Genomic DNA, 144,179 nt, shown 5'->3' on the forward strand with positions numbered 1-144,179 from the left:
CCACAGTTCTACTAGTACTTCGTAGCGTTACCAGGGGAATGAGGGGAATCCTCCAAACGTCAATCATTCAAAGTATGCATATTAGTTAAAGTTTAAGTCATGCATCGTGGTTAATGTCAACAAACAGTTGCGATTTCTCACAGTTCTGAAAGGTAGATGGAAGGGAGATATAATTACAAAAAATAAGGGACACAGGATAAAAAATCAGAAGTAAATATATACAGAATTTGGAAATACATTGTAAATGAATACTATTGCAATTCCTTATCTAAACACGAATTAAAACAAACAGAATAATGTAAATACAACAATAATAATAATAATCAACAATCACAATCTTTAGCACTGACTGTAAATAAGGACAGTAAGAGTTTTAAAAGTGATGTAAAGTGTCATGAATGAAGGACTCGTCTTCAAAGTGCTGTCCCATTCATTTTATACCATTTGGAGCCCTTGCAGCCTCTCACCCTCAAGCACTTAGCAGCTGACGTCACTTAGGTCTGTGAGGGTGCAGGGCTTGAGGGGCTTAGGACGGACATTGGCGGACATTGGAATTGGGTCTTAGACTCTATGCACAGCAGCCGCTTCCTTACTTCCTTAACAGGTGTAACGAAAGATTCTAATGAAGGCTCTGTTCCATTTAGTGTAGCACAGTGGTTCTCAAACTTAAACAAGTTCAAGGATCCCCATAACTCAAATACAAATGTTACTCAGTCGTAAGGGACCATTTGGAACCCACTTAAGGAATCATGAGGGTCCCCTAACCCCATTTTGGTGTCTTTCCAGTGAGCCAACATGCACAATGTGAGCACCCTGATTCTGTTTGACCAGAATGGAATACAACCTTATTTAGCATCATTGGTAACACTGTGAAGGAAGTAAGGAAGTGGCCCAATTTATTTCCAATATGGCTGCTTGTGCAATAGCCCATTCCTGTTCCTGAATCAAGCCCAGTTCACACTTAAAGGGATAGTTCACCCCCCTCCAAAAAAAATAATCTATCGATTAGTCACCCCATGGAGACAGGAAAAATCGATAGGAAAAAAAGTCATTTTGGGGTGAACTATCCCTTTAAGCATACAACGGACTCTAAATGAAGACAGACACAGCGTTTCATAACAGCTGAGGTTCGCCGACTGCCTCAACTCATTTTAACATAATTGTGGAACTAGAGGTACATTTTGCGGGATGAATATAGTACTGCGTAATAGGTGGACTCAAAAGCCGAGTGCATACACTGAAATTATCTATGGATTCAAGAAAGCCGTAATGCTTTTTTTTCTAGGCATACTGTCGGTATGTGCTTCCAAATGTATGCTTGCATTATACCAGTCCATATCTTAACCCCCCCACGCACACACACACGCGCGCACACACACAACCCACCCCCGTCTCTCCACTCCCTCCTTCCCCTCCCCAAAAAAGCAACATGCTCATTGTAATTCGTGAATCCTATTAGGAGTGGCCCCAGAGTCGGCCTCTGCTTAGCAAATAAATAATGGTAATGATGATGATCCCTCATCTTGTCACCGGGGCTCTCCCCAGGGGGCCTCTCAGTGCAGGTGGAGAGAGCTTCTCCTGGTCTAATTGGTTCCAACCCTGCAGTCTTCTCTCCAGCTCTCTCTCTCTCTCTCTCGTCTCACTCCATCTATGCTCTCTCTCTCTCTCGTCTCACTCCATCTACGCTCAATCTCCTTTTTCTTTCACTTTGGGCCTCGGGACTTACTCCGTAAACTTGTCTTTCTCCCTGCATGAGTGTCATCAACATCTATAATTTATTCTTGCACAAGCACAAAAATGGTCGTGTGTCTGCTTTCCCGCTCTCTCTCTCCACACACAGATGGATAGACAGATGCGCGGGCACAAGCTTGTGCACGCAAACGCGCGCGCACGCGCACACACACACACACACACACACACACACACACACACACACACACACACACACACACACACACACACACACACACACACACACACACACACACACACACACACACACACACACACACACACACACACACACACACACACACACACACACACACACACGACTGCCAATGCCTTGCCGCTATGCTCCCCTCAGTATCCAATTGGCAGGCTGTGCATAAACACCTGAGCTGTTTCATCACGCCTGGATGATGGCTCCTTCCTTCCTTCCTTCCTTGTTCCCTTCCTTCCATCTTTTATACCTTGATTCCACCCTTCCTTACTACCATCCTTTCTTGTTTCTTCTTTCCTTCCGTACCCCCATGCATTCGTCCTTTCTCCCTTGTCACCGTCCATCAATCTATCTATCTATGTATCTCTATATCCACTGACTCCTAAACGTATCCTGGGGCCCTGGGTCTGTGTGTCCTATTAGGCCTATACTTTTCCACTTGGGGTGGGGGGAGGGGGGGGGGGGGGACACCGTCATGTTGTGACTCATGATATTACCAAATCGTTGTGAATGCATGAGTAATGGAGATTAATAATCACAGGAATCAGATTAGATAATTGAATTTTGGCGCAGCAGTGAAGAATGGAAGGAGAGTTATTCTGCTGCAATTATTAGAAGAATCAGTGTTTGGGGCTTTAATCTAACGCTCCAGATGCTTTGTCACACAAAGGAAAACTGCCATGCATATCTGCAAGCACGCACGCACATGCACAAACACACACACACACACACACACCCATCACAAAGAAAAACAGAGAAGCACCTCCGACTCGAAGCATAATGGAAACAAAAAAGTAATTTCTAAAAGAATAAAGCACGTCCCCAAACCGTACAAAAAAAGCCCAGAGTGTTTTGCTGCTTTGAGGCCGAGGAGAAGAGGCAGCATTAGCATTGGTCCATGGAAGATACTTTCTGAAACACTAAGCTCCAAAAAAATCAATACCTGCTCTGCCAGGCAAAGAGGAACTCTAATATAGTTTTATGTTATTATTTTCCCCCTCCCCGTTCACACATTTGCTACATTTCTCAGAGGCTGGTGGAGGGACGATGGATTTTCTCTGCGACTGGACACTAAATGCAATTGTGAATATGACGGGTCAATGAGATGATACAGAACACGCGCGCCTAAAAAGGATGTGTCATTTTCACATGAGGGTGCGAGCATCGTTAGACACAGCCACATATCCTGTGACTTGGCAACAGCATGCGTCAATGGCAACAAAATGTTGTGCCAACATTCAGTGCTAATAACGGTTGTCAACACGTAGGGTAGCAGGCACGCGTTGCCAAGTCTGCTTATTACAAGCGACTTTGGGCTTGTTTTTCCGTAAAGTAATGTTAGTAGTTACGGGTTGTGTTTTTTTGGGGCTTGTTTCTTAAGTGTAGTTGCTTATGGGCTTGCTTCAGTTTAGTCACTTTGACCCTATATACATCAGCTATTTGAAAATAGACAATCTGCTATTTTCAAAAAAATAAAATCATTCTGGAATGTTTTTGAAACATACGTTTTGTATGGGAGTCACTGGTGCAAAATATTTTCAGATGGTGGTCCGTGGCCAAATACCTATCAATTTGGGGGTCCTGGACATGAAAAATGTTTGAGAACCACTGCTCTAATACAACTTTAGACAATTGTTCTGCCTACACATACGCCATGTCATAGTTTGAGCGAATAGGGTAAGGGGATCAACGTCACGTGATGCCTTCGTTTGGCCCGGAGAAGCGCCAGCTGACCAGAATCGTGTCAAACAAAGGTGCTTATTGGTCAAAAACCTGGATGTGTGTCTTAAAGAATAAAGTTTGACTGACCTGCCCTAGTCATCCTGGTGTGGGATCGTTTTCATAGACGTGCTGGTTGGTTGGTTCTCTCACGAAATCTGGCAACACTGCTAGCGGGTACCTAGTGGAAGAGTTGATTTATACAGGTACAGTAGAGTAAAAAATACATATCTCACAGATATGTTCTCATCTCAATGGGCAAAATATGACCAAAATGTTCTCAGTAGACCCAGTATGGCCAATATATGTTCTCAATGGACCAAATATGTTCTCAACACCACAACAAATTACAGAAGCCCAAGTGGAGCTTACTATGAAACCGTGCTCGGGTTGTGTGTGTGTCCGTCTGTGTGCAGTATTGTGTGCACTGCCTGTGTGCAGCCGCGCCCCCATGTGACTCACGGTCTCATTGGCTGCTGACAGATCTCAGAGTGCACTACAGTGTGGCTGAAATCCGCCTGCCCCTGGGTGACTAATTCATCTATTCATCTATTGGGATATCTAAGAATTCCATGTCATTTGTGCATATTTCAGGCCGGATGGCAAGTTGAAAACGCCTTAGTTTGAGGACAGTTTTAGATTTCTTCTTGCTATGTTATTTTCGAGCTGCGTTCGCGCGTCTTACTTGTTGTATGGTACTGTAGGCAGAGTGTGTACATTATCTGTAAGGATAATGCAATGTTTTCATGCAAGTTTTGTGTTGATCTTTATGGGGCTTTGTAATGTATTCAGGGAAAACCCCTTGTATCGTGCTAAGTGGCAGGGTGACCTTGCAGTTCTCTGAGTAGGTCACAAGTTCAATCATAGCTGCCAGTGCTGCAGAGATTTGTCCAGACATTGACAGCCATGTGCAATGTAGAGTAACACATTACAATTACAAACATTTATATTATAAATATTAATTGTTCACTCATAGGGCCAGGCAGGGTTTTTGGCCCAGCAAAATGTCTTAGAGGTCCTTCTGTGTAAACAAAATATGAGAATAATAAAAATAGATGCTATGTAGGGCAGCTATTTTATACAGTACTTAGTAATATTATTAAATAGTCTATTAACTACAGTATGATATTATACTCACAGACAATAACTTCATCATCACCAGCATCACCCTTAAGTTGGTGTGTATTGATCCAGTCATCCAGAATGTCAAGGGACCCTGAGAAAGTGAATACAAATTACATACTCATCAAACCTTGTACAACAAACATTTTTTTGTTTTCGCCACATGTGTACATTCCCCTGACCCTGTTCTTTCAGTGTGATATTATTATGGTCTTATGATGCCAGCTAGTCAGCAAGAAAGAAGATTCTCTGAAACTATATCTCTCATAATATCTCACCAAAGCCTTTGTTTTGACCGGTGTTCACTCTCCATTCCGACATCTCACCACTCCGACTAGTGGCTTCCGCGTGCGGTTAGGGTTAGGTATAGGGTTCGTCAACGTCGGAAAGGCGACATGTCGGAAAGGAGAAATGCACCCGTTTTGACCCACAGTAGCTGGCTAATCACGTAGCTACTGTAGCTATCCAGCAGGCAGATCCTACCAACATGTTGGGATGCTCTGAGAGTGTGAGGTAAATTACATACATTCTTGCTCTTAATTTGAGTTCCAACTCAGAATTTTTCTATTTTAATGATCATTTTTCTGCTCCAGAAGTACTTAATTAGGCGTTTTGCAACACCTTTTGTAGACACTGGGGCTGATGACACCCATTAACAACTCATCAAATCAAATGACAGCTTGTTTAGGCCTACATATAGTTCACATGTATACTTTTTTGGTTGAGGATTGAGGTTAGTTGTGTGGCTTAGCAGATGATCTAAAACTGTCTCCCATATATCTTAAAACTTGCATAAAATTGTCCATCATGTCATATCGAATTTTCTCCATACTGTATGTAATATACAGGTAAGGTATAACCAAATAGTTGGGAATATTCTATGCAACTTTGTTTTTGAGTAATGGAGTCTGTGTATACATGTAGGAATGTCATAATCCGATTCTATTGGAGAATTGGAAAATCCTATCCAGATAGGCTACTGTAGAATCTACAACAGTGTGTATGTCACAGTAAATGTGTTTTACTGGGCCAAGCAACTGCCTTTTTTAGAATTTTTAACATTCTTGCATTTAAGATCATTATGAGCCAACTTGTATTACTGGGACTCACAGCTATCTTCATATAGGCCTATTAATACAGTGTACGCCCTTGCACTAGCTGCTAGTACATAACTTGGGGGTTATTGTGCAAAGACAGCTTTTGTAGACAATACAACATGGCTCATTCCCAGAACCCTGCACATTGCCAAAACACCACATGACCATCTGCATTTAAACAAGTTTCCTCTCTCAAAGCTTTTTCACTTACACAGTGGTCTCTTCACAGCGTGATTCAGGACAGAGTAGATACAGAGTATAGCATTACCTGGTGCAGGCATAGGCCTGCTAACTGATAGGCTACAATCTGTGTAACGATGAACAGGTGCGTTGTGTTATAGCAGGTACCACAGCACCCTCTGCTGGTCTAAGGAAGCCATTTATCACATCCACCATTGTAGACACCTACTGCTATGTGGACATAGCTTTTACAGTGGTTCTCAAAGGGACCCCACTTTGAGTCCCTGGACCCCAGGGTTTCTTGAAGGGGCTCCAAATGCTCCCTTGCAGGCCTGTACCAGAGAGTTATGGGGTGTCCATCAAATTAACAACAGTTTGACAACCACTGAATCAAAGTGTGGCACACAGAATCAAAGTGTGGCACACGGAATCAAGTGTGGCACACGGAATCCATTAATCCAAGTGTGGCACATGGAATCAAAGGTCCATGTGCCACACAGAATCAAAGAGTGGCACACGGAATCAAAGTGTGGCACATGGAATCGAAGTGTGGCACATGGAATCAAAGTGTGGCACACGGAATCAAAGTGTGGCACACGGAATCAAAGTGTGGCACATGGAATCAAAGTGTGGCACATGGAATCAAAGTGTGGCACACGGAATCAAAGTGTGGCACACGGAATCAAAGTGTGGCACACGGAATCAAAGTGTGGCACATGGAATCGAAGTGTGGCACATGGAATCAAAGTGTGGCACACGGAATCCTAGTGTGGCACACGGAATCAAAGTGTGGCACACGGAATATTGTGTCCCCCCTCCCCGGAGGAAGAAGAGCAGTACAGTAAGATACTGCACACTTGGCATCAATCTAAGCCTTCTCCTTGCCCCGGCATGTGTGCCGCACACACACGCGCACACACACACATGCGTGCGCATATACCACACACACACACACGCGCCATCATTATCCCAACACAGACACTTGCATGCACTGATACGCACGCACGCACGCACACACGCATGCACACACACACACACACACAATCATCATCCAAACACAGACACTTGCATGCACTGATACACACACGCACACGCGCGCGCACACACACACACACAGGGCAAGCAAGCCTTCAGGAACACTGCCTGTCTAGAGCAGCAAGGTCAAGGGGTCTGGGATGACAATAACATGGCAGCTGTGAACCCCCCCCCCCCCTCCCTCGGTCTGCAGCAGCAGGAAGCAGAGGCTGTTTCTCTGGAGGAAGTGACCCGTGTCTGAAGGGGTGGCCTGTTGTCCAATCAGGGGAGTGCTGAAGCCTACAGCGGAGCTTTACCTGCTCCAGACAGCCTGTCTTCCTCTGACAGACAGCAGAGGACAGAGAGGGAGGCGTGACCGCATACAACTCATACTTCTCACTACAGTGTGGATGTGTGACACAAGAGAAAAGGCTGAAAGAGAGAGAGAGAGAGAGCATGAATGAAGACAATTAACCATCACTTGAACCCTAGCACCCCGATCTACAAGCTCGTAGATCTTATAGCTTGTACTGTAGATCTGCTATTTCTGACTTGGAGGAATCAAGGAAACGAGCAGACCAAGTACAGAGCCAACTGAGGTCCATTTAACTAAGTATAGAGGGTTTAAGTAGTTGTTGTCCCCATTTTGGGCATGTCATTATAGGCAAAAACATAGCAAAAGACATTTTTTGAAAGAAAATGTGAAACGTACATTTTAGATTAAAAAATAAAATAGGGTTTAAGTGGTTGATATGGGAAAAGGGAAAAACTAATGCCAGCGAAAGAAAGAAATAACCAAACAAAGAAAAAAGAAGGAATTCCGACAATCAGAGGAGAAGGGAAGAGATGGAGAGGTTGAAAAGAAAGGGCAGATGGAAGAAGCAGCGAGCGCAGTGCAGTGAACCTGTGCTTGTCTGTCTAGTTGTCATGTTAGCCAGTGTGTCTGCTGGTTAACGCTGGGATTCCTCTTGGGGGATGCGTGCCCATGCCATTCCCTGCATTCCTGATGTCTTTACATCCAGCATCCACTCACTTGTGGTAATTTCACTGTACTTACTGTAGATGCTGTACACACAGGAACTGAAGATGCATCTACTGTATGTCCCCTTCATGTATGGGAAATCTCTGTGTCTCTGTCTGTGTGTCTCTGTCTCTGTCTCTGTGTGTGTGTGTGTGTGTGTGTGTGTGTGTGTGTGTGTGTGTGTGTGTGTGTGTGTGTGTGTGTGTGTGTGTGTGTGTGTGTGTGTGTGTGTGTGTGTGTGTGTGTCTCCCCCTCTCTCTCTCTCTCTCTCTCTATGCATTCTTCCCTTTGCTATTCCAGCAGTCTGCTGGTAAATATAGACATTAAATCCTGCCCCCATTCTGTGACATTTCATTTTCACTTTCTCTCTCTCTCTCTCTCTCTCTCTCTCTCTCTCTCTCTCTCTCTCTCTCTCTCTCTCTCTCTCTCTCTCTCTCTCTCTCTCTCTCTCACACACACACACACACACACACACACACACACACACACACACACACACACACACACACACACACACACACACACACACACACACACACACACACACACACACACACACACACAAATACCATAGAGCAGTGGTTCTCAAACATTTCCATATACTGTATGGGCATTCCAATATGTGGGCATATACAGATAACAAGTACTGACAGATACAGAGATCTCCATATATGGGCATAAAAGGGACACAGATAGACAGACAGATACAGAGATCTCCATATACAGTACACTATGGATACCAAAGGGACACATACAGACGGGTACAACTCTGATAAAGCCCCCGACACTATGACTCAAGACATATTGGTCGGATCGTCGTGTAACGTAGATGTGAGGGCCGTGTATAGCGGCCCGAACCTCTAGTTTTTGAATATAGGGCTTAAAGCCTGTAACTTTTTTTTATGGATAAAAAATATAATTTTGTCCAATCTGTTTGGTATAGTATGTTAATACAATATAAGTTATACAAGGGGGTGGTTGTATTTTGTCTCCCTGCTCTTCTATTGAGACATTTAGATGTCCTTCCTAGACACAGGATCTGAATTTTGACCTGATGGTCAAGATTCAGTGAGCAAGCAGGAAGGCTCTATTAGCTCAATGGTGCAAAACGGGTTCAAATCCGGGGTATAAGAGGAAAGTTACATTGTGCTGCATGCTTTAAGTGTTTAAACGTTCCTCATTTTACTGGGGACCCCCTGAAACCCCCTCAAGGACCCGTGGAGGTCTTCGGACCCCACTTTGAGAACCATAGCACATACAACAGCTGATTGAAAGGGGGCAACAGTGTCCCAATAAGGCATCATGATACAGACCTGTGGAATGGAATGGAGCGTCCCTCTAGACATAATTAAGTTCATTATGAGACTAACTTTGGAAAGAAACAATTAAGGTCTTATGGGTCTTATTAAGGTCCTTGGGTGTGGTGCATTTCTGCTAGCCTCTGATCTGCACTGAGTGTCAGGGAATCCTCTTATATATCGTTGCCGTGCATTTTGCAGTTTTTTTTCGTAGATTAATGACCTACATTATACAAGAGTGTCGCACAAACATATTGCAAATAGCAGATCTACAAGCTCACACAATGTGATGCATTGTGAGCTTGTAGATTGGCTTTTCTGGACATACAAGGTTTCAACCCAACAGCTCATGTAGCGATATTAGGCCTTGTGGTCATAGCTTTATCTGCATTAATATTTGCTCCTGTATCCAGTTTCAACTTATCTATAATAAAGAAAGGAGCTATTACAGTCTGTCAGGATTTGACCAGAGCTGTGTGTCTTCATTCTCCTCACTGACAGCCTGACAGGTGAGAGATCACTTTTAACAAAAGAGTATTTAAAATCTTTTTTTGTCTTTTGAATTCCAAAGTGAGGACCAAAGAGATGAAAAGGCTACAAAAAATAACACATTTAACAAAGATGTCATTTTGAGCTCTCATGTGGAACTTTATTTATTTTTATGAAAACCTAAATGTCCATTAAACAGCATTTTGAAAAAGGAAGGCAAAGCTCTGAGATTGTAATACGCACAGAAAACAAGTTACCTACACATACAGTACACAAATCAGTACACAAATACAAATCCAATGGTTATTCAAAACAAATATATTGGAATATTACAGAAAAACCTATTGCAGTTCCTTTAATAAACAGATAGTCCAGTAATGGTTAGTGGCTTAGTTCGATTTGGTAAAAAAAGATCGGTTACAGTTTGCGGGGGTCGTAGGGGGGTTGGTGTAGGCTGTGTAAGCCCTACTTAAATATTATATATTGTGCAATAATAAGCTACAAGCTTATGTAGCCTAGATGTGCTATTTTCACCATTTAAAGAAATATCCGGGGGAAAATATTTTTAAAACTGAATTTGTTTGACATAGGTGGGAAATGTTTGACTTGCTAACTAGATTTCCAGGTCTTCAATTCTAGTTTCAATATCAGCAGTGCACGTTAGTGATGTCCACCCACCATCCACCCACAAGGTAAAATTTATATAGAATATGCCCACATAGGGATGCCAGTGTTAATGTGGTTACTGGTTAACATACAGTTGTGAGAGACAGGAAACAAGGAGAGAGAGTAGGGGAGTGACATGCAGGCAAATGGTCCGGTCAGCCTGGAATTTTGACAGCAGCCTTCATATCACAGCTAACAGCTCTACTGTCCCAACTCATAATCAGTGCATAAACGCTGTATATATAGCATCTTGGTTCCAAATATACATTCATAGTTCTACTGTACATACATTCACTGCATCCTCATACTGGATTTTATGCTCAGCCACGGTGAATAGGGAAGACCCCACAAGGATTCTTTTATGGTCCTATCCTCCTCCGAAACAGGGGGGGGGGGGGTGATTTGTTTTAATCAATGTTTTAATCAGGGTTTCTAATCAGTGATTGATGTGTTGCGCTTGGTGGAACAGCACAGAACCACAGCCTGGCTGGCTGGCTGGCTGGCGTCCCAGCATGCAGCGCTCCAAACTCAGATCTCCTGGAGAAGGTCAGCAGGGAAGAAGCCCAACTTCCGTCCTGTACTGACCTTTAGGTAACCGTTGACCTCCTCTCCCTTCTTTACCACGATCTGCATGGGGACACATAAAGCACGTTGGTTCAAGGGCCACAGTTTGCTGTGTGTGTGTGTGTGTGTGTGTGTGTGTGTGTGTGTGTGTGTGTGTGTGTGTTTAAAAAAACATTATATGTATATACATACAGTACAAAATATACCATAAACATATATTGTTGATGTTGGGTGGAAAACCTGTAGGTCCAAAACCGTTCATTTTCTAATATTATTAAAAAAAAATATATTGATCCACAAGCTCACAACAAGCAATAGCCGATCGACAAGCTCACAACAAGCTCACAACGGGTCACTTCGTGACCCGTTGTGAGCTTGTTGTGAGCTTGTTGTGAGCTTGTTATGAGCTTGTTGTGAGCTTGTTGTGAGCCTGTAGATCGTCTATTTTCACTACTTTTGTGCAACAATATAATTATATTGTAGGATGAAGTGGAGCATTAATTTATGAAAAAACATAAAAAGTAGAAAAATGGAGATACAAGGTTACTGCCCGACAGCGACGATATATACAGTACATGTAATATTTACAGTATATACATATAATTATATTTATACACACTTTGTAAACCTGTGGACTATAAAGTATGCAGCATTATAATTGGCTCATATTTAATTCAGTCAAATTGATTGTGGTGTTACTTGTCTTTCAGCCTAACACACTGTACTTGATCAATCTCTCTGAATTATTAAGGTGTATTAATGATAGACCAGAACCAGTGGAAAAGTCAGATCTACCACCGCTGAGTGGAACAAACCTTGGGTTTAATTAAGGGCTGCTTTAATTAAGATAGCATACAATCCATACACACTTAACCTGAAGGACAATACATTATGTTGCAGCAAATTACAGCACTTTAGGTGGCGGCGCGTATGAGTCTCTATGCGTGTGCGTGTGTGTGTGTGTGTGTGTGTGTGTGTGTGTGTGTGTGTGTGTGTGTGTGTGTGTGTGTGTGTGTGTGTGTGTGTGTGTGTGTGTGTGTGTCTATGGATGTACTGTATACTACATCTGCTCATGTGTGCATGAATGCTTTTGTGCATGTACAGTATGTACTGTATGTGTCTCTGCTAATGTTAGCCTCTATGTCAGAGAATCAGTGGCAGTGTGTGTGTGTGTGTGTGTGTGTGTGTGTGTGTGTGTGTGTGTGTGTGTGTGTGTGTGTGTGTGTGTGTGTGTGTGTGTGTGTGTGTGTGTGTGTGTGTGTGTGTGTCTATGCATGCATACATCTGCACGTGTGCTTGTGTGTGCAACTGTGCATGGGCTTTTGTTGTGTATGTATGTACGGTATGTACTGTATGTAAGCGACTTTGAGTACCTAGAAAAGCGCTATATAAATCATATGTATTATCATTATTATTATTATGTGTGACTGCATCTGTTAGCTTCCATGTCAGAGCATCAGTGCCACTGCAAGTGTGTGTGTGTGTGTGTGTGTGTGTGTACTGCGTGCGTGCGTGCGTGCGTGCGTGCGTGCGTGCGTGTGCGTGTTCACCTGGTCTTTCTTCAGTGTGATTTGGCCCATTTCTCTGTTGCCCACAAAGGAGCGTGTTACCTTGTAGACTCTCTCTCCTGATCGCACTCTGATGATGTAGTTAGCAGGCAGGAAGCCTGTTCTCTCTCCTATTTTACCCTGTATGGTGGAACACACAGATGCAGTGACACACAATTGTCTTTGACTATTGACTTATAAGTCGACATATACATGAATAAGTAAATTAAAGCGTATATAGGTATATCGATTTTTTTTTATGAAAACAAATAATAAAATACATACACAGCACTTTTTCCTAAAGAATCTCTGCCTTATAGACATGAAGAGGAAACAGCCAACCTTGTGCAACAAAAGTCTGACACCAAGTGGCTGAATGTTGTCTATTGCCATTTTAAGTAAAGGGAAGCTTATTTTCCTTTTTTGTTTTTAAGGAAACTTCCCATAATATTATTACCATGGATGAGTGCAATGAGGCACATTGGCTGGATCATATGATAAATCAAAACTGGGGCTTACCCTCCACCATTCCTCATTGGAGTCATCTATCACTGTGATACGATCTCCAGCACTGAAACATTAACACAAGGGACAAAGGCTCAAATACAGAACAGGGGAGAAATGTAGTATACAGTACATGACAGAGAGAGAGAGAGAGAGAGAGAGAGAGAGAGAGAGAGAGAGAGAGAGTGAGTGAAGGCATGGGCAGTGGTTGAAAGTAATTAAGTACATGCACTCAAGTGCTGTACTTAAGTACAATTTTGAGGTATTTTGTTTTACTTTACTGGAGTATTGAAAAATGTCAGTACTTTTGCTTCCACTCCACTACATCTCAGAGGCAAATATTATATATATTTATTTTTTTACTCCATTACAATTATTTGAAAACTTTAGTTATTAGTTACTTTGTAGGTTTTGATTCATTCTTCATTGCGCGCTGAAAATAGCTGATCAGCAAGCTCACAAAGCGCTGTGAGCGTTCGGATCGGCTATTTTTGTGTAAATTAAAGCGTGACAGAGATAGAAAGTGAACAGTTCCAGCTGCTTACTGTATGTCCAGGTCATCTTTCTCTATGGCCTTGAAGCGGTAGAGTGCCAGGTAGTAATGAGTCTGACTGAACACGCCAATCTTCCCTGGCTGGGGCTTCTTGCTCTGAAGAAATGCACACAGACGCAATTTTGTTGCTGGGTGGAAACATTGCACGTCCAAAACCGCTCCTTTTCTAAGATTATTTTAAAAACATTTTAAAACAGATACAATCTACAAGCTCACAACATGTTGAGAGCTTCTGAGAGATCTGCTATTTTCACAACTTTTTTGCGACACTCTTGTAATGATGAACTAGGCCTAGGGCATTCATTACAATGTGTGGAATATGGATATGCGAGGTTTCTGCCCAATAGCAACGAAATGTAGCAACCATCATCTTCAGCATTATCATCATCAATTGTCATTATCATTCATAGGCATTGTTGTCATCAAACATCATCATCATCGTCTCCAGACTCTCTCACCTTATCATCAGCACCAGTTTTGTCTCCCTTCTTCTCTGCCTCTGGGTTGGCTAGTGTACCACAAAAGCACAAACAAAATAAGTACAGTATACTGTAGAGGGGTTCAAGCCAACACAGACTGTTAGAAGTTGAAATGTGTGAATGGTCTACATTTTTTACTGTTTCTGTATACCTGTAATAACGATAACTAGGTTTTATGATGATTGGACAGACGTGCACTAATTTACGGAACAAAACTGGTCCGGGCCATGCCCCTTTCCAGCAACGCTGTCACCCCTACTACTCAATTTCAAAAACATTTTTGAGACATATTTCAACAGCTAAATGATTAAATAGGTTTGGTAATGTTTGGGCAAACTATCATTGAATTAGTAGTCTATTTTCATTTGGAACTGATGGTGCCTATTGAGTGGTTTCATAATAATTTTACACACATTCAACAGTGTTATGAAATATATCTGGTGAGTTTCGTAATGATTGGACACTTTGTTAATTAGACTTGTATTATGGCAACAACCCCAAAACACACTACACTTACATCTTTTTTAGCTGATATGCTACTGTAAATGGGAGAACCATAACATGCTGGGGAGGTAATTTATTTGAATATATTTAAACTCACCTCCTTCACCCCCTCCCGCCTCCTGTTTGGGCTGGGACTCATCTTCATCCATCATCATCATCATCATCTGGACCACAGTTGACAAGCAAGTTAGCCAATGCAATGTGTGTTTTTGTGTCAGCCTGACGTCCTGGCTAATACTTTACTTTTAATTGTGTCATTGGACATTTATATACATTCACAGTACTACTGTAAATAGTATATCCTCAATAGAGTAGTTTCTCTATCACGTTGTGCATTATTAGCTCAGTATTTTATTTTATGTTTGTTTTATCTATCTTTTATTTGTATTTGTACTTAAGCGTATACTCTTAGCTGTTAGCCTCCTGTGTTTCATTCTGATCCATCTGGGGATCAATAAACGTTTATCTTATCTTATATTAAGTTCTCAGTCCATGGCTTGTCAGCATGGGCGGCAGGCCCACTATGTGATGGATCCAAAAGCGAGTTGCAGTACGTTTTAATGAGCATGGCTTACAGATTCAGAGAGCATTATTTCTCATTTAGGTCCCCAGGCTCAGTTGAGCACATAGTTGAATTCAGTCAAACTTTTTTTCCCCCAGCCATCACTTAGTCTCCTTAACCTTTCTCCTGTATGCCATACACTTTATTTCCCCGTTCCATTTCCCTTTTTCCTAAATGCACGTGTTCAGCACTATTACAGTACAGTTGAAGAACAACTGTGTTGAGTGTACTGTACAGTATGTGCATGAGGTGTGCATGTGCATACATTATGTGGGTGACAAGATACAGTAGGAGAGGGAAACACACCCTGGTTAGGCTAAGGGCAGAGAGTTGGAAGCAGGCGGCAAGGAAGCGCCACCAGTTCATTAAGTATACCTGGATTTCACCTTGGCATCACCCACCTGATCCAGTCCCTCCACCTCCCCCCCCCCCCCCTCATACCCATGGCTCTGCCCAGTAGTTTACTTAATGGTCTAGCTCTGACAGCTGGTGCCCACAGTCTTTACAGAGTGTTTAATATGGCACTGACTGGACATCTACAACAGCAAAGCTTGGAATACAGAATATTTTTTGTTGGAAATAGAGGTTTCATTTGTGCACTCTCAGAGTTACAGATATGTAGGCTATGTAAGGGTACATTTTGGTTCCTTACTATCAATCATTTTGCTCTAGGTTGCTATTTACTTATTTATTGAGAACAGAATGGATTTATTTCATTTTTTCTTTGCCAACTACAAGTAAGAGAAAGAAAGGAACTCGACAGTATGAATTCAAAATAAAACCTGTATTGAGTGATCTGATAGTACACTGCTTTCTCTTCAGTGAATCTTATTTTGAAGTGACACTACAGGAATAGCAGGAAGTGTGCTACTTGTTGGTGCTAGGGGGAATCAAAGCCGTGCTGAATGATTGGATTATGTTTTTGGAAAGCTCATATTAACCTTATCTTTTTTTTTACCAACGTGAACACTCCATTGTAGTAGTGGTGAGTCTCATGGATTGTTTTGCTGCGTGCTTGTTCTCTCTCTCTCTCTCTCCCTCTCTCTGTGTGTTTACTTTGAGACACGCTCCTGCCCTCCCCCCTTTGTTATTACACATGCGTTTGTGTTAGCTAAGCCCACACCTGGTATGATAATGAGGGGGAGGGTATGTTTTTGGAAGGTCAGAAAAACACAGTTTTTTGATTGGCAATTTTGACCCAAAATATTTCAGCATACAGGAAGAAACCCAAAATACAAAGGGAAGACATTGCACATAGCAACCACATCAGGGGGTCTAATGAAGTACTGTCAACCTCATAGACACATGAAAAAGTACAACAATCTTTGCACCCCATCTTTATATTATATTATATCGATATTATCATTAAAATGTTAGTGTTTTGCCAATTATTTGCCCACTTGCAATATCCTGAGATTCCTGACGGCCCACACAGGTTGGGAATCGCTGGACTAACACAGTAGTGGTCAACATCCAAGTGGCTGCACACCGATATTAAAAAGTAAGGCAAAAGTGTTGTCTTTGCCCATGGTCCATGGCACGGAATAAGAGTGTTGACTAAACGCTCCTGTGGGGAACTTTCATCCATAGCCTACTCACATTCTTCTTGTCTTCGGATCCTTTCTTGCGCTCCTTGTTGGCCATGATGACTCCGATGCGGAGCGTCTCGAACACTGGGTCTGTGCGGTTGGACTGCGCTGCCAACAGAGAGGATGACGGGTAAACTCCCAGGACATACTATATATCGTTGCTGTGGGGCAGAAACCCACAGGTTTCTGTGGCTGTTGTTTTTCCCCCGGTAAATTAATGCCCTGCTTCATCATACAAGAGTGTCAAGAGTATCGCACAAAAGTAGTGAAAATAGCAGATCTACAAGCTCACAGTTTCCACCCGACAACGACGATATACTGTACAGTACTGATGAAGCACGTTTAGAACAGTGATTTTCAACCTTTTTCATTTCAAGGACCTTGGGTTTGATATAGATTAGGCCACATACCTCCATTTGATACGATTTGATTCAGACTGTAAAATCAGTGTTAATTTAACTCTGAGAGTGTACAAATGGAACCAAATGGACCCGTACACTCTCAGAGTTGCACGCCGGTAATCCCCCCCGGGACCCTCTCAAGGATCCCTGGGGGGTCTCTGTCTGGACCCCATGTTGAGAACCAGTGGTTTAGAAAATACGTCCCAACAATGATTCCTGACAAAAAGGGCTATTTATAAATGGACTGGTACTGTGGCTTTATAACGTTACTAGGAACAGATGCAACGGCAGCATTAAACAGTACATAAGCTGGTTTTCATGGGCATATGATTTTCACTTGTCATTTTCTGTTTTACTTCTGCATTACTTACAGCAAGAACCGGGAGGAAAAGAGGAAATATGGCCGGGGAAGCTCATTCAAATAAACAAACAAACAAACATTGAGTCAGCAATGGATAGTCTGCCAACGCAAAAACGTACACAATATGTCACTTTGACATAATTTGCAGACTTTAGTTGCTTTTAGTTAACTTGAAATTACGTTGGGAGATGTTTTTTTTACTGCATCTTTGAGTAGGTCTGTGTGAGTGAGTGAGTGAGTGAGTGTGTGAGAGTGAGTGTGTCTGTCTGTCTGTCTGTCTGTCTGTCTGTCTGTCTGGGGCTAATCTCGCAAACCACTGGACCGATCAGTGCCAAACTTTCTATTCACAATGCCAGTAGGCCACAGAAGTACCTCCATGAATTATTTTCACATATTGTACGACTGATGCCTTTTTAAATATTCAACTCTAATTTGATAATGGAAGTCAAAGGGGCTCGGATCGCCCCGGAAACCTTGCCGAATTTGGGGTCATAGATCACAGATACGTCATGGATGACTGACGTCATACTGTAGATGATTGATGTCACAGTCAGGTCACATGAAGTCCAAGATAAATGTAAATATGTAATGTAAATGTAAATATGTAGATTGTTTTTGGCCTTCTATTGTTCTCTGTTGATCTCCTTCCCACTTAACCCCCTACCCCTCTTCTTTTTCTCTCTCCCCACTCTTCTTTCTACGGAATTTAACGTTGCGATGGGAGTGTTGTACAAAAACAAATTTCACCCACTTTTTTACCTTGTAAACCTGTGATGTGACAATAAACGTGATTCTGATTCTGAAGATCCACAGTGGAGCCAAGCCGTTTCTTAAGGTTCTCAGAACTTAATTTGGCCCTGCTCAGGAGGAGGTACAGTACTTAACCCTGAGTTTTGGGCACCAAGAACTGAGAACTTATACTTTCAAACTGTTTCTAAAATAGCAGATCTACAAACTTTTTTATGACGTTCCTCTCCCTTCAGGGATGGTTATAATGGAAACGTAATTTAAAAAAAATCATCACAGAACTTAACAGGTTCTTGAAAATTTCAGGTTATGGAAGGTGCTGGGTTTGTAGTGGAAAACCCTTTGTAGTGGAAAAGAGCCATAAGTGTGTTTTAAGGTGCATTTGTCGTGTGTGTAGTGCCATGTGTTGGACAGTGTGTGGACGTTGGACTCACAGAAGGGTAACAGCTGTGATACTGTTGCATTCTGCTGACTGCTGTAGAGAGGAGAGCTGTAGGCTCTTCTGAAACCTGGAGGCTACAGGGAGAGGAGAAGAGAGGAGAGGAGAGAATGCTAAGTTGGCCCTTTATAGCAGATTATTAGTCAGAGTAAGAGTCCAATATCTATTCACAGTTGGGGACGAAAACTCACAATTTTGCCAAAACATCGCTGGAACTCCACATAGGATTGACACTGGTGGTGGATGTTGGTCTTGCAGTCCTTACACCGTAAAGCAAACTTATTGTTGACTGCAGAGAAAATGAAGACAAGAATAAATTAGAAGTTGAAACCACAGTCAAGGCTCTAGAAGATACTCTAGTGCCTCATTTATACCCAGTCGCACTGACGTGTTGTGAGCTTGTACTGTAGATGTGCTATTTGACACGATCGTACAACAAAGCATAAATCAGGCTTTAAAAATGGTCAAATGTCTTCTGCTCTACATATAGAAAGAAAAGGACTTGCGGACTATCATGCGAGCACAGACGTCGCAGAACTTTGGCTTCTTGCAGTAGTGGTCCTTGAACTTGTGCGGCTTGTCGTTGACGGGTCTTACTGGCTCTTGGGGAGCCTCATCTTTCTCCTCTTCCTCCACTTCTTCATCATAGATGAAATACACCTGGAAATGGAGGGATTTTGTCATAGACAGAATGAAATCGAAATAATATATACAGCACCGTGTAAAACCATTAGAAGCTACAGTATGAGAAAAAGGCTACATTAAGCCCCACCTTGAATGGAACAACACAGTACTGTCTAATCTGTGATTCTCAACCTTTTTAATTTCAAGTGTGATATGCATTAGTCCACGGACCATCATTTGATATGATTTGTATCTCAGGGATCCCAATCTACGCTGTAGATTAAACTCTGCGAGTATAGAATGGAACCAAATGGATTTGGTTCTATTTATACACTCTCTGAGCTACAGTCCCGCAAGGGTCCATTTGGTTCCTAACTACAGTATAAATCATTTAGCTGGAACCGCCTCAAGGAACCCCCATTGAGAACCAGTGGTCTAAACTGAAGCCTAACTTCAGCCTGACACACTGGTGTCAGCTTGTTAAAATGAATATAACAAGGAGAAACACCACCAATTTTATTCAGGTGTGGTAGAACCAGTGTTAATTTAAACAAGATTTAAATTTACACTTGGGATTCTGCAGAGAAACAAGCAAGATTCCGAACGAAGCCATTTGGCTTTTCTTTTTGTTTCTGTTTGTTTCTTCTGCCCTCTTAACAAATAGGGATCAAACCAAATAAGTGTACTGTGTCGATCACTCGACTGGATTGCTCAGTCATGCTCCACACTTCTTCATGAAACCACAGGAGTTCCAACATCATGGCGTCTCCCGCTGCTCGCCAGATTTCCTATTAGAATGTTTCTATTAATACCAACATTTCCCTGGGGTCTGACTCACATGGATGACTCCTGTCTGCTGTGTTGAAGGGTACAGAACATACGTTCATTGTGAGCTGCACCCTCGGCAGCCACACACACCCCCCCACACACACACACCACAGGTGGGGGTAACATGAATGGGGAGCCTTATATCTTAAAATAGCAACATTGACAGACAGAACTCCTAACTGCACACAATGAAGAGAATGACATGACAATGCTCCTCCTAAATATACTGCAGTCCTCTCTCTCTCTCTCTCTCTCTCTCTCTCTCTCTCTCTCTCTCTCTCTCTCTCTCTCTCTCTCTCTCTCTCTCTCTCTCTCTCTCTCTCTCTCTCTCTCTCTCTCTCTCTCTCTCTCTCTCTCTCTCTCTCTCTCTCTCTCTCTCTCTCTCTCTCTCTCTCTCTCTCTCTCTCTCTCTCTCTCTCTCTCTCTCTCTCTCTCAGGATTAGTTGTTGGCAAGCAGTGGATTAATTTACAATAGCTGTCTAAGCCCAGAGACAGTTCACACATTACACTCCATCACTTGGCAACTCTGTTTGGCCGTCAAAACAAAGTAACAGAACCAATAACAGCAGTTTCACAAGCTGTTCCAAGACTGGACTAGATTATGCTGTCCAGTCCCTTCATAATCAATGAAGGGTAATGGCTAAATGCCATGAAAAGATGTGTTCATTGTGACAGACCCCAAAAACAGCAGTTTCACAAGCTTTTACAAAACTGAACTCAGTTCCACTTGGTTTACACTTCCCAGTTAAGAGCTGAATAGCATGAACATTGATTTGTACATCTGTCAATTAACCGGACTTTACCTGTCATGGATTTCAGAGTAGGAGTGTGAATGTAGCCTGGTGAATATGGATGAACAGTGTGCCAGGAGTCATTTCTAGAACCAGCATCCATCCATAATGTTCTTGGAACGAGGCTGCTGAGACCAATTCTACGTAATAAATAACTCATAAATCTTCCACGATATGGTCAGTGATCTCAGATCCATAAAGTTCAAACACACTCCAAGGAGTGGAGATAAAAGCAATAAAAAATGAAAATAGCTGATGAAAACTATGGCTTATTAAGTAATATCAGGGAATATGTAGGGAATTAGGCCCAGAATAGGGACACTAAATGTTCATGTGGTTAAATGTTACAGTATACCTTTTTTAATAATAATACCTGGTCAAAATAAGTACCGTGTGGCTGGTGTATTAGCTCATGGATATTGGATTTCGTACCGTGTTATCGTCTTCTTTCACCACGTTATCAGGGGGAGGCGGGTTGTCATGGAAGTCCAAGGAGTCCTTGTCGTCCAATCTGTTAGCACGCAGCAGAAGGCCAAATGTTTGAATACACAAGACACACTGTAACCAGGGCTTCTCCTACTCAGGCTACCAAGGCTTCCCGAAAGACAAGAGGACCACCAGCATCGCATCTTAGTCATCTAAACCACTGTGTCCCAAACAGTGGATCAGGACCCATATGCGGGTCGTGGACCAATTTTAATGGGTCACAAGTAAATACCCCCTTATTTTTTGTTTCATACATTTAGTTATTATACATGAATTATTATTATTTCACAAGATTTCCCCAAAAATCTATTAAAACAATAGATGGCGACATGTTGTGAGCTTGTAGATCTGCTATTTTCACTAGCTTGGGTCCCAAGGAGACATAACATTTCTCTTTTGGGTCTCGAGCTAAAAAGTTTGGGAACCACTGATATAAACACATGGTGATGTCAAGAGATAAGATGTTGTGTCAGAAACATGCTCAATGATAGATGAGCATCAATTATGTACAGTAAGAACAGAAATCTGAACATTGTGAATGATTAACCACTTAAAGGAGCACTTCACCAATGCTCATTATTAGATGTCTACTTACTCTGTGTCTGAGAGGTGTGCTGTGGAAAGTTCAGAAACCAGCTGCCTACCAAAAACGCCACCTTTTTCTTTCTGGAAAATTATCATGCTCTATTGATTAAGATACATACTGTAGGACCACAATGGAAACCAGTCCCCAGGACTTTTTTGTGTAATCCTTTTAGTGTTTCACTGTACGTCCGTGTTGTTGTAATTTGTTCTATTAACAAAGTAGTCAAATCAATCAAAATCAAATCCATAGTTCTTGCAATAACAAAAAAAATAACAAAAAAATCTTGTTTGAAATGACCACTGATGGTGGTAATTTCAAAGCCCACCTCTGAGATGCAGAGGGAACAGACAAAATGGTGCATTTAGGGAATATGTAGGGAATTAGGCCCAGAATACGGACACTAAATGTTCATGTGGTTAAATGTTACAGTATACCTTTTTGACCACTGATGGTGGTCATTTCAAAGCCCACCTCTGAGATGCAGAGGGAACAGACAAAATGGTGCCATGAGCATTAGCGAGGACCAATTATATGAAAATAATGTTGAAAGTGGTGTGCTCCTTTATGCCCTGTTTTATACTTTGTTTATGATGGTCTATTTATCAGAAACTAAAAAATGGTGAAACGTTCCTCCTATAATGACACGCCCAGAATAGGGACACCTTAACCCATTAAGACCTGAGGCCGATTCTAAAAATGTTTTCTAAATCCTAACAGTTTTTTTTTTAATTAAAAACAAACAACAAAAATCTCTCTCTCTCTCTCTATTTTTTCCAGAGACCACCCAGAAGCAAAGATTTGAGTTAAAAATGTTCGCTTAAAAAACGTTATATTCAAAGATTTTTCAAAAATAGCACATCTACAAGCTTGTATATCTGCTATTTTTGAATAGCCAAAGAAATCTAAAATGACACAGATGCGTTCCCGGTCTTAATGGGACTTGTAAAGAGAACATTGATTGATTCCTGTGTTTTTCTGTGAATGAACTGGACTTACGAGTCATAATGAGCCATGGTGAGGCGTTATGTTGTGTCTCAGGTGTAGGCGTTACTTCCTCCAGCAGGTGGTGCAGCTCTGGAACAACGAAGGGCACTGGAAAAACAACAAATGATGCCCACATGACTGCATGCCATAGTGGGCTTCCCCCAAACCAAAGGTGCACTTCTACAGGAAAATGTGCACAAGGGCCTGCTTGCAGTGTATTTAAGCCTATTACAACTGTAAGAGATTAGTCATTGCATATTATTAAGCATTTTTGTTTACTGCAAAGGGGCTTTATTGAGCAGGAACCCCTATTTGTAACTATACCTTTCAGGACAGGAACCACTTTTGGGGTTCTTGTGGCTATGTACAGTATATAGCAAAATACATTTGTTGTAATTTTTGAATAAATATTTGAAGTTTTTCAGAAAAAATAGGTCAGGATTTAGAAGGCTTTTTTAGAATCGGCCTCAGGTCTAAATGGGTTAATTAAGATAAACACAAATTAACTTCAAGCATTTCTCTTCCTTTCCAAACGGCCGAACGAAGAGTGAGCTCTATTCTGGCAAAGCACAGCAATGATGGCAAAGGAGCAGCTAATCCTAAAACAGTCAGACTCATACAAAAACAATAACAAACGCAAAGGTGGTGAGGTGTGAAATCAAACAAGCAGAAGTTAAACTGACCAATTCCAATGAGTAAGCTGACAGCGCAGTAGGCATTTCCATGCATTTACTGACCCATTAACTAACCGTTGCTGGTTGTTTGCAGTTTCTCACACACTGAGGGTGGGCCGGGGGTCCTCTTGTCACTCTGCTGCCTTCCAAAAGTGGTGGTCCCTCACAGCAAAGAGCCACATTGGTACTGCATGTCAACTCTTTGCAGCTTTTTCTGCCACCCCTTTGTTTGGTCTTTACATGGTCAACTTTCCAAATGGGGCTCCTAACAGGTGGGGAGATGGGGATGAGTAATGCATGCGGTAAAGCTCGGCCCTGACTCCGCATCTGTGTGTGTGTTCATGTGAGTGTTTGCGACAGCTGAGCACTTTAAAAGCAGTCAAGCCCCCCAACTGAGTGGTAAAAATTAGAGCACTTTACTTACATTAGTGCAGACCTTTATGAACTGTCCTTTTGACTGTAAATAAAGATTGTCTACTCTGCATTCATTACTGTCATTACAAAATAAACCATTATACTGTACCTGTTAATGAAATGCAAAACTGCTACAGGAAACTCCACAAACACACACACACACACACACACACATTTCAAACAAACAAACGACTCAGAGTTATTAAAGTTATTAAATTAAGATGCCAGAATGCCAGCCTGTCTGAATAGTGGCATCGAATCTCATGCACGACTACAAAGCCTGTGACTTCAAGTTAAGAGTGATGAGTGTGAAATCATAAGGCCAATGCCATTCTGATTTCACCCCAGCAGTAAACAGAGTTGACAATTTAAATTACCTCCAATATCTGTCACCTAGTTGCAAATTACAATATGCCATAAATGTGCATTTCCAGAAATAGCCCATGAAATCAATAACACTTATAGCATGATGCGCGCACACACTATACAGCTCCATTGCCACCCTTGCATTCTATGCATACAATGCACAATCTTCTTAACAAATGTTTTTGTTTTACAACAGCTAAATCAGATAAGACAAAACAATCTGACACAAAGGGTACCAGAGCTGTGTGTGTATATACAGTATATACAGGCTTTCACAGGCTATTTCAGGAAATCAGATAATGAATGACACAAGACAATGGCATGTTTTTGATAGATTTTTTTCTTCACTTTTATATTTTTAAAAACAAACAAAAAATATAACAGATTAAATAAAATTTACAGTAGACGTATGCAATCATTGTGCACTTTTAACTACTTCTTCTGATACGTTCTGCACAGCTGTCAACGAAAAAAACGCAAACACAAAGGGGGGTGGGGGGGTCGGACAGAGGGGACAGGATAGGTGGGTGGACAGGCGGGCGGGTGCAGGGGGGCACTGGGAGGCTAAGGAATGGGAAAAAAGATAGGAGAAAAGAAGGGTTGAAAGAGGGGATAAAGGGGGTCAGGGATAAAGGAAGGCCTAAACTTATCCACTGGGAGAAGAGAAGAAAAGAAAATATCACTGAATATATAGATTTCATTTATTCCTTACATCACTTATATAAATATATCGAACCAAAGAAAGACCAATACTCTTCTGAGAAAAAGAACAGCGCAATACAGAAATCCACAACAGCAGTAAGGCAAACAGAAAGCGAAAGAGGAGAGAAAGAGAGAGAGAGCAAGAGAACGTGAGCGGAACGGAGGGAGAAGTGGGCGGAGCAGCATGAGACATGGCCAAGAAAAGTGTGGAAGCGAAAGGCAGAGCACGAAGAGAAAGAGAGCGGGAGCATGTGACGTGTGCGTATGAAAGTTTATAAATATGAGAGATTTTAACCACTTAAACCCTACATACTTTGCTAACCGGGGGTCCCACAAGGCTCTATCCTTGGCCCCCCTCATTTTCTCCCAGTGCACCAATCTTCTCCGATAGTTTGCCTATAATGACATGCCCAGAATAGGGATGCTAGGGTTCATGTGGTTAATAGAGGCTGCTGGGATGATGTGAGAGTGGAGGAGGCAAGGAAGGAGAGAAGAAGGAAAGGGGTGAGGGGGAATAGGAGGAATGAAGAGGATGCAGAGGGGGAGGTTTGACTGAGGTCGACTGTCCAGTGTGTTGGTTGTGTATGTGCTACGTCAGTGGTTCTCAAAACTTTTTTTTATGTCAAGGACCCCCCAGTTAATATGTATTTGGCCACAGACCCCCATCTGAAAATACTTTGTGCCAGGGACCCCCATACAAAATTTGTGTTGTTAAAATGTTTCAAAAATATTCAAAATCTTTTACATCTTAAGATCCTTTTGAAAATAGCCGATGTACAAGCTTGTAGATCGGCTATTTTCAAATAGCCAATGTATATAGGTTTAGAGTGGTTAAACTGATTTTGAGTGCTATATTACCTCATTTTGCTGGGGACCCCCTGGAACCCCCTCAAGGAGACCTGGGGGTCTCCGGACCCCACTTTGAGAACCACTGTGCTACGTGACCCTGTTGCCTGCGCCAGTGAGTGAGCATGTGTGTGCGAGTGTGTGTGACCTGTGTGTTTGAACGTTTTCTACATGGCGGGTCTTTGGCCCTCATTTATCAAACTTGTGCACACCCCCAAAAACGTAATTCTCTGCATTTATCAATGAGTCATCAATTTTCACGCAAGCCCAGCTAACGCTCGAAACTCACGTCGAGTCTCAGCTTGTGTAGGCAAATCGTATCGTATGCTTGCAACATACTGTCTGGCAATCTTGATACTGTAGGTATCTAAACATATGTAGCAGCCACTTATTTTACCTCTACTAAACTTTACCTCCAACATTACCCTATGCATCCCTAACATAAATAAGTAGTTGCGATTAACAGGTGACAATCCAACATATTAGTTCCGATCCTTAAATCAGTCACCCATTTAAACAAGAGGTTTAATGGTCATTCAGTTCTCGACAATGGCAACCTACAGTATATATTAGGCATGTAACGATTTATCATGAGACGATTAAAATCGATTTAAATCAGTGAAATAAAATATGTATCGCGATGCAACCAGCAGAGGGTACAATCGAGACTCCCTTCCTTGTTCACCAGCTACTATTTTGACCCTTCTGGGGCTCCGTAATTTCTGCCTGCGACTCACTGAACACCCAGCCGAACGTCCTCTCAGACTATGAAATCTAAACAACTATGCACTAGCGCTGCATAAAGAGGGAAATGTGCATCGCATGTAGGCCTACATTTTTTTTATTAGATTGATGAATGGTCCAAACTATACCGTTTACCTCCCCCGTCTGACGACGTTGTCAACTGTCTGATTTAAACTCTATAGGGCACTGAGGTGCTCCAAATGACTGATTAGATAAGAATTAATTGATTCATATCAATGAAATTCGCTATATCAGCGGTCTGATACAATTGTTAAATTATTAAATTAGATTATTATTCATTTAACTCTGCAGCCACACTGAGGCGCTCCAGATAAGCAGTTTTCATTAGAAGCCTAGAATGTAGCATGGAAAATAATTTTGTTGAAGGATCGTATCGTGAGTTGAGTGAATCGTTACATGCCTGGTATACGTGCGTGTAGACGCGAGAGGATATGCATACAGATACAGTATGTCTCCAGGGCACACTGCAGGGCTGGAGTCATACATCCTCAGCAGCAATGGGGGAAATTTATATTCAAAGCATATTTTGTTATGATTCAAGTTCAGGTTGAAAAAGACAACTCCCTCACGGAATATCTGGTCATTTCTTCTGGCTACCATCGCAGCAGGAGTGCAGGTTGTGCCAAAATAGGAAAAGTGTCAAATTATTCTGGGTCTGTGGGGTTCTGCACCATATTGCAATATTATTATTGCGATAATGGGGTGCCAGTGGAGGTTCCAATACAGCCAGTGGATCACAGACCCAAATGGGCAGTGTACGGCGGAGATGGGACCACATCGCTTCTAAAATGATTACACACAGAGATGATTGCTGGGGCAATTTTACATGTCGGAGAAGATGGCTGTACTCCACTTTTTCATGTTGTAACTCAAAGCTTCTGAAAGAAAAATATTTAAGGGCGTGATCATTAAATGACGATTGTTTTCAGCCGCCACGTAATCAACAGCCAACCATTCTTACGCTGTGATTGGCAGGATATGACCATTTGGTAAATCACGCATGAGCCCCGTCGTGAGACGACTCCTGCGGTCAGACCTGCCCTGGTTTCTACGTTACGATTGATAAATGAGGGCCTTTATGTTGCGAGTGTGTATGGGGCATCACATGTGCGTTTAGGTTTCTTTGTGTGATAATGGCAGCACACATTCCACGGCAACAGTTGAAAACACATGCTCACGTGTCTTGTGTGCTCTTCAGTTATATAAATACAAAAACCAAAATAAAATAGAACAAACAAAAAGAAAAAATTGTCATTTTTGCAAACAAACAGCCACCTCGTGATTCACACCTTCTTCCCTTTTTTTCTTTTTGTACATTTGACACATCATCGTCCAGGATTCCTTTTGACACAGAGAGCAGTCCCTCGTCAGCCCTCCTTCCTGTTCTCCACCACACAAAGAGTGTCTCTCTTCCCCCCCGGCCCCCAAACTCCGTTTCTCTCTCTCCCCTCCTCTCACTGGGAGCTGGCCCTCTCCAGCACGCGCAGGTCATAGTTCTTTTTGGCGGACCTCAGTTTGAACAGGCTGGGCCCACTGTTGTTGAGTTTGAAGGAAGCACTCTGTGCAGCCATGGTGCTGGGGAACACCGCCACCACCGTGTACAGGTGAGCCGGGTCGTGGCCGCCGGCGTCGCCCTTCGCCCCTCCCATCCCTGCACCTCCTCGCCCCCCCTGGGGGTCCTTCAGCCACTGGATCTTGGCACCGCATAGCGACAGCTGGTTGAAGAGCTTCTCAGCCTCGGGGCGCGAGATCCCTTCCGGTAGGTCCGTCACCTCCAGCACTCGACTTACCACTGAGAGAGAGAGGGGGGGGGGAGAGAGAGAGAGAGAGAGAGTTGGATCAATTGAAAAACATCTTTTTTATAAATATAAAAAAGTAATGATAATATGATAATATAATATAATATAATATTTTTTGAAATGTTCAGTAATGTTGAAAAACAAACCGAGCCGTTTGTTCTTTTTTTCTCCTTTTTCTCTTTTAAAGTCATTTCGCAATAGGGGGCCAAGCCAGAGGTTATGGCTATTTTACAATTTACAATTGCTCTTATCCAGAGCGACAATAAGCAAGGTGTAAACACATACTGTACATCAAATGGTACAGTGTAGTACCTCAGTAAACTAGGATGACAGGTAAACCAAGTAGCATCAGTCTAAATAACATGCTATCTAAAAAACTAAAACACTTGGGGGTTAGGGAGTGGAAATCAAACAGGCTGATTAAGTGGTGTTAGGTCACCAGATCTACATGTTTCTTACCAACATCAGTTATACCCAGGTCTGTCGACAGAGACCTGGGATTGGGTTTCTTCCCTCGAGCCCCATGTTTCATTACTCCTTGGCCCTGGAACACAACACAACACAACAACACAGCAAGACGTTATCTAGCTGCTAATAAAGAGTGTAATAATACCATGAGACAGCAGATGGGGGTATACACACGCGATAAGAGACCTCTGGGTGGCGACTGGATATATCAGTGTGGATTTAGGATAGGGTGGGCACTAGGGACATCTGGCACCATATTTTTGGGAAGAGTGCGCACCAGGAAAGGTGGGCACCGGAATAACTGGGCACTAAGAAGAGTGGGCACTAGGGAAATGTGGCCACGTGGACAATACATTGTTAATAAAGAATTCAATCTCACAGGCAGTGCACCTAGTGCCCACTCTTCCTAGTGCCCAGTTGTCCCTGTGCTCACTCCCCCTGATGTTCCTGAACAGGTTGAGATGCATTGTGAGCTTGTAGATCTGGGAGGACCCCAGTCAATGAAGTATAGGGTTTAAACATTGAATTATTTTGAGAAATTTGCCCAAAATTGGTTTGCCAGGGTTAATGTGGTAAACCCCAGCATCAGTATTCTGGGGGAAACTTAGAAAATAGCTGATGTACAATCTTACAACGCATCTCAACGCCACGCGCTGTAAGCTTGTAGATCAGCTATTTTCAGTGAAGATATTTAATGCAGAGCGAAAAAGAAAAAATACACTCTAGTATAGAGCCCTGAGGGACTCCGGTCAACCATATAGGGTTTAAGTGGTTATATGTCCACCAGTACCTGATGTGAGCTGTAGGAGGACTGGCTGTGCATGAGGGGAGGAGGACACAAGCTGTACTGGATAGGCTGGCCCAATAGAGAGTAGCGCCCGTCACCTAAACGCACGTAAATTAAAAACAACATGGGAGCTTGTCAGTGTATGCTCGTCAGTACAATTGTCTCAGCAGAACATATCTGAGACTGGAACCCATTAAGAAAGAATAACAACACACCAGCAATGAGAACACACAGCAAATAAGACAAAGCTGGCAGTCTGAAGGATGATGCATTACTATAGTCACTTGTGATACTGTTAAATGAAATACAAACTTAGAGTATACTAGGTTAGTTCCATTGATCCAAGCCGGAACACAATCGATTAATTGATCAAACGATCGATCGATGCACTGAAAATGCACGTGGCCCACCCCTCTGAACATTTAACTATTTGTGGTGAGATGGGGTGGGCCACGAATGCTTTTGAAATTTTCAAGTGGGTCCTGATCCAGAAAAGGTTGAGAACCATTGCTTTAGTTGTGGCACCACACTCAGTGCCTGTAAATAGGGCTTGGCGCTTTGTCATTTTCAAAATGAATAAGACTTTTGTGACCACTTTCACCCTGTCGTCATAGGTCAATCTTTTCAACAAAAAAATCCAAAACTTTTCAAAAGCAGATCTACAAGCTCACAACAAGTCACGATGCATTGTGAGCTTGCAGATAGTCTATTTTAGAAAATCTTTGAATGGGGTTAATGGAGAGGCCTACTTTAATTTAAAATGTACAGTCATATACAGGATAAAAGATACAGTTATAGAACCCTAACCCTAAATGTACAGACAACCCAAGACGAGTGCAATGTGGTCAATAAAGGAGAATTGTCTTCCTTTTTTTCTTACAATCATATTTTCGTAGTATTTGGTTAACATTTTACACACCGGCTTTATTGTAGAGATTTTGGGCACAAGGACACCTCAAAGCAGCTTTTCATAGTATTCAGCCATTGAAGCTTGTTTACACATTTTTGAACTTTATACAATAGCTTATGTAAAGGTGAGCCACATACCACTATAAACACAACTACTGAAGTACAGTAGGTCATTCCTGGAAGATGAAGCAATGATAAAGAGAACAGGATGCATTACCATACTGTATATTACATTACCATACTGTATTTTATACAGAGCTGGCCTTCCTCACAAGCTTGTTCAGATTGTCCCTCCAATACAATAGCAATGTAAACATTTAGTTAATAACTTTCACATTGGTTTTCACTTCTAAATAAGTGGTTTAAATAATTGGGTTAAATGGACTCTCTGAGGCTAGTGTTCTATGACCCCAACATACGCCGCAAGATCTCTACAATGAAGCTGGTGAGTAAACCGTTATCATCACTGGTAGGCATGCTGACAAATACTATACAAATAACACCCAGCTTGTAAAAAAAAAAGGAGAGAGAGAGAGAGAGAGGACAGAGCGCCACGTTCAGGTGTTTAGATTGAAATCTCGTGTTGTGTTTATAACGAACTAAAGACGGTTTCGTCCCCACTCAAACGCGCACTTGCCCGGTCGGGCAACCCCAAAGCAAACCCCACCTGCCCGCAAGTTTTATTTACCTGCCACGGGCAGTCGGGCAGGCGTTCGTGTCAACCCCTGCTATAGTATGTGTGTGTGGTTGTAGTCATGACATGGACTCAGTGGGAGTGTTCTAGGTGAGAGGTTACGCCACGGTCGAGCCGATGTGGCTGTGAGGAGTTCGAGTGGGAAAGGTGCCAGTCATGTGGGAGTCATGCGGAGGTGAGATGGACAAAACCCTTTGGTTTGTGGCCAACACCAACATGGGTGACAAGTAAAAAGAGTCAACAAAGAGAGTAAAGAGCGTGAAAGAGCAAGGGTTAAAAGACTTCTGACCATAGTCGATACTGCTGCACGCCCCCATCTCAGAAAACGGCTGCACTGAGAGGGCTTTCAGACTGAATAATGGAGTGAAACGAAATGAAAATTCAGGCTGAGTGTCAGGCTAGGTGTACATAGATGTATGTAGTATTTTATTCATGTCTGTAGTCTAGTACGTGTCAGTGTTTCATGCATGCCTATGGGCCACCCAATTTGACCATCAATATGAAAACGGAGGGAAACCAACATAAAGTTTAGGATGTGTTGGGCGTGCAGATATGCCCATATACAGTATGGACTGGACATGACAGACGTCAGCGCAAATCGGCATATGCCCATCCGGCATCCTATATTAAAATTGGCTAATAGGAGGACCGGCTGGTGAGTGACGTCAGGCCAGAGCTGCTCAGCACGGGGGAGGCACAGAGAGAGAGAGAGAAAGAGGTAAATGTGTGCAGTATACTGTAGGTGTGCATCTGACCTTGCGCTGGTCCTCCGGGACGGGGAAACTGGGAGAGGAGAGGCAGGGGTCCCAGGCCAGGACAGACACTGCTGACATTCCCAGAGGGAGACGGAGTGGGTGACTGGTTAGGGGAGGCCAGAGGACTGCTCAGCTGAGTACTGGCCTGGATGCCCCAGGACAGGAGAGGAGAGGGATGGAAGAGGGTGAGAAAATACATAGAAGAGAACAGAGACCAAGGAAAAACAATGAATGGATGGATGGATACATCCATCTATAATAGGCATCCATCCGTAATAGGCAAACATTCGCCGTAAATAGCAGATCTACAAGCTCACAATGTGTCACGTTGCAACACAAGCTTGTTGATAGGCTATTTTGGTCGAAGAGATTTGGTGTAGAGGGGGGAAGAGGAGGGGGCCCAAGTACAGATCTCTGGGGGACACTAAGTATATGGTTTAAGTGGTTAACACTGGCAGACATACACGATGCATACTAAACATGACCTGCAGACTAAACATGTATGCAGAGAGGTTACAAGTATGGCATTCGCGAGATGTCATGGTTTTATATACCAATTATTTAAATATAAACTGTGAGACTGCGCCAGCGCACACTGGTTGCATGTGAGCGATTCGAAACCTGTTTTCAGAACGCTTGTTTTGGTTCACTCGCATGTGCGAACCAGCTGGCGGGAGTTTTGGAGATGGATATTTTCAACATCTCCCACTCCAAGGTGACATGCCTGAATGACTGGACACCTTAAAGCAAAAACAAAATGAATGGCCTGACAAAATGTTTAGGTATTATAATTCTAAAAATAGAATTATAATACCTCGAGCCACAAGGCGAGCTAGTGCCACGCACTGCCAAGCAATGGATGGCATTGTGCGTCGACGAGTGCTCCATCCACAGCAATTGGGGGCAGGGCTTTGAGATCAATCGGTTTACATACAACAGAAATCAAGGAGTACATATTTAAAGGAGAGGTAAAAAACTGCAGCTGAAAGTTTGTTTGAATGTGGGAGTGCCGTGACTTATTTTTCATAGCATCTCATGAGCAGTCGGGTTATTTTACAACCCGTGTGTAAATGCCTGTAAATACCTGTCAGTGTGACGTGGTCTGAAGATGGGACTATAACTGGATTGCTGCTATCAATAGGTGATCTCTTGTGACTTTATGTGTGTGCGTGTACCTGTGGTGTGTTGTCAGTTTTGTAGAGCTCTCCTGGCTTGCTGGGCCTCTGCTCTATGCTGTAGTACTTGCAGGGGTTCCACTGCACCAAAGGAGGGTTCTGGGAAGGTTGTGGCCCATTCGGGACGCTGAGCTGCATGACCATCACCCCAGGACCAGGGGGCGGCACTCCTGAGAGACACACATACAATACAGAACACAAAATGTCAATGTGCACTCTGTTTTGTCCACCTGAGTACACAGAGACAAACCAAGGTGAGGTTGAAATGTTAGCATCATCCGTGATTTATTTGGCTGTCCAAAGGTCAATCTCACGTAAAAGCCCGGTGACAAGTTTGTTTTCCAGATGTTCTTTAAACATTAATCCTTTACTAAGGATGCGTGGAACGGGTGAACCCTGTGAACCTCTGTCTAACCTTTTCCCCAGAAACCAATTTTTGTAAAGGCCACAGTGGGTAGCCCACATCGTTGCAAGGCTTATCTCCTAAACCACCCCTGGGCACAACCACACATACCTGAATATTGCTGCTGCATCTGCTGAGGGTTGCAGGGGGATGGGGACTGGGTGATCTGGTACTGCTCAGAGCTGGGGGGCTGCAGGTAACCCACTGATGGACTGGCAGACAAACACACACATGGATGGGGAAAGACACGCATGCAGAGATGCACAAAAACAGATGTGAAACGCAGAGAGCGTGAACAGGACAGACAAACAGATACACAGAGGAATGACACACACACACACACACACACACACACACACACACACACACAGGGTTTAGTGTTTGTCAGGCATCTGTAGGCATATCACATTCATACACGGCTATACGCACCACTGAGCTTCAATTATGATGCTTACGTTTTGCTTTAGCAGGCATGTTAGCAAGATGACTGTGGATGCGCTTGGAGAAGACCAAATGCAGGAAGATTTAAAAAATAAAATAAAATAGGTAACAATGTCTAGTACAGATTTACAAAGACACATCAATAAGAATAATCTCACACTCCTATCTTTGGATAAAAGGTTTACGCAAAGCACATAGCTTTTCATTGTGGAAGTCCTGATCTGATCTACAAGATCGGTATATATTGTATGCATATATTTTGAGCTGTCATTGATCTCAACTTGCGGCAAGCGAGTCGGAAACGTGTTTAGCTTTATCATTTAAAATACAAATGTGGGATCAGGACTCCCTGCTTTTCATAACATTGTGGTACTGTGGATTATAAGACAGAGTGGATTTCATTCCAAACGGAGCCTTGAGGCAAATTTACCCTTTGTTGCAAAACCGTGTCGCATGACAAAAAATACTATTATAAATGTATTGTTATTATTTTCATTGGCATTTATGTAAATTTATGTAGTGACAGGGTCAATATTTGATTGATCAACTGAAAATACGTCATTTTTGTTGAGCGTCGCGGTCGTACGACCAAGTATAAATGAGCCTTCTTTTAGCCAATATATTATATCGTTGCTGTCGGGCAGAAACCTCATATCTCCATATTTCTTTCTTTTCTTTTCATGGTTTTGTTTGTAAATTAATGCCCTACTTTGTCATACAAGAAAGTAGTGAAAATAAAGGGAAAGAAAAGTAGTGAAAATAGCACATCTACAGGCTTGAGCTTATGGATCTTGGATGGATTTTCACCATTTTAAATTCTTTGGTCACAATGATAAAAACCAATGGTTTTGGACATGGTTTCCAGGTTTCCCCCGGACAGCGACGATATGGACACCAATGTGATACCTTGTGCTGTTCTGTTGTGTGGGGGTGATGACACTGTAGTACACAGGCATGGGCCCCTGGACAGACTGGCTGACTGGCACCATCACCTGCTGCTGGTACTGCTGCTGCACCACCTGCTGGGGCTCGTTACCCACTGGCACCTGGACACAACACCCCACATATACAGCTGCTTTACAACCATCAAACAGACCGAGGAAAAGACACTTCTGGTGTGTAGGGCTGTCACGATAACAAATATAAGTTGACGATTAATTGTCACTCAAATAACAGCGATTAACGATTTAATTGTGTGTTTGGCCATTGAACATTGGAACACATGAATAATAATAATTTCTGTTTGCCTTTTATGCTTCGTAATCAAAAAATGCACTGGGCACGTGACAAATAACTTGCATATATAAACAGAAATTATTTACATTTAATAATTTTACACATGTAAAAATAGCGGAAATAGCTGATCTACAAGCTTATTGCCATTTCTGCTTTTTCATATTTGACATTTTTTCAACATGGAAACGATTAAGACGATTATGCAAAAATAATTGCGATTATCTCAAAATAATTGCGATTAGACAATTATGTAGTAAAATTGTGACAGGCCTACTGGTGTGTATTTTTCAATGTGTTACAGTAAACAGTCCTCACAGATCAAATAAATCATTAGATCGAACTGGGATATCCTCAGAAGTCTTTAAATAAGGTTTTTCAACATCCCCCCAACTTTTGTTTGAAAAGAGCTCCCTCTTTAAAAGGACACTTACTCAGAATGATCTACCAGTTAAGAGGAAGAGCCATCGGTTGAAGAGGAACCTATAAATGACTGAAAACCACCTGTAACCATTGCTCTAATGTAATACAACACAAATAATTTAAAGATCTCAGACCATGGAGACTCAATAATGCAAACAGTTCATCAATTGTGTTGTGTATCGCCTCAACTGCTCGTGTGGGTGCTTTCAAACAGGGCACATAAAGAGACGGTTGCTTCAGAGAGACATTTGGATTTTTTCTTTTGATGCTATGGCGTACCCTGGTCTCAATGAGGATATTGTTTTAAACCTTTCCTGTAATTAGGTGATTAGAGACACAGATTCTGTACAACACACTGTGACCTTGATTGTTGTTTGTATGTCTTACACTGTATTTGTAGGCTGTATATGTTCACATTGTATAGGTTCACAAAAGACATGGCCATTTATTGTATTGCAGTGTAGTGAATTGTATTGCATTTAGCCTTGAATTGTGATGTACAGAAGTGATTGGTCCCTTAGGTCACAGGGAGTATAAGAGGGCTTCAACTTGTTGTGACAGTCCTCTATAGCCACGCCCTGAGGAAGAGACGGTGTTGTCGAAACCAGTCGGTGTCTTTGGTGTTTTTATTGTTTTAAAATGTGTTTAGCCCTGCTGTCTAACTACAGGCTTTTAAATTAAGTCCTTGCTCGTCAGAGTGTGCTTGAGGTTTTGCCCTTAATGGGACCCCTTTCATCTATGATTATGTTTTGACTTGTTTGACTATGTTTAAGACATTAAAAAAAACAGTAGCAGTCCCTACAGTCCAGGCTGCTCCTTACACCCAACTAGATATTAAATTATGAGCCATCTTGTGTGAAAACTTGGTATTTTAGTTGATATGTTGTTTAGGACCAAAGTGGTGAACAGACAGACCGGTCATCCTTAGAGCCTTATTGGTATCAATATCTTCAAGATTTTTTTTTAAAATGTCCTCGTTTTGCTGGGGACCCTCCTGTAACCCCCTCAAGGACCCCTGGGGGTCCCCAGACCCCACTTAGAAAACCAGTACTGTACCTGATATGAGGGCATCTGTGGGTATTGGACCATCATGTTTTGCATCTGCCCTCCCATGCCTGCTCTCTGGGAGTTAAGCAGACCAGGGTTCTGTGGCTGCTGCACCCCAATCATGCCCTGATAGCTAGGCTGCTGGCTGGGCATGATGGCCTGCAGACCTGGGGGGGAATCAGACAGAGAGTTAAGTCACTTTCAGACATGCACTGTATTATGGACGTTTTCCAGACTTTAAACCGACTTTGACAATCTTGACAGTTTATGAAAATGTTTGCCTATGATGACATGCCCAAAATAGAGACACCAGGTTGAAAGTGGATAAAGGATAGCATGGCTGTTCAGTCCCCAAAAGGCATTGTTTTCATATACTGTAACAGTGTAGACAAGTCTAGACGGTCCCAACATGCTTAATCATCAGGCCTAATCTGTAGCATGTCCAGCCAATGTGGATGACACATTGTAAATGTTCCCATACAAAAAGGGTCTTGTGTAGTCCGCACCCTGCCAAAATAAACTTTCACAACAGCTAGTTTATGTTTGAGAACACAGCCTGGTTGGAAAGTCTTGTTTACCGTCAGTGTTAACAAAGACTTAGCAGGCCTTGCTTGCGAGCCAGCGTCCATTCACCTAGTCAACACTGTCTGCCTGCCAGTGTAATGAAAAGAGGGTGAAGGGTAATGTTGCCTGGCTTTTCCGAGTAGAAAGAAATCTATTTTGGTAAGAGTGTACTTGACTTGGCAGAACAACGCTGGTTCAAGGTTATTTAAAATCCACCTTTCACCTGGTATAATTATCAAACATGCAGAACAATTTAGCAATTTGTTATTTAATTAATTGATCAAAATCAGTTCACAATGGCATTCCGGGCAATAAATATGAATGGAAACTTTCTCTTTTTATGAGGTTCATGGAAATATGAGTTAAGTTAAACAAACAACACTGTACTTTAAAGTCATACTGTGTAACATTCATTTTAGTAGTATTTTTGGCAACACCTCTTTAGATATTTTTGCCTGTGTTTTCACTTTTTAATTTTGGTTGCTCACTCTTTGATTTGATAGTCTCATTTGTGTTAATTAGCTCCTGTTGTGAAGTCTCCTTATCTGTTGATTTGTGCCATATCAGGTGTGTCAAGTCAGTCAGTCGAGGGTGAGTCAAATACAATATTTTCTTTTTATTTGCTTTCTGTTTCAGCTACGTTTCGTTTATGTTCATTTTGCCTTTCAGAAGTTTCAGTAAAACATTTTTTGGACCTTATGTTTTGGGCTAATAAATAACAATCACCGGAAGAAGTTGTTGGGTTTTGATTGGAGAGTTGAACGTGTCACAGTACCTGCCCGAAGCTCAGCCTTTTTAACGCTACTTTTACATGGTTGGGAAGAAAGTTTTCGCTACAATACCTCTGGTAGCTCTGTAACGCTGCTGGGTCCTACTGTACACTAGCACCCGGGAATATTTTGGAACGCAACAAGTTGTCAGAAACTGTATTTATTCACTTTTAAAATACATGAATGAATATATACAGTTCAGGTACATTTTGGGGGCAGACACTCACAAGTAAAAATAGCGTTTAATAGTGTTTAGAGAAGTTGTCAAAAACACATTCATGTGGAATGGTTATTGTGAAAAAATGACAAGTGAAAGATTAGCCAAGTATTGTTTACCTCATGATGCCAATTAACCCTCCCCACACATTTCTGTGGTTTGCCACTGCTGTTGTTCCTTACTGGCTCAACTGTCATTGAGGAGACCTCACTGGGAGCTCCTCTGTCCTACTCCTTCTGTTCAACACCCCTACTGAAAGGTGCCAGCTAAATTTGATTTGGTACTGTTAAGACCTGTTACATTAAGACCGGGAACACATCTGTGTCATTTCAGATTAAAGCTATAACCATTATTTCATACTTTGGCTATTCAAAAATAGCAGATATACAAGCTCATAAGCTTGTAGATCTGCTATTTTTGTAAAATCTTCAACATTTGTGCAAATATTTGAATATGTGTATATTTTTAAAGGGAATATTTTTTACTCAAATCTCTGCTTCTGGCCTGGAACAAAATATTTTCAGATGGGGGTCCGCAGCCAAATACATATAATTTTGGGTGGTCCTTGACATGAAAAAGTTGAGCACCACTGATATTATAGCAACATACGTTTTTCAGAAACCTGTTAGGATTCAAAAGACATGTAGATGCGTTCCTGGATTGAATGGGTTAATTATAGAATAGTTGAGGACAAATAAATATATACAAACCTGACTGCTGTGCGGGTTGAGGCATGGGCTGTGTGCGCTGGGTGGGATAAGACACCTGGTGGGACATGGGCTGGGAGACACGGTACTGCTGGCCCGAGCTGGGGTACTGACCAGGGGCATAGAACGACACCTGGATCTGGGCGAGGGAAGTGAGAAAAGAAGAAAGAAAGAGTAAACAGTTACATCAGCTGTTCGAGAGACGAAAAAGTGCTGATTTATACTTACACGTACTGTAGTTGCGCACCGATGTTGCGCACCTAAAATAGCGGATCGACAAGCACTCAACACGTCGTGCTGCAATGCGATGTGAGCTTGTAGACTGGCTATTTTAGGTGCGTGACACGTCAACAACTAAGAATAAATCAGGTAACAGTGTTGGCAATTTATATAAACAATATGGTGAGAAGCAGATTTTTTGTTTTGTTTTAGATGCCAAATGGCGTGAGAAATGAGTAAGTGAAATGTGAGGGACTGACAGTCAGGATAGGAAAATCCTGTAATGGAATCCATTGCACCCCAATTCACATATACAGTGTTAGTGCTAAGGACTAGCATCAGGTTTCAATAAAATGTCTATGTAGACAAGCATTTCTCGCCTTTCCTGAGCGCCATGAAGCTGATCTTTAAAAAGCGTAGCTTCAAACCTCCGAAAATAACAAAACTGAACAGACTTTTTTTCATCAGTTTTTGGCAAGCAACATTATTCAACATCCTCCCGGTGGGGGCTCCTCACTGGCAGGTGAGTCAGTACGATACAACAGCAGTGATAACACATAAATGTGTGTGGGGAGGAATCAATTGGCATAACGACTAAATTGGGGAGAAAAAAAGGGGTAAAAACATTACTCGAAAAGGATTAAAAAAGATACAAAATTGTCAAAAGCTCCTTCCCTTTAGTTGTCTGCTTGCGATGCAAGTACTGTAACTGCCCCATATAATTGGGCTAAATGCAGCTACTCGCTTTCCCCAACATCCCTATACTGTAGATCTCTACAGGCACATCAAAAGGACAGAGAGAGAGAGAGTAAGTGGAAGTTAGGAGGATCGATGGTTGCTGCCTCTGCCTTCATCTGCATACATGACATGGCTCACACGCAGCCCGGCGTCCGCAGGGCTGCAGCGGTGTCAATATTTGCTCTTCTATTCCACAGTCGTCCACCCACACACCAAACACCACCACTGTGTGCTTTCCCTTCCCAGTCAATACCGTATGAACATCAGAGGACAAGGGGATAGAGAGCGAGAGGCATGGAGACAGAGGGATGAAAAGTACAAAGGATGGGTAGATAAGTTTGAAACTTGCAGACGTGTTAGAAAAAAGAAAACTGGAGGAGGGAGGGAAATTGTTTTGCTGTACAGAATATGCCAAATAAAGTTTAAAAGGTCTACATTTGCGAGCTGTCACCACTGCATGTTGTAATTATTTGGAAACCAAAGACGTCTATGGCTAAGAAAAAAAAAGAAAAGAAAATGTTTTCTTTACAAAATAAAATGTTCAGTGCAATCTACTTCGAGTTACACTACCCCTTGATTCTCTATTAATCCTGAGATGTAGGTAAGTCCCAGTTTATGCTGATATTAATGAAATGCAAGTGGCTTAAAGACAACATCGAGCAGTCTGGCATGTTTAGCGCATTTACGACGACTCACAGTATACTTTATATTACAGCTGCCCATTTTCAAAATATCATAGTTTACCAAATAGTTTGTCAAAGTTAAGTCATCACTGCACTTTAATAGATGTTAAAGCATGGCCTGATTTAAAAAGTCTAGCTGAAGATATTCCCTGGAGAAGAGATTCTTCTCAAACATCCATGCAATGATGTTTAGCCAACACTGACTCAGTTATTCTGTTATGTTCAGTAACCTTTTAATGACCATGGGACACTGTAAACAAACCCTAAATCTACAATGACATAAACTGACACCGGTATGGTCCACAAGTTGCCATCTCTACATTGATCTGAACAGTAGTTACACACCCTCCTGAGTGGTCAATTGAGTTGCCTCTCCTCTTCTCTAGTGAATGCTAATGAAAAGGAGCGATAGGGTGAGCAAGGAGAGAGCAGAAGAGTGACATGCTGGCTGGCTGGTTGACTGGCTTAGTGCACAAGTGTGAAGGCAACGTGCAGCATTCTGCTCAGTGGGAAGACGACACTCTCCAACCCCTCTACGTCACAGGGAATCACATCGTTGACAGTTCACACCTTTTCACTCAATCTGCGTACTGGTGAACTAAGCTGGCTACAAGTGTATGGAAGAAAGCGAACGTTAATGTTTCCAGCTTCGTTGAATGCTGATGCTTCGCTGTATGACTGAGGTAATTGAGGCATCCAAAATTTGCCTAATTCTGGTTTTATATTCTGGTTTTATACATCACAATCACACACCCGCAACAACCCGACTGCTTGGATCGCTATGAATGGAAAGAGAAAATAGCTGTCACTATGCGCGAGTCAGCATGACCATTACACACCAAGACATAATACAATGGACGCTGTAAGATTATACAGTAGACATCGTTTCAAATGCTGCCACATGGAAGGTGGCTCTGCAGCTAGGCCACTGCCAGTACGTCGCTAAATAGATACGATAAGAACAATCAGACTTTTCTCAACCTGTGCTTCAGTGAAAGCCAGGGTATGATTCTCACTTTCAAGCCGTTATATTTGGTCATGTAACTGTCATTGTAATTATGAGCAACATGCACAGACTGTCAGCGGGGAATATTGAATGGGAGGAGTAGCGTGGAGGTGCTACTGTATATTCTCCTGGTGGGGGCTCCCCACGGGCCGGTGAGCCAGTAGGGTACAGTACAGCAGCAGCGGCAAGCAGTGGGAGGAATTACTTGGTATAACAAAAAATAAATAAAAATAAAATATAACTAATTTCTGTGCAGACTGGTGTCATGTATCAGTAGCGAATGGCGTCCGCAAAAATTGCCAGCTATTAGTAGTATTTGTGAATTCTTTTTAGTACCTATTTTTGGCCTAGGGGTGTCAATAGGCTCTATGCACAGCAGCCATATTGGGAATGAATTGGGCCTCTGACTTACTTCCTTTACAGGTGTTACCAATAATAATACTAATTAAGGCTCTGTTCCACTTAGTGTGGCATAGTGGTTGTCTTATTTTCAAGGACCCCCATAACTCTGAGAGTGTACAAATGGAACCAAATGGACCCTTACGGGTCCATTTGTACACTCTCAGAGTTACACACCCACCATAAGGGGCCATTTGGGAACCAAAATGGAGTGTTTCTAGTGAGCCAACATGCACGATATCAGCACCCTGACTAGAATGGAACAGAGCCTTCATTAGTATCATTGGTAACACCTGTGAAGGAAGTAAGAAGAGGCCCAATTTCTTTCCAATATGGCTGCTACTGTATGCATAGAGCCTATTGGGTGCTGTACTGTATGTCACATGAAAGTAAGTGCCAGTCTGAGGAGTCCTGAGGCTCACCTAACCCCTCTGTTATGCCAAGGGCTAGGCTGTGGAGGAAGCCATCATACCTGTTGTGGCGGAGGGGCCTGCATGTAACCCTGGGGGGGTGGTGGGGCCTGCATGACAGGCTGGGACGGAGGAGGTGGAGGGGGCGGAGGATGGGGGTGGCCAGTGTTGGGCTGGTAGCCAGACGGAGGGGCCATGGGCTGACCCGTAGTGGCCATGATGTAACTGGTCTGTGGAGGGGGGTGCTGCGTCAGCACGGTGGGAGGGGGCTGGTACATGGGGGGAGGCTCGGGGTTCTCGCTGGAGCCCTGCCGACTCAGCGTCATCTGGCTGAACTGGGGCGCCAGCTCTTCTCCCTGGAAGAGACCAGAATGGTGTTAGTGCTGCTGGGTCAGGATTAGAGGCTTATAATAATATGATATTCACATTTTATTGCAATCTGTTGTACTGTGTGTGTGCTAACATATACACTTTTCACCGATTTCACTCATTTGGAAGTCATTCCATAATTTTTATATTCAGTACAATGGCTAATTGTCTAGCATATTGAAATTTAATTGAGATTTCTAGAAATCAGTTATTTAAAAAATCAAGCATAATGATTCACAAAAAGGATCAGTAATAAAATAACGTGAGGGTTAGAGGGCGAGTTTCTTTGTTGTGTCATGTACAATGTCATTATTACCATGTCATGTACAATGTCATTACTACCATGTCATGTCAAGTGTATTTGTCATGTGTATTTGTATTTGACATGTCACCATGTCATGTCAAGTATAATGCTGCATTCACATGGATTCAGGCAGTGGTGGACACCGAAAAACTTACATTTTGGTGAGTTTGTTGGAGCCAAGTATGTTACTTAGCTCCCTCACACTAGGAGAAAACATGGAGCGATCTGGACAATAACAGTATCATTTTGTAAAAAAATAAAAAGAAACATTTAATTATTGATCAGAGTACAAAAAAAAAATCCCTCTTCGCTAACATTTGTTTTACTTGATTTGTTTTTGCAATCAGGCAGGCCCTGGCCACCACCCCTCAACCTATCACAGTAATAATCCCAGAGCAACAGGGGAGTGGGGCCTAGGCATTGTGACCCCGCACTTTCAGAGCATTTGATAGTTCACTTAGAAACTGGAATACAATTTAGTTCCTTATCCCTCGCTTTCTGTTCCCCAAATCTCCAAAAGAGGGATGGTCAAGTTTTCATTTGAGGAAGTTGACATTGTATAGCTCCAACTTCTTTGGCTTCTCCTGAACAATCAGGGGGTTGGTGGTCTACCTCTTTAGGTTGGAGTTTAAGTCGTTGACCTCGCAACCTCCCTCGTTTATCTCGGGGCTCTGCTTTGGGCTCTGCTTCTGTCCAGCAGGTATAGAGTAGTCGATTGTGGAGAATACTCTGACTTCTTACGGGGCTGTTGCGTCCATCTTAGCGATGACAACGTTAGGCTCGCCGGTCAGCTTCTCTCCCAATTCTTTGTATTTAGGCTCCAGAAGTCGCTTGCAGTGGCCACACCAGGGGGGCGTAGAAATCAATCAAGATGCATTTGCTGTGGGGGCTCCGCCAAGTGGTTATGGTACGTACCACATGGGCTCTGATGACTGATACCTAGTCCGGGGTTCAATTCCGGTCTTCACGTGGACTATCAATAAAGGCAGAAAAGGCCCCAGAAAAAAAGATGTAAAAAAAATCGAATCTCATTAAAAAAAAATCCCAAACAGTTCAATCCAAATTAATATATTGTTTTCATCTTGACTTTAACAACCAAGTGTAGCCTAAAATATATAATACCAGAGAGGGTTGTTTAAAAAATCTTGGCTTTGATGGAATCTTAGATTAGGTGTAGTTCGATTTGATGCAGAAACACAACATAATTGCTTCGATCCAAGTAACATTAAAAAGTGCCAACGAGCGTCAGCTGGACAGTGACAGACACACACCTCAGCTGTACTGAACTGAAAGTGACTGGAGTTAGTTTAAAGAAAGCCCTTGAATATGATTGAAGACATGATAATACTTACATTTCATATCACAAACACCATAGAGTAAAAACTCCTGTAACTTTAACCAGCAAAAAAAAGAAACAATTAAAATAAAAATAAAAAAAGATTTTTGGAAATTGTGAATCGATTTTGAATGTTGATAATCGTTTTTTTTACAACACCCCTTGTCTTTACTGTCATCGTTTACGATGGAGTCGAAGTTCACAGCCACTAAACCTTGACTGGTACATCGTTGTTCTCAGGGATCAGCAATGGCTTAGATAAGTTTCAGATTACCATCAAAGTAGTCAGTCAGGAATCGCTCAAGGGCCTTCCCATCACGAGTGAACTCCTCTGTCATGACATGTTTTAGTCCCTTCTCTGTACGGATGCCGACCACAGGCAGCTCTCCTGAGCTCCCATCCAGACCCAGTTCCGACACATCGTTGCTGAACATTTTCTTATTAGCCACAGCAAATCTCATCTTTTTCCCCTGGTCCAGGAAACCTTTGGCAACCTTCATCACTCTGTTCCTCCAGTAGTTGGAGCCCTTAGGGTTCTTGTCATAATCCAAATCATAGTAGGCCACCAGCAGGTCCTTTTCCCCTTTAAGCTGGTCCTCGTTGTCATCCGTCATGAGAGGGCACATGCCGAAGAAGTTTTTCTCGATGAACTTCTCGATCTTGATGCTGGTGAACTTCTTCCCTTTGAACACCACTGTGCTGTCCTCAAACTTGCTGCGCAGTTGTGGTGGACGAAACAGGACGACTCTCTCTCTGCGTTTCTGGAGCAGAGACTCTAGGTTGGTGTGGGCGAAACGGTAAGACGCACCCAAAGCTCTGGCTGCCTTCAGGAACTCAGCCTGGGATGTGCCTCCACTGTCAGCAAAGAACCCAACAACACTAGCATGGTCTGCGATGTATTTCTCAAAATCTGCTTCAGTCTTGAGTTCCACTGAAGCTGGTACAGCCTGCTTTTTAAGCTGGCTGACAATAGCATCTGCAGTCCTGGGGCCATCGTAACGACCCGAGTCCTCTCCATCCCTGAAGATCTTCAAAGTCGGGTAGCCACCAATTCCATACTTGCCGCAGACTTTGCTGTTGGCTGTACAGTCAACCTTGGCCAATGAGACGATTCCTTTCAGCCTGGTGGCAGCTGTCTCAAACTCGGGTGCCAGTCGTTTACAGTGGCCACACCAGGGAGCGAAGAACTTCACCAGGATGAGCTCATGAGCTTTGATGCTCTTGTCAAAATTATCATCCGTGAACTCGAGCACATCACTGGCCAGTGCGGACCCGACGAGAAGAGCAAAAAACAGCCACTTCAACATTTAGACTTAGTTCCTCTGTGCTGTGAAGTAATTAATAAACTTGATTAATTGCACAATACAATACTACTAATTGCAAACTTTGTCGGTTAAAGCCCTTTAAATAACAAGATAAAGGCCAACATTGACTAAAGAACATATATGGACTGGACATGCCTAACGTCACTGCAAATCGGCATATTATATGCCCATATATGGCCCTGGACATGCCCGACGTAAGTGTCACAGTGAAGTTGTTGTCCTTCGCCGTGTCTGCCTGAGCCACGTGAATGTAACATAAGTCCTACATGAGGGTCTAGACTAGAGCAATATCATGACTGTAACAGGAGCAAAGTGTTGTGTAAGCAACTGTGTAAGGTACTGAGAGATATCAGCTTCAAGACAATCTTTACAACAACTACAAAGTCTGTAGATACGGCCTAGACTGTGTGTGAACTGTGAAATTAACTCGAAAAAGGCCCTGACACACTCAAAGTGTCAGACACTCGTGTAATCATTGTTTACAACAGCTGTGGCCACACTGGAGGCGTCAAAGTAGGCACGTTAAAACTTGTTTGCATGTCTTTCAGAGCTTGTTTGTATTTTGGAGTGTCGACGAGGAGCACATGCAGACAGACCATCCGAAATAGAAACAAGTCATTTTTTAAATTAAACAGACGTTGTGAACAAGCAGACTTACATGACACGTGTCGATTTCAGTGTGTCATGGTCTTTAATTTGAGTAAATCACAGTTTCCAGCAATCGTAGTTGCACTGCCCAAACAACAGAATATGACCGTACAGGAAGACAGCAGCAGTGTAAAGGCCCTGACACACTGCAAGAGGCAGACCCCTGCATTATCAAACGGATAATTTTTTTTTACAACGGCTGCAGCCACACTGGACGCGGCAAAACCTGTCTCTCAGAGCTTCTATTTTGGAGTGTTGATGCCTGGCACAGACAATCCAAAATTAGTTGGAGCATCACAGAAAGGTAACCTCTTTTTGTTTCCTGACGTGCGTCAGTGATTTTTTTCAGTGTGTCACGGCCTTAATACTCTCTGTTTGGATATGAGAGTGTTTTAAGAGACAGCGGTCTCCAGAGAGGTGACAGTACCATTGTGTACTGCTGGGGAGGAGAGATGGGCAGGAGGACCTGGGGACAGGAAGGGCTTGAATAGGAGACAGGCTGAGAGGGCTGCATTGATGCCACAGGCTGCGCACACCACCAGAGAGAGAGAGATAGAGAAAGAGCAAGAGAGAGAGGTGGGGGGGAAGCAAAGGAAACAAAGGGGGAGGAGCCAGCAAATGAGAAGGTAGGTTTGATAGGCAGGCAGAGAAAAAGATGTGGGTTAGAACACAGCGGAGAAGTTGTTAAGTGGGAAAAGGCAGTTTAATACTTAAATACACCATTTAAAGTACTTAAAACTACTATTGTATGTCTTAAACCCAAAGAGCAGACAGCTACTATTAGGCGTTCTTGTTCTTATGCATGGCTTGAGTCAGCCCACAGGAGGACATGGATGACTGCCATCTACAGCAGTGGTTCTCAACGTGGGGTCCGGGGACAACAAGGGGTCCTTGAGGAGTTACAGGTCTGTAACTGTGGGACTGTACAAATGGGACCAGATGGACCCATAATCCATTTGGTCCCATTTGTACAGTCTAACAGTTAAAATAACACTGGGGATTTTCAAGTGTAGATTTGGGTCTAAAAGATAAAAGTTATCAAAATGGGGGTCCTTGAAATAAATAAAAGTTTGAGAATCACTGAAAGTATGTCTTTACAAGGAGGAGAGCTGATCTAGGATAACACACTAACTCCTCCGGACCACCCCATTCATTATGATCTGAATCTAAATACATGGGAAACATTTAAACCACTTAAACCCCAAATACTTAACACATTGGCTGCCATGGACGCAGATCTGCGTTCTTTTGCGTCCGCAGAGCGCACGCTGCCAAGAACGCAGATCTGCGTTCTTTCAAAAAAAAAAAAAAAATCTAAATAAAAGTTTTTTTTATTTTTTTTTATTTGACCCAAAGACCAAGGAGATATGATTTTTCGAAGATTTAGACTCCCATCCACTTCCTTGTTAACTTAAAAATTCTGTATCTCGGCTCTTGAGTACTTTTTTTTTCTCATTGAAAAAGTCTGGCAGTCTACTGTAGAAAAAAAAAAAAAAAGATGGCAGCCAATGTGTTAATTGACCGGGGTCCACCACAGCTCTATCCTGGGCGTCTTTCCTTGTACACCAAATCTATTTGCTGAAAATAGCCGATCTGCGAGCTCTCAGCGCATTGCGAGCTTAGTAGATCTGCTATTTTCTGCGATTTTTCTGCTCATTTCCATCAATTGTTCGCCTATTATGACATGCCCAGAATAGGGACGCTGGGATTCATGTGGTTAAGGTACCGGACAATGTTGCCTTAACTGATAAATATAGACGCTTACCTGAGCCATCATGTGGTTGCCCATTGGGTGCTGCTGTGGCGTGGGCAGCAGGGCGGTCTGTGGTTGAGGCTGTTGCTGAGGTTGCTGAGAGGGGCAGGGAAGCAGGCTACGGCTGGACTGGGGGGGCGGGGCTGGGGGACAAACATCTGGACTCACCAGGGACAGGCCTGGAGATACAGAGAAGAGTTGACAAAAATAATAACAAAACAAGAACATTTGGAGTTATGCTATTTCTGACTCTATGTGTTATGTTGGCCATGACGATGACACACACAAAGAATTACCTATGAAAATGATCAATTAAGTGTAAGGCATGTGTACCCTTAATAATGTTTGTTTATTATTGTACTGTAACCTAGTAAGCACAATGTGCCTTTTTCACCACTTGGGGGCAAACTCCATGTAACATTACATTCAACTTGTTGATGCCTTTTTCCTCGTTGAGCTTGTAAATAATCTATTTTCGGTGTAGTATAGTATAAATGTATACACTATAGTATAAATGACCTTTAGTTTGCTTCATCAGGACAGCGTATCGGGTCATGTTATGTACAGTCCGGTAAGTAGCTATTCACACAAAACTATGCTAAACTGACTTTCAAATAATCTGAATAGCTATAAGCTTCATTCAAATTCAAATCCAATACATTAGTGTCTGCCTCTTCAGTACACTCTTCCATAAATCTCACTCCATGAATCTTCTTGTCTTTCAACCAGGAATCACTGGTGTGGAACGCAACAGACACAACTCTGGAAGCCCCACCCCACCCTGTGGGTGCCCGACGCCCCCCCCCCCCCCCCCCCCTTACCTGAGCGGGAGCCCCTGCAGCTGCCTTGTGAGCCCTTGCTGCTGCCCAGACTGTCCCCCCGGGTGAGGATGGAGATGCCAGAGAAGCTGCTGGCCTTGGTGACGGGCGGTCGCAGCGTGCGGTTGGAGCTGTCAGAGTCGGTGCTGCTCCAGGGCCGCGGCTCCAGGCACTTCATGTCGCTGTCTGTGCTGCTCTGACGGCTGCTGGATGCCCGGCTGGAGCTCTCACGGTTCCCCCTGGGAGAGAGAGAGAGAGAGAGGGGAGGAGGACGGAGACAGGGGGTAGAGAATGACAGGAAGAGGCAGAGTGTACAGGAGAAGACAGGGGTAGGAAAAGCGGAAGAGGAGATGTGAAGTAAACCGGGAGGAAGAGATGAAATGAAGGGAAGGTAGGTAAGGAGAATGGATAGAATAGGATGGGGGGGAGGAGGGGTAGATGGAGAGGGGGGCGTCAAATTGAAGGGAAGTGAAAGAGTGAGAACAGTGAAAGGGGACAGGAGGAGTGGCGAGGAGGAGAAAGAAAGGAGAATTGGGAGAAGAGAAGATTCAGAAGAGGGTGGGGGGGTTGGGGGGAGGTAGTGAGAGAGAAGAGCACAGCACGGTCATGGAGAGGTAGAGACAGACACTTTGCCAGCCAGGCTGGTAGGATCAGGCATTCAACAGACAGATGCATGGTGGCAGGGTGACACCGTGATAAAGGTCAGGCAATGAAAACGACTGCAAGCCCCCCCACCCGCCGACCATACAAATACACCCACACGCCAACCCATCCACCGAACAAAAAAAAACGTGCAAGGGAAGGAGATGCTCTAGACAACCACATACCCAAGGGGTGGAAGAAGACATTAGGGTGACGTGACAATGAACCAAGACCAAACATTCATTAGGCCAACGGGGAAAACCATCACAAACATTCCAAGACACAATCACATGTGTGAGAAGTGAATACATGATACAAGGTCCATACAATAAAACATGACATGCACACTGCAAAACTATACATACAGTACTGTACTGTAATGGAGACACAAAGACAACCGGACATATATACAGACTGATGTATACATAGAAGACCAGCTAGACACTAACACCCAAACGCACACACACAGTATCTATGAATTAACCACGTTGCTAACACAGTTTCACCACTATGATTGGTTAACTATGTTGCTTGCATACACACTCAGGGCCTCTGTGTTGCCGTCACCCTGGATAAGGGTAGCTGCCAAGAAAACGAACGATCAGACTTGTAATCATGGACACCGCTTTCACAAAGCCTTTAACCACATGAACCCTAGCATCCCTATCCTGGCATAACCATTCGGCAAAAATAGCAGATCTACAAGCTCACAACGGGTCACAATGCGACACGTTGTGAGCTTGTAGATTGGCTATTTTTGTCTAAGAAATCTGGAGTAGAAGGAAAAAGTAAGGGCCCGCTGGGGAATTCCGGTCAACAAAGTATATAGGGTTTAAGTGGTTAAATCACCAGTCACAACATTAATATTTTAGCTTCAATTAAAAATATTTTTAAATTTCATTTTAATGCTATAATGCTAGTGGGAAAACCAAACAGTTCTACGAATACAAATGATGGTAACTCTGAAATTAAATTACACATTTTTATAATTGAGGTGTGATGTGGCGCTGAATTTAATGTGGATAACAAGCCTGTAAACCAAACAAAGAACTACATCTCTGCACCAGACAGCAGAGACAAAATGGCCAAGTCGGCTTTAATCAGATCTTTCGGGCATCCTCAGAGAAGTGAAAGAGGGGATCGCAGTGAACAGCATTAGCCCGAGAATGAAAGCAAACTTTGAAAAAGGCCCAGTACATCAGGGGAATCTCCACACAAAAGAAAAACAACCAGAATTTCGGGGGAATCTCCACACCCAGAACACAGAGATGTTAAGACCATAGCGGTAAGGAGTGGTTGTTTGAAGGTGGCAGTGGTTGATAAATATTTCAGCGAGGCTGTAATTAATGGAGCGCCTATTTTAAGCCTTCTCTCTGCAACAGCCTATTTTAAAAGGAAGGGTGGGTGCTCTAGTGCTCCCTCGCTCGACACACACTTGTTCTTCGCTTCGCTCTGCAGACAAAGATGAGTGCGAGGAGGAGGAGGTATTCTGCTATTGGTCACATGATATTCCATCTCTCCCTGTTTTTTTCCCTCACGACACCATGTCTCCGTCACACACACCGGGGAGAGCCGCTCCGTATCAGTTATCGCTCTTCTGCACTTCGTCACTCCCAGTCTTTATTAGAAGGATCAATCACAGACGGTTTCCCCACGGTCCTATTATTTTCCCCATGTATTTCCAAGGGGGTTTTGAGTAGGTTCATTTAAGGGAGGCCAGTGGATAGGCTATTTATTCTTATTTATTGTTTCTAAAAAACAAGGTTACTAAACACTGATTTCTAAGCTTGCGTTTGTTTAAAATGGGAGGACTTAAGGGAAGCCAGTGGATGTACTGTATGCTTACACTTTTCTAGTGTGGTTTGTGTAAACTAGATTAACAAAAAGTGTTTTAGTTTTTTATCTTTTTACTTGTGTATCCATTTTTGTTTAAAATGGGAGGTCTTAATAGAAATGTACATCTATATACAAGTTAAACGTACAAATAATTCATGCAAATTCTTTACTAACAATAACGCATTTTTGAAATTAAAGTTTTAAATACACATATTTTAAGTTACGTTTCAAAATCAGAATGTACATAGCGGTAAATAGAATTAGAAATGCAGATATGAAATTAGAGTCGCATTGTGTATTCTTGTATTAGTGACAGCGCTGAAAAGCTCAACATATAAACTTTTAACACAGTAAGAAATAGTACCAAACACAGGCCAGTAACTGTCGAAATATTACAGTACACCAATTAATAGTCTATAGGCCTACAAAGAATACAATATATACATTTTTACAAAGTTCAATACTTCAATATTGTCTTAATAATCCAATTGTCTTTTGTTGTTAGACAAATTGTTATGAGGTTGAAAGTACTGTACTGTAGGTATAATGGCATTTTAACATCATACTAGGTAACAAGTTAAGAGAAATCAGACCAAATCAACCACAAATCAACAAAAATATACTGTGGAAGTAGTGCAGTTACTGCATAAAGATGTAGTGATGGTTGAAGTGTGGAAGGGTAAATAGGTCAATCAGTCCCCCCCCCCCAGTGAAACCACAAAGCAGCCATGCATGGGCCCGTGGGAAGCCCCACGGCATCAATCAGCCGACCACGGCAAGCAAGGAACACCACAAGTCAAGTCACCACCACCACCAAACCACTTTCAGAGATGGGCATTGCAAACACACAAGTCAAATAGGGCTGCAACAGTTAATTGAACTAATCGATTATAAAAAAATAATCGATTCAATTTAATGAATAAAACATAGCAGATCTGCAACCTCACAACGCGTCAGTATCAGTGCCAAAGGGGGTATTTAGGGGCAATGCCCCCCCAGATTGTACTTTGTGCCCACCCATCTAGATTGGCCAGTACCCCGACACATTTTGCTTATGTTTTACAAATGTATACATTATTCCTAAATATATACATTTGCAAATACATGTATAGGCTGAAAATACAAGTATAAAATGATTTTGTTTCACATTAGCGAGCGTGATTGCCAAAATGAATGGAAGGATGATGTTCTCAGGAAGTTGCATGCAGGTCACAATCGCTGCCTTCAGCTCTAGTAATGGTGAGTGAAATTAACCAATAAAACATACACGTAGGTCTGCTGTATTTTAGTAGATAATTATGCCCTCGCAAAATGAATTAGCTTAATTTGTTAGTGGCTGAGGAGCTGCCCATGGTCCTGGAATCATCGCTCACTCATTCCTGCTGCAGAGACTCTGACTTTTTGTTTGTTTTTACTCCTGCCGTGGAGGTGGCGTCAAGTTACATTAATACAATGCGATCACTGTGTTAGTGTGTTTTCTGTATGGATGACAACTTTCATAACGGTTATGTGTTTAAGTTTGAAGTAATCCCACTAATAGGCATAAGTTCTTTGCACCTTGACTTCTCTGTTAGTGATCGATAGCCTAATTTGATTATTTCACTTTACTTAATGTTTGTTGTTGATGCTTTTTTTTAAATGTATTATTGTTATCATTTGATTTTTATTTATTTTTTTCCTGCCTTTATTGATAGATACAGTAGGGAGAGAGAGATGGGGAGTGACACGCAGCAAAGGTCTTTGCGATTGGGACTCGAACCCGCGACACGATTGCCCGGACCGCTACGCCAGCCGTCCGGGTCGTCAATGCATATTTTTACATATTGTTTTTCAGTTCATCGTTGTCTTTATGGGTTACGTGACATTTGTTATATAGCCTATCAAAGGGTGTTTAAAAATAAAGTGCCAGTGAATAATATATGCCCCCCCTGCTGATCGTTGACTGGCCCTGGCCCTGGTCACGATGCAATGCGTTGTGAGCTTGTAGATTGGCTATTTTGCCAATTTGTTGTATGACACATATAGAGCTGAAGTGGTTAAACATATGGGGTATTTCTTCCCAGATTATTAGTAATTATTTCTAGGCTTGAGTAGTTCTCATATCTACAGATAATGTTCAATTGAATATATACCGAATACATGTAGATAAAATACATCCTATGTAGTTTGTACACGTCTTTAAATATAGTAACACAAAACTTTAAAGTATTTAATAGGGCTTAAAGGACCACTTCACCTATTTTCAACACATCTTCCCATAATTGGTCCTCTCTAATGCTCATTATAAAATGGCACCATTTCTGTCTACTCGCTCTGTGTCGAAGAGGGCTGTGGACAGTTCAAACTTGTTTTACTTTCCCTTTATATTTTTTATTAATGCAACAACAATGGCTTCTATTTCAGCATGATAACCTTTCAGTTAGAAAAAGGCTGTAGTTTCTATCAGCTTGGAATACCCATGGATGATGTAATTGGTAGGCAGGTTTCTGAACGGTCCATAGCCTACCAATGAGATGCAGAGTGAGCAGACAGAATTTGTGCCATCTTATAATAATGAGCATTAGTCAGGTCAAATTATATGAAGATATGGTTGAAAATAGGTGAAGTGCTATAAGCCAAATCAGACTAATAGTCGATCATGTTACATGCTACAATTTCTTCACGTCGACTCTCTGATATATAAAATACATTCAAAAAGTTATTTGACAAAAACAGTTTTTTTTTTTTTTTCAATTATTTGATTAATCTAAAGCGTAATCGATAGAATAATCGCAGGGGAAATAATCGATCGTTGCAGCCCTAATAGTCAAAGTCAGCAGCACACCCCAGTACCTAAAGATCTGCCTCCTCTTTTGAGAGCTAGAGGAGTAGCCTTCAGTGGAAAGTCTGTTGAGGTTAACATTGGGAGAAAAATGCTGGGGTTACAGGATTGGATTTGAGAAGGGAGAGGGTGGGGTAGGTGGGTGGGAGTCAAGGAAGGAGGGAGGAGTGGAGGGGAAGGTTGAGGGAGGTACTGTATAGTGTAGAACTTTTACGCCTTGAAATAAAAATGCACACAAAGCAGAAACTGTTGAAAGGCCCACGCTCCCCATTTCTCTCCCTCTCAGCATATTGTCTCTTAATCACTCATCCTCAACACCGGGGGCCAGGGAGGGAGATGGGACTTAAACTGACCACTTTAGATAACTTTTATTCCTATATAACAGGTCTTCCGTTACCAACATCTTTGTCAAAGACATTATGTTTCCCCTACACTGAAGGTTACTTCAGCAAAATGGGAAAAATGACACATCAACAGATAATTTGCCAGTTAACTTTAAGAATTCCTTTTGCTCCTCTCTAAAGGGACTTCATAGGGAATTAATGATCTGGACAATGGTCATTAACTTCTGTACAGTGGATCTAAATTCTGTCCAGACCTCTGCAGAATCTGTATGTAGCTGTAGCCTCTGTATCTTCTATAACAGCAGACTGACAAGCACATTTTAAGCTCAGGGGAAGGGGCACAGGGGTGTGACTCCCCTGCATCGTGGTCTTACCTGTTGTCGTTGATGTATCCGTTTTGAGAGGACTGCAAAGAAAAAGACACCTGTACATTACGAATAGCTTTATCCAACCAAGCAGGACCACTTGAGCCCAATCCTAAAAACGTGTAGATCCAACACAATTAAAACTTCTAAAAAATGCTAAATCTTCACTGGAGTTGACTTCACAGGGATTTAGAATGGGACGTGGGACTCAACACATAGCAGTGACATACTATGTTGTTTCTCGTCTTTAGGACAAGTACTCAACATGTCCTCCAACATAAAGCCAAAAATAACTGATCTACAAGCTCACAACGTGTTGCTGGTGACGCGCTGTGAGCTTGTAGATAAGGATAAATCAGGCTTTATTCTGTCCCAAAAGCAATGATGTGCTCTTAGCCCCATTACTTAGTTTGAGTTTTTACGGGATCTGTCCCCCGTATTGCTTGAGTGACCTGCCCCATACTTACTTCTCGGGCAAAGATTCGGTCTCGTACCCGCTGGTATTCCTCCTCTCTCTCCTCGATGGACTTGCTTCGTCGTCCATCCTGCAGCGGCACGCGGATCTGCAAATTTAACAACCACCTTTCATAATTTGTTCTGGCACTATTGATCCTCGAACAAAGGCCAAATTAGGACGGCGAGTTACAATAAAGGTAGAGACCAGGGCTCTACAGTGGAGCCTTTTTGCTGCATATGCGACCATATTTTGGTCTGTGAAACCTGCAAAAATGTAATTTGTGCACGCTGGTGTGACTCAGTATTCAACACCTAGCAACAGCTGGCTTTAGTTTGATGCTGTTTTTTTTAATGGGCTACCTTCACCATGTGTCCAAGACCAATCAGAAGGCTTTGCCTCAGTGCTGGACTTTAATTGGCTGTCTTCACGATGCGTCCATCCATGACACACATGTGCCTGGTCGAATGCTCAATCAATATATTATGTTGAATATAATATGATTTACCATAGTGGGAGGATACAGAGTTAGCCACTAAAACCCTGTACTCGCAGACATGGACACACGGCACCTTAATCCTATGCACAACGCGCAGATTTTTTTAAATTCTTGCACCTTAACTAATGTCCATATCATGTGTACCGCATATACTGTATCTGCTGCTATGCTCACGCACCATATGTCTAACCCCAGGTACATACCGCACCGGATAGATTTACTATGTGTAAATATGTAGATATATTGTTTTTTTATTGATCTTTCTCTCGCTCTCCTATAATGATGCCATGAGAATTTTACTCAAAAGGCCTAGATGGTGCACCTCAAAGGTGGTTTGAACAATCTCATTTCAAACCATCAATAATGCATCTTTGCTGTACACATGATTTTAATGTGGTTAGACACAATGAGATAGCTCTCTGTTTACTCGTACACATTTTTAAACCAAGTGTAAACAGGAAAACAATGAGAAAATAGCTTTTGTTCAACACTGCAACCGTGGCGGCTATGTTGAGTTCCTTAGTGACAGTTCAGGACGCAGTGGCACTTCAGCTTGCTCTAATTGGTCAGTTACAGCCCTAGGGCTGATATCAGTTATCAACTTCCATGGCCGACAGTAGTAGATGTCCGTTGTGGAGGACATACTATATACCGTAGTATGTTTTGATGAAACAACATAGTATTATGCTTTTTCTTTTTACCCTCATTGTTAGTCATTGTTTTTCAATTTAAGTTGGTGCACCTAGAATTTTGGTGAGTGCAACTAGTCAAGAGTCAACTTCACATAACACAAGTACAGATGTACAAGCTCCCAACATTAGTCATTTACAGGCAGAGTTAGAAAAGGTAAAGAAATAATAGAGAAGAAAACAAACAGGTAAACACAAATAACAGGAAGGCACAGAGTCAAAATCAGGTACACAATGTCCAAATATATATAAGGTGCATGCTTAAAAATAGCAATAGGTAGAGAAACGCATCCAGAATGTCATCACTGTCGGGTGGAAACCCAAACCTTGTATGTCCAAAACCGTTGCTTTTTTATTATTATTTCAAAAACATTTAAAATTGTAAAAATAGCCAATCTACAAGCTCGCAACACGTTGTGGGCTTGTAAATCTGCTATTTTCACACATTTTAAGCAACACTCTTGTATGATGAATTCGGGTGTACATTTACAAAAAAACATACAAAGTTTAAATATAAGAGGTTTCTGCCTGACAGCGACGATATAGCAAATAGCAGCAGGTATACTCTAAATCACGAATTACATGTGCATTGTGCATGGTTAAAGTGGCCTAGTTAAAAAGCAATATAAAAGCAGCAGATATTGAATCACCATCCCTTGTGCATGATATCTTGGTGCATGGTTAAAAATAGCAAATGCTAATGTTTTGAAGTTGGGAGGGCCAGTGCTCATAAGGAAAAAAGCCCTGTGGACACACTTAGCAAGTCTCTCAAGAGTGATAGTAGTGCAACAGTTAATTAAACTGATCAATTTAATAAACAATAAAAATAATTGATTTTAATAAAATAATACATTTTGAGGGGAAATATTTTTTTTCTCAAAAATAGCAGATCTACAAGCTCACAGCGCATCTGTGATGCGTTGTAAGCTTTTTGCACAACACTGCTGTACAACAAAGTATGATACAGGGCTTAAGTAGTTAATCCGACTAATCAATTTAGTCGATTTATAAAATCAATCAATTAGAATTTGTCCGCATCAATTTGTTGATATATGAAAAGTGAAAAGAACAAAAAGAAAACAAAGCGCATCTTGATTATTCGATGAATCAAATAGGTAATCGAAAGAAGTATTGATAGTTGCAGCCCATGTGTTGTAGCAGGACAGGTACCTGATTATCGTCCTTGTCCATGCTGGCATCATCCCTCTTGAGGATGAACTTCTTCTGGAAGTCCATGTTGCGCTCATCCTTGATGTGCTCGGAGAACCGTTGTTCTGGGCTGTGGGAGGAAACCGTGAAACATTGCCATGACCATCTTAATAGAACACACAGTAATAATACATTATTCTGATTACAAATTTATTTTAATTATTGTCTCCACCAGGCCGAAGGCGTGGCCAAGGCTATGATTTTGCCCGCCCGCCCGGGCAGGCAGAGGTATCCCATAGCCTGGAGGGACAATTGCTCTGTGATTGACTAGTTTGTTATGGCATAACTTCAATGGTGTGACTAACTTAATCACTCAGTCAGAGACATTCATAGGGAAGTTATAGGGCCGGCCCCACTGTTAAGGTCCAGGCAAAAAGGAGAAATCAAAAAAGGGAAAAAATATTCCTTTACAGTTCCCATTACCAACTCATTGTAGCATGAAGATAAGGTTAAGTGACTTGTTTGTAAAGTCTCCCGGTGGTGTTAAAACAATTTACCAGTTGGTCTGGCAGTCATTCCTGCATGCAATTAAAGCCTGGCCTTTAAAGCTGCATAGCGCAATATTTTTGATAGTCTCAAGGCCTTAAAATAATAGCCTATGTTTGGCACGAACGTTTCATTGAGACGTAACCATGTTATTGTCTCCGCCAGGCCGAAAGGCATGGCCGAGACTTTGTTTTGCACCCTGTCCGTCCGGGAACATCTAATCTCCGGCACTGTTGGCTTGATCGCAGCGAAACTGTGCACACACACTCCCTCGATGCCAATTCAGAACCTCTGCCCTGCATCTTTCACATCTGCCTTTTAAAGCGCCACCAGGAGGCCGACTTATGTAAAACATATTTTTAGATATTACTCCTTCAGATTTTATCCAAATTTCACGCAAATCAGTACAAATTATCTAGTCAGGTGATCAAGACGGATCTGTTTGATTTTTCATATTCCATCCTGATTGCCCATCTAAAGTTTGACAGACTGGCCCGTTTTGAACAAAATGCCGCAAATCATGAACTCAGCTACGTTGAGGAACAAATGCCACTCTTTCAACATTGCCCTGTTATAGCGCCACTAGGAGGCCGATTTTTGGAAAAACAAAAAAAATGATATTACTCCTACAAATGTTGTCCAAACATCACGCAAATCAGTTATTATCTCTTTAGTCAAGTGATCAAGACGGATCCGTCTGATTTTTCATATTCCAGCCTGATTAGTGAATTCCGAACATTGCTGGCCCACACTAGCCTACCTGACCTGGCGGAGACCTGTGCTCAGAGGAGCACTTTTTCTAGTTTTCTCTCCTTTCTAGAGCTGGCTTATTTTGATACACAATAGTGCAACTCACCTATTTTCTATCAGTAGAGAAATAGTATTGCACAATCGGCGATGACTTTAGTATCCGACAACCAATCACCCATATTCATGAGGCTGACCGGTGAGCCACTTACATGCGCGTGTTGCCCGTCTTGTTGATGATGACGGCTTTGCCTGTCTGGTCCACGTTGTGGTCCATGCCGAAGTAGGCCGCCACGCGGTGCAGCAGCATGCGATGATAAGAGGTCATCTGAGGAAACTTCTTATACTGGTTACTGCAGGGGAGAAATTAACCACTTAATATACTACAATAATAATAATATATAATAATTGTTAACCAGAGTTAACCCCTCCTTTTTTCAGGCGTTGCAAGCTTGTAGATGTGCTATTTTTACCAAATGTTTGCCCCCAGAATAGGGACATGTGGTAAACCACGTAGGAGTATGAAAGACATCCCACTGCGTACAGGAGGAAGAATACAAATTGACCAACTCCATTCAGCTCCATTGTGTCTCAGTTGGCTGCATTTTGTTGAAGCTCAATCAACACAAAGGCTCTATCAAATGTTTTTTTCACTTAAGCCCCATATACTTTGTTGTCTGATGAATAGCAAAAATAACCAATCTACAATTTTAGAAAAACAATTTTATTTGCCTATAATGCCATACACAAAGTAGGGATGCCAGGTTGAAAGTGGTTAACCAACACTTCAGCCTAGCAATGATAATATCCCAGCAACAGGGGGACACAGAGTCCCACACAATAACAACCTCACGGTTAAAATGCCAGAGGGACCACAGCCCAGCATAAACTTTCTCTATAATACAAACTACAACCTGCCTTATTACCATAGTGGCCTATAAATAAAAGTGGGATGGACTTCAGAGGGCTAAATTTAAGTACGAGTGAGTGGTTGTGAAGAATGTGGCTCACTTGTCGTCATTAATGAACTCCAGGATATCTTGTTCTAGTTTGAGCAGCATCATTCGATCCCTGTCGAAGCAAAGGGAGAGAGGGGGGGGGGGGGGTGAGAGAGAGAGAGGGAGGGAGTGAGTGAGAGATCATTGAGTAGAGTGCAGACAGAATACCAAGCAAAGATCAAAGGCAAGCACTGAATACTTTCCCAATGCCGTCTAAAGTAAGGATGGGCAGTCCTTCCCAATCCCACACCCCCAGGGGCTTAGAGCAGGGGCCATGTTCAATGCCAAACACTGTGAAACACTTTAAATAGAAATCCAATAGTGAGAGGCTGGGATTCCCCTCTCTATATGCTACAGTAGCTCATCTTGCCCAGCAGGATTCATTTCTATGCCAACATGTCCTAAACCATGATGGATTATCTCACACGAGATCAACCCTTGATGTATAATAGTCACTTACCTGGGATTGTTTTTCAGTGTGTTGACCAGAAACTCGTGAACGTCGATGCCCGTGGAGTCTGTGTACTCCTGACTTGAGTCTGACGGAGAAGAGGGAGGGAGGGAGAAGGGGTTAGAGAAGGGTTAGCACTTGTGAGACTGGTAGAATCAGAGAGATCGTTATTGAGACGGTGAAGTAAAGAGTGCTTGAAGTAAGGATGCTTAACATAGCTCTTTGACGCCCCCCCCCCCCCGCCCCAACACACATACAATCCCTGCCACCGCACCAGCTAGGGTTCATGAAGGACAGATATCAGAAGCAGATACCCCGAGACACTAGCAGGGTTTCCTCTCTTTCCAGGAAATCTTTTCCAGGACAGGTGGGGGGGCAAGAGGGGGGGGGGTAGCATGGCATGCTGTGCTTTTTTCCCCCGTCATGATTATCCCTTATATATACAATGGTTGTGACTGCATTTCCTTGCCAGTAGGATGCTATCTGACTGTCCTGTATCCTCATTAACTATCAGTACTATAGTACAGGCATTCTGTGAAGAAAAAATAGGGGTGAACCTAGGACTAATAGCAACAGATATGGTCCATAGTAAATGTATACCTTACAGTTAAGAATCAAAGGTTCCTATTTTGGGGTTTAGTAATACAAAAAGTAAGTGGACCACTTAATAACAAACATTATTTCACTTTCAAACGTTCAAAGAGAAAATGCAAAGTACTTTGCATCAAAGAAATTACACGCACAGTGCTTCACAAAAATAGACATTAAAACAGCACATACATACATGTAATTACATGTACTGTAAATGCATACATGTATATGTAAATGCATATTGCATAACATATAGAAATGGCAAGGTTTAAGAATTTCCTTTTGAACAAGCACTGCACTGCATCCCACACAGTTTCTGGTTGATTGTGGGCAGTACTGAACCTTTTGTGTGACCATCAGACGAGAAAACACGCATACATTCTTTTTTTATATGGGCGTCAATGGGAAATTGCAACATCACCTATTTCAGTATTTTTCAATACTTTCCACCACTGGGATTTCTTAGGACTTTTGATAGGTTATAAGTAAAATATTTATGAAACTAAAACAGTTGAAAGAGTTTCTGTTGCAATTTTTCACAGGTAATTTTGCATAATGCCTATACTATGAATACCATTATTATTATCATATCAATATTGTTGTTGTTCTGTTCTATGACATCCAATCTAAATAACCTAAAAGTGAATGCGGGCCGCCGTGACTGAGGAAGGAGAGAGGCCATCTGAGAATCGGAAGGTCACCAGTTCGAACCTCGGCTCCTCTGGGCTTTGTGTCAGTGTCCCTGAGCGAGACACTTAACCTGTAACTGCTCTCCCGGGCGCTGTTAAAAACAGTTCCCACTGCTCCTAGTAGTTAGGATGGGTAAACGCAGATCATGTTTGAATGTCTTACTGTAGAAATGGCGGCTGGCTATACTTTCTGTTGGACATCTAACAAGGCTAGGTGAAACCTAGGCTGCACCAGAGTATAGAGGGGCGGCTGTATAGAGGAGCGGAGAGATTGCGCCTGATCCCATTGGTTCACTGATCTGTCCGTCAACCCCCGCCCCGTTAACACAACATTACGAGCGACGCCCACTGCACTCTGGTTGGTTGGGGAAATGAAGCACTTCCCATACCGGGTACACCGACGAGCTCCTCCAGGCTTTTCTTTTTTAGCAAAACTAAACAATAAAAGCCTGGAGATCGAGGCTAGGTGAAACCTAGCATAATTATGGTTGGTTGGTGGTTATGTACTATACTGTATGGGCAATGTGCGACATTGTGGGCAATTTGTTAGATGGAAAGTCAGCAGTGTTGAAATGACTAGTATTTAGTAAACATTAAGCAGGGGCAGCACTGTTTAATAGACTAGTGGACTAGCTGAGCTCATCCCTAAAGTACACAGCAGCAGTCTTTTCATTAGACAAATAAATTGTCACTTTGAGCCAATTAGTTAAAACTGTAACTAGGGGGCAAGCTGATGATTCAATGAAAAAAAGTTTTGTAGATAATCTATGATTACTTAATGACAGAATACAATTTCTTTCTTGGTCAACACATGAGACTGTGAAGTCCGTAGATCAAGCATTAAGGGCCGTTCACACCAAGCACTAGAACTATAAAATAGTTTTAAAAATCTTTCTAATTCAAGCGAATGGAAAAGTCCACACTACAACATTAACAAAGACAATGGGGAACGATATAGTTATAGTTTTCATTATAGTGCTTGGTGTGAATGGCCCTTTACAGTGGACATTACGTAGTTCAAGCCATCCAACTATTTGTGTACTTTAAGATTTTTCATACAGTCAATGGGCTAAATGATACAATTTAGCAACATCCGATAGGGTCACCCCTACCCTGACCGATTCCATTCTTTGATTACCTTATGAAAACCTAATCTGCGGTCGTAACTATTTTGTATCTAAAATATCTTCCAGGACATACAGTACCTGTATAGTATTTAACCACTAATTTCCCCATGACTGTAAAACTACATACAGACTCCAGGTTTTCCAGGACACGTGGGAGCCCTGAGTAGCTAGCTCCCAAGCAGTTGTATTTGTCTGAACACATACAGTAAATGCAGACATCAGGGGAATAATCTTCGACTATTTTCAACCAAACTAGATTGTTTTAATCTTTCTCCTGCTCTCAGATTCTAATAATACCTGAAGGCCTCGTGGAGAGTCACAGGAAAATAGTGCAAAAGAGAACATCAGAGAGAGACAAGGAAGGCGGGAAAGATAGTGAGACGACAAAGTGTGAAGACATGAGATTAAGAGATGGATCCCTTTTGCGCGTCTAAGAAATTCTGTAGTTCAAGAGTTGTCCTTCCATTTGGTTTATTAATTCAAAGAGTACCCTTGTACTACACACTTGTCTCATGTGTGATAAGTGCACCATACCATGGACAGAAGTTTCACTCCCATTCAGAGCACATTGACATATGTCAAACATGCATGAACGTAGACTAATTCATGAAGAATACACACATTGCGAAGGGCTGCAATATGTGTATGACAGTGGAGAGAGAGACAAGAAATGTGGAGAAAGAGTAGGGGAATAACATACAGTACAGCAAATGGTCCGGCTGGCTGGGAATCAAAACGGGGATTCACTGATCAGGATAGAGGGTAGTACGTGTCCGCCCGGAAACGAAGACCCAAGAACCAGACCGAGGCCAAAATATTGACTTGTCCCACGGACACGGGTCGGATCCGTTTCAATTGCCACGGTTCTCAGTCATTAACCTTCGCAGACATACTGTATGCGTTGCAATACTGCTCCAAAATGTATATAGTCTGTCCTCACATATTGAATGAGCTAACAGCCGATTGAAACAAAGTCAATCTCAAGCGCACTGCACTTACACCATGGATGTTTTTTCAGGGAGAAGTTGGAACGTCATCTGTGTGGAACATGTTTATGGTCATTATCTGCGGGGACGGGCGGTATAAAGTTGGCGAAAATGTCTGCAACACAGAGCAGAGCGCACGACGCCACAGCTTGTCTGCGACTACTCTGTTGGGGCGGGGGGAGCAGGAGCCAGGAGGTGACTGACACACATGGCTAATTTGAATACCACGGTGAAATTAGCATTAGCAATTAGCAAATAAGCAACCGGGTCCTGTACGGGTCTAGAGACCCGGTCCGATAAATTCAAATTATTCTCGGTCCCAATTATCCACGGGTCCATTTTGGACCGGGTCCAGTCATTTAGATTATTTTCTCGGGTCCGTTCGGACCAGACCAATTATCCACGGTGGCTCTCAACCTTTTCATGACCCCCCCCCCCCCAAAATAATCATATTTGAACTGGGGACCCCCCACCCTGATAAGCACTTGGAATTTAGAAGTTGGGGCATAAAATTTAGTTTGACTCTGTTCCACAGATAAATATTGTGAAAATAGCAGATCTACAAGCTCAACGCAGTGAGCTTGTAGATCGGCTATTTTCTTATATTATTTGTCAATTTGGCCAATGTTTGACCAGTTTTTATAGTGCTAGAGTTTGTTTATTACTTTTGAGGCAGTAATGGTCTTTTTCTTTTCTTTATTTGAAGTATTAAAAAGGTCTTAAAATTCCTTAAATTGTCACTTCACCGTCATCTGGGGACCGCCCAAAAATCATGTGGAGACCCCCCTGGGGATCCCGACCCACAGGTTGAGAACCACTGCTCTAGATCAGCGTATTGCGCCATTACGAGAATCTTTTCTACAACAAAGTAGTCTTCAGCAGCCTGCACAAACAAGATAGTTGCTATGCAATGTTTAGAACACATTTTTTTCTGTTGCCTGTCAACCTTTGAAGATTTACTACACCTTTTCCCTGACACCAAAGCATCTGATGGCCCATTTCCTTTGCTTAAAAGAGTTGGCTCAATTTCAGGGTTTTTTCAAGTTCATCAATATAATCTTTCACCTCCTCCGGGTGTCGTCCTTTTAAGATGGACTTTTTCCGGAGACATGCATTGCTCTATCCACTCCTCCATAGTTAAGCCCAAAAATACTCTGTACTGAAGATGACTCATTGCAAGCTGCAACTAGGGTTGGGAACCGGAACCGGGTCTGAAAAGACCCGGTTCCGAGGTTGAAGAACTGGAGACGATTCCATCACATTTGCATTAACGGTTCCGCAAACGATTCCTGGATTTTCTCATCTGCGTTCATTTGGCTCAGCTGTGTGCATTGCAAGCGACTGTGGTGACGCCACGCCACCTACATGTGTGACTGTGGTCAGAGCCTTCTATTGAAGAGTTGCGTCAATGAGGGGGCAGAAACAGCGCCGGCCACGTGGTTCATGTAAACTCGAAATAGTGACAAACGCTCATAGACTCCAGTCCATTCCCTAAACTTCCGGTCCAGGGCTTTGTCTCTATCCGGCTCCTCCCGAGCCGCAATTGGACTGGCCCGATGAAGTAAAACGGAGGTGACGCAACTCTCCTTATATGGCTCAGAGTGTGGTGGATACGCCCACTGATCTAGGATCAGAATGGCAGCGTCCCACGAGCGAGACAGAGTGAAAGTGAATAGTGTCAGCACAGCAGCATGTCGAACAGACAAAAAGTGTTGCACTTTACAAGAGGAAAATGAACATACACGGTGTCTGGGAGTCTGAGAATCTGTACCAGTGAAGCCATTGACTCTGCAGCCGCTTCATTTTCTTCAAGCTAGTAGCCTACTAACATTAGAAAATCTACTAACTACTGCCTAGCTACTACTAAACCACGGAGCTTGAAATGTCTTTTTCACTAGGCTTGTACTACAACTGCTGCTTATGGTGTTCCTGTTATTAGAACGCTAATGATGCGACGTTTGTCTGATGTTTTATGAATAACGTTAACTACAGCCATAAATTGACAAACAAAATCAATCTGTCTGTACTTAGTTACAACTTAAAAGTAAGCTCAACTGCTGTTAAATTGGCTCCAAATTCATCGTTCATCCTGAATATAATGTAACGATAAGTGTCAAGTTATATTTTTCAATAGAAAGTAGCTACAGACAAGACCAGCAACAGTCAGCATGTCACTCCTTTCACGCTGGCAGCAGCTGGGAGGATGACGACTGAAAGAGTTGTCATCGTGCCGTTACAAGGTTTATTGTTAAGGATGCCCATGCATTCTCCACTGTTGAACTATCGCTGTGCTCGATGCATGCAGATATGCACCTAAAGGGTAGAGCCATATGAAATCCGTTTTATTTTTTTCCCAATTCCGTTTTATTTTTTCCCAAATTCTGTTTTTTCCATTTTAATATTTCTGAATTCTGTATTTTGCTTTTTATGCTCATTTTTACCATAAAAAAAGTGTCTGGTAAGTGGAAATGAATAAATGTTCAAGATATAACAGTCCATACATGGCCCTTGTTGTGTTATACGCAAAAATGTTCCCAAAATAATTCGGTCTAATTCGGTCTGAGCATGCGCAAAATGGCGTCGCCCATTTGTTATTGTTTCTATCGTCTTTCTAAGACTATTTCTACGTGGATTAACTGTTTATAAAGTAGGATGTGGCCATGCAAAATGGTGGTGTCCCGTGGATTTGTAAAAATTCGCGATAAAAAAAAATATTTTACCGCGATTTTTTTTTATTTTCCAAATTCTGCAATATTCCGTGTTTTATTCCAATTCCATTTTTATTGGTCATTTCCGCGATTCCGTCCGCGATTCCGTTAACACGGATTTCATATGGCTCTACTAAAGGGCATATCTGCATGCATCAAGCGCAGCGATAGTTCAGGCAGGCACGACAGGCAGGAGGGTAGGCTACAGTGTAGCTGCTACACACTCAGACTCTTCCTGGTCCATTCTCATTCGCTAACAAGTTAATGCATACATACACCCACGTAAGTCAGATGGTCCCTCCACATTCAACCTCACTCATCTCCCTTCATTCCTATTCGCCAACAAGCTAACACACACACACGCCCTCATTCCCATAGTTCAGTTAGGCGGTCTTTTTAAGCAGTCCACTTTTCACTGTACATTCTACATGCTCAGCTTGTCACAGCGTTCAAACTCCCTCCACCTCCCCGGCCTCCTCCCTGTGGCATTTAGTTTCATATGTTAATGGATGATTCTGTGGATTGTATACTGTGATATGTGGTATTTTAACTTATGCAATTGAATACGGAAGGAAAATAAAATGCTAACGTGTCCCAACCCTAGCTGCAACAATAATATGAAACGGTATAACACTTCCGGTCTCCTCTCACCCTCCCATCCCCCTACCTCAAGTATTGCTGCACAAGGAAAGAGTGTGTTGCTGAGACAGAGACAGGTCTCGAACAAACTTAATTTTTTCCTGATTAGTCTGTCTGAAAAATACATTTTTGGAAGACATATGGCTTGTGAAAAACTGGTCCAATGTTATTTCTGCGAGTATGGGGCGAAATAATCTGTCATAAGCTGTGTTCACTAACATGCTCAACACTTCTCCCATTGGAATGAATAGACTCAGGGCTTGTCGCTGGTCTGCTAAAGGGGCTGTCTAGATTTCATAGCTACGGTATATGGCTATCATACCACACCTATCAACCAATCAGATTGTGCTATTTCTCTTGAGTTAAAAGTTGATATTTTGACCTGAGGGTGGCGCTAGAGGATAGGTAGGAGAATGGGGTCCCTCAAATAATTAGGGCTCATCTTCCAGGAAGCATAAATGCACTAAGCAAGTTCCATGGCAATCTGCACATTCGATGTTTAGATAACTTGTGTGCTCAGGTTTTGCTTTTGTTTTTGTCTTTTTTTTTTTCTCTGGCCTTTTCCTCTTTTTGCCCTCTTTTCTGTACTTTTTAATACCATGTAATTTACTTTCTTGTGAGGGTTGGGAGGGGGGGTTTGTGTTTGTCTTGTGCGTTTTTTTTTTTTGTTTTTTTTTCACAGAAAATTAGAAGAGTTCTGTCATTGTTTATCCTCCTGTAAAACTGACTTCTTCAATAAAAATTATGTGAAAATAGATAACTTGTGTGCAAGTATGGGTGGCATTAGAGAAAGGGCCATGGGGTCAGGAAATTCAGTAGGGTTTATCTTTGCTGAGTGCATTTTTTCTCATCACAATAAAGAATTCCTGAATTTCCCTACAGGGCTCAATAAAGGTTGATCTTATCTTATACGTTTCATGACAATTCTTGCCCATTAGATTTTGAGATGGGCCATTTTGGCATAACAGGGTGCAAGAAAAATGGCCACTGAGCCTCCAAAATCAGTAGCGGCCGGCCATGCTGTGGGTTTCATGAAAGTGTGCAGAAAATGACAATCGAGTCAGCAGTTTGTGGTGGTTGGGAACCAGTTTGTGTTTGGAGAAATGGTGGACGGTCCGACTGACTGACCAACAACAGCTCCATCAGCTCCACGTCACTCTGTGCATGTGCATACATTCTCTGATGAACATATAAGACCGCAGCAGCTTTGTGTGCAACGGCCATAATGTTGAGAAAGTTACCCAGTGCGACAAGCCTAGCTCAAAAACACAAGATATGGCCTCTTACACGAGTGCTGGTGGGGAAACAACAAACCATACAATCTCCTCAAACATAATAACTGTTACACTGTAGATAAAACACTGCTCAGAGAAACAGTCCAAAGATCGTGGTCTAAATTGCATATACGAATAAAATCAGGGACGTGCACAGATAGACTCTAGGTGGTGCTAGAGCATCTGCCCTTTGCCCTCTTGACCAGAAGTGCCCTTTTGAAAAAAAAAAAAAAAAAACGTTTTTTTTCCCAGTTTACAGCAGGGGTCTTAAACAGGGGGTCCGGGACCCCTAGGGGGTCCTCAGAGTTACTACAGGGGGTCCGCCAAATCTTTATGTGATATGATTTTTTTTTTTACCAGAACCACTCGAAACCTAGCATCTCTTTTCTGAGGAGAACTTTAGCCCAAAATAGCAGATCTACAAGCCCACAACGCCTCGCGCTGCGAGGCGTTGTGGGCTTGTAGATCGGCTATTTTTGGCAAAGAGGTATAGGTGTAGAGGGAAAAAAGAGCAGACCAAGTAAACAAAAAAAGTATAATTTACTTGAGCACCTGCCCCTCAAAATGTCTGTGCACGCCACTGAATAAAATAATTGAAAAACAGTCGACAGATTAATCAATTGGTAGTCATTGGTGCAGCTCTGTGTAGTTTGCATTGTCTTCAGGTCTTACCACGTGACAACATCTTGCGTGGGGCCTTCTCTTTCTTCTCTTCATTTTCGTACTCATCTTTTGAGGACTTCTCCTCCTCCTTGTCTGACGGACAGCTGATGTGAAGTTGGATGATATCCTACAAAAAAAAGGACAACCATTAGTATTAACTTAATATTCAAACATGAAGTTTTCTGCACCGATACTGCTAATTCTTCTACTCAACTTTCTAGGAGTACTGGTCCCCCAAAAAGTATAGCTACATGTGGGAAAAGATTGATCTACAGGCTAAATTAACCAGTGCACTGAATGTTAGGAGTTGAAACCAGCACTCCCAGTGTTTAGACAATGTACTGCTGTGTTGTCAAAACACTGGGAGTGTGCCAATTTCTCTTCCTAACCTCGCATACTACAAGTAACTTTAAAATAAAGCAATAGTTCATCCAAAAATGCAAATTCTCTCATTCTCTACTTACCTTCATACCAGTTGAAACAAGGATAACATTTCTTTGTCCACACAACACACAAGGAGTTTGCCAGCAAAACTTCATAGCAGCTTTCTCCAAAACAACTGAAGTCAATGGTAACCAGTTCTTAAGAGTTCCAAAAAGGGCAAAAGAATGACCATAGAATTACTCCATACAGCTTGTGCAGCAGAATACATGTGTTCCGAAGCCAAACGATCGCTTGTTCATGCTCTGTTCGATGACGTGAAATGTCCCTCACATGTTTACAGGCCTACACAGAGGTCTACATCAGACAAATGGAAAGAGCTCTGCAAGGCCTGCGTGCGCAAGCGTGAATGTTTTCTGAAAACAACGGCTGTAGTTATTATTTGCAATTTCAGTGCGATCATTTGGCTACGAAGTTTTGCTGACAAACAAATTATTACATGCATGAAAGAAATGAGGAAAAAAAGATGAATATTACAGACTAGAAACTGAGGGTTGTTAAATGTATGGGAGGTGTAGGAAAAGAGCAATAGGTTTGCAGTTACCGATTCTGGAAGTCCATCAATGCCGAATGGACCGGAAGATTCCTCACACACTGCCAGACTCCGTACCAGTTTCAGCTTAGCATTAGACTGAAACACAATCAAACACACAGTCCTTGTAGAAACTATAGACTTGCATGTAAATGTTACAGAGATAAATAAAGCCTATTAAAACTATAATATTGCTGCCCATTTTGTCTTTTTTCTCGTCAACCTTGTTTTGTGATGTGTCCTAGATACTGATGTTATGAAGACCCCTGGCATGTTTATACCACTCCTTCAACACAGAATTTGGAAAAATAGAAGAGGGACAAAAAAGAAAAGCGACTTTGTTGCTGTATGTTTCCAATACAATATACCAGAACTACATCTAAATCCCTCCTTAGAGCACAACGGTTCCATAGACCTTGAGTAACGAGTGGTAATAGAGCTCTCTGAGGTAGGAGATTCTGAGGTGAGAACAGCAGAACGCCGGTAACATGAAAACCATGTGGCTGATGAGGGCAGGTTATACAGTAGAAGGGAAGCTCCAACATTGTAATCATCATCAGTGATGATGCTGTTTTTTTTCTGTTCTAAAGAGCCTGCTGCTGACACACTTGGCTGGCATCTCAACCATTCTGTAGTGCAACAAGGCGATGAGAGAGAGGATCCACACAGTAGAAATCAGGTCAGGACAACAGGGGGCTTGCAGCAAAGACATCGCCCAGATGCATGGAGCGTGTGTGTGTGTGTGTGTGTGTGTGTGTGTGTGTGTGTGTGTGTGTGTGTGTGTGTGTGTGTGTGTGTGTGTGTGTGTGTGTGTGTGTGTGTGTGTGTGTGTGTGTGTGTGTGCATGCATGCCATGTGTACACACAACTATATAAAGAGGGCAGAAGGTCAGATCTAATCCCATTAACAAGAAGGTATTAGAACCATTACAAGTGCATCATGTGGCGTGGGAGCTGTTCCCATAAATACACACACAGTAATAGAGCTCATGTCACCACCAACCCCTGCATCTTTAACACATTCAATCCGGGAAAGCACCTGCATTTTCAAAATCGGCCTCAGGTCTAAATGGGTTAAAGCAATGCTGGAGCATAACAGGTGAACATTTGGCAAAACTAGCAGATCTACATGCTGTAAAAGCTTGCGAGTTTGTAGATAGGCTATTTTTGGAAGAGATTTGGTGTTGAGGGAGAAAATGAGGGGGGCAAGGATATATCCCTGTGGGACCCCGTTCAATGAAGCTTATAGGGTTTAAGTGGTTAATAATGTAGTTCTTCTACACCCACAATACAATGAAGTGATCGATAATGTTAAATCACATTTCCCTTTTATCAAAACAATCCTGCACACCAAAAGTGTGCTCCTCGGAGCGCAGATCCTCGCGAGGCCAGGTTGCCTACAGTACCATGGGGACCATGCAAAGTTTGGAGGGCAGTCATAGCCAATTGCAATGGAACCTGCTAAATCTGACTTGTACATCTTGATCACATGATTGCAGAGATGATATGTAATGATTTGTGTGAGGTTTGGACAGAATTTGTAGGAGTAGCAGCAAAACATTTTGAAGAAGAAAAAGTAAAATGGCAGAGAATCTAGTCCGGCACTAATTACCGGGGCCTATATGTGGAGTTGCGTCATGATTCAAGGAATCCAGGGAAAAAAAACATTTTGATTGTACAACCTACGGCATACTGGGAGTGTATGAGGTTTCACGCGGATCGGTCCAACAGCGCCGGAGATTAGCTGTTCACAGACGGACAGACGGACATACTCACATGAGTGAGTACATAATCCTCCGCCTTTGGCCGATAACAAAATAATTTACACACCATAATTCACAACAGGCCTCCATGAAGTTACTCTGTCGCACCTATAGTACCTGCACAGTAAAATCCTCAGTGTTCATTTATTCATTTAATTTGTATACTCTCAAGAGTTAAATTGACAGTAAGGATTTGAATGTGTTTCTTTGGTAATAGGATTATGAACCACTGAGAATTAGAAGGCTCCAAAAGCTATTACACAGCAGTTGAGAGGATTAGATTGTTAATAATGTAAGGTCAACAAACTAGCAGATAGTCCAGTCAATCTAAGCTATATTAAAAAAGTGTATTTTCCTACGTTTCTGTGGTCAATCTTTCCAATAAAACACTTGTACAGAGGATATTTTAAAGTCTGATCCCTGTATTTGGGGTACCACTACCCAAATACCATTTATCTTTTTTTTGCCAGATTTGGCATTTACTTTTCCCCACACTGCTCCGCTCGGTGTAAAAAAGGTCTAAAGCTGGTATAAGTTGTTCCTTATAGTCATGCAAAATACTGTATCAGATGTATAAAAGTGTTTCGTCACAGAGACTAAATTGTGAAATTGTTACATCTATTTTAAACACTCAAAGAAAATGGCTGTCTCCCACTGACCACAAGCGCTTTCTTTTAGACCAATTGAAACTTTTTCTTTTTTTTTTACAACGCCCTGAGACTGGGGGTGGGGTTCAATCCCAGCCCGAGTCATATCCCAGGCCGAGTCATATCAAAGACTATCAAAATTGTAACCAATGACTCCCTGCTTCGCACTCAGCATCAAGGGTTGGATTGGAGGCAACTCCTACGACATACGACAGTGTCATGTTCAGGGGGGTGTACATCAAGCTGCCTCACGCTACAGACACAGGATATAGGCTCCTGACCTATGGGCCACATGGTAAGGCTACTTACACTAAGTATATAATGATAAACCTTTAATATGTTATTTGGATGACCGTAGGGATCACATAAAACCTTGAATGATTACTATTGCAATTTTCCCTTGGTCAAATCACATATTAACTGGACTACAGGGGAATATTTTAGGAAGTCAAGACTGCATGGCTAACCAGATGACTACCAAATATTAATGTGTCCTTGTTGGAACATGCACCAGGGTTATAGACTGTATGGCTAGCCAGATAACTACCAAATATTAATGTCTCCTTGTTGGAATATAAAATCAGTCACTCACCTTGGCCCGTTTCCTTCCATGGCCGTGGTTGGGAGCCCGTCTCTGTGCATGAGAAAAGTGAAAGGCATTATAGAACATTATAGAGAAATAATAATAAATCAACTTTACATAATAAAGTTATAGAATACATTTTACAGTTTATTGTAACATTAAATTACATATTAAAATAAATATGCAAACTATGAAACAATATGATAGCAAAATATGATGTGAACATAAAATAACAGAAGCACAAATACAATAATGGCCTTGATAGGTGGACTAAATACAGGGTTCTATGGTAACATTTTGCCAAGAAGCACTGGTGATCCTAATTGGAAACAAGCAGGAGCACAGAGAAAAATCTTCAACATGCAGTTTTGTTCCCGCTGTGACCGTTTTTCTCTGACTGATATAATATTTTATTCACCAAACAAAACTAATTAAAATCCCTAGATTGTCAATAAGATCATTAAGGATTAACAGGAAATCTTTATTTAACTTTCCATAGTTGGTTAATAAGATCATTAACAATTAACAGGAGAGCATTAATGTCCTTTTCCTGGCAGTTGTTTTGAATTAGGCTGTGTTTCCGTCCCTAATCCCCCCCACACACACACAAAGAAAATATTTGTTTGTTTTACACTGTACACTGGGCCTACTCTGTGTGGAGTTTGCATGTTCTCCCCGTGTCTCCTAGGGTAGTTAATACCCTCACAAAAACATGTAGTAATCCTGGTCACTATACTGCCTCCCCCTGGTCAGCCGGGGCGCCTGATGGAGGAGAAGGGAACTGGTTGGAATAACGTGTTCCTTCCACGCGCTATGTCCAACCAGGGAAACTCCCCCCCTGTCGGGTGATAAGAAGCGGCCTGCTTGCTCCTCATGCATTGAAGGAGGCATGAGCTTCAGCTTGGGCTCTCCCTAGGCTGGCAGAGGGTAGGTAGTGCCCAGGATTACATAGGCAATTGGCACTGGGTGAAAAAATGTGGGTTACAAAATCGTGGGATAAAAATTATAGAAATAAAAATAAAAAAATGTTTTACACTGTAGTATAAGCCTTATGCCAGTAACATGGCAGAAGAGGCATTCGCATCCTCTGTGTGATTTACAACATGTGGACAGAGGCCTGTGGAGACACCCACTGTGAAACTAATTTCAACTGCAACTACAGTATATCCTGACCTGACAGCTCGCAGGCAATACTTCAACTAATAAATATCACACGTACAATTTGCTAAGCAGTTAATTTTAGATATCTGATATTGTGGCACGATTTGTCACTTTGCCTGATGAGTCAGACCTATTGAATGCTACGCAAGCTAATGTTAATTACAAAATATGCCCCCAGCAAAAAAGGATTTACCAGGATGTTGTGTGTGTCTTGCCTTTCTCTTTCTCCAGAGTCCACACTTATGTATTTCATGACTATATTTTGGGTAAAATCCTGCCTGTTTTTAGTGGAAGCAGTGGTGTGAATAGTAATTACTGCTGGCATATGATAATGAGAAATAAGGCAATATTGTGTACAAGGATTGCAGTGGTGTTGAAAATTCAGCAGCTGCTGCTGAATGAAATGTAGCAGAAACAATGGCTAAAGCCTGATTTATACTCAGCCGCACTACGGTTCCCCGCACCAAAAATAGGCAATTAGGCTTAAAGGGATATTTCACTTTAAAAAGAAATTGGGCCATTTTATAGTCTACTCTGGCTTTTGGGAGTACCCCAGACAGCTTTTAAGTTACTTGATTCAGTATTTAGATATTTGATATTAATTTTATCAGACACGTCCCCTTCCTATACAAACCCATTGTAACTTCAAACTTTTAGATTCATTGGAAACACCCGCCCTTGGTTCTGGTGACTGACATTTTTCTTCTAATACGTGAGGAGACAGTGTTTTTTCAATTACTTTTTTCATTTATTTTTAGCGGCGCTAGCCCTCTATACCTGGCTTTTGCGTCAACGTTCTGATTGGTCAGACACGTCAACAAAGTGATTGGTCAAGCTTCACGTGACACGTTGCTATAAGCACATTATAAACACTTATTGATGACAAAATGTATCAAAGGCGCCGCTACCTTCACACAGGTGTGATTTTTTATGTTTCTTGGGGACATTTTAAAAAATGAAATACAATAAAAAAAAAAAAAATTAAATAAAAAGGAAAAAAGTTATCGAAAAAACACGGCCCCTCAAGTATTAGGAGGGCATTATGAGTCACCAGAACCAAGGACGGGTGTATTTGATGAATCTAACATGTTAAAAATGTTTGAAGTTATGTTTGTATAGGAAGGGGGCGTGTCTGATAAAATGAATATCAAATAACTAAATACTGAATCAAGCAACTGAAAAATTACCTGGGGGGCTCACAAAAGCCTGAGTAGATGATAAAATGACCCCTTTTTTTAAAGTGAAATATCCCTTTAAGAAGTTTAGGGCAACTAGTCAAGTACAGTACTAGGTGCGTTCGATTTATACAATACCACACTAGAAAGCATTAAATAAGTGCTAACATATCTAATGATGAACACTACTACAATACTTCACAAACGTCAATAAAGTCCACAATCACAACACCAGAGGGAGCTCCACTAATCACGTCCAACCCAGATTTGGCTCAAACAAGGGGTTGAATTTGTGCCACAAAAATGTGGGGAAAAAAAGTGTCGTAACGGATTGTAAATCCCTACTCTCCTTCAAAACCGCTCTTACAGGTGGCGGGAATTTGAAACTGGCCCCTGTAAAAGTCAAAGCCTAATTCCCCCCCCCGAACCGTTTACTGTATTTTCTAAATGTTTTAAACTGTTTATATGATGTTTTGCATAGTAGTGTATATTTATTTGTCTGTCATTAAATGTTTCGATGAGTTGAGTACAAAGGACCCCAATGGAAACAAGCCATAGGCTTTCTTGAGTTTAAAATCCTTGTTTTGTATTTAACTGTACTTTCCTGTGTTTTTTTTGCAAACTACTAATAAAGTATTCAATCAATCAATTCAAAACTCCAAATTTACATTTGCAGTGGTGTCCCTAAATCCAAACAAACAATCTATAATTCTCTTTCATTCTTTTCTTTTTTTCAAAAGTGTAGAGAATGTGAGCATTTTACTTGCACTGTACAACCCTGAAGTGCTGCGACTGAAATAATTCATTTATTTATAACCACTTCTCAGGGTCACATCTTGCCACGGCGCCTAAAATATACAGTTAAGATATGGAGGAAGCGGACCGTTAAATGTGTCCTCTACCTCATTGGTTCTTAAAGTGGGGTCCAGGGACCCCCAGGGGTCCTTGGGGGGACACGAGGGGGTCCCCAGCAAAATGTGTTGCTAAAGCGCCACAATCATTTTAATCCCTTTATCCATATTTTATACTTTGGCTACTCAAAAATAGCAGATCTACAAGCTCGTAGCGCGACACAGAGTGCCACGCTACGAGCTTGTAGATCTGCTATTTTTGAAAAATCTTGAAACTGTGTGCAAATCTTTCAAATCTTTTTTTTTACAAGGCGAACATTTTTAACACAAATCTTTGCTTCTGGGGGTCCCTGCCTGGCACAAAATATTTTCAGCTGGGGGTCCGCGGCCACATACATATCAATTCGGGGGTCCTTGGCACAAAAAGAGTTTGAGAACCACTTCTCTACCTGTGCATCGTGCAGGGAGCCGTCTTCAGCCTCCTGGCCCTCCCCCGTCCCCTCCTTGGTGCCCTGGAGTTGAGGGGAGGACGTGCCTCGGCCGCAGGGCTCGTTGAGCGGCCCACTCTCTCCCTCCTGCTGGATGTCGGCTTCCAGGCTCACTGACATCTTCTTAGGGGAGGGGAGAGGGTGGGAGGGGGAGGGAGGGGGGGGTTGGAGGACCCAGGACACGCTACAGAGGGGAGATTGGGGCGAGACAAACAAGAGATAAATAAGACCAGCCAAAGAACTACTCCCAAGTCTATCTTTGGAGACAGACATGCGTATACGCTACAGTAATCAATACCTGTTGCAGCTATCAGATCTGTGTTGTTGTACAGTGTATCTGGATGGGGACCACAAGCAGGAGGAGGAGGAGGAGGAGGGGGGTCCACTAAAGCAGTGTACTAGGCTGGGCTGCAGCAGGGGGTGCAGGGCAGTCCATAGCAAGCTTTCGCTGGGGCCACGGGGCTTTAGCTGAGAGAAGACAAAAAAAAACACAGGGTTTCTAACAAATGCACCAGCTGTAGTACATCATTCTAGCAAAGCAATTCATTTGGGGGAAATGCTACAATAGTAAAATATATAAATATATATTTGTTCTGTTATATTCTAATGTTACAACCAGTAAAAACAACAAACTGAGGTGAACTATTAAACTGAGGAATTGAGTCTCACAGTCTTGTCATTTGTTGTCATTTTAATGGGCCATCTATTGACAATGTTATTGTCCTGTGTGTCTGCCTTGATCTTTATTACTAAGATTTGGATGAACTACTGAGATGCTTTGGGGAGGAAAACACTAAAACTGTGTCCTGATCATTAATCTGAAAATCAATAGCTTTGATCGGTATTTTTACCTCCTTTAACTGCATTCTCAATCTGGCGTCCCTATTTTGGGGAAGTCATTAAACTGTCGGCAAAACATTTCAAAAAAACAATCTACTTTTTTTCCTTAATTTTAATAGCGAAAATAGCCAATATACAAGCTCACAAAGCGTCTCATCGTGACATGTTGTCAAATCTTTCAAGTATAAAATAGGGCTTAAAGGACCACTTCACCCATCATCCCATAATTGGTCCTTACTAATGCTCATTATAAGATGGCACCATTGACTGGTCCGCACTAATGCTCATTATAAGATGGTACCATTGATGTCTACTCATTCTGTGTCTCAGAGGAGGGCTATGGACATTCAGAAACCTGCTTACCTGTGACATCATCGGTAGACAGGTTTGGTCATTTCCAAACAAACTAATTTTTTTTATGCAAGAACAATTTCAGCATGCAGACTTTCCAGGAAGAGAAAGATGGTATGAACTGTCCATAGCCCACCAATGAGACACAGGGTGAATAGATGGAAGCATTAGTGAGGACCAATTATGAAGATAATGTTACTGGAAAAGCGGTGAAATTACCCTTTAAGTCAGGAGTTAAACCTTTTCTAAGCACTGAACCCCTTCTGTCTCAAAGGTTCAACTGAAGTACCCCCTATGTTTAACATTTTTGCTCAATAGGACTACATTTTTTAATTGCAGTTTCAAAAGGTAAGCTACACATTTAGTGAATAATGTACAACTCAGTCTCACTTTAGACTTAGTCTCACAATTTTATTACAATTATAAGTCATTACAACCACATTTGTGTACTGAATAGATTTAAAACTAAAAAGGTAAATCCTATTCTTCTCAATTTTGTAAACCCCCTGCAGTGCTGCCAAGCACCCTTAGGGTTGAGAACCCCTGCTTTAAGTAGTTAAAAATGAAAAATGTTAACTTGAAAGTACCTAAATAAAAAAACTGAAACGAAGTAAACTAACAGCAATATTTTCAGCAAATAGTGGACATGCAGGGGGGGGTGGGGTAGGGATAAAGGTGGTGGGGTGAGCACAGACACACACGCGCGCACGCACACACTCACACCAAGCACCTCTGGGGTCCCTCTGGGTCGTCCGTTTTCTCTCCGTCCCTCTCGTCTCTTCTCCTCTGGTTCAGTGCAGCAGCAGCAGCATGGTCTGCCCTCCAGTAAACAGCCCTAGAAACCAACAGCGGAAAAGAGGAGACACGGATGACGTCAGTTTCACACAGTGAGTGACTCATCGCTGCTGCTGCAAGCTCACAGCTCAGTGGCACTGAAGGAACACATATTCAACCAGATACCAGCCCAATGTAAGCCCACTGTTAAGACAGTAAAGAGACTAAGATGTTCGTTTGTTATTTACCATCTTAATCAGTGCTTTAGTGTTAGCCGTAACACTTCTTGGTTTACTTTATCTTATTAAAACGTTCTTACATTATATTAACCACACAAACCTTAGCATTCCCATGGGCATGTCATAATAGGCAAACATTTGGCAAAAATAGCAGATCTACACGCTCACAACGAGCCTGTAGATCAGACATTTGGTGTATAGTGGGGGAAAAGGAGGGGGCCAAGTACAGACCCCTGAGGGAACCCCTGTCAACATAGTATATGTTTTTTTAATGAATGGTTAATGTCTTGCTATAATGGAGAAACAGAAATTCCGTATAGCGATTTACACTAGTGAAAAGGTATTCACAAAATGGTTATAAACCAAGCAGGCTTAGAATCTACAATAACTACGGTAAGCATATTAGCAATAATAGGAATTGTCTGCATTTTAAAAGTTGATGGATCTTAGAGTCTTGGATCTTCATAAGTGCAGACAACTTGCAATGTGAGAATGAGATGCAATGCTAAAAACCAGAACAGGCCAGAGGGAAGTACTGTATTTTGTGCTCCAGGTCGCCCACTCAAGTCTTGGCTTAACACGCGACATCCTGCATCTCTAATCACAACCCCCTCGACTTCCTCCAATTACAAGCTGCTCTTAATTAAACTCCCTCCAATCAAGAAGAACTGCTCGAGCTCTGCCTCCTCCTCATCCCCTGGAGACAATAGCCAGAGCATCGTTAGTTACAGCAAGTCATTATCATGTTAGCCTTCTCTCTCAGCATCAGGGACCGTCATTAGACCAACATGGAGAAAATAAAACATGACAGGGAACCACAAACAAACAGCTTCCGGCCAAATCTCAGCTCCAAAGAGGAAAACTCTGACGACTTCAGCATGCGTGTGCACGGGCTCATGAACACACACAAACACAGACACAGTTGAATAACATCCCATCTGTCCTACAAGCCCATTTCCTCTGGCGCCACTGAGTCAGCAACACGACGACAGGAAGGTTTCGCGTGTTAGCTTGTGTGAATATTCTTGAGAAAACGGAAAGTAAGAAAGATGGAAGAACTGTTAAAAAAAAGAAAAGGTGGGGGGGGAGAGTATACGGGAAAAGAAAAAAAAAGAGAAATTCTAAGTCCTGCTTGCTTGTACAAAATTGTATGAAAAAGTGCACACAAAAGGTAATTCAGGTAAAGAAAGCATGTGGGCACACATTTTAAGTGTGCACTAAAGTGTGTGTGTGTGTGTGTGTGTGTGTGTGTGTGTGTGTGTGTGTGTGTGTGTGTGTGTGTGTGTGTGTGTGTGTGTGTGTGTGTGTGTGTGTGTGTGTGTGTGTGTGTGTGTCCACCAGTGCCACTGTGCTGTGCTGCAGGATAGATGAGAGAAGAGGAGAGGCAGGGATTCCCAGCGTGGGGAAGACCCAAGCAGAGCAACAACAAGGGCGTCATCAGCAGCAGTAGCAGCCGCATCAGCAGCAGCAGCATACAGTACTGCATCAATGACCACTACAGCCACACACACACACCCCTCAGCCCATGCACTTTCTTACAAAACTCTCCCTCGCAGCAGAAGTTTGCCATCCATTATCACACACACGCAGCATTGTGAATGTGTCTTACTTTAGTGTCAACGACACTAAATCACATCTCTGACACATGCTGTCGTCCCACAGCGTGGTAGAGGGAGGGAATAGAGGACATTCCGTGCTAAAACAGACACCTTGAGAATGCACAGTGAATGAGGGGCGGTTATGAATGAACCAGCAGCCTCGCCTATTCTCTCATCATCCCCCGCCAGCCCTCTCCCTCTGCCTCCCTCCCATCTCTCCCTTTCTCTCTTGCCTTCCCCCCTCCCTCGGCCCTCTCCTACCTTGCTTTTTTCGCAGGCACAGGCACACAGGGTTGCCAAGGAGATAGTGACGTCATTCTCAGCTGCTGCCATTTGTGTGGAGCGAGCACCAGTGAGAAGGGCACGGAGAGAGAGGGATGATATCAAAAATAAATGTGCAGACTGCACACTGCAGTGAGCCGAGGAGAGCGAGGGATGGAGGCGCAGGGGGGTAGGGGGTGGGGTGTTAGAAAAGTAGACCACAGTTAAGACACATTGATGGTTTTTGGATTGAATCCTATGAACCACATTAGATATGGATACATACGACAATTGCACAATTGTAATTAATTTTAAAAAGACATGGATGTGCCTATTACAATGAGACAAACACGAAAATCTGGATGAAACCTGTCTACGACAACGATAATCAAGATTAACCAGGCGATGAGCGTCAAACAACTCAGAACATCAACAACCAGATGCCATGACGAGACCACTCGTTTTGTGGCAACTGAGATCAGATCAATCTGTGTTCGATCACCATCACACTAGTCAAATTGTCCACAAGGACAATTTGACGACATCCAACGTCTGGGTAATGCCACTCAGACAGTGCAATTGGATCCAAGCACGACTGCTTCTGCTGTAATGTCATGGCACAACGACGGCTGACTGGCTATTAGCAGGCTTAGCTCAGCATCAGCAAAGCACAACAACCTGTTTGGTTGTGGTCTGGATGTGCAGACACTTCTCCCTAACATGCAGGTCTGAAAACAGACCAGAGAGCTCTGTTCAGTCAGTGTGTCAGTGGGCAGGGCCGAAGGCGTCATCACACCCGTCCCTGCAACGCCGATGCTGAGGGCAGATGCATCAAAGTAGCTAACATTTAGTAGACCAGTGGTTTTCAACCTTTTTCGCGTCAAGGACCCCCAAATTGACACATATTAGCCCAGGGACCCCCATTTGAAAAGATATGCCAGGGACTCACTCAACCATTTTGATTTCTTGGGGGTCCCAATCTACACTGTAGTATCATCATCAGTGTTCATTTAACTCTGAGTGTACAAATGGAACCAAATGGACCCGAAAGGGTCCATTTGGTTCCATTTGTACACTCCATTTTTTCTGGGGACCCCCTGGAACCCCCTCAAGGACCACTGGTGGTCCCCGGACCACTGGTTGAGAACCACTGTAGTAGACCATACCATACCATATTAGCCAAATGTCACGTGTCATCATCACTGGGATATATCGAGGTGTTTTCAGAGGGATTCAAGACATGCCGTTGACTATGAACTGGTTGTTTTGTTTACCTGTGCGTAGAGTGCAAAAACAAGACTCTGAGTCTCAAGGCAGGATAGGTCACTCAGTTATATGGTTCTAAGTTCCATTACAATCTCCCCATTCGATTTTGACATAACAAACGCAGGTGGAAAGTTTGGCTCAAGTGAAAGAACTTTGTAGCAATTAGGCCAATACCTTTAGAGATATATTGTGTTGGAACATTAAGTGTTGGAAGGACACACGGACGGAACAACACTGCCTTCCTTAGAGCCCTACTGCTAGCAGGGCATAATCCTCCAATGTTTAATTGGTTTCTGACTCTGCTAAAAGTGAGTAAGAAAATACCTTCAAGCCTATCAATGTAGTGTCCAAAACTGTGCCATAGACTGCTGAGTATATACAAAATGTTACCACCTACGGTACCTTACATTTACTTTTCATGATATACTATACATCCTTTCATTTAGAGAGCTAAACTACTTTAGCCGTGTTGTCAAACAATTTTTAAAAAAAGTAAAAAATAGTCCATCTATCAGCTCACAAGACTTTACTTTGCGACACATTGTGAGCTTGTAGATCTGCTATTTTCGCCATTTGATCATTTGTGTCAATTTGCCTATACTCGGTTCTTGCTATCTCTCCCAGACCACACCTCTTCAACCGTGATCTTCATCCTCAGTGCTCGTAACGCAGTGCAGGACACTCTGACCCACTTCATACATTAAAGGCCAGTGCAGGTACCAAGTCAAATTTAGCCACTCTAGGTCAAGCCAGGTCAGGGTCCCTGCAATAGCTAGCAGTAGGGTAAGCCACAGAAATGAGAGGAATGCTGCTGCATAGTAGCTGCTGGGAGTGTGTGTCAAGAAGAATATATATAGGGCCCTATCTTGCGCGCCGCCTTGACCCTTATCCCCAAACTTATTAGCCATATTTTACGATTTTGAAAAACATTTTAAAATAGTTCAACTAGCCGATCTACAACGACACGTTGTGAGCTTGTAGGTCGGCTATTTGAACTATTTTAAAATGTTTTTTAAAATAGTAAAAAAAAAAAGGCAAAAAAGTTTAGGGATAAGGGGTCAGGCGACGATAGGGCCCATAGTCTTTTCCTGGAATAATGAAGACACAAGCAACCTCTAGCAACAAATCGAAGTTGTCAAATCAAACAATAGATGGCTAAAGTTTGTCAATGACTTTCTAAATAGATAAATGAATACAGCTCTGTTTGCTGTACAGTAAGCTGAGGCAAATTACAGAGGAAATGCAAGTAGCAGCTGTTGGGTGTCAAGATAAAGCTAGCTAACAATTGAACTATACAGTCATAGCCAAACATGTATATCAATCCTGTATTATATCAACAAAAGTGAAAACTGAAACCTGCGTTTACATGGAGCCTTAATTCTACTAACAGTAATTAAACTGCATAGCAGAAGAAACAGTCCCCTTACAAAATATATTTCATTTTGTTTAAAAGTATAAACTCCTTTCAACCTGTTCAACTGATGAAAATGTGTCATGTAAATGCTCCTTCTGATTACTTTTTACGGTTCTAATATATACTCTTTCTGTGCATTATATTTACTATTTTCTGAGTTAGTCCGGGGCTCGTCTTCTCCCTTTCACTATCTACAGGCGTTTATATAGTGAAGTTGAACCTGTGACTGTAGTTTAAGCATGTCAGAACCTCTTTTTGGTGACCAATTGTGGAGCACAAGAGTCACTTCATCCGATCATTTTATGTAGCACTCAATTCGTGGGAACCGGATGGTTGATTTATTTCAGAATTTTAAAAATGTGGCTTATGTAACTGCAGCCAGTAGCTTTCCCCCCAAAAGTAACTGATTTACCAAAGTTCCTCTCAGAAAGTAATCAGGTGGAGAGGGCATTTGTAAAGTCATGTACAATGATGCAAGTCTAGTTATTTCCCATTGATGACAAAATTGTGTAATCCTGCATCCACATCGTAGTGAGTAATCATTGAGAACTGCATCTGCGATCATTTGCTGTGTTGATTGAGATACATTTCAGAATGGAAAGAGTCATGCACAGCATGGGCATCTGTCTGGCTCTCTCTGCCCAAGCTGAATGAACGATGAAGGTGAATACAAATGGTGCACAGTGCAAACAAGAGTGAGCTTAAGTGTGTGCACACACGCTCGTGCGCATGCACACACATACACACAAGCATGCAAAGGCTATGCATTTCACAAATTATGTGCTGTGTGGACGAAGCGATTAAGAAAACGCCGGTCAGAGCTCATAAACTGAACATGTGAGTGAGGTTGTGGAGAATACATAAAATAAATAAAAAATTAGATAAGTTAAAAATAAAAAACCCACGTCAGAGAAACGCAGAAGCGGAAGAAGGGGTTCCGCTCTTCTTTGTCTACGTCTCTCCATCCTTCTCCCTGCCACCCCCTCTGTTCTTCTAGTTCAGCGAGGATACCCCTCTGCCTGCCTGCCTGCCTGCCTGCCGCCCCCTCCACCCCTCCCGTCTCCATCTCTCCCTCCATCCACCCACTGCTGACTGTTATCTGGATGTTGTTTGTCTCTCTCGCTCGGGCGCTCGCTCGCTCCGTTCCACTGCTTCCTCTTTTAATGACTCCTGTGACGTTATCCTCCCCCACCTAGCCGGCCCACTCAGTCCTGTGGGACGAGCTCTGACTCATCCCCCCCCCCCCCCTCCTCCTTTCTCCGCAACTACCTTTCTGTCGCTCTCTCACCAACTCTCTAACTCTCTCCACTTCCCTTGCTTACAATGAAATTAACACTGGATTTTATTGTCTGGTTGCAGGGGATTGACTCTTTCTCTGCAGACGGAGAATGAAGGACTGAGGGACGGGGACACAACGTGTGTGGAGATAAATATGGAACTCCCCCCAAAAGAGAGGGAGAGAGAGAGAAAGAGATAAAGGACAGAGACAGACAGAAAGAGAGAGACACAAACACAGGTGTCGGTCAAGTAGACATCAGCTTCATTTCTTCATAGTGAATGAGTGGCAGTAGCGAGAGAGGGGATCCTCCTGATCTATCTCACATGCATTATTGATGATGGCAGGAATGTGGGGGGGGGAGAGAGAGAGAGAGAGAGAGAGAGAGAGAGAGAGAGAGAGAGAGAAAGAGAGAAAGAGAGAAAGACAGAGAGAGAGAGAGAGAGAGAGACAGACAGACAGACATGTAAAGTGTCTCTATCCTCACACAACACAGTGAATGGCCCAATTATTATTTATATTGGTTTCTTGCATATTACATTTATTTTTTTATCTCCGCCAGGCTAGAAGTCCGGAAGGATTATGCTTCGCCACTGTCCGTGGCGTACCATACTGTACTGTAGGTGCCAATGCCCCAAATCCCTGGATTACTTGGATCATGATGCGTGGGAGGTGATGGTAGGTGTTGTGCTCCACCTCAGCAATCCATCTCCCAGGGGTCTATCTAGCGCATTGAAACAGGGATACACTCCCACGCTCTCAGCTGATACCGACAATAAGTCTCTCCAACCTACTTACTTATTTACAGTAGCCAATTATCTTTATAAACTTTCCCCCTCAAAGTCGTTATGCCAATAAATTCCTTCTACTGCTTGCCACTGATGTTGTACCCCAGTGGCTAACCTGCCATTGAGGATCCACCACTGGGTGCCCCCCAAGCCCAGAGTGTGCACAGTGACAAAGTTCGCCTTCCCCGTCTGGCTTCCCTCCCCTGAACACAGACAATTGTGTTCATATAGACCAGTGGGTTTTCAACCAGTGGTTCGGGGACCACCAGTGGTCCTTGGGGGGGTGCCAGGGGGTCCCCAGCGAAATTAGTTAACATAGCGTCACAATCATTTTAACCACTTAGCATTGGCTATTCCAAAATAGCAGATATACAAGCTCACAGCATGAGCTTGTAGATCTGCCATTTTTGAAAAATCTTGAAAATGTGTGTATATCTTTGAATGTATATATTTTTTAAAGCGAACATTTTTAACTCAATTCTTTGCTTCTGGGGGTCCCTGGCACAAAACATTTTCAGATGCGGGTCCGCTGCCAAATATATATCAATTTAGGGGTCCTTGACATGAAAAAGGTTGAAAACCACTGATATAGACGATCAGCGAACCTGATGCACCACTGTGGATTCAAACCCTTAGACTCTGCAGTGGCGGCCATTGGTGGGCAGGTACTTTTTACCCCTGCACCATCCGAGCTTAGCTGAGCACCCCCGATATATTACTATAACTTAACTTCCATGGCACGTTTTATTTCATCTGAAACTAACTAACTAGAATATACAATAAAGAAGAAGAAAAACGGGTAACATGTCGCCCTCTTTCCTTCGCATGTAGCTTTAAAATAACTTTAAAAAAGAACCGTACTTAAGCTTCAACCTCCTCTAAACACACACACGCACACACGCACACACGCACACACACACACACACACACACACACACACACACACACACACACACACACACACACACACACACACACACACACACACACACACACACACACACACACACACACAGAGAAACCAGGGAGATACCCACTTCTTAATAGATTCCCACTCAATTCCTCTCCCATCCTTTAATGTCCAATGATGGGAGCAAGTCAGGCCAACTGGACTGGAAATGTATGTGTTCTCATCACTCTGTCAAAGGGGTTCCCTCTGGGAATGTGGAGAAGATAGCACAAACCTTTGTGCACGTTATGCTCCCCCGATGACTCCATGTTTATCAGGGAGGACATGTGCTTGTCTAAACCCTCCCCGTGCCAACTTGGCAGCAACAAACAGGGGTAATTGGCAATGAAACCCTACATTTGGAGAAAAATAAAAAAGGGGCAAAAAGTTGTTCAAAAAGAAAAACAGGAATGGCTTGACAAGCGCCACACGCTCAAAGAGGTGGGACACACACAATGCTCTGGCTGCCAAAACAGCATCCCTCCCAAACCCTTTAAATCTCCACAACAAGAGAGCACTCTCTTAGGAGACAGATTAACTCACACAGGAAAAAGGAAAAGGGATAGATGTGGTTAAAGTTTCTACAGCAAACTACAGCAGCAGGCAGTCAGCACAATTAGAACCAACTTGTTCTAAAGTGGTGGAATCTTCTACTGCTGCAAAAAAACAAACTGTGTCACACTGAAATTGGGAAGCAGCTCCTACTGTCATTACACACCTTATGTAATTTCTGCACTTCAAGTTTAGGAAGGGAGGGGGAATTTGAGATGAGAGTGAAAGAGGGAGAGAAAAAATAGGGAGAGAAAGAGGGGAGGGAGCGATAGCAAAGACGGAAAGCGAGGAAAAAAAAATCTCAATGATGAAACGGTCTGTGCTGTTAAGTGATTGGACCAGGCCTCCACCAATGGGAAGACCAGCTCCATGGCAACAGGCTCTGTCACCAAGAGAAAAGCAGCCATATCCCTCAACACCCCCCTATCTTTTTCTTTCTCCCGCTCTCTTTATCACTCCCCCCAACACCCCCACCCCCAATTATAGAGCTCAGTGTATTTACCGGTGTACAAACAAACCATGCACTCACACACACTTAAGCCTGAGTAATACTTGGTTGCGAGCGGGAGTCACGCAGCGAAAATAGCTGATCTTCAAGATCTTGTAGATCTGCTATTTTTGGTGTGTGTAACCAAGTATTAATTCCGGCATTAAAGTGGCGCAAGGTACAAGGACCACACCTTTTGCTACACCAGACCATCTCACTCTCATCTTATTACAAAATCTGTGTGTACGTCTGTCTGTCCGTCGGTCCATCTGTTCGGAAGATCACAAATCTTGAGAACTGTCCGACCGACGACTTCAAACTCGGCGTGCGCGCCGCCGTTGACCCAAGGGATATGAGAAGCATTGAGACGATTGGATAGGCAGCTGTCCAGAACCGTCGATCCTACTGCTACGCCCATATATAGGCATATAAGGAGATCCGGTTCTTGTGCAGAACCGCAGATCCGACCGCATGGCCAATTTATATGCACCGGTCTAGTAGACAGAATATGTCTATGTGAGTAATGTGCACGTTAAGCACAAACCTGCACATCAGTTTATAGAACAAGCCCCGGTGTTCTACCCATTATCAACACCTGTCTAGCCGCCGGCACGGTTTTACATACAGTATGCAGTGGTTTAGCCTCTTCTCAGAAAGCACAACCTTGACCCGAGGATTCTCAGCAATTATCGTCCCATTTCAAAGCCGACCAATGACCTGGTGCTTACTGCTGACTAGTGAATGTGTGAATATCTTAATCCTATTAAGACCTCAGCCCTACTTAAAGTTTTGGCTGCTGTTGGCCATAATATGTTCATTTAAAATCTTGAGCATGGGGGTTGGCTCACTTAGGGGGTGATGATCATACAGAAGTGCTGCTACAGGCACAGACACTTCAAACACTCCTTGGCAAAACAGTGAGTTGGACAAACAAGAGTGGTGGAGTGGCCCTGACTGCGTAATCAGGTGATCAAATAATTGAATCACGGGGAAAACATTTATTCAAGCAGATGCTGAGTCTTGAGTCTAATATTCAATCTTCATCTGTCATTGTTCCCAAATCTACCAGTTTCAAAACCGTGAGGAGCAGATTCAACTTTTGCAGGAATAAAAAGCTGGATGACCAATATAATTGTCTTCCATTAAATGAGACCCATAACTGAAGCTAATATACTATTTGGACACCCCATTAATAGCCTCTCAGAAACCCTAGGTCAATCCTAATCACATATCAAGAAATCTTTCAGCTAGTACAAAATTCAGCTGCTAGCCTAGATATCTACTACTACTTGGTCGGCCTGAGCCAAGCATTCATAAGGTTGATCCACACACTCAGCTCTGCTATGAGGCTGGCCAGGTGTCTTGCTACACCTTTTCTTCTCGTGATTTTGTTCCCACAGGAGAACTTGATGGGCCTTAGGTTCCAGATGCATTCTACGTGCTGCTACCTTGTCACCAACCATCAGGAGCTCAGCAGAAAAGGACAATGATTACTAACTGGCACCAAGAAGACAGACCACATCACCCCAGATTTAGTGTTTTTATTTTTGTTTTTAAAAAAGGCACTGAAAGTGCTGGTCCTTCCTACTGTACATCACTGATGTACTAGTCTACGCCCTCACTGACTGCCCTGAGGTCTTCCAATCAGTTGCTGCCACCTGTTCCATATAGTTTTGGTTAAAGCTTAAAGGAACACCTTTTTTCAAACATGTCCATGCTAATGCTCACTTTGGGATAGAACCATTACCATTTATGTCTACTCGCTCTGCGTCTCAGAGGAGGCTGTGGACAGCTCTATCATTTCAAGGTACATTTCAAACTTGTTTTTAATTGATGCAATTTAAGGTTAGGTTTGAAACCTACTTCCTGCTATGATACCATCAGCAGGTCCATCTTCAATGGACATTAGTGAACACTGATAAATGGAGATATGTTTGGAAAAAACATATTTGTGTTCCTTTAACTCATTGAGTGCCCGAATTATTTCTGGCTATTTCTGGCCAAAAAGTGCTTAGGAAGCGATACACAGCCTTTTTCAGTTATAAGTTAAACAAGGAGTGGATGGAACTGCAAATCTTCAGATAACGATATCTTGGGTTCTAAAAAAATAATAATAATAAGTGTGTTTAAACTAGTGTTTAAAACAGTATAATGTGTACAACATGGTAGGGATGGGCAATATTATCGATTTCACGATATATCGCAATATTTTATTTTGCGATACTGTATCGATACTCCAGGCCGTCATATCACGATTCTTTTTTGCTTTTTGCTTTTTCAGATGAAAAAACATTCGAAAAACCTGTCACTGATCTGCAGCTACTCAATATGTAGTCAGTGTATATATATACAATACAATATGTAGTTGTGATATATGTATATATCGCAATATGCATCGTATCGTGAGATTCTTGCCAATACCCATCCCTACAACATGGCTGGTTATACTGTAATGTCTGATGTACAGTTCTGTTTGTTGCGTTTGGTTTGTTGTGTTCTGTTCAGTGTCAATGTTTTATTCCATGTCTTTTTTTATTTACACTTAAAAAGGTAGGGTAAGTGATATTTTTTGGTTAAAACAAAAAGTATTTTGTTAAAAGGTTAAAGCACTATATTCTGATAGTAATCATTGCTATAGAGTGTTTGTTCAGTAACAGGAGTCTCCCCGTCTCTCCAGCTCTTTAATAAACAGAAAATACATTTTCCGGTAGGTGTCAAAATCTCAGCCAATCAGGAGAAAGTACCCATTTTTAAGCTTCATTTTTATAGTGTTACAGTTCCAATTTTGCCTGCTCATTTCTTAGTGTCATCACTTCCAATTTCACTTGTTTAATCTATATCCTGATTGAGTTCTCCATCCTGATTGGATAAAATTGGAAATGAAAATGAAACGAAAATGCATTTTCTGTTTTATAAAGAGCTGGAGAGACAAGGATACTCCTTTTACTGAACAAACACTCTATAGCAATGAGTACTATCAGAATATAGAGCTATTTAACACTTATTTTAACCAAAGAAAATCACTTACCCTACCTTTACATTTTTATCCCATGATTTTGTAACCCTTTTTTTTCACCCAGTGCCATTGCCTATGTAATCCCGGGCGCTATTCTCCCTCTGCCAGCCTAGGGAGAGCCTAGAACTGAGCTAATACCTCCTTAACACATTGAGTGCCAAAAACGGTCCGGACCGTTTTTCATAATCCTAACATGGTGTGCCAAAAACGGTTATGGCCGTTTTTGGGGAAAAATATGAAAAAAATAATAATAAAAAAATCATTTTTTTTCTTTTTCCTTCACAGCACCAGGAGATATCATTTTACGAAGATTTAGACTCCAATCCACCTCCTGGTTGAGTTATGACTTCAAAAGCCTGTATCTCGGCTCCTGTGTACTTTTTGTTTTTACGATGTATTTTCGACTATTTTCAACTGGCTGCAACTATGGAACGGATTACCGAATGTTTTTAATCTTTTTCCCCGGATTGTACGAGACCTCTATGTGTGTAATGAGGGGATCACCTTGAGGACGGTGATCACTGAAAATGTTTTGTGACTACTTGAAAAAGGTCCAAAAATGGTTAAAATTCCAGGCACTGGAGGTACCCTGTTTTGAAAAACCCCTGGCACTGTGTGTTAAATGCATGAGGAGCTAGCAAGCCGCTTCTTATCACATGACAGAGGAGTTTCCCCCGGTATGACGTAGCGCATGGAACGAACACGTTATTCAAACCAGTTCCATTCCCCTCCATCAGGCACCCGGCTGACCAGGGGGAGGCAGTATAGAGACCAGGATTACTGCATGTTTTTTGTGAGGGTACCTACCCTAGGGGACACGGGAGAACATGCAAACTCCTCATACCTGTAATACTTCACTTTGGTCAATGATGTTTTCAATGTGCGTTATTATAAATAAAATGCACTTACTTATATGGGCCCAACAGGGCAAATGACACTCAAGCGTTCATGCAGGCACAGGCGTGCATGTGCACACACACTTCACCAAGAATATGAGTCACTCAACCACTTGTTATTTAAATGTGAAGATTGCTGTTAACTCCCTCACATAATGTCTGCTTATGTGCTCCATTGAGGGCATTCTACTCTGTGCTGATGGGAGCAGTAACTAACTAGAGGTCTGGTGGTGGGACTGAACCTTGAACTAAACAGATTGAGCCTCCAGACAGAAGCATAGGGCCCCAGAATAGAAATGTAGGCCTCGCGAAATAGAAAGGAGGTGCCCTTTCATCACAGACATATGGACAAGGTGAACTCAGCAAGCATTGTTAGTTGTTACTACTATGTGGCAACCACTTTGAACAGCCCATTTTGTAGTTCACCGCAAGCAAGCGGTTTAACAAGGGCAGACCATGGGACACTGGTACAAGTATTGGCCAAGGCAAGTACAGACAGGTGACATATTAAAGGAAAAACCTGAATAAATTAGTAGTTTGACGGCAATCGGGCACTGCGTTCATTATTTGTGGCATTTTGTGCAAAACAGGCTTTCCCGCAATAGCGCCACCATGAGGCCTGTTTGAAAACTTTAGGGCAGAGGTCCTTCCTTGGCCTTCTTTGAATGTGCGTGCAAAGTGTCACATCGATCGGTCCAACGGTGCCAGAGATTAGCTCTTTACAAACAGACACACGGACGGAGAGGAGCAAAAACAGTTTCTAGCCTCCAGCCTAGCGGAGACAATTAAGCAACATCCTATCATGCTCCGTGACATGTATGAAAATGCTAAGCGTGCTCAGTTGACCTCAATTTTGGATCAACATGGCAAGAGGAAACGATCTAAGTGACTATGAAAGAGGGTTCATTATTGTGGCAAGGATAGCAGGAGCTTCATTTACAAAGACTGCTGAACTGGTTAGCGTTTCAACAGTGCAACAGTGACTAAAGTGACATCTGCATTTCTATCTATAGAAAGGCATCAGTAAAAAGGGTTTGAAAATGTGGTTGATGACCGTCACGCTTGTGCATTAGTGCAATATGTAAGGAGTAGCAACTCTTCCACAGGTGACTGAGAATGTCAATGGAGGACGTGATCAGACTGTGTAAGCAGAACCATTTTGTTGACAACGACAACTACATTGAGAGGGATGTTACAACAGAGTTGCAGTGCATAAAACCCTCATTTCAAAGACAAATGCCTATTTGAGAGTTCCTTGTATAGGCACCGATCTACAGTGTCCAATGTCAGCAGTGGCTCAGGAGGTAGAGTGTAGAGTTCTCAACAGGCCTGAAAACTAAGGCCCGGCCCTAACTGGGCCCGGCCCAATCATTTACCATAATTTTAGGCCCGAAAAACCCGAAACAGTGTCATTATGTACTTAATGTCGTCAAAGTCACACATCCAATAAGCTTTGAACTGAGCAGATTGGACCTTCCGTTCCAGAGATAATGGCCAAAACATCTTGAGAACGTCCACTTTCGATGTTTGAGTTTTGGCCATTTTCGCCAGTTTATTTTTTTTAACACAGGCTGGGAAGGTCGGACGGCGACGAACTAGATCCGAGTAAAGTTCACTTTGAGCTGCATCCAACGCATTCACTGCCATTTACGTCGGCCTTACCGTTCGGCTGCTAGGGGCATTTGAAATCTTTTTTGGGGGTAATAGGATTTTTTCTCTCTTTTACATTTTTTTTTTTCCCACAGAACCCGAGGCTCGGCCCGACCAATTAGCATACATTTCCGGCCTGGTCCGAACACGCTGGGTCTGGTAGCGTTGGGTTCGGGCAGAATTTGAGAACTCTAGTAGAGTGGCCGCTTGGGAAACGGAAGGTTCCCAGTTCGACCCCTGGCTCCCCCTGTGTTACTGTCAAGGTGTCCTTGAGAAAGACACTTAAGCCCCATTGCTCCCAATGAGCAGCTTTGTGCCTTACATGGTTTCCTCCACCATCGGTGTATGAATGTGTATCTGAATGCGTGAATGAGCTGCACATTGTACAGCGCTTTGGATAAAGGTGCTATATGAATGCACCATTTACGACTACAGAGATGTATGGGGGGAAAAAGTTCAGCCTACGGTCAGATGAGTCATATTCTTTCACCATTCTATTCAAGCGGTTGAGTGCATATGTGGCATATGAGAAACACTGGTTTCTTTCAAATCTGTCTTGAAAAGCTTGGCTTGGCTACTAGGGATGCCGCCGAAAATTAGATTTTTCAAATATTCGTGGCAGTCTCCAAATTCGATTTTACACTCACACTCACTCTCTGCTAGAATTTGTGCAACTGGCGCTTTCAGGCCTAAAATGATGGTAACTGTAACTGTTCGTGTTCGGGCCAGGCATTCATTTTCAGGCCCGTTGAGAACTCTAGTGGAGACTGCGGATGGAAATTAGCTTGTAGCTAAATCCGGCATGTTTACATGATCAGCTGATTGAATTTACTCATGTATTGAATGTTCATAATGTGCATTGTCCCATCTAAACAAACACAAAGTAAAGTAGGTGGACAACTATACACTATTGCAGAGTTTAAGTGACATTGCTGGTTGGACAACAGTGGCCCTTAGGTTAGTAAACACACAACAGTCACAGCCATGACAGCAATGGTACAAAAAAAGCATAATAATAATAATGATAATCACATTAAGTGTTTTAGTATTCGGTTTTCAGACGTTTTTCAAGTGTTTACCGATTTTCGGTTTTCGGTGAAACGTGCACGTGAAACCAAACCACAGTTCTATCATATGCTACCGCTAATCACAAAGATTGGATACATGTGTATGGATAAACGACCCGGTCCCATAAAACATATACCACTCGAAAAGTAACTATGATTTCCACAAAAGTTTACTCAACTGGTAATAAAACTGTAACCATCAAAGCATGGACAGCACTCAACACTCATGTGAGTATAATATATAAACAAAAGATATATATACTAACTTAAAAGATTTATATGATATAAGAAAATCATATTAAAAAAAAATATATATATTATTCAATTAAAAAGAATGGGGGGAGGTCGAATAGTCGAAAAATCTTTCTCAGAGCAGTAGAATATTCGAATTTGTTTTTTATCCGTTTCTGGCATCCCTAACTTGTGCACTTAAGGTGCCTCATGGTGGCCAAACACCCTAGTAGTACACCTTACTACTTTGATACTTGCCCTGATGAAGACCAATTGGTCGAAACATGTTGGATTTTAAACTTTTTGTAAACAGGATTAAAGTACCGTGGTTATATTCTTTGAGTGCTCGGATCTCTCCTCTTGGGCAAGTTTTGGTTCCCGTTGATCCTAGAAGCACCTCTACGTTTTTAACTCAACTTTATCTCCATTGAGCACCCAGTCTCTCAGCTTTGTCCCTTACATGGTTTCCTCCACCATCGGTGAATGAGTGTGTGTCTGAATGGGTGAATGAGCTGCACATTGTACAGCGCTTTGGATAAATGCGCTATATAAATGCACCATTTACGACTACAGAGATGTAGGGGGGGAAACAGTTGAGCCTATGGTTAGAGGAGTCATTTTCTTTCACCATTCTACTCAAGAGGTTGAGTGTAGAGTTCTCAACGGGCCTGAAAATTAAGGCCCGGCCCTAACTGGGCCCTTCTGGGCCGGCCCGAGGCTCGGCCCGAACAATTGCCATACTTTAAGGCCCGAAAACCCGAAATGTCCTCAAAGTCACACATCCAACAAGCTGTAAACTGAGCAGATTGGATCTTCCGTTCCAGAGATAATGGACAAAACATCTTGAAAACGGCCACTTTCGCCGATTTTTTTTAACCAATTTCCGATCGCCGATTTTCGATTGAGTTTAGGCCATTGTCGACGTTTTTTCTTTAATAATACCACAGGCTAAGAAGGTCAGCCGGCGACAAACTAGATACCTGAGTTCACTTTGAGCTGCATCCAACACATCCACTGCCATTTCCGTCGGCCTTCCGTAGGCCGTTTTTTTTTTTTTTCAAAATACGTCATTGGCGTTGTGGGCTTACAAAAAACAGCCGTCAAAAGACGTCATTGGCAGGGACTGAGCTATGTCACCCATCTGTATGTACCTACCACATATGTGGCAATCAAATCAACATTTAACTGGAAATTAAATTGCTATCATATTATATATCCTGGTTCTCATTTAGAAATATTTGGCATCAGAAAGAATCTCACAGAATGTTGGCTATCTTGACCCCCCTGATTATTATGACAAAGCTTCAAAAGCTTACATTTCTTCTAACAATCTGTGTACTGTAAATGCTTAATCCTTAGATGTCCCTATTGCAACCTGATCAATTCTCCAGCAGAGTGAAATAAAGTGCCTGTGACTCACCAGGGGACCATTAAATCATGTCCACAGGCAAGCAAAGGAGAGGCAAGGAGAGGTTGGCTTGTCTCCTGTGACATGCAGGCACGCACGCGCACGTGCATATCACAGGAAGCACGCACGCACACACACTAATGTAATGTGTGCATGAGTAAGTGCATGTCTTGCAATGGTGGTGAATTTAGATGCACGTGTACATGCATCCTCATGTGTGCCAGAGAGTGTGGGATTTCTGTTATAATCAGTCTATAACAGCTCACATATTGCGCTACTGAGTAAACATCCAAGATGGACAAGAGCTGACAGCCATAGTGGATTCCAATAGCCTCAACCTCAACCAACCTCCTATTTGTAGCTTGGTTAAATGTGCAAACTTGTAACTACAGCCAGGGAGAAAGATTTGCCAGTATTTGGGTGGTAGCTAATTTAAATTTCCAACCTTGCAACCAAGTCTGCCACTCGTTTTTTTCTTTTTACAGAGAAGCACGTATTAGACTAATTAAGTGATCTATATTCATGATGTGAAAGCTTCAAAGCAATACTTGATCAAACAAATTCCTGAAAAGAAGTCCTTCGGTGCTTGAACTACAAGAAAACTTGCTTCTACTTTAGTTTTTTTACTTTTGGATTTTGGTTTCCTGTATCATCAGTTAAAAGCTGAAAATATCATTTTGTTGCCTTTTGATTACAGCAAGTACAAATACTGGCTAGAGCAATAAAACCCATTCTCTGTTGATGTAGGCCAACATTGTTTTAGCTAAGTTAAGGCATGCAGCCTGCAGGGAAATCACTCTGCATCATCTTTATAACGCCCTCGACAGCTCATTTAAACAACATCCTGAATACATCTAAACCTAAATAATTCAAAGACATTAGAAAACCCTGCAACCACAAGTAAGCAACGAGTGCAACATGTATAGAAAGCAACACAGCACCTATATATTAACCGCTTATTTTGTACTTCGCACAAAAATAGCCGGTCTACAACCAACCCTACACCGCAATGCGTTGCGAGCTTGTAGATCTGCTATTTTTGCCATTTTGGCATACCCAAAATAGTGGTTAAGCCCAGAATAATACTGATTCAAGTTTTGTCATGGTCAGAAACTATACTCATTCTGTTAATGAAATGGTAGCCATTGCAGCATGATGTGCTGACGTTGCCTACAAATTAATTTGTCCATTATTTAATGCAGGTGAGTGATCAACTGATTTTTGTGATTGACAGATGCTATGGTTAGGTGTAGTAAAGTGTAATTGATGATATGCTGGTGGAGCAACAACAACAACATAAACAACAGCCAACATTTATTATTCTGGGATTTATAGATATAAGACAGCACTTGACACACAAGTGGATTGTGTCCCGACTCCTCCTCTGTGCATTTAGAAGGCATGAATCAATGCACTTTGGCCTGTTATGCATCTAGATGCATAGGCCAACCAAACATCTGACTTTTCCCTGTATAAATAACTCAGGCAATCTCATCCAGTGTTTCCCCTACCATTGCCTTGGGGCGTCAACCCCCTCCCCAAGGCAATGAAGGCAATTCTATTTGCCTGTGATTGGACTGTCGCCTGTTACTCAAGGAAGATACACCCCCCATCCGGAAAAAAAAGACATATTTTCAATTTTCAACAAAAAAAGACACACGAGTTAAAATGTTATATATTTGCAAAAAAGGACTGAAGCTGATATCGAGAAACTGGACTCCTGCATTATGTAGGCTACAGTGTTTTATTCAAGATATCTTTTTTGAATCATTTTAAATTATGATGATTGGGGAATCCATTTTATATAAGCACAATTTACAACATTGTGGGAACAATTTAATTTTGTCATGTGCAACAGGCATGGACGACATAGGACCATAAAACTATAAAACAGACATTTTCTTTCTAGCTCACTTGTAAGAAGCCCCCCACCACCCTCCATCCCCCCAGCACACCCGTCATCCCACCCAGGCCCATCCAAAGCAGAAATTCTACGGGAAACACCAAACTACTATTGTGAGAGAAATCTATGTGTTGCGCCACTGACAACAGTACCCTCTACTAGGCAAGGAGGGAAAGTAGAAATTTAGATGGGGCATGTAGATTGGAGATGTACTTGCCCTGCAGGACAAGTAAGAAAAAACCTTAACATCAGAACATGATTATTGTTAGCTTGCTAGCAAAACAGAAAATAGCTAACTGCAGCATCGAGTTACTATAGAAACACCATAGCAAAGAACACCCCGATTGTAACGGAAAGACAAATGTGCTGTAAGAGCCTCAGCCATGCTCAGCATGGCCCTGCACAGCCAAGCACTTTGTCATGGGAATGAGGCATTAGGCTTTGTCAATCAGGGCTGATACATCCACCGGGATTTGGTTTGGAAAACCTCAAAACATCCCAAACACCAAATGCATATTATTTTTTCATTGTTTTAAAAAGGATTCCAATAATGTCTCCAAAGAGTTACTGGACATTAAAGTAACATAACTAGATTAGGTAGTATTTATGGAATATGCCAAGACATAATATGATGCAGTAATAATAAGTAAGCCTTGCCAAACCATGCGGGCCCATAGGGAAGGAGCCTATCTCCTGTTTCTGTAGCGTGAAGTGGCTTGATGTACAAGTACATCCCCCAGCCATGATGTACAAGTACACCCCCTGGACATGACGCTAGTACGTCGCAGGGACTTATCCCAATCCAACCGTTGATGCTGAGTGCCAAGCAGGGAAGCATTGGGTCCCATTTTTATAGCCTTTGGTATGACCCGTCCAGGAAATCAAACTCCCAACCTCCCAATCTGAGGGAGGACACTCTAACCATATAGCCATTGTTCTGGTAGTGTTCGATAATAGTGCTTCCGTAGCAGACTGTATGGCAGAAGCATTTGAAAATTGTTCTGTCTAGACTAGAGACTACATGAAGGTAAGTAAACAATCTTATGTAACTTTATTACATAGGCTGCCTCTGTTGGGCACGAATCCTGCATCTGTGATGCAAAATAATCCATGAATCCTGCATCTGTGATGCAAAAGAATCCATGAATCCTGCATCTGTGATGTAAAAGAATCCAAAAGGATACAGTAAATTCACTTAGACACTTAAACTCTGCAATAGTTTATAGTTGTCCACCTGTCAAAAGTCAGTTAAACTCTGCAATAGTCTATAGTTTGTTTTTTTGTGTTTTTTTTTGCATAGTTTTCCATAATGCGTCGTTGTTGTCCGGTACTGAGATAGTTTTCAGGTACATTCACACCGACGTATAAAAATAATCATGTTGTTTGAGCAGTAAATATGCAGTTTTTCAATCATGTTATGAACATGGAAAGTATCCAAAAATTCAAAATATTGAGTGGCTCTGTATCATTTAATGATATTTATTTATATTTGGTACAGTCTGCGTTTGGAGAACATTTTATTAATTCTGCAGCAGTACCCGTAAGTAGTGTTAAAAACTACATTAAGAAATAATTTGATTCAGTGTCCCCACTGAAGCATGTCACGTTCCTGATATTCCTTAGATTTTGTGGCTGCTCAGTCTATCCGGTAGGAGACTTAAAAGACCTTTAAGTCTCCTACAGCATTGGCTCATCGGTCATCGCCAGTCATCAAATTATTGGCTTAGGAATGGGACAAAAAACAAAAAGGCTTCAGGTGGTGCGTAAATGATAGAAAGGAAGTCATTTTTGGGGTGAACTAATCCCTTAATCCAGCTTCTTTGAGGTGAAAACATGGAGAATGCAGAGTAGGCCTAATCATAACTGTTTGGCAGAAGATCCAATTCTACATGTCATATTATGGTTAAACTTTAAGGAGAGCTGGTCAGTCAGTAGACCAGCTCCACTGGAGTGACAGCCTAATTATTTTGACCTACTTTTGCGCAGCACTGGCATGACGTAATTCATTATTTGGGAGCACCTGTGTTAGATTCCAATAGTATAAACATTTGAAATGGCTTTTATGTATTTTTTTCAAATGAGATTTGGCCTTATAGATTGAAATGTGTTCAGTTTTGTCTATTTCAAGGGTGTTCATTTTATTAACTAATTCATTTTCGACTATTCGAAGAAACTTTTTCAGAAAGGTTGTGTACGCGTCAGTGAAATGAATCCTTTAGGTTTTATCCACCCAAGACCAGACACATTTTTTTATTGTCTCTGGGACAGGGGGTGGCGTTAATTTTTAGCCCTGCTTGCCATGCAAAAACAGTGAGGGTGGTTGTGTAAGTGACTCTTAAGAACAGTGCGTGCCGCCAGCTGACAAGCCAGCTAGGCATGCATCCAGCCAGTCAACCTGCTAGGGCTGCTTCTACTGGAGCTGCCCAGCCGTCACTGTGGTCTCTGTCACAGTGTGGCTTGTCCACTCCAGAGGGCTAGCAGCTGGGCAACAAGCCAGCCAGCCAGCCAGGCAGGCATTCAGTCATCCAGCCAGCCAGCCAATAGACAGACAAGCCTGGTCTCGCCTTAGTGTGCCAGCCAGCATCCCCTCCCCTCTACTCCTCAACTCTCGCCCTATTCCTCCTGTAACACTCCCCAGGCACACAGCCAGCCAAATATAGCCCCCTTAAATCCCCTAACCCACAGACCTACAGGTCATGGTCTACAACCCACAGACACAGAGGAATGAAGCACTCATATGCACGCACACTCTCCAGATGAAAACTTGCACGCAAGTATGTGTGCAGGTGAGATCATACAGACATAATAATAATCTTTATTTGCAATAAAGCACGTCTTGTACCAAAGCTGTTGTCAAGTAAACATGTGCGCACATGCACTTGCGAGGCCAACCAGTGTGTGCCTTAGGCCCGTTACAAATAGCCAAAAATGACTTTTTAATATTACTTTAAAAAAAGATCCACCATCCATCGAATTTTGAAAATATATTATTTTAATATCAAATATTGTATGCACTGCAGTAAACTTAATTCAAAGACTACAGAAGTCTCTTTCTCTCTCTCTATGCACCGAGAAGAGTGCGCTTCTCGGTTAGTGCTGAGAAGCGCACTCTCTTGTGACATCAAATGATATGAATGATTCATACTTATAGCTTATTCTATAGCCTCATTTTAATAAGCTACTGTAATGTAATGGTTTAAATACAAGCCTGGACTTGTCCGGAGAAGAGACATCGCACCAAGCGACGTGATGGAACAATGTTTACCTTGACATGAAACAGGAAAATATAGTCAAACCAATCTATTCAGTCACTCATTATAGCCTACACTTTTGTAACGTTTTTGTTTAAATAAAATGAATGTACATGAGAAATGTGACAATAAGGAGGATGTTTTACCATGAGGGACAATCCAAACTGAGATTTTACATCGCTTTTTCGGTCGAGTCTGGTTGTAAACTGTCTGCCATCACTACCAAATGAATCGCCCGTTTCAGCTTGACCTATGTTATCATTTTGAATTGTGTGGTTAAAAGTGTGCTCATTCAGTACAGCACTGTACAGCTCATTCGCAATCAGGTGACATACAAGTCCACAATACATTGCATCCGCGATGTGTTGTGGGCTTGTAGATCTCGGTATAAACCAAGCTCAACTTGAAGCTGATGGCTCTGTGATCTTGCGACATCAGCTCATAGACAGGAGGGATTTCAGAAAAAAGGCCTTCTATAAGGAGGTTAGAGGCATTTGGGGGTAAAAGTTGGGAACAAAGCCATTTTACATAATTCAAGGGTGCTGAATCAGAAAAACACTGTTCCCAAGCAAAATTCTTAGTGCTTAACCTCCTAATTTGCATATCAAAATGGCTGCCGATTTTGAAGTATTTCTTAAATAACTCTATAACAAAGCAATCAAATCTGACAAATAAAGTGTATATATTTATATTCTGAGGGTCAGACAATGTGTGGAAGGTATTTATAATGTAATAGATGTAAATAAATGTAAATAATGTAAATAAATATGCAAATTAGAGGCCACTATTACAGAAAACGGTTTCATACTTAAAGTGATCCATCCGCATCCCCCTTATTTTATTTTATTTCTACTTATCTGTATTTTTACCATCCTTAGGACATCTAAAATAAATATTTAGATGATGTAAAAATCCTGGTACATTTGGCCCTGATGACCAAAAAATAAATGTGACGTTCCATAAATACGCTATCATGGGGATTTCTGCCTTGTATAACTCACCCCCAGGAGGAGTTAGAGCCACAGAACTGGTACTGATAACTGAACACAAACTACTTTCAACACAACTATATAGAGTGGGATGGGGATGGCTATAGGTACACTTAGATGGCCAACAGGGAAAAAAACTATTGGTCGTGCACACACAAACTATTGCCCGTGTACACAGTGGTTAATCCCAATGGTCTGAGTATCGACAGGGCTGACAAGGGACTAGTGCAGCCTAGTACAACCTAATAGAGCCTAGTACAACCTAGTCTTAACTAGTCCAGTCTGTTCCATGCTAGTATAGCCTATATCGCCGTCCCCTAGTCTGTTCCATCAAAAGGCTGGACTAGGCTATGGGTGTACTAGGCTTTACTGTTGTAGACTCTACTGGTCTCTAATAGACTGTTTTAAATTCCAGTAGGCTGTGCTGGTCTGTACAACACTATATTAGGCTGTACAGGGCAGATCTGTACTATGGTCTACAAAGGTTCATGCAAAACTATTGCTTGTGCACACACAAGCTATTGCCCGTGTACACAGTGGTTAGTCCCAATGGTCTGAGTATCTACAGGGCTGACAAGAGCCTAGCACAGCCTAATAGAGCATATTAGAGTCTAGTACAGCCTAGTACAGCCTAATCTATCCTAGTCCAGCCTTATCAGTCCTAGCATAGCCTTGTACCCCCTCCCCTATTCTGTTCTCCCAAAAGGCTGGACTAGTCATGGGTGTACTAGGTTGTACTATACTAGACTCTACTGGTCTGTAATAGGCTGTTTTAAGCTCTAGTAGGCTGTGCTAGGCTGTACTAGGCTCTATTAGGCTGTGCAAGGCAGATCTGTACTATGGTCTACAAAGATTCATGCAAAACTATTGCTCGTGCACACACAAGCTATTGCCCGTGTACACAGTGGTTAGTCCCTATGGATGAGGATCTACAGGGCTGACAAGAGCATAGTACAGCCTAATATAGCCTATTAGAGTCTAGTACAGCCTAGTACAGCCTCATCTATCCTAGTCCAGCCTTATCAGTCCTAGCATAGCCTGGTACCCCCTCCCCTATTATGTTCTCCCACCAGGCTGGACTAGGCTAGACCTGGGTGTACTAGGTTTTACTGTACTAGTCTCTGCTGGGCTCTAATAGTCTGCTTTCAGCTCTAGCAGCCTTTGCTAGGCTTTACTGGGCTCTATTAGGCTATAGAAGGCAGTACTTTACTTTGGCCTACAAATGTTCATGCAAAACTATTTCTCGTGCCCACACAAGCTATTGCCCGTGTACACAGTGGTTAGTCCCTATGGGTTGAGGATCTACAGGGCGGACAAGAGCCTAGTACAGCCTAATAGAGCCTATTAGAGTTTAGTACAGCCTAGTACAACCTAGTCTAGCCTAGTCCAGCCTGTTCCATGCTAGTATAGCCTATACCACCCTCCCCTAGTCTGTTCTCCCAAAAGGCTGGACTAGTCTTGGATGTACTAGGCTGTACTGTACTAGACTCTACTGGTCTCTAATAGGCTTTTTAGCGACGCTAGCCGCTCTATACCTGACTTTGTCCGATGATTTCATGTGCATGCCATAAGCAATGCACAACACGTCGTTGCAAATGCCGGAAATCTGGGTTACGATGCACAGCCATGTGTGCATGTCAGCAACGGAGTGATGATCAACCTCCTTGTATGAATGTGGTCTAGTGTCTAGACTTTCGTTCAACAATGGCCAATACAGTATCTTTAGAGTACTAACCCGTTATCTGTTATGGGGGGCGCTATTTTGCATATTTCGGATTAGGCTGATTATTATTATATTATATTATATTATCATATTATATTACTTACAAATTCTTTACTCACATTGTAGAAACTGTATATAGACACTTCATTTGTCAATTTTGCTTGCCTGGCCGCAGAGTTATTGAAGATAAAGGTGCGAATTTGCCAATTTGGCAGCCATTCACAGATATGCAGATTAGAAGGTCAAAAACTAAATATTTAGCATGGGGAAAAAGTATGTATTTTAGATGTCCTAAGGATGGCAAAAATACAGATAATTAGAAACAAAATAAGGGGGATGCACCTTTTGCACCATTTTGCACCAATGGTGGCCTCTAATTTGCATATTTATTTACATTATTTACATTTATTACATTACAAATATCTTCCACACATTGTATGACCCTCAGAACATAAATATATACACTTTATTTGTCAGATTTGCTTGCTTTGTTATAGAGTTGTTTAAGAAATACTTCAAAATCGGCAGCCATTTTGATATGCAAATTAGGAGGTTAAGCACTAAGAATTTTGCTTGGGAACAGTGTTTTTCTGATTCAGCACCCTTGAATTATGTAAAATGGCCTTGTTCCCAACTTTTACCCCCAAATGCCTCTAACAATCACATATTTCAGAAATCCCACCGGTCTATCAGCTGCTGTGTAAGGTAACAGGCGCCAGGAGTCAAGTGAGAACTCACAAAGCTCTGACTGGTATATTGTTTTATTATTCGAACCTTGATTTTTATAATCGAACATTCATGAATGATACATAGAGACATACAATGCATGCATGCATTGCATACATACTGTACACACTACACAGTCACTTGAGTTGAAGTGGCTGGCACAGCTTAAAAATTAAGATAAATACTGGCGTTATCAGTTGGCAAGTAATGTAATCAGCGTAACTTCTGGTCTCCATTTTTATCCCTTTCTTTCCTGGAAAACAACAAAATGACGGAGCTTGCACAAAAATGAATTTCACCCACGGATTTACACCTGTAAACCTATGATGTGACAAATATAATAAAACTGATTCTGAGTCTGTAACACAGGCTACCATGACAAGTTACAACCCTAATGCTGAAGCTAAAGTTGCTAAGGTACCACATATTGGACCATGACAGGTTTGACCTATTGGTGACATTATACATCTTCCTGGTAACATCACACATGCAACTTTTCAGAGAATCTCTCCCTCTGTGTGAAAAAACCCATCACGCATCATACTTCCAGGAGGCATTGGTCTTCAACAGACCCGTAGGGGGTCCTCAGAGTTACGACTAGGGATGTGCATGACTGACCAAAAAGGTCAACTATTCTACTGCTCTTAGTAACGAATATTTGATTATTCAACCACACCCGTTATTTGACCGAAAAATGTATAATATTATTTTAATGATCGATTTCTATTCTCAGAAACAAGAGGTCTGCCAGTGCCAAATCTTTGTGCGATAGGAATTGTTTTTGTGGTATTTAGATTAACACATCGCGTGCCAGTCGCGTAGATCTACGCGAACCGATTTAAAGCCGCAGTGTGCCAGTCGCGTAGATCTACGCGACTCGCATTTCCCATGTTAAATCGAAAAAGTGCACATTCCGGAATTTTTTTCGACCCATTTCCGGTTCCGGGGCCGACCGGAAACGGAATAAAACTGGTTCCGTTTTTTTCGCTCGCATCCGTTTCCTGTCTAGGCATCAGCTTAGAATCGATTTATCTCCCTTGTGGTTTTCCTCACCGCATCGTCCTGTCTAACGTTCTCGCCTGTAACTTCAAAATGGCGGCACGGATCGGCTCGGAGTTTTTTGTTTTTGTTTTTCACGGATCCCGTGTTTGTGTCTAACCAAATGAACGCGGATTTTAAACGGATTTAGCGGGGGCTATGACGACATGAAAAAAACAAAAAAACAACAAAAAGAGCTTGGCACTGGTAGGTACATTATGAGATTAACCTCTGGCGTTCGTTAAGGTAGGGTAGGCGATTTTCTTTGGTTAAATAAGTGTTAAATAGCTCTTTATTCCGATAGTACTCATTGCTATAGAGTGTTTGTTCAGTAACAGGAGTCTCCATGTCTCTCCAGCTCGTAATTAAACAGAAAATGCATTTTCAGGATACCAATTGTATCCAATTAGGATAGAGAACTCAGACAGGATACAGATTAAACAAGTGAAATTGGAAGTGATGACACAAAGAAATGAGCAGACAAAATTGGAACTGGAACACTATAGAAATGAGGCTGATAAATGGGAACTCTCTCCCGATTGGCTGAAATATTGTCACCTACCTGAAAATGTATTTTTTGTTCATTAAAGAGCTGGAGAGACGGGGAGACTCCTGTTACTGAACAAACATTCTATTACAATGATTACTATCAGAATATAGTTCTTTAACCTTTTAACAAGAAACGTTTTGTTTTAACCAAAAAATATCATTTACCCTATCTTTAACCACTTGAATCCTAGCATCCCTATTCTAAGGGGAACATTAGCCGGAAATAGCAGATCTACATTAAGGTCACAGACGTTTATTTTCGGCAACGAGGTTTGGTGTAGATGGAAAAAAGAGCAGACCAAGTACAGAGCCAAAGGTCAAGTAATGAGGGTTTAAGAGGTTAAATGTCTGAAAAGTCATTCATGGATTAATGTTACCAACATGAATCCAACATATTAATAGAAAAGATAATGTGTAAACAAATAAAGCATTGAGTTACACAACACTGATGGTAGTGCTGTCAAACAAATCTATGAAGCTATCTATGAACTCTACGAAAAAGTTAAATCTGCAACATCATTTTATACAATATATAGTGGGGGTTCTCCCTGCTTCATCTCTCTCTCAGCTAGGGGGTCCTTGGTCTGAAAAATGTTGAAGACCCCTGGTGTAAGGTTTGGGAGCATAATTGATGAAAGCGGCATCTCCAAAAATTACGACTAACTCGGGGAGCAAGTTTAGTGTAGCTAAGACTGGAGTGATATGACTTTTTTTTTGTTAGCAATTAGCATTCTAATTCTAACAAGGGAAAGGCTCAAGACAGCAAGTGGAACGCTCATCATAGCAACAAACCTGCAATGTTCAGAGTTTGAGATGCTAGTGACTTTTCTCATTGTTGCCCGACTTTCATAAGGTCGACTGCAGAGATCACACCAGCAGTTGTAACAATTTCAGATTTGATGGTTGTGATATTGTTAGAAAAGAATAACAAATGCCTCCCATTTAGGGGAAGGGGCTTGGCTAAGAAGGTCAGAGGCAGGGGCAGGCTTTAACAAGTTAACAACTATCAATAGCTGAAAACAGTATTTTAGAACTGCTGTTATTTTCTGAGAGGATTTTTGAAAGAAAAAATATGCATGAACAGCAGGAAGTATACAAACCAACGTATGCTGCATACAGCACAGGCTGATACAAATATGGCATTGATCTAATGATCTCTATCCCTTTATGTTATTATATTATATTACCAGGGCATTAGGCCATTACCAGTCTAGCAATGATGCTAAAATAGAATACGTATGAGCTGATGACAGTCCCATTGTAGACTGAGGCATGTATGGACCATAGTCACCAAATGACACACATGCTACAGAGAATTCTTCACTGGGATATTTTGAATACAGAACAGTAACACCCGACCTAACCACTGCAGTGCTCACATTCAGCCAACCAGTCTACCAAACAAAAACAAACCAAAATAATGAATGGAATTCATGTACATTTAATCTGAAAGGTTTTCATAAACCCATTATTTGAGCACACCAAACAAACCAAAAACTCCAGGGTAGTTAAAGCCCTATTGCAGCATGCAAGGTTTATTGTGCTCGTTCCATGTCAGCAATAACACCTATCCAAAAGCAGCCTATGCGTGTTTAATAGAGTGCATCTTTCTTTGCACAATGCAATATTTAAAATGTTTTAGTAATCAGATCTACTGCATTGTGCTGCTCACACAGTGTGTGTATGTGTGTGTGTGTGTGTGTGTGTGTGTGTGTGTGTGTGTGTGTGTGTGTGTGTGTGTGTTTTACAGACAAGAGACGAGCACAGATTAGCAGGTAGTGTTAATTAGAGTTGCAGCACACAACGCAGGAGGAGCCAGATCACGGAGCTGACCTGACAGCGGTGGCAGGCCAGCACCTTGCTGCGCTCTGCCATCTGCTCACCTGCAACCAACAACCAACCGCTCCCAAAACCCCACCTAAGTATAGCAGTTTCTCTACCTACCGCCGAGCTTTTCTTTCCCCCATCTCTCTCTCTCTCTCTTTTCAGCCCTGCATCTAGCCTTCAGTTGCCATGAGAATGCACACCCCTCCCTAAAATGTAAAGACACTAGGGTAAAGCAGCGTTGTTAGCTACAGCATAATGTTTATCTTTCGGCTGTGTGTCCATTCAACTTGCTGTGACCACCGTCCTAGAGTTTAACCCATTCAATCGGAGCACGCATGTCTGTCATTTTAGATTTCTTTGGCTATTCAAAAATAGCAGATATACAAGCTCATAGCGCGGCACTCTGTGCCGCGATATGAGCTTGTAGATCTACAATTTTTGAAAGATCGTGAACATTTTGTGCAAATATTCGAATATGTTTTTAAAGCGAACATTTGTAACTCAAATCTTTGCTTCTGGTGGTTCCTGGAACAAAATATTTTACAAAAAAATATATATACGTTCAAAGATTTGCACAAATTCTAGATCTACAAGCTCATCTAGATCTACAAGCTCATAGCATGGCACTCGGTGGCACGCTATGAGCTTGTATATCTGCTATTTTTAAATAGCCAAAGAAATCTAAAATGACAGATGCGGATTGAATGGGTTAAAAACGTCCATTTAGTTCAAAACAGCTTCGAACTAACTAAAAGAGCTCCAGGGTCTATAAAAACTGGGGGAAAAGCCAATGGAGCAAGGGATCAAAAGAGGAGATATGGGGGAAGCCCAGAGGGGATCACAGAGTATGAGCGCAAACCACATAGAATACATCACGCTGTTCACTTTCTATCTTAATATAAAGCGGAAAATGCCAAAAATAAACCTGGCTTAAATGACATATCCCATGTGGATCTCGACATGTGGCCAACCTGTGACATCAGTCATGTATCATATATGAGACGTATGACTCATATACTCATATATTTGGGCAAGGTTCCAGCCCGATTCCGAGCCCCATTGACTTCCTACAAAATTAAAGTTCAATATTTAAAATAATATATGATCGGTCCAGCAGTATGCAAGATTACTCTCACACACACACACACACACACACACACACACACACACACACACACACACACACACACACACACACACACACACACACACACACACACACACACACACACACACACACACACACACACACACACACACACACACACACACACACTTATAGGCAGCTAGCCTCCTGCAGAGACGCACCGTAAAAAGAAGAGGTCGATATGAAGGGATGCAGAGAGGGGGCAAAACGTCTTTGCAAGTTGCTCCACAACTGTTTATCTGCCTCTGTTTGTGTTTATTTAAAAGAGGAAAGTGTAGAAGAGAACAACTTTGGTAGAGCAGTTAGGAGGATGAGAGGAGTGTGAACTTGCTGACTTTAAAGGCAATTACAGCAGCAGCCACTCTGGGGGCTGCTATTGATTTTTTTTGGCCTCCCTTTCTTTCTCTCTTTTTTCCTCTATGCTGCTTTCTCACTCTCTCTCTCTCTCCCCCCCAGAGAGGATTTTTTCCCCACAGATTGCTAATTAGCATGCAGGAAGGATGCTGCAGGGGCAGCACCTACCTGGGCAGGGGTACTCGCAAGGAACGCGCACATATACACATATGCACGTATGCAAGTACATGTACACACACAGTAAACACTAGGACATGCATGTGTGCGAACACGCATACAGACACTGACAGTGAGGTGATATAGACTTCATTATGTGGGCTGGGGCTAAGCTCCCGGCTTTAGCCACTTCAGCCGTGCCATTCTGTTCTCTCCCTTGAGTGTGGGGCCAAATGTGCCGGCTAGGAGACATCACGGAGCAAACAGCATTAGCCAGGGCAACTTGACACCCAATGGGCTGCTTCTATCTAATTTAGGCGATGCTTTGCTTGTCGTCCGTCTTAGGGAGTTTAAACAACAAGAAGCTGGAATCATAATGTCACTGTCATTTAGCTAGTGAAATTAGGGAGAAAGGACATCGATATACTTTCAATTATTTTAATGCAGCAAAACACACAAAAACTCCCCTGATCTCTCTTACAGAGACACATTATGTAACTGCTCCCGCATTGCAATGGATTGATTTAGGATGGCACAAAAAGAGAAATGTCAGAATGTAAAACAAAAATAAAAAGTCAGTGATAGGCAAGCGATAACCATGATTTAGCCTGCGGACAGATTTGCTAAGCCTGGCTCCATAACCATCACAGCAAGTGAGGGAAAAAGACAGGTTTTCAAAACCAGAAAGAGCGCTGAGGCCAGGAGGACGGCTTGCTATTTATAGCCACAGATTTTTTATTCAAGAGGGCTCTGCTGCGCTTTCTCTCACACTCACACTGTCTCTTTCTCTGCCGCTCTCAGCTCTCTCCCTCTCTCTGTTCCAGCACATTGTGTTCTGCAATAAATATAATGTGTGTGTGTCTGCGCGCGCGTGCGTGCGTGCGTGCGTGTGTGTCTGCGTGTGTGTGTGTGGGGGGGGGGGGGGGGGGGGGGTCTTTCATTGGTGACAATGAGACAAGCTACATATTATCCTCCTTAATGAACTGAAATAATAAACAATTATAAGAAAACAGTGGTGGGTTTGTTCAATGCATTCAGCATGGCCTGATCACCGCAACTCCAGCATCATACAGTATGTGTGGGTTTCTATACAGTAAACAGCACATAAACCTCTTCTGTGTCCTCTTCCTATCATCAGTGTTACAGGGCTACACAGTGACGTCCCCTCCCTACCCGGTGACTCTCCCCGCCCCCATCTCTCTAGCACAGGGACGCAGTTGCAGGGAATTCCTTTATTACCTCAGCACTGGCCGCAACCAAACACGACTTTCGCGCGGGTGTTTGTGTGTCAGTGCAGTAGACACTATAAAACCACAGTAAAACACACAAACGCACCAACATCAAAGCAAACACTACCTATACAAAACTAAGGTACCATCATCCCATAATGACTAATAACCAAAACAACCGATTCCAACGCTCTGCCATAAAAGAAAAACGACATACATACAATTAAAATGTTAAGTTGGAGATATACACACGTACACACACACACACACACACACACACACACACACACACACACACACACACACACACACACACACACACACACACACACACACACACACACACACACACACACACACACACACACACACACACACACACACAGTGCAAGACCTGTTCTTTTCATCTTCGTACTTAGGGGGCTAATTAAATAAAATGATATAGCGCTTTGCAGCAATAATGGGCTTCTGATGAAGGGAGATGCCTGCACGAAAAGGGAGCTTGGTGCTTTGAGATCCAAATCATACCCCGGGAACATTACAAAATGATACTCAGCCCAGATAAGAGGCAATTAGAACAGTGGCAAAGGCTTGTGAATTGAACAAAAGTTGTGAAATGCATGAGAATAGGTTTACATCTTACTCTGCCTACCTATATATTAGTAACATTCACTGACACTGGTGTGCACACACATGCACATACACGCACGCACATGCACACACAGTAGCAGCTTACTGTATTTAGAGTTGAGCTCTGTGGATTTCCATCCAAGCAGGATCAGGTGTTTCACAGATAAAAGCACATTATAGACAGAGAAGCGGTGGCGGCAGATGCCGTAGCAGAGGCTTTGAACCGAGACGACGCTGCTGACATTAGTTTTGTCTCAATAAACGCTGGAGCCAAATAAATTCCATCCCCAACGGCAACTAAATCAGCTTGGTTTTATGGGGTGGGTAGCTTTCTCCCTCTCTTTAGCTCTAATCTCTTGTCTTTTCCCTTTTCTTCTCTGTCTCTTCCACTCGTTGTGGTCCTCTATCTAGGTAGTAGGTACTGCTGGTACCTTGTTTTTATTTCATTTTTATGAACGAGGATGGAAGCCTCTCCTTTGACTGCCCCCTTTCTTTTTCTGAATGAAGCACAAGCGCTACTGGGATACAGAAAGCTGGCTCGTTGGCTCCATTGCTCTCTCTTTCTCCCTCTACCGCTGTCACTATCATGCGCACACTGCTCACCGCTCCCTTCTCCTCCAACCCTCCCTTTTGTGTGCCCTCTCTCTCTCACTGGTCTCTGTAGTGCTTGTTTGCTCTCTCTATTGCTGTTTCTCTCTCTCTCTCTCTCTCTCTCTCGCTCTCTCTCTGTAACAATATAATTGCTATGACAGCCAGCCCAGGGCTAGTCAAGCAGCCCAGCTGTTTAATGGTCTACTGTATGTCACTAGGAGCACAGGAAAGATCCTTCATTGAGAGGAGAAAAGTAATCTCTTCCTTCACTCTCTTCAAAGTCCTGTTTTAACTCATTTTAGCATAAAAAAGACACACGCATTACAGAGATCTGCTGGAGCGATATACAATGCAAGCATCGGTTAGCCTATGTCTCTAACTCTCACTGGACTGCAGCAGATCTTCCATCTTTTATCTTCTTTTCCTCATGAATCCACAAGTCGTAATACTTAGCCTATGGCTTGAATGTACGAACGAGCTTAGCGATGGTAGCTGCCGGATAAACAGAACACAACACTCGTGAAACACAGGGACTGGGAAGAGGGGGCAATGAAAAACCTGAGAAAAAGATTAATCAGAGAGCATATTTGCATATTTTTGTCCCTGTAACCAATTGCTGAGTCAAAAGTTCAGCATCAAAAGGACGGTCACAAGAACTCACCAGTGAACTTTGGGTAAACAGAGCTCAGCTTGAGGGATGTCCATTGTCCAACTCATAGGTGGGCTGGGTTCTATAATTGACCCAAGGAGATGACTGCATGTGACCAAGCATGGATAGTGGTGTTTACATACAACATTATGCAGCCAAGCCAGGCAATCTGCCAGCTTTATGTGACAGAAAACTTGCACTGAGGCTGCCATGCTGAGCTCAACCTTGAGAGTTTAAGTAAAAACATTTTTTTATATATTTACAAATATTTCTCTTTATTTTACTTTTACAAGCATCTGAAGAAGGTCTTCAGAATTCAGGGCTTCATTGGGTGTGTAACTGATAGAAAATAAGTACTTTTTTGGGTGAACTCCTTTAAGCCAATTTTAATATAAAGATGTTTCCCTCTTTCTTAGGTAATTTGACAATTTGGCCAGTGTTTGAGTATTTTTATAGTATAGTTTGTTCATTACTTTTGATGCAGTAATGGCCTTATTTATTCTTTTCATTTTAGAGGTATTAAATTGTCACTTTAAAAATGTGCAGATACCCTGTATATACACTTAAGGGGGGCGCATGCTACCATTTTCGGTGGTCACCTTATCACCGCGGTGGTTTGAAAACTACAACATGACGTCACTGAGCCGCGGTGATAAGGTGACCACCGCTCACCCTGACACATCTCTCTGTTTTTACTGATCGACATCACCCTATCAACGCTGGCAGGGCGGTTGGGTCCTCCGGGATCCGCGGGGACTCCCCGGAGGACCCCCGGGCGAAAAAATAGATCAGCGTTTTTCAACCGAAAAAAACGGCCACCACTCCGGTACCGTGGGTCGCTGAGGGCCGGCGGAGGGCTTGTTGGATCCGGGTCGGCAGCGCGCACGCGACGGAGAGAGAGAAAGAGACAGAGAAAGAAAGCGAGAATGAGAAAGAGGGGGAGAGAGAGAGGCAGGGGGGGTCTCCAAAATCATTTGGAGAGTCCTGGCCCACAGTTTGAGAACCACTGCCTTAAGGGAACAATAAAAGAAAAATAAATAAATGTACCGATTTAGCATTGAACCTGTTTGAACCTGCTTACATGAGTGCAACCAAAACTATTGCCTCCGCAGTCCCAGTATATCCCACAGGTTCATCTCAGGTTGACCACGTGACGTAAGGGGGGGTACATGCCAATGCCTCCAGCTTCCTCTGCATTGAGGCAGGTAGGTAGTCACTTCCTCTCAAGGGAAGGGAAGGTGTAAGAGGGGAAGTAGCTAGAGGGAGGTACTCAAGGAGGAAGCTGTGGCAAGATTAGCAGCCAAATATACCTTGGATAACACTGAGCAGTTAACATGATCTAATGAGGTGCTGAAGACCCAGTGCAGTATGTGGAGTCAGAGTGAAGTTATTACAAAACATGGTAAAAAATACAATGTGTGTGAGCGCAACGAGTAGGCCTAAATAAGCCTTTGGAAATAAAAACTTGATCTCGACGGGGGGGATTCTACTTTTACATGGGGCCAATTTTGAATTGAATTGTTTAAAATTAATGTATTGATCTTGTGACTCTGATACAAACAACTGCTGAATTGTTTTCATTTAACCAAAACCCATACTGATTCACTCAATGAAGTGAGCATTTACCTTTCTCTGTTCGTTCAGTGTCGTGCCTGAGTTACATACTTGGTTGCACACGGGTGTCGCACACTGAAGAACATAGCAGCTCTATAAGCTCACTGTGAGCCTGTAGATCTGTATTTTTGGTGCACGACACTGGCATGCAAATCAACCTTCAGTCAAGTACCTCTAGCCCTGCTCGACTTGTATTGTAATTCAAATGTCCTTTAATAATAATTTATTTTGCATGTTTGTTTGTAATGTTTTGTGTAAAGCACATAAAATGTCCTTGCTGAAATGTCTAAACAAATAAACTTGTCTTGCCCATTCTGATGCCAGACTCACATCCACACAACAAGTCGCCTCCCTTCTGATCCAATCAATAATTTACATCAGGCAAGCAATGGAGGATGGAGATGAAACAGAGGATGGGGTGAGAGCAAGACAGGGAAATAAATACAGAGAGAGAGAGAGAGAGAGAGAGAGAGAGAGAGAGAGAGAGAGAGAGAGAGAGAGAGAGAGAGAGAGAGAGAGAGAGAGAGATGGAGAATAATTGTGATAAAGACAGAGAGAGCAGGAGAACAGGAAGGGAAAAAACAGCAATGGGCTGAGAAAGGGAGAAACAGGAGGAGTGATGAAGAGAAGTGAGAGCGAGGGGAAGCAGCAGCAACAGCACCATGCTCGGTGCTCTGGCAGAGATCTATAAATAGCTCTTCAAATCTCTCTAGAAAAAGCCACTCTGCTGCTGCTGCTGCAAACACAGATTCAGAGACAGAAGCAGATATATGGGTACCTGGTCGACAAACCAACATACAGATCACATTTCAATGGATGAGAACCGCCAATCTCACTGACTTGAGCCTGTGGCACAGAGTATGCGAAAATAAATTCCATTCTGGTACTGGTAGAATCTTTCATTTACAAAACTTCCCCTGCGTTAATGCTTGATCGTGAACACGTCTGTGGTAGTGAGATGGTTTCAAAATATGTAATATTATGCTCCGCAATCATCATACATGCAGCCACAAAATAACAAGAAATGATAAGGCTAATTAGGATAACAGTTAAACCATTTTAACTATCATGATATAAGGAATGTAGAATTCGAATTCATTTAAAGATAAGTAAAGCCCACTAGTCTAACACTTCATCCACCAATGCTAAAAGATTTTCTCAACCGTGAGCCTGCGAAGCACGTACTATATGCAAGGTGCAGATCATGAGGCAGAAAGAAGCAGGCAGCAGGATCCTCCATTTTTCTCAGCACTGGCCTTAGCAACAAGCAGACTGTTGATTCAATGATTCGCCTCCTCAGATCCCAGAACGATACCTAAATGGCTTTCTTCCCCATGCATGTTTGAGATTCTAGCAAAAAGAATAGGTTCACCTATCTTGTCAAGCATTCTTTACATATAGATGCACTTTACTGCACTTCAAAGAGCTTTGGTGACAACAACACTTTAACACTAAATAAACCAGCCACTCACTTTGTGTTAATAACACTGACTCTACTATTGGACTATTGGACTATATTGGACATCATACAATTTGAAAGTGGTAACAAGCTCCTACGCCCCCTGGAGCTTACAATCATTATACATCCAGGCATGCATCAAATTCTACAGTATTTATGTTTCCAGTTACACATGCCGTTTACCATAAGATGATGTCTGAATCACTCCGACAGCCTGCACTGTGAAACCATCTTGTGCAGCAGCAGCAGCATACATGTCCAATCTATTTGTTGCCCTCACCTCCTTTCCACGTACTGGTGGCCTATACACTCTGACTCTGGACACCTGCCCAGCACAGGTGCAGAAGGCCAGGTCAGATTTTTTTATGTCTTTTATATGATATATTGTTACTTTTTTTGTTACTTGTGTTACTATTTATTATGTACCTGTTCTCTACCCATAATAACTGTATCTTTGTTTCATCCTTACTGCTGGTGCTGTTATGACAACTGAATTTCCCTCAGGATTAATAAAGGTCTATCTATCTATCTATCTAATATAATGTAATCTATAAAATATATATATATATATATATATATATATATATATATATATATATATATATATATATATATATCACAATACAAACGCTTCTATTTGACAAGCATTTCTTAGTTATAAACTCCTGGCCAGTTATACTGAAACATTACACTGGTTATTTCTTGAATGGCGAGTCAGTCTGGGGGCTCAAAATTGGACACACTAACTAACATATGACAGCCCTGAACGAATAAAGTCAGTCAGTCGTAAATGCATTATGATCCTATCATTAACACTTACTAACCAGACTGTTCTGACAGGCACTGAACTTACACACGTGTGTGTGTGTGTGTGTGTGTGTGTGTGTGTGTGTGTGTGTGTGTGTGTGTGTGTGTGTGTGTGTGTGTGTGTGTGTGTGTACACACACAGAGTCATGTGGCAGCAACAACACCTTGCTTTCACTTGATAATGTGGACTCTGTGCAGCCAGGGCACGATAACTGGATATACCATGGTTTAGTAGCTCATTCATTCCCAACAACAACACAGTGCTGTTGTTGTTGTTAGGTAGATGTAACGTTAACTTGGCATCTTCGGTGTCACAGGTCACAGCGAGGGTTAATGTAAATAACCAGTGGTGTATCTCAGTGGTTCTCAACCTTTTCAGGCCGTGACCCCCCAAAATAATCATATCTGAACTGGGGACCCCCCACCCTGACAAGCACAAGGAATGTAGTGCCACAGATAAATATCACACTTGTAAATCGGCTATTTTCACAATGTTTGACTCTTTCTTATATTATTTGACAATTTGGCCATTGTTTGACCATATTACTTTTTATGCAGTTATGGTCTTTTTCTTAGCTTTCTTTAGGTATTGAAAAGGTTACTTAAATTGTCACTTCACTCATCTGGGGACCCAACCCAAAAACATAAATCATCTGGGGTCCCGACCCACAGGTTGAGAACCACTGGCGTATCCGACTACAGAATATTTCCAATACATTTCAACAACAAGTCAAGTTCGAGGCTCAGCTGCTCACCGTTCTGCTCCCCCTGCAAGCAGCGCGTCCTCTCTTGAACAATCCTCCCCACGCTGAGACAGTCTGTTGAGCAACACAGGTGGTGGTGGTGGTGGTGGTGGTGGTGGTGGTACGGGGGGGTCAAGCTATGCTGCAGTTGACTTGGAACCTTTAGCCAAAGCTAACAATAGCTAGCCCACGGCATTAGCCTGCCTCTCTCCTCCAGCGATTATAATTAGCCACCTACCTTGCTACTTAAGTGTTAGCCTGTTAGCTAGCATTTTCTTCTTGTTCTGTGCAACTTATTGCATTCAACGTTAAAGAAAAGCTGTCGCTATACCGTAGCCCGAGAAACTGAGCGACGTCTTAAGAAACACTGACAGGTGTTAAGACGAGTACGAGGTGCTGCTAACGTTAGCCGCGCTACAGTTAGCCAGCTAACTATAGACTTACCAATGCTAATAGAATGGTGTTAGCTTGTGTTGGTTCACTGCGACCCCGACTGTCAAAACAGCGCCGTGTGAGAGAGAGACACAGCGAGAGAGAGGGGGGGGGGAGAGAGAGAGAGAGAGGGACGTGAACGCTTGGAACAGAACAGTCACGCTGTTGTTATTATTATGGCTACAGCCTGCTGTTTACATAAAGCCATGTGTCCCAAAAACTGACAAAGAATAAGAGGTCCAAATAAAAGAAAAAAAGAAACAAAACGCTATTCCCCTCTGAGCCCTCTCTCGACTCCCTGTTCGGCTTCTGTCAGCGTCACTTTTTCTTTTCTCTCGCTGAGAGTTGACGTCAGCGGCGCACTTGACAGGGTCGACAGGACTGGTTCCCATAGCCCGAGTGTGTTTCCACGGTTGTCAGGCAACCAACGCAATGCGTCGTTCATTCATATGATTGGCATAGCCGCAAGCAACTCTGAGATCCTATTTTTAATATCTGGAATATTTGCAATACCAACCCTAGACAGACCATATGGCCGTATTAAAACAACGTTAAACTCACAAACATTGCAGCTATATGGAAAGCTTTATTTCCAATTATCCTCTTTCTATCTGAAACGTTTTTGTTTCATAAAAAGCCACCATAGATATGTTTTTTTTTAAACTATTGGAGTTTGGAAGCGCTCATTTTCCATAACGCAACGTCTTGCTGCCTCCTGCATTATGTGCAATTTAGAAACAGGTGGTGCGCAGGACCGCAGCACCTGCACGGAATTTATTGTCAGATAGTAGCTCATAAGTTAACATGTGTGTGTGTCTATGGCGGATTTTTATTAAACAAAAACTAGGAAGGATAGAAAGAGGATAATTCAAGCTTTCGATACAGCTGCAATGTTTGTGAGTTTAATGTCGTTTAATACAATCAGATATGACTTTTCTGTTTGGCTGTATGGGCTGTCAAGGGTTGATTCCAGATATAAAGAATAGGATCTAAGAGTTGCTTGCGGCTATGATTGGCAAGCATAATTGACATGCATAGAAATCAGCAAGTAAATGATATAACAACGATTTGATCATGTGAATGACACACACCAATGAATGTGTTATGACGTGTTAATTGGCTCCTGCCAAGTATTCATGGATGTTAATTTGACAGACTTTCATGGTGCGGTCCTTGATCAATAATAAACTATAAAGAAAAATAAATAAAACATGTAGGGCGCAGTGTTTGTTTACCCCATGTCGTCTTTTCTGTGAGATCTTTCAAAAGGTATTACTCACTCACCATGCAATCACAGCGCCACCGACTCTTCATCCGGGCTATGGGATCTAAAACACAACCAGCTGATAGTTACATAGGTAGCCTATTCCAGGGGTCTTCACTCTTCAACAAGGGGTCCGGGACCCCTAGGGGGTCCTCAGAGTTACTACAGGGGGGCCACCAAATCTTTGTGTGATATGGATTTTTTTAAAACCACTTCAACCCTAGAATCCCTGTTCTGAGGGCCTCAGAATAGGGATTCTAGGGTTGAAGGAGGGGAACATTAGCCGAAAATAGCAGCTCTACACATCTCTCGCAACGCCTTGTGCTGCCAGGCTTGTGTGCTTGTAAATTGGTTATTTTCGGCAAAGAGGTTTGACTATATATATGTATATATTTATATTTCCATTTCCATGTTTTAATTTAACCAGAGATGGGAAGTAACGAAGTACAAGTACTTCGTTACTGTAACGAAGTACTTTTTTTCGAGTATCTGTACTTTACTGAGTACTTATTTTTATGACTACTTTTTACTTTTATCCGTTACATTTTAACACAAGTACTAGTACTTTCTACTGAGTACTTTTTCAAAATAGGCTCGAAGTACAAGTACTTTAGTTTTAATGCTAAATATTATTAATGTTGCGCGGCAGATCAAATTAAAAGAAGCGCTCATCCATGCAGTCGCGACGCTCGCAGGGTAGAACGTCACCAGAGTGAGTCACACACACCGGTGTGTAACATAGGCCTACTGCAAATGTCTACTTCCTGTAACTAGACTAAAAAATCACACCCTGTGTGAAGGTAGCGGCGCCTTTGAATACATTATGTCATCGATATGTGTTTATAATGTGTTTATAGCCATGTGTCATGTGAAGCTTGACCAATCACTTTGTTGACGGGTCTGACCAATCAGAGCGTCGACGACAGATAAAGTTAAATTGAGGATCTAACTTTAAATAACTTACCTAGAAGGAGACTTTAGCCAAATAAAAATATATACAAAAAAAAACATGAGGAAATAAAAAATAAACCTTGACATCATAGTGATGTCATGAATAGTCCCCTTGCCTGACAAATCACAACCTTGACGGGCCTGACCAATCAGAACCTTGACGGGCCTGACCAATCAGAACCTTGACGGGCCTGACCAATCAGAACCTTAACGGACTCTTGGATTCTCGATCGTCTCTATCAAACCATTCTGTCATAACGGATGACTGGGTCCCGAACTCAGACTTTCTATACATTCACCCTTCATCTGTTCTTGTATCTTTCTCTTTCTATTCGTCATATTAACTTTAAATAACTTACCTAGACGGAGACTTTAGCCAAATGAATAATAAGATGAAGTCATTGTCATCGTTTATATAGACATCGAATTCTATATTCATGACATCATAGTGATGTCATGAATAGTGACCAATCACAACTTTGGCGCACCTGACCAATCAGAACGTTGACGCACCTGACCAATCAGAACGTTGACGCACCTGACCAATCAGAACGTTGGCGCACCTGACCAATCAGAACGTTGACGCAAAAGCCAGGCATAGAGGGCTAATATCCGCTCTATACCTAAAGGTATAGAGCGGCTAGCGCCGCTAAAAATAAAGCTAGTGTTAACTAATCATATTACCAGATGCTCTTATTTTGAAATCGTTTTTAGGGGAAGTGTGTTGTTTTGCTGCCACCATGACGCTGATCTGTAAGACTCCGGGGGGAAAATGTAAACATGAACTCACGTGGATTATAAACGCAGATTTGGGCCAAACGTCATATTAACAATATGAAACCATGCTCCTGTGACTTAAACACGTTGGAAGTGGGTTATTTTTGAACCTCCGAAGCATTAGGTGAGTGGTTAATATTAATTATATCATGATGCTGGCTAAAAGTAGTTCTACTCTGTGTGTGTAAAGCCTAAGGTCCGCACAACTGTAGCTTTGGTTTAAAAAAAAAGTCTACATGGTCTTCAGGTGCACAATTTTTCGGTCATATCTGGCTTTGCAAAGCCATAGCTTGTTAGCTGTGTGTGTGTGTGTGTGTGTGTGTGTGTGTGTGTGTGTGTGTGTGTGTGTGTGTGTGTGTGCGTGCGTGTTGGCTATTTTGTTCAAACTGTAAAAAAAAAAAAAAGATGGGGGGGAATGGTCTAAAGCAGGGGTCTTCAACGTTTTTCAGGCCAAGGACCCCTTAGCTGAGAGAGAGATGAAGGAGGGGGTGAGGACCCCCCTAGCTGAGAGAGAGATAGATGAAGCAGGGACCCCTTAGCTGAGAAAGAGATGAAGCAGGGACCCCCCTAGCTGAGAGAGAGATGAAGCAGGGACCCCTTAGCTGAGAGAGATGAAGCAGGGACCCCAATTAGCTGAGAGAGATGAAGCAGGGACCCCCACTACATATTGTATAAAATTGTGTTCCAGATTAAACATTTTCATAGATGTCATAGATTGCTTAGGCTGTCATCAGTGTTGTGTAAATTAATGTTTTTTGGGGCGGTGTAGCCGCCCCCTATAAGTGAGTTTTGGACACCGACCAAAACATTTGTATACCCCCTAACCCTTCCATTGTTAATGCAAATCGATACTTTTGCAAAGTCAGCCAATCACATTACAGCTAGTGTCATCACCACTAACTGTAATGTGATTGGCTGACTTTGCAAATTCAGGACTGTGATTGGCTAGCGAAACACATGACACATGTGCAGCCCTATGAATAGCAGTATGGACTTTAAAAAAAGTAATTTCTCCTTTTTTTTAAAGTGAGTCATGTTGTGATGACCACACACCGCCCACTTCACACGGGGTGTGATTTTTGGGGCGGTGTAGCCGCCCCCTATAAGTGAGTTTTGGACACCGACCAAAACATTTGTATACCCCCTAACCCTTCCATTGTTAATGCAAATCGATACTTTTGCAAAGTCAGCCAATCACATTACAGCTAGTGTCATCACCACTAACTGTAATGTGATTGGCTGACTTTGCAAATTCAGGACTGTGATTGGCTAGCGAAACACATGACACATGTGCAGCCCTATGAATAGCAGTATGGACTTTAAAAAAAGCCTTTTATCCTTTTTTTAAAGTGAGTCATGTTGTGATGACCACACACCGCCCACTTCACACTGGGTGTGATTTTTTTAATTAATTTCAGACATTTAACCACTTAAAACCTTCAATAGTCTACTTATTAGTACTTTATTTGCTCCTTTTCCCTCCTACACCAAACCTCTTTGCCGAAAATAGCCGATCTACAAGCTCACTACGCCTTGCAGCGGGAGGCGTTGTGAGCTTGTTGTAGACCCTAGACCCTAGGGGTCCCGGACCCCCTGTTGAAGACCCCTGGTCTAAAGTAAAGTCTATATGATTAGAACATGCATAAACATTCGACAATTTAGCTGAATAGGATGGGGTAGGACTACGCTGTATTTTAACATCAGTCATAATGGTGGTAGCCTACTTGGAGAAGCAAATATTTTCTCAGGTGGTACTCAGTGTAAAAAGGTTGAGAACCACTAATTGATTTCAAAAGTTGGGTCGACTACTTGTATGATTCGTCACATCACAGTTTGGAAACCAATCCTGGGCCAGTTTTAAGACGTGTTTGGTGGGGATCTTTTAAGTTTAATAGGCTTGGGGTACAATTGGCTTTGCACAGATATATCCGGTAAAAATACTTTTACTTTTACTCATAAAGTACATTTCAGAGCCTGTACTTTTTTACTTTTACTCGAGTAATTATTTGAATGTGTACTTTTACTTTTACCAAAGTAGTTTTTTACACAAGTAATTGTACTTCTACTCGAGTACAGAATGTCAGTACTTTTCCCATCTCTGAATTTAACAGGTTGAACGCATGTATTTTCTTTTAACATTCAATTAAATCTTAATTGACTGAATGTCTGTAGTTCCTCAAATTGTCCACATGGCGGCAGCCAAGTACTAATAAACTTTGTTTATATATTTATATTATACACTTATATTACACACTTTTCAAAAACAGGTTTACAAAGTGCTTCACAATACAGTACATAAAAACAAACAAGAAATATAAAGGCAATTCAATGATGGAAATAAAAAAAAACCTAGCATGCAGCATGATAGCCCTCAATAAACGGACTTAGCGTGCAATTGTCAAGAGAAGTTTGGGGGCTTGATATCAATGATATTGACAAAATGATAAATGTAATAATAAATAATAAATGCAAGGTTATTTTACCTTAAGAAAGTAAAATAACCCTAAGCAACCTTGTGAAACATTTCAAAACACTACATAGACCTACTGTTTCAGTTTATCTATCTATCTATCTGTCTGTCTGTCTGTCTGTCTGTCTGTCTGTCTGTCTGTCTGTCTGTCTGTCTGTCTGTCTGTCTGTCTGTCTGTCTGTCTGTCTGTCTGTCTGTCTATCTATCTATCTATCTATCTATCTATCTATCTATCTATCTATCTATCTATCTCTATCTATCTATCTCTATCTGTCTGTCTGTCTGTCTGTCTGTCTGTCTGTCTGTCTGTCTGTCTGTCTGTCTGTATGTCTGTCTGTCTGTCTGTCTGTCTATCTGTCTTGTCTTTCGCCTTTACTTCCTAACTTTTTATCTTATCTATACTATATCTGTCACACGCGCGCGCGCGTGCACAGACATACAGTCATCAGTTTGCAGTGTTGGTCGGTGAACCGTGGAACATGACAGAACGTGTCTAAGCCTTTTCAAACCGTACAGGCTACTCCCCGCCCCCGAGCATATTCAGTAACTTCACAACAGTGAAACTAATTGCAGGGATAGGCACGGTATGAATACAAGAACGTTCGCCCCAAAACACGCTCGCCCCGGGTCAAATCCGGCTACCTCGGAACGGTCGCCACCAGGTATTCCTAAACGTAACCTCAGTAAAACTATGCATAAACCTAACCTTATTCCTAACCTTGACCTCAGTAAAACTGTTCCTAAACGGCTAGACCTAAACTTATCCCAAAACTTAACCTCAGTAAAACTATGCATATAGCATATCTTAGTCCTAATGTTATGCCTAATCCTAAACGTATTCCTAAACGGTCCGCCAAAAAAAGGGGACGAGTGTGTTTTGGGGCGAGTGTTCCGGTTACCCATGGTATGGAGATAGATATCCCCATAACTAGGTTAAAGTTCGCTCATCTTGAGCTTTGATCTGACTGTATTGGTGGTAGATGGGGTCGGTATGACTAAACGAGGACAACGGGCACTGTGTTGAATGCCATGATGATGAGATAAGTCATTGGCATTTGCTCCATCCATCTGTATCACTGCCAACAACATACACAAGTTGTGAGCTCACCGTTGGGTTGTTGCACCAATTGAGCGCCTCTCCACGTTGCATAACTGTCGCTTTCCAAGGAGATCTGATCTTCGGCAAGGGACACCGCCCTGCGATCCAGTGGTTCTCAACTTTCTCAGCCCGCGACCCCCCAAAATAATCATATTTGAACTGGTGACCCCCCCCCCCCAAATAATCATATTTGAACTGGGGAGTGGGGACTCACCCCCCACCCTGATAAGCACTTGGAATGTAGGAGAATTTAGTTTGACTCGGTTCCACAGATACATATTGTGAAAATAGCCGATCTACAAGCTCACAAGGCCTTGCTCCAAGCTTTTAGATCGGATTTTCACAATGTTTGTCAGTAATTGTATTTTCTTAACCTTTTTTTGAAGTAAAGGGTCTTAAAAGTCGTTAGATTGTCACTTCACATGTCATCTGGGGACCCGCGGCCCGCCAAAAAGATCCTGTGGGGATCCCGACCCACAGGTTGAGAACCACTGTTATAATTAGCCTACTTTCTCTTGTGTATCATGTAAGCGCTGCTCGTGTGTGTGTGTGTGTGTGTGTGTGTGTGTGTGTGTGTGTGTGTGTGTGTGTGTGTGTGTGTGTGTGTGTGTGTGTGTGTGTGTGTGTGTGTGTGTGTTTGTGTGTGTGTGTGCCTGCATGCTTGCGTGCTTGCGTGCGTGCGTGCGTGTGTGTGCGTGCGTGTGTGCGTGTGTGTGCGTGCGTGCGTGCGTGCGTGCGTGCGTGTGTGTGTGAAGAGGAGGGAGGGCGACATTTCTGGCACGCAGTGCCAGAAAGTTTCCTCCGAGGCTGATGCTCTCATTGGTGCGTCCCAACAACGTGTCACAAGTTATGGTGGATTAACCCTAGATATCTACAGCTACTTTCTCTCTCAACTCCTGCCTTCGCCTTTCCACCTGCATTAGAGTGGAGCTGTCCAGATTCAGAACATCTAAGGGAGAACTTGTGTGTGAACTCAACAGAACAACTCAGGGAGACCGGACATGTTTTGGAGTCTTTTATTCGTCCCCTTACGTGTGGCGTCCTTTAAGAATAAGATACGCTTCATTGCTGTAACTTGGGAACCCAGTATGTCATCATCATCATCATCACCCTGTGCGTTTTCGGCCGTTCTGCTCATGGCATCTTTGTTCGGGGCTGCGAGCAGCACTGCTGCTGGTGGCGACGCGCCGCCGGGTTGCGCGTCCTGCGGCTTGCCGACCATGGAGAAGGACGCCGAGGAGAGACTGATGATAGAAGTGGCGAAGCAACAGATCCTGGACAAGCTGCACCTGAAAGAGAGACCCAACATCACTCAGACCGTGCCTCGGGTGGCGCTGCTCTCCGCGCTGAGGAAACTGCAATCGGGGCGCGTGAGGCAAGACGGCACTCTAGAACTACTAGATAATAATCTACCCATCACCAAAGACCAAGGATATGAGATAGTGAGCTTTGCAGATTTGGGTGAGTTGTTGCTTTTGTTTTACTGACTTTTTTTTTGATTGATTGAATACTACTTTATTAACAGTTTGCCAAAAAAAGCACAGAAAGTACAGTTTAATACAAATACAATACTAAAAGGATTGAACCCAAGAAAGCACTATGGCTTGTATCCATTGGGGTCCTGTGTATTCAATTCATGATGGGTTTCAATTAACCACTTACACCCCACATGGCTAACCGGAGTCCCTCAGGCCAGGGCTCAATACTAGTGTATTGTCTGTTTTCTGTTATAGTGGGGAAAGCTTTGGCTGAAAATAGCAGATTGACAAGCTCACAACGCAAGGCGTGAGCTTGTCGATCTGCTATATATTTCAGCCAAAGCTTTCCCCACAATACCGATGCTGCGGGTTAAAGAGAAACAGCAGAAGCATATGGATTTTTTTACCCAGAATCATCCCAGAGTTCCTATGTCAGAGTTATTCAACAGTACTGCTACTTGTGAAGATTTACATTTCGACCTCTACGTATATGCATCATGTAATACCTTTAAGACAATGTCAAAGTTAAATTATCCATAGCACGACCACTCATATATGCAACTGTATATAACCAATCAATAATTGACTTTTTTGTTTTCATTTGCAATTTTAGTTGTTCAGTGTAATAATGGTCTAAAATGACATGTCTGTCTGTTTCATGTCTTGAAACAGTTCATATAATCTCTCAAAATGACCAACAAATCCATAATCTTGCAACCTCCCTTGTCTCTGCTGTAGATGAGCTAGTGGGGAGTGATGGAGACAGCCTCAGCATTACCTTCCAGTTCCTGCAGGAGCGCAGTCAGAGCATCCAGGTCCTCCAGTCCTCTCTGTGGATCTACGCCCGTTCTTCCCAGGACGCTCACCGGGACTCGCGCCTCCACGCTCAGGTCTTCCTGTCTGGAGACGGCACTTCCTCCTCAAGCTCAAACCGCACTCTGGTAATGGAGAAGATGCTGGAGGTGCAGGAGAGCAACTGGCACACGTTCCCCATCACTCGCACCCTGCAGGCCTTCCTGGACGGCAGCCAGCCTCGGCTGCGCCTGGAGGTGAGCTGTCATGAAGACGGGAGGAACCTCTGCTCCCTGGGTGGTCCCGCCGACACCTCCCACCAGCCCTTCCTGGTGGCGCAGGTGCGTCAGCGCAACGACCCCCACAGACACTTGCTGAGGAAGCGGTCGCTACGCTGCGGCGATGATGTGACCGTGTGCTGCAAGAAGGACTTCTACATCAAGTTCAAGGACATCCAGTGGCAGGACTGGATCATCGCTCCAGAGGGCTATCACATGAACTACTGCATGGGCCAGTGTCCCCAGCATCTGTCAGGCTCCCCGGGCATAGCCTCCTCATTCCACGCCACCGTCTTCAGCCAGCTCAAAGTCAATGGCATTAACACGGCAGTGTCGTCATGTTGTGTGCCCAAAGAGCGCCGACCCCTATCCATGGTATACTTCAACTCACAGCACAGCATTATCAAAACGGATGTCCAAGACATGATCGTGGAGTCCTGTGGATGCACATAGAGGAGAGAGATGGAGTACTTAAGTGAATGTACATTTGAATTGACTTTGTTGTGCACATTCAAAAAATCATTAGGAGGGGCACATCATGAGAACATATTCACTCTTTCAAAGGATGTGTTATTTTCTTGCATTAACACCTTTGTGTTAGCATGACAACAACAAAAAAACACCCTTTTTAATAATGTAGAGGCATGCACATGCCCACAAATTCCTTATTAGGCTACATATACATGTCTGGAGTGACATACAGTTTCAAATTAGGATTATGAGCTCATATAATGGAAGAAAATGTAAAGAAAACCCTTCCAGGGTATTACCAAAGAGAGAAGGCATAGTTTGATGACAAGTCTCATCTTGTTTTTAGATTTTATTAGGAACCTGCTAGAGATTCCTCTATGTGTTACTGTAAGGCACTTAGATCATGTTGTGCAGTGCATCATAAATTTGCACTTCAGTTCTGAATTGTCACCCCCACCTCCAGGTTTCTAAATGCTCAAATATTATTCAAAAGGTTTTTAATATATGGATTCAGGCGGGAATAGATTTTAACAGATATATTGTTGCCACCTAAATCAAAGACATTTTGTTTTCAACTAATTTAAAAATGAGCAAACAATTTATTTAGAAATAATCTTGAAACATGACTTTTACAGCTATGAGGAATATAAAACCTGTAAAACAAACAAACAAACAAACAAAAAACAATAATAATAATATGACATGATCTAATAATGCCAATGCTCATTGAAGTATTTAAATCAGCTGAAGTGCTACTTAAAGTATCCAACTGTTTTTACTTAGTTGACCAGGGGTCCATACTTGGTACCCTTCTTCCCCTCTACACCAAATGTCTTTTCCGAAAATAGCCCATATACAAGCTCCCAACGGCTCTGAGCTTGCAGATCGCCTATTTTCACCAAATGTTTGGCCATTATGACATGCACTGTAGAGTTTAAGTGGTTAACAGTGCCTGGATGTCAGGGACAATGGAGTAGAACTGATAGCACCTCTAAGTCTGAAGAAAACAAACAAATATGCCAGTGGCATTGTTTCCTGTCTGTCGTGGGTTGCATCGAGGATCTCAATCAAATCTGTGAATGAAAAAGGAATTACAATGATAAGCCCAACTTTCCACCTCCCCTGCAGAACATTGCATTTGCTCTCCATTCATTGTCTATCAAAACCCATTACTGGCAGGCTGAAATGTATCTAGTATTCAAATTGGTTATTACTTTTTAAATGGGAACAGTTCCTTTCGTTGTAATGGCCATTCAGCCGAAATGCAATTGGGCATTTTGCACAGGATAATCAGTGGTTCTCAAACTTCTTAATTTCAAGAATCTCCATTTGTACACTCAGTGTTACAGACCTGTAAGGGTCAATTTGGAACCCTCTCAAGGAACCCTAATGGTCAATTGGACCCCACTTTGAGAACCACTGGCTTAGAAGTTTTGAGAACATACTTTAGAACTGAGGGGGGAAAACAACATGGACGTCCAACATGTTCAAATTGGTCGGTAGTGTTATGACCCAAGTGCAATTTTCATAAAGCACTTAATATTTTCAGGCCTTGTGAAAAGTATGTATACATCAAGTATTGCACAATGTAGCTTAACCTGCAGCAGGTTCAAAGTAAGGCTTTATAAAAATGAGATTGATATACTGTATATGAGTTTACTAAAGTTACATTGTGCCTCCCACAGTGTTCTGTGAATGTGCTACTATGAACATTTGGTATTCAGTCACTTTGGTGAAATGGATTCTAAAGTCCAAACAAAGTCTGTATTTATTTTTATATTTCACCCTGTTGCCCTGTACTCATTAATGACTAATGCAGTACCTTTTCTTTTTCTTTTGTAAAATGTGTTCATAAACCTTTATTCACCTTACAAACATCATTGGAAATATGTTGTATTATATAACATATACAATTTGGTAATCAGTATAATGAGATTTTGAAGCAATATAGTCATTTAAATGATTAACAAGCCGGTCTACAAGCTCATTACCATGTTCTGATGTGACATATTGTGAGCTCATAGATCAGACAAAGTTTGAACAGTATTGAAAAAATCTAGACACAGGTTGACTTGGTAGAATTGTGCCCAAGTTGTCCATGCACTGAAATATGTTTGAGAACCAGACTGATGCCAGATTTCTGGAACCAATGCCTGATTTTGGAGAGTCATAGACTACAATTACTAAAGGTTTGATTGATATTTTGTTAATAATAATTAATAATAATAATTAAAATGTTCCCCTATAATGGCCAAAATAGGGACACCAGGTTGAACGTTGTTAAAATCGGGACACTCTGCATAATCGGGACATAAGGATAATTCCTTTTAACAGGTCGTTCATGAAAGTCCTTGCGGTCTTGTTTCCAATGAGAACCTGTGAGCAATTAGGGGTTAAGAGTCTTGCTCAGGGACAAATTTCATTTCATCGACACATATGCTGACCTGGGCCTGGAATCGAACCTGGGGCAACCAGGGCCTCTGGCTCCCTAGGCGGGCTCACTAACCATTCAGCTATGGCCGCCCCATCAGCTGCATAATGCCAACCGGTGTCGTCAAAAAAATTATAATGTAAAATAATGGCCGATATATCTGCCGAACCGATATATCGGTCGGGCACTGTATCTGCACTGTATTTACTCAGGTAATCAGTTGGGTAAGTGAACTCAAGGTCATATTTCAGTAGCATGAGCAAACATTTAGCTATTGCTTCAGTGTCAGGTAATGTGAAGGTCTGCCAGGCAGGTCGTTCACTGGGCAAGTGCTGCGTGCACGTTGCCATACCGGTTTCCCAAGGTCTAAAGTTTTTCTGGATGATGTGAAGTCAAAAGTCTTCCATCCAAAAGTGACATCATACTGACTTATAGCTTGATTTTTCAACCAAGTTGACTCTAAAGCCAAATTCAGGTTACATACAATTAAAAGTACAGCATTCTTGTCAAGCATCTTTTTATTTCCAAAGTATAAATTAGGTTAAACGTAGCAGTGTAGAAGTTTATGGTCTTCTCTTTCTTGATGTTGTCTTGTGTGTGGAATTTATTCTTACTTTACTGGCGAACTGTGCGGCCCAAAGGCCCAAAACTACTGTAATGTTTTTCTGTACTGTGCTGCCTCTTAGAATCACAGGACATACGGGCCATGATTACACAGGCAACCTTTTGAGGCAATGAAGATGGCCAATTTTGAAAACAACATGGATTAATCATGTTCATCTTTGGTTTTAATAACATGTGACAAACACATTTGCCTCAGAAAGCTGCCTGTGTTATGGCACCTGATTGTTCAATCCTGCGGACATCAAATTATTGCTCGGGTTTATTGTTTATTTGTATCATTATGCAAGCACTTCCTTCCTGTCCCAGGCTTCCATGTGACATTGAGGTGCCATTCCAAATAAAGCTTACTAAGCACTTTATCACCCTACTGTGTTTGAGGAGATCACTACTTGTACTAGCAGGCATAACATAAAACAATGCTAAGCAAAAAACAAAATGTTGATCCAATTATTTTCTTAAGCTATCTATTTGTGTTTAAGCATGTTTTTTCGTAAATATTTCGGCACAGCGGAAATGCAGCAGGGATTTCTGTATACTGTAATGGTGCCAGCAAATAAATTCTGTAATCTGTATTTTTATATTCTGATATATTTTATCCATAAGAAATACTTTGTAATATCAATACAAAATGTAAATAGTTTGTTAAATTGTGAAATGAAATGACATGATTGTAGTGATCATATATTTTAAATAAATAAACATTTCTAATTCACGCTGTAACACCAGATTTATTTATTTCCATGCAACTTTCCTCCCACAGGTTTTTTAGGAATCAACACTTGCATTGTCAAAAACAACAGTTAGAAAACACACACATTACTATTAAAACCACACTGATGCACACTAGTTAAAGCAGATAAACAGGATGTTGCACAAAAGACCCCCGAAAGCCAAGGAACCTTGTCCATAGTAATATTAGACATGTGATGTTATGAAGAATTTCTGCTTTATGGCCCATTAATGGATGACTCACTTGATGTTTATTTGAGCTTTCAGAATGTATTGAACCATATGCTGGTTAACCACTTTGTCAAAGGGCAAAAATATCCGATCTACAAGCTCAAAATCAGTCAAGGCGCGATGTGTTGAGATTGTAGATATAGATATAGCTATTTTTAAAGAATGTTCACCTATTTTCGACCTACAGTATGTTAACCGACATGCGCAGAAGAGGGATGCCAGGGTTCAAGTGGTTAACTGATAGAAATGTCTATAGAAATACATCCTAGATGCATTCACGGTCACCTGTTGTTCCTGCTTCATGCTCCATCTCGCGTATCTTGTGTATACTGTATTACACGGGCAAAAATAGTGCTTTTTTACCCATGGAATGAGAGGGGAGATAATTTAAGTAGAAACAATGAATTGCAATTTGAAAACAGTGATAACGTCACCAATTTTAGCCCACGTGGGAAACGTGGTATATGTTGATGTAATCACAATGCAACTGTCTGTAAGGCAAAGGGCCTGTTTGCTCGAACAAATAATGGAAGTGGTTTTATGGACTGTCTGTGTTTGCCATGTAAACAACTGTTGGATTCTCCTGATATGTATTCATTGCATGTCATGCTTTTGTACCTGGGACAGATGATGATCTGTGGCTAAATCTGACTGCAGTGAAAGTTTCTAACTGTTCATTTAAAAGTGCTATGATACAAGTTTTTTAAATGTTCCATCTCGTAGCATTTGAGTATAAGCAGATGATGAAATGTCATAATGATTAATCCTCCCCTTATAAAACATATATCATAAAGCACTTTTATGATATATGCATTGCTCTATTAGTTGCCAAATTGTAATTGTCATGAATAACCCATTAACTGTATAGTTAATGTTTGCAGAGAATAACTTTTCAAGTCATAGGATATAGTGAAGTAGTAAATCTCATTGCATTCTACTGCAATTGTTGTTGCAAAAACATCATGCCTATTTCCCAAAATCATTTATCAATGAATCTGCAGAGGCATGCTTGCCAAAACCCAGTGCACTTCCAGCCAGATCCATTTCTGTCCAGTTTTAGTCGACGCCTCTAATGCAGCCAATAGTGGTTCTGAACTGAAGAGCCACTGTGACATTGACAACCAATAACAGCACATCCTGAAATAAATGCATTAACCACTTAACCACACAAACTAATAAAATGTTTGTATTTTTCAAATATTTTCATTTTAATTGTGAATGGGTGGGGTTTATGAATGTGTATTGTGTGTGTGGCTGGATGGATGTAGTTTGTATATCTGTTGTGATAATTCATTGTTGTTTTACATAGTATGAAATACAAAACAAACTAGAAAAAGTGCTCCTCGGAGCACAGGTCTCCGCCAAGTCAGGCACGTTATTGTGGCCTCCTGGTGGCGCTATAATAGGCCAATGTGAAAAGGGTGCCATTTATTCTTAGGTCGTTCACGGCAATCGGACACTGCATTCATGATTTGAGGCATTTTGTTCCAAAAATGTGTTTTGCTAAATTAGACCTGCTGGCGCTATAACAGGCCAATGTGAAAAAGCCTGGCATTTCTTCCTTGGCCTAGTGGGAATGTGTTTGTGAAATTTCATGGAAATCGCAAGCTGCGTTCATGATTTGAGGCATTTTGTTCAAAACGGACCAATCCTACACATTTTGGAAGCAAACCTTAGCCAATGAGGATGGAATATGGGAAATCGGACAGATCCGTGTTGATCACATGACTATAGAGATACTGTGTACCGATTTGCATGACGTTTGGACAAAATCTGTAGGAGTAATGTAAAGAAATGGGTTTTGCACAAAACAGATGGCGCTATAACAGGCCCATGTGAAAAATTTGAGGCAGAGGTTCTGAATTGCCATCCAGGGAGTGTGTGTGCACAGTTTCGCAGCGACCGGGCCAACGGTGCCGGAGATTAGCTGCTAACACACAGACAGGACACACGGACACACACACGGACACGGACACACACACGGACGGACGGAGGGTAAAACATACTCTCTCGCCATGCAGAGACAATAAAATGTACTTGATGTGACTTGACCTTGAATCATACAATTGATTCACATTGAATTAGAATGTGGACATGGAGTTTAGATGTAGTTTAGGGTAACAGCTATGGAGGTTGAGCTTCATCAGTAAACTATTATCAGTGTCAGGGACCGAGTTGGTCGGAAGGAGAGACAGGGAAAACTTTGTTGGTTTTTAAAATATTGTTCTCTTTTTTCTTTCTTTTTCTTTCTTTTCTTTTTGTTTGTTGTTGCAGAAAAATAGATAACAAAAACAAATGTGCTCAACACAAAAGAAATTGAACTAAATAACTAAACAGAAAAAACGAGACTGGACAACACAATTGAACTGAAAACTGAACTAACCAGAATGACACAGGAGGTGGACATATATAGGGACGGGTCAGACCACTGTTAATACAAAAGGGGGAAAAGACAAAGACTACAATTGAAACACACTCAAAACCCCTGACCCACCCCATGGTACAGAGGGACTGTGGTGCAGTCCAATTTCTCCAATTAGCTGTAGATCTGGAGCAGCTGATCCCCATTGCTTTGGCCAGCCCATCATGCCCATGTATGTTAGTCAGCACCTCCCACAGAACTGGTAACTCAAAGAAACTCAGTCAAATCAAATGCAAATAAACTCATAGAAAAACAAACAATAAATTATGTAATTTCAACTTGTTAATAATGTCCAGCTTAAAATAAACACACTAAATATATAAACCAAAAGGAAGAGTTACCATACATTATAGTCTATGTGTGGCTGCTGAGTCAGCCATCACAATCAGTATCTAATCCAAGTAATTCAATCTCAACAGAAAACTCTGTGGCCTGATGCAGCTGTGCTCATAACTAAATTTAACCTAAAAAAAGATCAAGTAGTATATTTGAGACTCCTTTATACCAGGTCAACAGCATAGCGCTCCAAATGTGCACCTGCATGAGTGCTTATGGTTTGGAACCTGAGTTTGGCGTCAACATGTGAGCAGGTGTGTACTCTGTGACAGCAGGAAGTGAATACATTGAGCATGCTAATCGAAGGAGATTGCAAGCCAATATGGGGAATAAAACCTACTGACTCAATAATATACTGACACAGACGCACAGACCGACTGATTGTTGTGTGCCACTAAACCTAATCCTCCACTCTCACAATCCCACAAATCTCCTGGGGACGGTTAAGGTGTCAGTCTGATGTGTCACCTGCGGTGCCACAAGAGAACTATACTGGGAAGATATTATCTCTGTCCCCATCTCCATCAGATGTCATTAGGTAACGGAAAACAACAGTACTGTGTAGAATGCTGAGAACGGCTACAGCTAAAACACAGGTCACTGTGATACTATCTCCTGTCCTGCCAAGTCATCAACAGCTTGACATATTCATGTCTCTAATACAAAAGGGGAAAGTAGCCAGTTAAAAATGTATCCAGAATTTTTAACTATACATCTATTGTGAGAATTGTTGAGTCAAGTCAAATCCCCAAGCATGGAGCTTAATTATTCAATTGCAGGTCTGTGTTAAAAACCTATTGGCTAGCTCAAACTGGTGCAATGCAACGCAAGTCAGAAAATAGCTGTCACCTGAATGATACCATATCACTATGGTCCTCAAGTTTATCGCACATGATAATGATAATGATTTTTTTTGTATAGCGCTTTTCTAAACAATGTTCAAAACAAGTAATAAAAACAACCAAGCAATAGTAACAACATAACACAACAACAATATACAGCAATAGAAATTAAAAGTGAAAGTTAAAAGCAAATAGACTTAAGAAAAACATTTAGCATACAAGTGTGTTTTCAGGAGAGATTTAAAAGAAAGCACCGATTGTGCCAGCCTCAGCTTCTCGGGGAGGGCGTTCCAGAGCCCAGGGGCCCGGATTGAACCCGCTCACCCCGGGTAACAAGGTTTGCTGTAGGAGCGACCAACAGAGCCTTGCCTGAGGATCTTAAGTTACGCTCCAGCTTGTAGGGCTCCAACATATCACAAATATACTTAGGAGCCTGTCCATGCAGGGCTTAAAAGTAATGAGTAAAATCTTAAAATCGCTTCTTGCGCTAACAGGTAGCCAATGGAGAGCCGCCAATAGACGGGTTTCATGTTTGTAAACATTGAGAGGATATGACCGCGCAGAGGAGGGGTAAGCCTATAGAGGGCACCATTACCTGCAGCAGCTCTGGTCAAATGTCCATTCATAAAAGAAATGATCTTCACCGGGTTTAATGAAAGTAGATTAAATTATGCAGTTTGTAATACCTTGTTTACTCAATAAAAATGATTTGTTGGAAGTTGGATCTGTTTGTATATAATAGCAGCATTATGCCTATTATGCCTATAATAGCAGAATTATGGCTATCTAACTCCCGAACATAACAGAGTGAACGGCGCAACAATTCGTTTCCCCCGAGCATGCGCAGATTGCGCATTCTGCTCTGTGATGACGTCGCGCGGAAATCCGTCTATATAGGGGTGATATGGTCACGCCTCCTAGTATTAGTACCACTGATGCTATTATTGTATGGTTTCCACATTAAATAATCAGTATAAGTAATACGGTTTTCCTCAAATCTGTAAATCTATTCAGGGTATCACTCTATAAAGAATGTATTGTGTACGAAGCCATGGCGCTGTCAGCATTGTTACAGCAATGTATAGGTCACTTCAAATGACTTAAATCCACAGGATTATCCAGTTACGACAGGCCTGCTTACCTGATATAATCTCTGCATTTTACATCAGAACTGCTTGCCTCACTGCAGAACAATATCCTACATCCTTGATGTTATTTCTACAATTCAAGTTATTCAGTTATAAGGGGCTGAATGCTGAATGCTTACTGAACATCTTAAAAGATTTTGGGGTTGTTAAAAAAACTTGTAAAATAGAGTAGCATCTTGGGGTGTGTCACTGGACAGGAAAAGGATTTCCCAGCATGCCTCGGGCACACACACATTTGTTGTTCTATTGTTGTGTTGTTATCTCTGCTAGACCAACAGGCCGGGAGGCTGAGATTATGTTTTTGCCCCTGTCCGTGTTTGTGTCTGTCCGTCTGTCTGTGCACAGTTAATCTCCCAAACTGCTGGACTGATCCGCGTCAAGCTTTGCATGCACATTCCCAGTAGGACAATGAAGACACTCTAGAACCTTAGGTCATACAATCAAATTCTGCCCCCTGGTTTCCTTGACTCCACGCCCATTTCCACTCCCACTTCCTATGCCAGAAATCTGAACAGCTTGGTCCAGGCTTTATTTTTGAGCAAAACGCAAAGGCAAATAAAAGCCTGGATATCGAGGCTAATTTCCACCTAACTAGGGCGGCACAGTGAGGGAACTGCCATCCCATCTCTCCTCCCACTGAACATTGACTTAGCTATGCGAAGTCAATGGGCTGTATGTGGACTGTGGGCTGAGTGACACAAAGTGCCAGGCCGTTTGTATTGCGGGAGAGTTTGTTTAGATCCAATTGATATCAATGATACCGGCTACACCAGGTGCGCGGATATGCGAGTCCCGCACACACACTATTTAGAATAGGACTGGATCTAAAAGTGTGTGGGTGCGTGTATGCACGTGTGTGCAAAAAATGGTGTAGATCTGCCGTGATGAGGACTATACCTGGACCAAATTGTGGTCTACATGTAGCTGGCCTGGTAGGGGGCCATAAGCTTCTCCACCAGGACTAGAGGGTCACCAGCACAGAGGAGACACCCTTTCCACACCAGATGCCCCTCACCCTGGGACAATGGAGCTTTGGAAAGTGAAGAGAGGGAGACATATCCGCACCTCTGGGATTTTATATATAAGCGCATGGATCTCTGGGGAGTCGGGACAGGTAGACCCCAGAACTGTGAGTGTGTAGCGAGTCCTGGTATGGACAACTGTGACTGGGGGTTGTTTTTGTTCTGCAGTACAGGCTACAGTATAGGGGTAAATTATGTTTATACCTTTTGTTTACATACTGGACTGTTCTTTGGGCGGGATCAATAAAGGTCTATCTATCCCGGGGTGTATTGCTCACTGGCACATGCTTCGACACACACACACACACACACACACACACACACACACACACACGCACGCACGCACGCAGGCACGCACGCACGCACGCACGCACGCGCGCACACACACACACACACACACACACACACACACACACACACACACATTTGTTGTTCTATTGATGTGGTAGCCTATTATGTGGAATGCCGCCCTGGAGAGGGGCGAAGAATAAGGTGAATATAACAGTGAGCTCAGCTGTTTTGCAGTTAATTTGTGTCTGCAATCCATAAATAGAAGAGTTTCCTGTCAAAATCAGTTGTCATGGCGTTTCCTGGGAATCAGCAACTCACCACCACCAGTCATTACAATACTTCATAAACTATGTTTAGCTGTCACCACTAATAGGATAACGTATTTCAATAAAATGTATTGGAATAAGAATTAGATTTTGCCGAGTAAAAGAGGGTAACATGAAAATCACAGCCTAGCGTGATTTATTTGAATCTGTGGTGGTCATTTATCCTAGCCAACGTCTAGGAACATTGACCAATGTGTCCTATTTCTAATCCGTGCCTACAGTCCTTTTTATGAGACTCATTTGATGTAGCCAATATAGATTATGTACCCGTAGAAGAAGCTTACAGTTAGCCTGTACATGATTTGGGAATGAAATCACTATATGAAATACAATTTGTCCATATTAGAGTTACAAATCTTACGGCAATCTACATAACACGCAACGGTTCTATGGTGTAATGGTTAGCACTCAGGACTCTGAATCCTGCGATCCGAGTTCAAATCTCGGTAGGACCTGCTTTCTTGAACTTTCCCCACGGTCGAAGGGTGTTCTATGTTGATCCCTCTCTTTGTTATAAAGCCTTTTCAATGTAAATTGTTGCACAAATGTGGCACAACAATATCCTACATACCGTATAAAGAAATGCCCCCCTCCGCCCCACTTGACCATCAGCCAGCTCCTGCATATTTTTTTAATCAGCAGCCAGACAGCCTATCAAACCCATTGGCTGCGTAAACGTAAACACTTAACTCATATAAGCTAGGCAAAATCGAAACGAAATATGTAAAATATGTACATAAATAGGCCTACTTGGATAAATGCCATCACATTAACTTTGAAATTCTAGCAACCATAAATAGTAATTTTGAGAATAATTGTTCCAATAGAGTTGTTCAGTTCTGGGAGATCCAGGTAAGTCCCACTGAGATCAAACATCTCAATGCTGGTTGAGAGAGCAGAATGTGCTGGTACACTATGATTCTTTATTTGCAAATGTTTTTGTTTAGTTGAAATGAACAGTTAGCTGGCTTTCATTTTGCCATTTGGTGGCAGTAAGGATATTCACACATTAATCTAAGTAAGAAATAGATCCAGTTAAACCAATTGTTAATTTACCATAATCAGGTTATTCATTTACACAATGTTAATGTCCATTACTTTTATGACGTGCTATAATGTTCTGCTGTCCTGTCCTCCTGACCGCGAAAACCACACCGACCTAACGAAACAAAATACTGCAATTTGGACACACCATGACGTTGTAGTTATTCACAGTTTGATCAGCAGAGGGCACTAGACATGTTGGTTTCACTTGACATCTCCAGAAACCTAAAGCCTGTGATCTGCGATCTCTGATCTGATGCTGACCTGACGAGGACAGATATCAACTCTGGATATAAGGCACATTTTGAAGATGAAGGTATCTGTTTGTATTTTCCAAATGGGCACATTGTGTTTTTTTTAAATACATATATTTACTTTAGGAGAAACCAACGAATCTTTGACTATATTGACTTCACAATAAACCAAATGTGTTGGAAAAGAGGTGGTTCTGTGGGATCTCTTGTCTCTTGAAAAAGCATACAGAATTCTGATTCTCAAGCAATAACCAGAAACACAAATTTGACAGGCCAAAGACCATGTTAGTATAAAAAAAATAACCACAATGAGAAATGAACAAAGGTTTGCTCATTATGCAGCTTGGTCATTTGGGCATAGGACAACCAATTGTAATGGTTATTAATGGTTAAGCTCCCTTTCCACTACTTGAATGTAGAACATTATACTACAACCAACAGGGACAATTTACAATTTAAGCATTGTCCGAAGACCACAGGTTCTTTGTTTTTGACTGCGTGTTTTACATGCAAATAGGGGAATTTTGTACATGTATATCACAGTGTATGTTTGTAGATTCATAAGAACCTACCAAAGAAATGCTGTAATGGAGTAGCAGGTATAGGTTTGGACGTAAGATAAGTTAGTAGTCACATAGGGTCTACCCATCTTTTGTCTTCCCCTAGAGGGTGTATACTGTTGTAGAGGGTGTTTACTGTTGTATGCTGTTTGTTCATTATTGATGGTGTTTCTATTTCTGTAATGTTTTTTCTTAGCTCGCTGTATCTTGCAATACTTCTTAACCTGTAACTGTGTTCTGCCTCTGATGATTGAATTTCCCCCATGGGATCAGTAAAGGTCTATCTATCTATAATGGGCAGGGGCTTTTGTTCAACAAAAACATATGTGCCCCTTTTTGGATTGCTAAGCTTCTTAAAAATATATAATTTTCCCACTTTTCTTTTCAATGTAGGCATTATACCAATATCCCCATGCAGTTCCTGTTACTGCTGACCCTGTCGCCAATCGCTTCTTTACACCTGAGGAGGTTTACCAGGAGGTGTATGCAGAGGAATAAGCTATCCTTCAAGTTGCGACAACTTGGTGAGTTCCACAGGTGAGTTCCACTCACCTGTTAAACAGGTGTCCCAACCAACCTGTAGGAGTTGCTAGTGCAGCGAACGACAGAGATTGCCCTCCCCCACCTGGCATCCCACTCACAAACACCCCAATTAAGTTAGTTGGAACGCCCAGTCAGGATGCACTGTAGAGGATTCAAGCCCCAGTTTCCACAGACTCGCGTAGGATTATCATGAATTTAAACTGTACATTTAGTTTTCTATATTTTGGTGTAGTTGTTTGTTGTTGCACTGTTGTTTTGTCCAGTTGTTTGAGTGTTGAATGTTTAGGACCACAATGGAAACAAGCCTTTGGCTTTTTGTGTCATCCATTTGGTCAATAAAGTATTCAATCAATCAAACCCTTGTGCTACCCAGTTGCCGAACTTCTAAAAACATATTATACAATGCAAAGCAATGCTGGTCTACAGTCTTCCTTGATTCTTAATCACGATTCGATGATAATGATCTCTGGGAGAAGTAGTAAATTGAAGGGACATTAGCTTGGCCAGTCTCTTGCCTTTTCCCTAAGTTAATTTCCTTAACTTAACTTAACTGATCAGAACGTTGTCAGAATGTTAAAAACGTACATACTCTCCTCCCTGCAACATTGCTTAGAATACATCAGCTTTACCCCAGCCTCTGCCACATATCTACATGTGTAGAATCTATGTGCTGTATACCCGCCATTCAAGCCATTGGCAAAACAAGATTAAGACAACTTTATGGAAATTCACCTCTACACAGATGACACAATTGTCTACTCACGCGCTGCCTTTTAAAATAAAGTTTTTCACTACCACCAAGAGTCTTATCTCTCTGATCTATCTATCTATGGTGATGGTCTAAGCTTTCGCAGAAAATAGCAGATCGACAAGCTATTTTCAGCTTTCCCCACAATAACAGATTACAGAACAGACGCTAGTAGCCCTGAGGGACTCTGCTCAACCATATACTGTAGGGTTTAAGTGGTTAAATAAAAATGAGGTTCGCACACTGGCAGAATAAGCTCCACTGTTCATTGCTGGTTTCAACGTTTCGATCACACAGGAACTTTTCACCTTATTTGTATTCATGTATTGTTGTTTGCCCTGCACCTGGACACTTGGATGTGCGTCCTTCGTCCACTACCCCTCCTCTTCCTCATCATTATCATTTGCAAGAGAGGACAGGCCTGACTTCTTTAGGTTATGGGAGGAAATGTGCCAGCTCCAAAGGCACATTTTTGTTTATAAATAAATAATAGGGCAACTCCCTGACTATTTAAAATACCCTTTCAATGGGAACATGAGTTGTCGCAACTTGCATTCACCGAACCTGCTGCTTTTACTGTGCCTCGCCCTTCCACAATTTGGGGAAATTGCTTTTAACTACTGGACCCAAAAATACGTCAATCACTTTCAAGCTGGCGTACCTTTTTGGACAAATATTTTACAAATAGAAAAAACAACAGATCTATAAGCTCACTACGCATCGCGATGCACTTGTGACCTTGTAGATCGTCTATTTTATCTATTCATCGTATGATGAAGTATATAGGGCTCGCTTGTACGTCATTCCATTAGGTGATAATTGCACACCTTAAAACGAATGCTAAATAAAATAAACATTTGATTGTAAAGGACACCAAATTGAGATTATGTATCATCTATTCATTGAGCTCTGGTTAAGTTAAAACAGAACACAAACTGAAATGTTATTTTAAAATACTTACAATTGTGACATTACCAGGTCAACAAACATGAACTATATTGGTGGTCTATATTGTCTATCCTGTTAGCAATGTCTACAGACAACACAGACTGCGTTTGTGTTAAAATTTCCAGTGACCTCCTTGCGTCCCCCTCTTATGTTAGCATTACATCCTGATCAACCTTATTAGAAACACTGAGTTCCAATGCCAAGAAAGCCTATTCCTGGAAGATAAGTTAGGGTGTGGGGAAATGTACCAATGAGGAAAGGGGCAACTGGATTTAAATAGTTCATGATCCAGTAAGAGCTTGCATCAGCACAGCTCATAGACCTTGTTGTTACATGTTAACACTCACTTACTCTTAGGTCTTATTACCACACACCTATTACAGTACCTGTGGGGACGTAATTCTCCGATATAATTATATATAATTATATATATATATGTAATTATATATATATATACAATATCTGCTGTATATAATACAGACTGTACAGGATTGTTGATATTTGCCTATTTGTATGAATAATTCGTTTTTATGACTCGTTTTTATGACTTCTATATTTTGATTTTTTTAATCCTATTTTACTTTATTGTTATCCACACTGTTGAGGAGGCTATTGAAGTACAATAATGTATTTTATTATAATGTTGCAACCAACTGTATTGTTGTGAACACCTTGAACCTAAGTTAATTGATAAGGTTAATGCAAATCACATAATTAGCATAACATTATTAAAAGTTAAACATGAGTCATCACTAATAGTACAATTAACTGATCATTCAATTAAGTTAAGTTGATTTTCTTTTTGTTGTTTTCTCCACCCCCCCCCATGTACTGCAAAGCATCTTTGGGCTATAAAAAGTTTTGATATTATTATTATTATTATTATTATTATTATTATTATTATTATTATTATTATTAATTAACCAAAGCAACCCTATAGCGTCCCTATTCTGTGCATGTCATAACTAGTGAACATTCGGGGAAAATAGCAGATCTACAAGCTCACATCTTCTACAAATGTAGATCTGTTATGTTCAATGAAGATAAATGGTGTGGAGAGAAAAAAGGAGGGGCCAATACGTACCAAAGTATATACTTTGTTGACCAGGGTCCCCCGTGGTCAACAGTACAGTTTAAGTGGTTAATTAATTTGCTAGTTAGTTCATTCATTCATTTGAATGATATACATACCTTAGATACATACCCTGTGTCAGACACAGAAGGATGATATGACATCTCTGCTGTGTCATTGTACTGTGGTTGCTGAGGTGATAAAACCTGCTAGTATGACTGTGTCACTGGATCAATCGGGTTGGAACTTGGAGAGCTGGGATGGACACAGTGCATTGTTCTAATAAGTAAGGGACACATCAGAGTACAACATACACAACATACATGTAGGGCAAGTTTGAAGTTACAATATGGATTACAAAGTTATGAACTTTGAATGAAAGTATGGCTCTATACTATTTCAGTGTTGTTCTTGCTGTTGAAGATAATAAACAAGAGTAGAGTTCATTCAGACACCTTTTTCAAAACATATGTCACATACTTCTTTTTTCTTTTTGTGAATATGTGTAAACAAACAAGGGCACCAAAAATATTACTTTGACAAAAGATAGCACACATTTCGGTTATTTTAAATGTACATTAAATGTCATTTTCAGGGTGTTTTAGCTTGTTGTGTTCTCAGACTTGTGTCATACTGCCCTCTAGTGCCCGTGAATCAAATATAGCTTTTACTGTGCCTCCCCCTTCCACATAATTTGGGGAAATTGCTTTTAACTACTAGAGTCTATGATCCTGAAAGAAAGAAAAGTCTGCATTTACAATAGAGTTAAACTGATATAAATATATATCTTATATTCTACTGCTTCCTGGTTATATCTGTAGTATTTTTATTCAACATAATATTGATATAATATTAATTTGTATAATATTTGAGACATTAAGAGCTAAGCAACAACGGTGAAGTAGATAATGAAAACGTATCTATCAAATTTCCATGTTCAATCCTTAGCCTAATCACTTGCATAGAACATACAGTATTGTCAAATGTCATCGTATTTACATTGCAACTATTGTCAGACATTTAACA

The 144,179-nt window shown here is 42.0% G+C and overlaps 3 protein-coding genes and 1 pseudogene across 17 annotated transcripts; 1 reads left to right on the forward strand and 3 right to left on the reverse strand.

Annotated features, from left to right (window-relative positions):
• Positions 1-10,239: 10,239 nt before the first annotated feature.
• Positions 10,240-24,019, reverse strand: LOC311048733 (SH3 and cysteine-rich domain-containing protein 3-like). Of its 2 annotated transcripts, none has more exons than XM_084062005.1 (13): positions 23,847-24,019; positions 23,110-23,205; positions 21,474-21,552; positions 19,305-19,458; positions 18,990-19,087; positions 18,794-18,875; positions 16,861-16,958; positions 14,797-14,863; positions 14,175-14,224; positions 13,709-13,812; positions 13,179-13,230; positions 12,663-12,800; positions 10,240-11,175 (listed from the first exon to the last, which is right to left on the reverse strand). In XM_084062005.1, the coding sequence occupies exons 2-13, from the start codon at positions 23,124-23,126 to the stop codon at positions 11,077-11,079; spliced, it is 1,038 nt and encodes a 345-aa protein (XP_083918131.1). In that variant the 5' UTR covers positions 23,127-23,205; positions 23,847-24,019; the 3' UTR covers positions 10,240-11,076. The 2 variants fall into 2 exon arrangements, with proteins under 2 accessions (XP_083918131.1, XP_083918132.1); XM_084062006.1 differs by having other exon boundaries at positions 23,835-23,848.
• Positions 24,020-24,880: 861 nt separating this feature from the next.
• r3hdm2 (R3H domain containing 2) lies at positions 24,881-118,324 on the reverse strand. 13 transcript variants are annotated; one of them, XM_084063310.1, is made up of 28 exons: positions 117,583-118,324; positions 79,044-79,148; positions 77,421-77,590; positions 77,076-77,306; positions 73,457-73,496; positions 70,468-70,554; positions 69,947-70,063; positions 69,492-69,609; positions 60,815-60,893; positions 60,368-60,427; positions 59,569-59,709; positions 58,085-58,193; positions 55,740-55,835; positions 55,282-55,331; positions 54,575-54,628; positions 49,268-49,503; positions 48,459-48,625; positions 47,121-47,219; positions 42,774-43,067; positions 39,260-39,395; positions 37,008-37,165; positions 35,202-35,341; positions 33,966-34,066; positions 33,452-33,621; positions 32,277-32,421; positions 29,922-30,016; positions 29,123-29,207; positions 24,881-28,656 (listed from the first exon to the last, which is right to left on the reverse strand). In XM_084063310.1, exons 4-28 carry the CDS (start codon positions 77,240-77,242, stop codon positions 28,319-28,321), a joined length of 3,282 nt encoding a protein of 1,093 aa, XP_083919436.1. In that variant the 5' UTR covers positions 77,243-77,306; positions 77,421-77,590; positions 79,044-79,148; positions 117,583-118,324; the 3' UTR covers positions 24,881-28,318. The 13 variants fall into 13 exon arrangements, with proteins under 13 accessions (XP_083919436.1, XP_083919437.1, XP_083919438.1 ...); XM_084063311.1 differs by having other exon boundaries at positions 73,457-73,498; positions 77,084-77,306; positions 79,035-79,148; XM_084063312.1 differs by having other exon boundaries at positions 55,282-55,313; positions 79,035-79,148.
• On the reverse strand, positions 43,993-46,027 carry LOC311049422 (protein disulfide-isomerase A3-like; annotated as a pseudogene). Its single transcript has 2 exons — positions 44,880-46,027; positions 43,993-44,264 (listed from the first exon to the last, which is right to left on the reverse strand). The product of its transcript is annotated as a protein disulfide-isomerase A3-like (transcript).
• Positions 118,325-125,480: 7,156 nt separating the features above from the next.
• LOC311048143 (inhibin beta B chain) lies at positions 125,481-131,002 on the forward strand. The gene is made up of 2 exons (XM_084061207.1): positions 125,481-126,024; positions 126,780-131,002. Exons 1-2 carry the CDS (start codon positions 125,565-125,567, stop codon positions 127,562-127,564), a joined length of 1,245 nt encoding a protein of 414 aa, XP_083917333.1. The 5' UTR covers positions 125,481-125,564; the 3' UTR covers positions 127,565-131,002.
• The last annotated feature ends 13,177 nt before the right edge of the window (positions 131,003-144,179 follow it).

This window comes from Gymnoscopelus microlampas (assembly GCF_963454915.1).
Source record: "Gymnoscopelus microlampas genome assembly, chromosome: 7".
Classification (NCBI taxonomy): domain Eukaryota; kingdom Metazoa; phylum Chordata; class Actinopteri; order Myctophiformes; family Myctophidae; genus Gymnoscopelus; species Gymnoscopelus microlampas.

Excerpts from the sequence above, each read along its gene's own strand:
- LOC311048143 (XM_084061207.1), top strand. The coding sequence starts at position 125,565 with ATGTTTTGGAGTCTTTTATTCGTCCCCTTACGTGTGGCGTCCTTTAAG. Across the intron at positions 126,025-126,779 it reads AGTGAGCTTTGCAGATTTGG|ATGAGCTAGTGGGGAGTGAT; the intron begins GTGAGTTGTTGC and ends TCTCTGCTGTAG.
- LOC311048733 (XM_084062005.1), bottom strand. Across the intron at positions 13,231-13,708 it reads AAAGATGACCTGGACATACA|TGCTGGAGATCGTATCACAG; the intron begins GTAAGCAGCTGG and ends TTAATGTTTCAG. Across the intron at positions 11,176-12,662 it reads TCACACTGAAGAAAGACCAG|ATCGTGGTAAAGAAGGGAGA; the intron begins GTGAACACGCAC and ends GTCCCCATGCAG.
- r3hdm2 (XM_084063310.1), bottom strand. The coding sequence starts at position 77,242 with ATGTCAGTGAGCCTGGAAGCCGACATCCAGCAGGAGGGAGAGAGTGGG. Across the intron at positions 69,610-69,946 it reads TTGTTTCAACTGGTATGAAG|GATATCATCCAACTTCACAT; the intron begins GTAAGTAGAGAA and ends TTTTTTTTGTAG. Across the intron at positions 47,220-48,458 it reads GCAACCACATGATGGCTCAG|CCTGTGGCATCAATGCAGCC; the intron begins GTAAGCGTCTAT and ends TGGTGTGCGCAG.